General features: G+C 32.6%; 3 protein-coding genes and 1 long non-coding RNA gene across 6 annotated transcripts; 2 read left to right on the forward strand and 2 right to left on the reverse strand.

Annotated features, from left to right (window-relative positions):
- Positions 1-36457: 36457 nt before the first annotated feature.
- Positions 36458-108643, reverse strand: LOC134718925 (uncharacterized). Of its 3 annotated transcripts, XM_063581770.1 has the most exons (3): positions 108448-108643; positions 40290-40624; positions 36458-36623 (listed from the first exon to the last, which is right to left on the reverse strand). In XM_063581770.1, exons 2-3 carry the CDS (start codon positions 40615-40617, stop codon positions 36604-36606), a joined length of 348 nt encoding a protein of 115 aa, XP_063437840.1. In that variant the 5' UTR covers positions 40618-40624; positions 108448-108643; the 3' UTR covers positions 36458-36603. The 3 variants fall into 3 exon arrangements, with proteins under 3 accessions (XP_063437840.1, XP_063437839.1, XP_063437838.1); XM_063581769.1 differs by lacking the exon at positions 36458-36623 and having other exon boundaries at positions 39508-40618; XM_063581768.1 differs by lacking the exon at positions 36458-36623 and having other exon boundaries at positions 39508-40624.
- On the reverse strand, positions 37165-38887 carry LOC134719256 (uncharacterized). The gene is made up of 2 exons (XM_063582259.1): positions 38818-38887; positions 37165-37995 (listed from the first exon to the last, which is right to left on the reverse strand). The coding sequence occupies exons 1-2, from the start codon at positions 38885-38887 to the stop codon at positions 37385-37387; spliced, it is 681 nt and encodes a 226-aa protein (XP_063438329.1). The 3' UTR covers positions 37165-37384.
- On the forward strand, positions 41809-43751 carry LOC134718924 (uncharacterized). The gene is made up of 2 exons (XR_010107476.1): positions 41809-42668; positions 43335-43751. It is a non-coding gene; the product is annotated as an uncharacterized LOC134718924 (long non-coding RNA).
- LOC134718082 (uncharacterized) lies at positions 61379-70713 on the forward strand. The gene is made up of 2 exons (XM_063580574.1): positions 61379-61611; positions 69660-70713. Exon 2 carries the CDS (start codon positions 69661-69663, stop codon positions 70711-70713), a length of 1053 nt encoding a protein of 350 aa, XP_063436644.1. The 5' UTR covers positions 61379-61611; position 69660.
- Positions 108644-144179: the final 35536 nt, after the last annotated feature.

Raw genomic sequence — 144179 nt, forward strand, 5'->3', positions numbered from 1 at the left:
ATTGTTTATTTGTCGACATTTTACAGTAAATTTGACATTTTTTGGATAATTATATTCAATGTTACCTTAAATCGTTTTTTTGACCAAGACATTTTTTTTTATATGTATTGATAATTGTATTTGATGTTACCTTAAATCGGTCATTTGACAAAGACAACTTTCTAATATGTTTTATTAATTGTAATTGAATAAACTTTAAATCGGTCATTTAACCAAGACAACTTTCTAATATGTATTGATAATTGTATTAGATGTTAACTTAAATCGGTCATTTGACAAAAACAACTTTTTAATATATGTTGATAATTTTTTGATGTTACCTTATATCGGTGATTTGACCAAGACATCTTTTAAATACGTGATGATAATTGTATTAGTAGTTACCTTAAATCGGTCATTTGACGAAGACAGCTTTTTAGTATGTATTGATAATTGTATTTGATGTTCCCTTAAATCGGTCATTTGACCAAGACAACTTTCTAATATGTATTGATAATCGTATTTGATGTTACCTTAAATCGGTCATTTGACCAAGACAACTTTTTAATATGTATTGATAAATGTATTTGATGTTACCTTAAATCGGTCATTTGAAGACAACTTTCTAATATGTATTGATAAGTGTATTAGATGTTAGCTTAAATCGGTCATTTGACCAAGGCAACTTTCTAATATGTATTGATAATTGTAATTGTAGTTACCTTAAATCGGTCATTTGACCAAGACAACTTTCTAATATGTATTGATAATCGTATTTGATGTTACCTTAAATCGGTCATTTGACCAAGACAACTTTTTAATATGTATTGATAAATGTATTTGATAGTACCTTAAATCGGTCATTTGAAGACAACTTTCTAATATGTATTGATAAGTGTATGAGATGTTAGCTTAAATCGGTCATTTGACCAAGGCAACTTTCTAATATGTATTGATAAATGTAGTTGTAGTTACCTTAAATTTGTCATTTGTCCAAGACAACTTTCTTATATGTATTGATAATTGTATTTGATGTTACTTTAAATCGGTCATTTGACCAAGACAACATTCTTATATGTATTAATAATTGTAATTGTAGTTACCTTAAATCGGTCATTTGACCAAGACAACTATCTAATATGTATTGATAATTGTATTATATGTTTAACGTAAATCGGTCATTTGACCAAAACAACTTTTTAATATATGTTGATAATTTTTTTATATTACTTTAAATCGGTGATTTGACCAAGACATCTTTTTAATACGTATTGATAATTGTATAAGTAGTTACCTTAAATCGGTGATTTGACGAAGACTTCTTTTTAGTATGTATTGATAATTGAATTTGTTGTTACCTTAAATCGGTCATTTGACCAAGACAACTTTCTAATATGTATTGATAACTGTAATTGTAGTGACCTTAGATCGGTCATTTGACCAAGACAACTTTCTAATATGTATTGATAATTGTATTTGATGTTATCTTAAATCGGTCATTTGACCAAGACAACTTTTTAATATGTATTGATAATTGTATTAGATGTTAGCTTAAATCGGTCATTTGACCAAGACAACTTTCTAATATATATTGATAATTGTATTTTATGTTAACTTAAATCGGTCATTTGATAAAGACAACTTTTTAATATGGAATGATAATTTTTGTTTATGCTACCTTAAATCGTTGATTTGACCAAAACTTCTTTTTGATATGTATTGATAATTTTATTAGTAGTTACCTTAAATCAGTCATTTGACCAAGACAACTTTCTTATATGTATTGATAATTGTATTTGATGCTACCTTAAATCAATCATTAGACCAAGATACTTTCTATGTATTGACAATTGTATTTGAAGTCAATTTGAACCAAACAAACCTTCATTATAGAATTATAATACTTTTTTAGAAAATTTTACCACTTTTTAGATATATCATTTAGATGTAACCTGAAATTGATTATATTCTTAAAACAATTGTATATAATACAACTGCAAACCTGTTATTTGTATATTGTTTATTTCTCGACATTTTACTGTAAATTTGACATTTTTTTTTAATTGTATTTGATGTTACCTTAAATCGGTTATTTGACCCAGACAATTTTCTGATATATATTGATAATTGTATTTTATGTTAACTTAAATCGGTCATTTGACCAAGACAACTTTCTAATATATATTGATAATTGTATTTTATGTTAACTTAAATCGGTCATTTGACCAAGACAACTTTTTAATATGTATTGCTAATAGTATTTGTGGTTACTTTAAATCGGTCATTGACCAAGCCAACTTTTTAATATGTATTAATAATTGTATTTGATGCTACCTTAAATCAGTCATTAGACCAAGACATCTTTTTAATATATATTGATAATTGTATAAGTAGTTACCTTAAATCGGTCATTTGAAGACAACTTTCTAATATGTATTGATAATTGTATTAGATGTTAACTTAAATCGGTGATTTGACCAAGACAACTTTTTAATATTGATAATTGTATTAGATGTTAGCTTAAATCGGTCATTTGACCAAGGCAACTTTCTAATATGTATTGATAATTGTAATTGTAGTTACCTTAAATCGGTCATTTGACCAAGACAACTTTCTAATATATATTGATAATTGTATTTTATGTTAACTTAAATCGGTCATTTGATAAAGACTACTTTTTAATATGGAATGATAATTTTTGTTTATGCTACCTTAAATCGTTGATTTGACCAAAACTTCTTTTTGATATGTATTGATAATTTTATTAGTAGTTACCTTAAATCGGTCATTTGACCAAGACAACTTTCTAATATGTATTGATAAATGTAGTTGTAGTTACCTTAAATTTGTCATTTGTCCAAGACAACTTTCTTATATGTATTGATAATTGTATTTGATGTTACCTTAAATCGGTCATTTGACTAAGACAACATTCTAATATGTATTAATAATTGTAATTGTAGTTACCTTAAATCGGTCATTTGACCAAGACAACTATCTAATATGTATTGATAATTGTATTTGATGTTCCCTTAAATCGGTCATTTGACCATGACAACTTTTTAATATGTAATGATAATTGTATTTGTGGTTACCTTCAATCGGTCATTTGACCAAGACAAGTTTTTAATATGTATTGATAATTGTAGTTGATGCTACCTTAAATCAGTCATTAGACCGAGATACTTTCTAATATGTATTGACAATTGTATTTGAAGTCAATTTGAACCAAACAAACCTTCATTATAGAATTTTAATACTTTTTTAGTAAATTTTACCACTTTTTGGATATATCATTTAGATGTAACCTTAAATTGATTATATTCTTAAAACAATTGTATATAATACAACTGCAAACCTGTTATTTGTATATTGTTTATTTCTCGACATTTTACTGTAAATTTGACAGTTTTTTATAATTGTATTTGATGTTACCTTAAGTCGGTTATTTGACCAAGACAACTTTCTAATATATAATGATAATTGTATTTTATGTTAACTTAAATAGGTCATTTGACCAAGACAACTTTTTAATATGTATTGATAATTGTATTTGTGGTTACCTTAAATCAGTCATTTGACCAAGACAACTTTTTAATATGTATTAATAATTGTATTTGATGCTACCTTAAATCAGTCATTAGACCAAGACATCTTTTCAATATATATTGATAATTGTATAAGTAGTTACCTTAAATCGGTCATTTGAAGACAACTTTCTAATATGTATTGATAATTGTATTAGATGTTAACTTAAATCGGTTATTTGACGAAGACAGCTTTTTAGTATGTATTGATAATTGTATTTGTTGTTCCCTTAAATCGGTCATTTGACCAAGACAAGTTTTAATATGTATTGATAATTGTAGTTGATGCTACCTTAAATCAGTCATTAGACCGAGATACTTTCTAATATGTATTGACAATTGTATTTGAAGTCAATTTGAACCAAACAAACCTTCATTATAGAATTATAATACTTTTTTAGTAAATTTTACCACGTTTTGGATATTTCATTTAGATGTTACCTTTAATTGATTATATTCTTGAAATAATGGTATATAATACAACCGCAAACCTGTTATTTGTGTATTGTTTATTTCTCGACATTTTACTGTAAATTTGACATTTTTTTATAATTGTATTTGATGTTACCTTCAATCGGTTATTTGACCCAGACAATTTTCTAATATGTATTGATAATTGTATTTGCTGTTACCTCAAATCGGTCATATGACCAAGGCAACTTTCTAATATATATTGATAATTGTAATTGTAGTTACCTTAAATCGGTCATTTGACCAAGACAACTTTCTAATATATATTGATAATTGTAGTTGATGTTAACTTAAATCGGTCATTTGACCAAGACAACATTTTAATATGTATTGATAATTGTATTTGATGCTACCTTAAATAAGTCATTAGACCGAGATACTTTCAAATATGTATTGACAATTGTATTTGAAGTCAATTTGAACCAAACAAACCTTCATTATAGAATTATAACACTTTTTTATTAAATTTTACCACGTTTTGGATATTTCATGTATATGTTACCTTAAATTGATTATATTCTTAAAGTAATGGTATATAATACAACTGCAAACCTGTTATTTGTGTATTGTTTATTTCTCGCTTTTTTCCGGTAAATTTGACATTTTTTATACTTGTATTTGATGTTACCTTAAATCGGTCATTTGACCAAGACAACTTTCTAATATATATTGATAATTGTATTTGATGTTAACTTAAATCGGTCATTTGATAAAGACAACTTTTTAATATGTAATGATAATTTTTGTTTATGCTACCTTATATCGTTGATTTGACCAAAACTTCGTTTTGATTTGTATTGATAATTTTATTAGTAGTTACCTTAAATCGGTCATTTGACCAAGACAACTTTCTAATATGTATTGATAAATGTAGTTGTAGTTACCTTAAATTTGTCATTTGTCTAACACAACTTTGTTATATGTATTGATAATTGTATTTGATGTTACCTTAAATCGGTCATTTGACCAAGACAACATTCTAATATGTATTAATAATTGTAATTGTAGTTACCTTAAATCGGTCATTTGACCAAGAAAACTATCTAATTTGTATTGATAATTGTATTAGATGTTTAACTTAAATCGGTCGTTTGACCAAAACAACTTTTTAATATATGTTGATAATGTTTTTATATGACTTTTAATCGGTGATTTGACCAAGACATCTTTTTAATACGTATTGATAATTGTATAAGTACTTACCTTAAATCGTTGATTTGAAGAAGACAACTTTTTAGTATGTATTGATAATTGAATTTGATGTTACCTTAAATCGGTCATTTGACCAAGACAACTTTCTAATATGTATTGATAACTGTAATTGTAGTGACCTTAGATCGGTCATTTGACCAAGACAACTTTCTAATATATATTGATAATTGTATTTGATGTTAACTTAAATCGGTCATTTGACCAAGACAACTTTTTAATATGTATTGATAATTGTATTTGTGGTTACCTTAAATCGGTCATTTGACCAAGACAACTTTTTAATATGTATTGATAATTGTATTTGATGCTACCTTAAATCAGTCATTAGACCTAGATACTTTCTATGTATTGACAATTGTATTTGAAGTCAATTTGAACCAAACAAACCTTTATTATAGAATTATAATACTTTTTTAGTAAATTTTACCACTTTTGGGATATATCATTTAGATGTAACCTTAAAATGATTATATTCTTAAAATAATTGTATATAATACAACTGCAAACCTGTTATTTGTATATTGTTTATTTCTCGACATTTTACTGTAAATTTGACATTTTTTTTATACTTGTATTTTATAATACCTTAAATCGGTTATTCGACCAAGACAGTTTTCTGATATGTATTGATAATTGTATTTGATGTTACCTTAAATCGGTCATTTGTTCAAGGCAACTTTCTAATATGTATTGATAAGTGTAATTGTAGTTACCTTTAATCGGTCATTTGACCAAGACAACTTTCTAATATATATTGATAACTGTATTTGATGTTAACTTAAATCGGTCATTTGACCAAGACAACTTTTTAATATGTAATGATGATTTTTTTTATGCTACCTTAAATTGGTGATTTGACCAAAACTACTTTTTTATGCTACCTTAAATCGGTGATTTGACCAAAACTACTTTTTGATATGTATTGACAATTTTATTAGTAGTTACCTTAAATCGGTCATTTGACCAAGACAACTTTCTAATATGTATTGATAATTGTAGTTGTAGGTACCTTAAATTGGTCATTTGTCCAAGACAACTTTCTTATATGTATTGATAATTGTATTTGATGATACCTTAAATCGGTCATTTGACCAAGACAACTTTCTAATATGTATTATTAATTGTAATTGTAGTTACCTTAAATCGGTCACTTGACCAAGACAACCTTCTAATATGTATTGTTAATTGTATTAGATGTAAACTTAAATCGGTCATTTGACCAAAACAACTTTTTAATATATGTTGATAATTTTTTGATGTTACCTTAAATCGGTGATTTGACCGAGACATCTTTTTAATATGTATTGATAATTGTATAAGTAGTTACCTTAAATCGGTCATTTGACGAAGACGGCTTTTAAGTATGTATTGATAATTGTATTTGATGTTCCCTTAAATCGGTCATTTGACCAAGACAACTTTCTAATATGTATTGATAATTGTATTTGATGTTACCTTCAAATCGGTCATTTTACCAAGACAACTTTTTAATATGTATTGATAAATGTATTTGATGTTACCTTAAATCGGTTATTTGAAGACAACTTTCAAATATGTATTGATAATTGTATTAGATGTTAACTTAAATCGGTCATTTGACCAAAACGATTTTTTAATATGTATTGATAATTGTATTTGTGGTTACCTTCAATCGGTCATTTGACCAAGACAAGTTTTTAATATGTATTGATAATTGTATTTGATGTTACCTTAAATCGGTGATTTGACCAAGACATCTTTTTAATATGTATTGATAATTGTATAAATAGTTACCTTCAATCGGTCATTTGACGAAGACAGCTTTTAAGTATGTATTGATAATTGTATTTGATGTTCCCTTAAATCGGTCATTTGACCAAGACACCTTTCTAATATGTATTGATAATTGTATTTGATGTTACCTTCAAATCGGTCATTTTACCAAGACAACTTTTTAATATGTATTGATAAATGTATTTGATGTTACCTTAAATCGGTTATTTGAAGACAACTTTCTAATATGTATTGATAATTGTATTAGATGTTAACTTAAATCGGTCATTTGACCAAGACAATTTTTTAATATGTATTGATAATTGTATTTGTGGTTACCTTCAATCGGTCATTTGACCAAGACAAGTTTTTAATATGTATTGATAATTGTATTTGATGCTACCTTAAATCAGTCATTAGACCGAGATACTTTCTAATATGTATTGACAATTGTATTTGAAGTCAATTTGAACCCACCAAACCTTCATTACTTTTTTAGTAAATTTTACCACTTTTTGGATATTTCAATTAGATATTACCTTAAATTGATTATATTATTAAAATAATTGTATATGATAGGACAGCAAATCTGTTATTTGTATATTGTTTATTTGTCGACATTTTACAGTAAATTTGACATTTTTTTGATAATTATATGCAATGTTACCTTAAATCGGTTTTTTGACCAAGACATTTTTCTTATATGTATTGATAATTGTATGTGATGTTAACTTAAATATGTCATTTGACCAAAACAACTTTTTAATATATGTTGATAATTTTTTGATGTTACCTTTAATCGGTGATTTGACCAAGACATCTTTTTAATACGTATTGGTAATTGTATAAGTAGTTACCTTCAATCGGTCATTTGACGAAGACAGCTTTTAAATATGTAATTATAATTGTATTTGTGGTTACCTTCAATCGGTCATTTGACCAAGACAAGTTTTTAATATGTATTGATAATTGTATTTGATGTTCCCTTAAATCGGTCATTTGACCAAGACAACTTTTTAATATGTAATTATAATTGTATTTGTGGTTACCTTCAATCGGTCATTTGACCAAGACAAGTTTTTAATATGTATTGATAATTGTAATTGTAGTTACCTTAAATCGGTCATTTGATAATTTTTTGATGTTACCTTTAATCGGTGATTTGACCAAGACATCTTTTTAATACGTATTGGTAATTGTATAAGTAGTTACCTTCAATCGGTCATTTGACGAAGACAGCTTTTAAATATGTAATTATAATTGTATTTGTGGTTACCTTCAATCGGTCATTTGACCAAGACAAGTTTTTAATATGTATTGATAATTGTATTTGATGTTCCCTTAAATCGGTCATTTGACCAAGACAACTTTTTAATATGTAATTATAATTGTATTTGTGGTTACCTTCAATCGGTCATTTGACCAAGACAAGTTTTTAATATGTATTGATAATTGTAATTGTAGTTACCTTAAATCGGTCATTTGACCAAGACAACTTTCTAATATATATTGATAATTGTATTTTATGTTAACTTAAATCGGTCATTTGATAAAGACAACTTTTTAATATGGAATGATAATTTTTGTTTATGCTACCTTAAATCGTTGATTTGACCAAAACTTCTTTTTGATATGTATTGATAATTTTATTAGTAGTTACCTTAAATCGGTCATTTGAAGACAACTTTCTAATATGTATTGATAATTGTATTAGATGTTAACTTAAATCGGTCATTTGACCAAGACAACTTTTTAATATGTATTGATAATTGTATTTGTGGTTACCTTCAATCGGTCATTTGACCAAGACAAGTTTTTAATATATGTTGATAATTTTTTGATGTTACCTTAAATCGGTGATTTGACCAAGACATCTTTTTAATATGTATTGATAATTGTATAAATAGTTACCTTCAATCGGTCATTTGACGAAGACAGCTTTTAAGTATGTATTGATAATTGTATTTGATGTTCCCTTAAATCGGTCATTTGACCAAGACACCTTTCTAATATGTATTGATAATTGTATTTGATGTTACCTTCAAATCGGTCATTTTACTAAGACAACTTTTTAATATGTATTGATAAATGTATTTGATGTTACCTTAAATCGGTTATTTGAAGACAACTTTCTAATATGTATTGATAATTGTATTAGATGTTAACTTAAATCGGTCATTTGACCAAGACAATTTTTTAATATGTATTGATAATTGTATTTGTGGTTACCTTCAATCGGTCATTTGACCAAGACAAGTTTTTAATATGTATTGATAATTGTATTTGATGCTACCTTAAATCAGTCATTAGACCGAGATACTTTCTTATATGTATTGACAATTGTATTTGAAGTCAATTTGAACCCACCAAACCTTCATTACTTTTTTAGTAAATTTTACCACTTTTTGGATATTTCAATTAGATATTACCTTAAATTGATTATATTATTAAAATAATTGTATATGATAGGACAGCAAATCTGTTATTTGTATATTGTTTATTTGTCGACATTTTACAGTAAATTTGACATTTTTTTGATAATTATATGCAATGTTACCTTAAATCGGTTTTTTGACCAAGACATTTTTCTTATATGTATTGATAATTGTATGTGATGTTACCTTAAATCGGTCATTTGACAAAGACAACTTTCTAATATGTTTTATTAATTGTAATTGAATATACCTTAAATCGGTCATTTAACCAAGACAACTTTCTAATATGTATTGATAATTGTATTAGATGTTAACTTAAATCGGTCATTTGACCAAAACAACTTTTTAATATATGTTAATAATTTTTTGATGTTACCTTTAATCGGTCATTTGACCAAGACATCTTTTTAATACGTATTGATAATTGTATAAGTAGTTACCTTCAATCGGTCATTTGACGAAGACAGCTTTTTAGTATGTATTGATAATTGTATTTGATGTTCCCTTAAATCGGTCATTTGACTAAGACAACTTTCTAATATGTATTGATAATTGTATTCGATGTTCCCTTAAATCGCTCATTTGACCAAGACAACTTTTTAATATGTAATTATAATTGTATTTGTGGTTACCTTCAATCGGTCATTTGACCAAGACAAGTTTTTAATATGTATTGATAATTGTAGTTGATGCTACCTTAAATCAGTCATTAGACCGAGATACTTTCTAATATGTATTGACAATTGTATTTGAAGTCAATTTGAACCAACCAAACCTTCATTATAGAAATATAATACCTTTTTAATAAATTTAACCACGTTTTAAATATTTCATTTAGATGCAACCTTAAATTGATTATATTCTTAAAATAATTGTATATAATACAACTGCAAACCTGTTATTTGTATATTGTTTATTTCTCGACATTTTACTGTAAATTTGACATTTTTTTATACTTGTATTTGATAATACCTTAAATCGGTTATTCGACCAAGACAATTTTCTGATATGTATTGATAATTGTATTTGATGTTACCTTAAATCGGTCATTTGACCAAGGAAACTTTCTCATATGTATTGATAATTGTATTTGTAGTAACCTTTAATCGGTCATTTGACCAAGACAACTTTCTAATATATATTGATAACTGTATTTGATGTTAACTTAAATCGGTCATTTGACCAAGACAAATTTTTAATATGTAATGATGATTTTTTTTATGCTACCTTAAATCGGTGATTTGACCAAAACTACTTTTTTATGCTACCTTAAATCGGTGATTTGACCATAACTACTTTTTTATGCTACCTTAAATCGGTGATTTGACCAAAACTACTTTTTGATATGTATTGATAATTTTATTAGTAGTTACCTTAAATCGGTCATTTGACCAAGACAACTTTCTAATATGTATTGATAATTGTAGTTGTAGTTACCTTAAATTGGTTATTTGTCCAAGACAACTTTGTTATATGTATTGATAATTGTATAAGATGATACCTTAAATCGGTCATTTGACCAGGACAACTTTCTAATATGTATTATTAATTGTAATTGTAGTTACCTTAAATCGGTCACTTGACCAAGACAACTTTCTAATATGTATTGTTAATTGTATTAGATGTTAACTTAAATCGGTCATTTGACCAAAACATTTTTTTAATATATGTTGATAATTTTTTGATGTTACCTTAAATCGGTGATTTGACCAAGACATCTTTTTAATATGTATTGATAATTGTATAAATAGTTACCTTCAATCGGTCATTTGACGAAGACAGCTTTTAAGTATGTATTGATAATTGTATTTGATGTTCCCTTAAATCGGTCATTTGACCAAGACACCTTTCTAATATGTATTGATAATTGTATTTGATGTTACCTTCAAATCGGTCATTTTACTAAGACAACTTTTTAATATGTATTGATAAATGTATTTGATGTTACCTTAAATCGGTTATTTGAAGACAACTTTCTAATATGTATTGATAATTGTATTAGATGTTAACTTAAATCGGTCATTTGACCAAGACAATTTTTTAATATGTATTGATAATTGTATTTGTGGTTACCTTCAATCGGTCATTTGACCAAGACAAATTTTTAATATGTAATGATGATTTTTTTTATGCTACCTTAAATCGGTGATTTGACCAAAACTACTTTTTTATGCTACCTTAAATCGGTGATTTGACCATAACTACTTTTTTATGCTACCTTAAATCGGTGATTTGACCAAAACTACTTTTTGATATGTATTGATAATTTTATTAGTAGTTACCTTAAATCGGTCATTTGACCAAGACAACTTTCTAATATGTATTGATAATTGTAGTTGTAGTTACCTTAAATTGGTCATTTGTCCAAGACAACTTTGTTATATGTATTGATAATTGTATAAGATGATACCTTAAATCGGTCATTTGACCAGGACAACTTTCTAATATGTATTATTAATTGTAATTGTAGTTACCTTAAATCGGTCACTTGACCAAGACAACTTTCTAATATGTATTGTTAATTGTATTAGATGTTAACTTAAATCGGTCATTTGACCAAAACATTTTTTTAATATATGTTGATAATTTTTTGATGTTACCTTAAATCGGTGATTTGACCAAGACATCTTTTTAATATGTATTGATAATTGTATAAATAGTTACCTTCAATCGGTCATTTGACGAAGACAGCTTTTAAGTATGTATTGATAATTGTATTTGATGTTCCCTTAAATCGGTCATTTGACCAAGACACCTTTCTAATATGTATTGATAATTGTATTTGATGTTACCTTCAAATCGGTCATTTTACTAAGACAACTTTTTAATATGTATTGATAAATGTATTTGATGTTACCTTAAATCGGTTATTTGAAGACAACTTTCTAATATGTATTGATAATTGTATTAGATGTTAACTTAAATCGGTCATTTGACCAAGACAATTTTTTAATATGTATTGATAATTGTATTTGTGGTTACCTTCAATCGGTCATTTGACCAAGACAAGTTTTTAATATGTATTGATAATTGTATTTGATGCTACCTTAAATCAGTCATTAGACCGAGATACTTTCTTATATGTATTGACAATTGTATTTGAAGTCAATTTGAACCCACCAAACCTTCATTACTTTTTTAGTAAATTTTACCACTTTTTGGATATTTCAATTAGATATTACCTTAAATTGATTATATTATTAAAATAATTGTATATGATAGGACAGCAAATCTGTTATTTGTATATTGTTTATTTGTCGACATTTTACAGTAAATTTGACATTTTTTTGATAATTATATGCAATGTTACCTTAAATCGGTTTTTTGACCAAGACATTTTTCTTATATGTATTGATAATTGTATGTGATGTTACCTTAAATCGGTCATTTGACAAAGACAACTTTCTAATATGTTTTATTAATTGTAATTGAATATACCTTAAATCGGTCATTTAACCAAGACAACTTTCTAATATGTATTGATAATTGTATTAGATGTTAACTTAAATCGGTCATTTGACCAAAACAACTTTTTAATATATGTTAATAATTTTTTGATGTTACCTTTAATCGGTCATTTGACCAAGACATCTTTTTAATACGTATTGATAATTGTATAAGTAGTTACCTTCAATCGGTCATTTGACGAAGACAGCTTTTTAGTATGTATTGATAATTGTATTTGATGTTCCCTTAAATCGGTCATTTGACTAAGACAACTTTCTAATATGTATTGATAATTGTATTCGATGTTCCCTTAAATCGCTCATTTGACCAAGACAACTTTTTAATATGTAATTATAATTGTATTTGTGGTTACCTTCAATCGGTCATTTGACCAAGACAAGTTTTTAATATGTATTGATAATTGTAGTTGATGCTACCTTAAATCAGTCATTAGACCGAGATACTTTCTAATATGTATTGACAATTGTATTTGAAGTCAATTTGAACCAACCAAACCTTCATTATAGAAATATAATACCTTTTTAATAAATTTAACCACGTTTTAAATATTTCATTTAGATGCAACCTTAAATTGATTATATTCTTAAAATAATTGTATATAATACAACTGCAAACCTGTTATTTGTATATTGTTTATTTCTCGACATTTTACTGTAAATTTGACATTTTTTTATACTTGTATTTGATAATACCTTAAATCGGTTATTCGACCAAGACAATTTTCTGATATGTATTGATAATTGTATTTGATGTTACCTTAAATCGGTCATTTGACCAAGGAAACTTTCTCATATGTATTGATAATTGTATTTGTAGTAACCTTTAATCGGTCATTTGACCAAGACAACTTTCTAATATATATTGATAACTGTATTTGATGTTAACTTAAATCGGTCATTTGACCAAGACAAATTTTTAATATGTAATGATGATTTTTTTTATGCTACCTTAAATCGGTGATTTGACCAAAACTACTTTTTTATGCTACCTTAAATCGGTGATTTGACCATAACTACTTTTTTATGCTACCTTAAATCGGTGATTTGACCAAAACTACTTTTTGATATGTATTGATAATTTTATTAGTAGTTACCTTAAATCGGTCATTTGACCAAGACAACTTTCTAATATGTATTGATAATTGTAGTTGTAGTTACCTTAAATTGGTCATTTGTCCAAGACAACTTTGTTATATGTATTGATAATTGTATAAGATGATACCTTAAATCGGTCATTTGACCAGGACAACTTTCTAATATGTATTATTAATTGTAATTGTAGTTACCTTAAATCGGTCACTTGACCAAGACAACTTTCTAATATGTATTGTTAATTGTATTAGATGTTAACTTAAATCGGTCATTTGACCAAAACATTTTTTTAATATATGTTGATAATTTTTTGATGTTACCTTAAATCGGTGATTTGACCGAGATATCTTTTTAATATGTATTGATAATTGTATAAGTAGTTACCTTAAATCGGTCATTTGACGAAGTCAGCTTTTAAGTATGTATTGATAATTGTATTTGATGTTCCCTTAAATCGGTCATTTGACCAAGACAACTTTCTAATATGTATTGATAACTGTAATTGTAGTGACCTTAGATCGGTCATTTGATCAAGACAACTTTCTAATATGTATTGATAATTGTATTTGATGTTAACTTAAATCGGTCATTTGACCAAGACAACTTTTTAATATGTATTGATAATTGTATTTGTGGTTACCTTAAATCGGTCATTTGACCAAGACAACTTTTTAATATGTATTGATAATTGTATTTGATGCTACCTTAAATCAGTCATTAGACCTAGATACTTTCTATGTATTGACAATTGTATTTGAAGTCAAGTTGAACCAAACAAACCTTTATTATAGAATTATAATACTTTTTTAGTAAATTTTACCACTTTTTGGATATATCATTTAGATGTAACCTTAAAATGATTATATTCTTAAAATAATTGTATATAATACAACTGCAAACCTGTTATTTGTATATTGTTTATTTCTCGACATTTTACTGTAAATTTGACATTTTTTTATACTTGTATTTGTTAATACCTTAAATCGGTTATTCGACCAAGACAATTTTCTGATATGTATTGATAATTGTATTTGATGTTACCTTAAATCGGTCATTTGACCAAGGCAACTTTCTAATATGTATTGATAATTGTAATTGTAGTTACCTTTAATCGGTCATTTGACCAAGACAACTTTCTAATATATATTGATAACTGTATTTGATGTTAACTTAAATCGGTCATTTGACCAAGACAACTTTTTAATATGTAATGATGATTTTTTTTATGCTACCTTAAATTGGTGATTTGACCAAAACTACTTTTTTATGCTACCTTAAATCGGTGATTTGACCAAAACTACTTTTTGATATGTATTGATAATTTTATTAGTAGTTACCTTAAATCGGTCATTTGACCAAGACAACTTTCTAATATGTATTGATAATTGTAGTTGTAGTTACCTTAAATTGGTCATTTGTCCAAGACAACTTTCTAATATGTATTGTTAATTGTATTAGATGTTAACTTAAATCGGTCATTTGACCAAAACATTTTTTTAATATATGTTGATAATTTTTTGATGTTACCTTAAATCGGTGATTTGACCGAGATATCTTTTTAATATGTATTGATAATTGTATAAGTAGTTACCTTAAATCGGTCATTTGACGAAGTCAGCTTTTAAGTATGTATTGATAATTGTATTTGATGTTCCCTTAAATCGGTCATTTGACCAAGACAACTTTCAAATATGTATTGATAACTGTAATTGTAGTGACCTTAGATCGGTCATTTGATCAAGACAACTTTCTAATATGTATTGATAATTGTATTTGATGTTAACTTAAATCGGTCATTTGACCAAGACAACTTTTTAATATGTATTGATAATTGTATTTGTGGTTACCTTAAATCGGTCATTTGACCAAGACAACTTTTTAATATGTATTGATAATTGTATTTGATGCTACCTTAAATCAGTCATTAGACCTAGATACTTTCTATGTATTGACAATTGTATTTGAAGTCAATTTGAACCAAACAAACCTTTATTATAGAATTATAATACTTTTTTAGTAAATTTTACCACTTTTTGGATATATCATTTAGATGTAACCTTAAAATGATTATATTCTTAAAATAATTGTATATAATACAACTGCAAACCTGTTATTTGTATATTGTTTATTTCTCGACATTTTACTGTAAATTTGACATTTTTTTATACTTGTATTTGTTAATACCTTAAATCGGTTATTCGACCAAGACAATTTTCTGATATGTATTGATAATTGTATTTGATGTTACCTTAAATCGGTCATTTGACCAAGGCAACTTTCTAATATGTATTGATAATTGTAATTGTAGTTACCTTTAATCGGTCATTTGACCAAGACAACTTTCTAATATATATTGATAACTGTATTTGATGTTAACTTAAATCGGTCATTTGACCAAGACAACTTTTTAATATGTAATGATGATTTTTTTTATGCTACCTTAAATTGGTGATTTGACCAAAACTACTTTTTTATGCTACCTTAAATCGGTGATTTGACCAAAACTACTTTTTGATATGTATTGATAATTTTATTAGTAGTTACCTTAAATCGGTCATTTGACCAAGACAACTTTCTAATATGTATTGATAATTGTAGTTGTAGTTACCTTAAATTGGTCATTTGTCCAAGACAACTTTCTTATATGTATTGATAATTGTATTTGATGATACCTTAAATCGGTCATTTGACCAAGACAACTTTCTAATATGTATTATTAATTGTAATTGTAGTTACCTTACATCGGTCACTTGACCAAGACAACTTTCTAATATGTATTGTTAATTGTATTAGATGTAAACTTAAATCGGTCATTTGACCAAAACAACTTTTTAAAATGTGTTGATAATTTTTTGATGTTACCTTAAATCGGTGATTTGACCGAGACATCTTTTTAGTATGTATTGATAATTGTATAAGTAGTTACCTTAAATCGGTCATTTGACGAAGACGGCTTTTAAGTATGTATTGATAATTGTATTTGATGTTCCCTTAAATCGGTCATTTGACCAAGACAACTTTCTAATATGTATTGATAGTTGTATTTGATGTTACCTTAAATCGGTCTTTTGACCAAGACAACTTTTTAATATGTATTGATAATTGTATTAGATGTTAGCTTAAATCGGTCATTTGACCAAGGCAGCTTTCTAATATGTATTGATAATTGTAATTGTAGTTACCTCAAATCGGTCATTTGACCAAGACAACTTTCTAATATATATTGATAATTGTATTTTATGTTAACTTAATCGGTCATTTGATAAAGACAACTTTTTAATATGGAATGATAATTTTTGTTTATGCTACCTTAAATAGTTGATTTGACCAAAACTTCTTTTTGATATGTATTGATAATTTTATTAGTAGTTACCTTAAATCAGTCATTTGAAGACAACTTTCTAATATGTATTGATAATTGTATTAGATGTTAACTTAAATCGGTCATTTGACCAAGACAACTTTTTAATATGTATTGATAATTGTATTTGTGGTTACCTTCAATCGGTCATTTGACCAAGACAAGTTTTTAATATATGTTGATAATTTTTTGATGTTACCTTTAATCGGTGATTTGACCAAGACATCTTTTTAATATGTATTGATAATTGTATAAATAGTTACCTTCAATCGGTCATTTCACGAAGACAGCTTTTTAGTATGTATTGATAATTGTATTTGATGTTCCCTTAAATCGGTCATTTGACCAAGACACCTTTCTAATATGTATTGATCATTGTATTTGATGTTACCTTCAAATCGGTCATTTTACCAAGACAACTTTTTAATATGTTTTGATAAATGTATTTGATGTTACCTTAAATCGGTTATTTGAAGACAACTTTCTAATATGTATTGATAATTGTATTAGATGTTAACTTAAATCGGTCATTTGACCAAGACAATTTTTTAATATGTATTGATAATTGTATTTGTGGTTACCTTCAATCGGTCATTTGACCAAGACAAGTTTCTAATATGTATTGATAATTGTATTTGATGCTACCTTAAATCAGTCATTAGACCGAGATACTTTCTAATATGTATTGACCATAGTATTTGAAGTCAATTTGAACCCACCAAACCTTCATTACTTTTTTAGTAAATTTTACCACTTTTTGGATATTTCAATTAGATATTACCTTAAATTGATTATATTATTAAAATAATTGTATATGATAGGACAGCAAATCTGTTATTTGTATATTGTTTATTTGTCGACATTTTACAGTAAATTTGACATTTTTTTGATAATTATATTCAATGTTACCTTAAATCGGTTTTTTGACCAAGACATTTTTCTTATATGTATTGATAATTGTATGTGATGTTACCTTAAATCGGTCATTTGACAAAGACAACTTTCTAATATGTTTTATTAATTGTAATTGAATATACCTTAAATCGGTCATTTAACCAAGACAACTTTCTAATATGTATTGATAATTGTATTAGATGTTAACTTAAATCGGTCATTTGACCAAAACAACTTTTTAATATATGTTGATAATTTTTTGATGTTACCTTTAATCGGTGATTTGACCAATACATCTTTTTAATACGTATTGATAATTGTATAAGTAGTTACCTTCAATCGGTCATTTGACGAAGACAGCTTTTTAGTATGTATTGATAATTGTATTTGATGTTCCCTTAAATCGGTCATTTGACCAACACAACTTTCTAATATGTATTGATAATTGTATTTGATGTTCCCTTAAATCGGTCATTTGACCAAGACAACTTTTTAATATGTAATGATAATTGTATTTGTGGTTACCTTCAATCGGTCATTTGACCTAGATACTTTCTAATATGTATTGACAATTGTATTTGAAGTCAATTTGAACCAACCAAACCTTCATTATAGAAATATAATACCTTTTTAGTACATTTTACCACGTTTTGGATATTTCATTTAGATGTAACCTTAAATTGATTATATTCTTAAAATAATTGTATATAATACAACTGCAAACCTGTTATTTGTATATTGTTTATTTCTCGACATTTTACTGTAAATTTGACATTTTTTTATACTTGTATTTGATAATACCTTAAATCGGTTATTCGACCAAAACAATTTTCTGATATGTATTGATAATTGTATTTGATGTTACCTTAAATCGGTCATTTGACCAAGGCAACTTTCTAATATGTATTGATAATTGTAATTGTAGTTACCTTTAATCGGTCATTTGACCAAGACAACTTTCTAATATATATTGATAACTGTTTTTGATGTTAACTTAAATCGGTCATTTGACCAAGACAACTTTTTAATATGTAATGATGATTTTTTTTATGCTACCTTAAATCAGTGATTTGACCAAAACTACTTTTTTTATGCTATTTTAAATCGGTGTTTTGACCAAAACTACTTTTTGATATGTATTGATAATTTTATTAGTAGTTACCTTAAATCGGTCATTTGACCAAGACAACTTTTCAATATGTATTGATAATTGTAGTTGTAGTTACCTTAAATTGGTCATTTGTCCAAGACAACTTTCTTATATGTATTGATAATTGTATTTGATGATACCTTAAATCGGTCATTTGACCAAGACAACTTTGTAATATGTATTATTAATTGTAATTGTAGTTACCTTAAATCGGTCACTTGACCAAGACAATTTTTTAATATATGTTGATAATTTTTTGATGTTACCTTAAATCGGTGATTTGACCGAGACATCTTTTTAATATGTATTGATAATTGTATAAGTAGTTACCTTAAATCGTTCATTTGACGAAGTCAGCTTTTAAGTATGTATTGATAATTGTATTTGATGTTCCCTTAAATCAGTCATTTGACCAAGACAACTTTCTAATATGTATTGATAAATGTATTTGAAGTTACCTTAAATCGGTCTTTTGACCAAGACAACTTTTTAATATGTATGTGTGTATTGATAATTATATTTGATGTTACCTTAAATCGGTCATTTGAAGACAACTTTCTAATATGTATTGATAATTGTATTAGATGTTACCTTCAAATCGGTCATTTTACCAAGACAACTTTTTAATATGTATTGATAAATGTATTTGATGTTACCTTAAATCAGTTATTTGAAGACAACTTTCTTATATGTATTGATCATTGTATTAGATGTTAACTTAAATCGGTCATTTGACCAAGACAACTTTTTAATATGTATTGATAATTGTATTTGATGTTCCCTTAAATCGGTCATTTGACCAACACAACTTTCTAATATGTATTGATAATTGTATTTGATGTTCCCTTAAATCGGTCATTTGACCAAGACAACTTTTTAATATGTAATGATAATTGTATTTGTGGTTACCTTCAATCGGTCATTTGACCTAGATACTTTCTAATATGTATTGACAATTGTATTTGAAGTCAATTTGAACCAACCAAACCTTCATTATAGAAATATAATACCTTTTTAGTACATTTTACCACGTTTTGGATATTTCATTTAGATGTAACCTTAAATTGATTATATTCTTAAAATAATTGTATATAATACAACTGCAAACCTGTTATTTGTATATTGTTTATTTCTCGACATTTTACTGTAAATTTGACATTTTTTTATACTTGTATTTGATAATACCTTAAATCGGTTATTCGACCAAAACAATTTTCTGATATGTATTGATAATTGTATTTGATGTTACCTTAAATCGGTCATTTGACCAAGGCAACTTTCTAATATGTATTGATAATTGTAATTGTAGTTACCTTTAATCGGTCATTTGACCAAGACAACTTTCTAATATATATTGATAACTGTTTTTGATGTTAACTTAAATCGGTCATTTGACCAAGACAACTTTTTAATATGTAATGATGATTTTTTTTATGCTACCTTAAATCAGTGATTTGACCAAAACTACTTTTTTTATGCTATTTTAAATCGGTGTTTTGACCAAAACTACTTTTTGATATGTATTGATAATTTTATTAGTAGTTACCTTAAATCGGTCATTTGACCAAGACAACTTTTCAATATGTATTGATAATTGTAGTTGTAGTTACCTTAAATTGGTCATTTGTCCAAGACAACTTTCTTATATGTATTGATAATTGTATTTGATGATACCTTAAATCGGTCATTTGACCAAGACAACTTTGTAATATGTATTATTAATTGTAATTGTAGTTACCTTAAATCGGTCACTTGACCAAGACAATTTTTTAATATGTATTGTTAATTGTATTAGATGTAAACTTAAATCGGTCATTTGACCAAAACAACTTTTTAATATATGTTGATAATTTTTTGATGTTACCTTAAATCGGTGATTTGACCGAGACATCTTTTTAATATGTATTGATAATTGTATAAGTAGTTACCTTAAATCGTTCATTTGACGAAGTCAGCTTTTAAGTATGTATTGATAATTGTATTTGATGTTCCCTTAAATCAGTCATTTGACCAAGACAACTTTCTAATATGTATTGATAAATGTATTTGAAGTTACCTTAAATCGGTCTTTTGACCAAGACAACTTTTTAATATGTATGTGTGTATTGATAATTATATTTGATGTTACCTTAAATCGGTCATTTGAAGACAACTTTCTAATATGTATTGATAATTGTATTAGATGTTACCTTCAAATCGGTCATTTTACCAAGACAACTTTTTAATATGTATTGATAAATGTATTTGATGTTACCTTAAATCGGTTATTTGAAGACAACTTTCTTATATGTATTGATCATTGTATTAGATGTTAACTTAAATCGGTCATTTGACCAAGACAACTTTTTAATATGTATTGATAATTGTATTTGTGGTTACCTTCAATCGGCCATTTGACCAAGACAAGTTTTTAATATGTATTGATAATTGTATCTGATGCTACCTTAAATCAGTCATTAGACCGAGATACTTTCTAATATGTATTGACAATTGTATTTGAAGTCAATTTGAACCCACCAAACCTTCATTACTTTTTTAGTAAATTTTACCACTTTTTGGATATTTCAATTAGATATTACCTTAAATTGATTATATTATTAAAATAATTGTATATGATAGGACAGCAAACCTGTTATTTGTATATTGTTTATTTGTCGACATTTTACAGTAAATTTGACATTTTTTTGATAATTGTATTTGATGTTCCCTTAAATCGGTCATTTGACCAAGACAACTTTCTAATATGTATTGATAATTGTATTTGATGTTCCCTTAAATCGGTCATTTGACCAAGACAACTTTCTAATATTTAATGATAATTGTATTTGTGGTTACCTTCAATCGGTCATTTGACCAAGACAAGTTTTTAATATGTATTGATAATTGTAGTTGATGCTACCTTAAATCAGTCATTAGACCGAGATACTTTCTAATATGTATTGACAATTGTATTTGAAGTCAATTTGAACCAACCAAACCTTCATTATAGAAATATAATACCTTTTTAGTAAATTCTACCACGTTTTGGATATTTCATTTAAATGTAACCTTAAATTGATTTTATTCTTAAAATAATTGTATATAATACAACTGCAAACCTGTTATTTGTATATTGTTTATTTCTCGACATTTTACTGTAAATTTGACATTTTTTTATACTTGTATTTGATAATACCTTAAATCGGTTATTCGACCAAGACAATTTTCTGATATGTATTGATAATTGTATTTGATGTTACCTTAAATCGGTCATTTGACCAAGGCAACTTTCTAATATGTATTGATAATTGTAATTGTAGTTACCTTTAATCGGTCATTTGACCAAGACAACTTTCTAATATATATTGATAACTGTTTTTGATGTTAACTTAAATCGGTCATTTGACCAAGACAACTTTTTAATATGTAATGATGATTTTTTTTATGCTACCTTAAATCGGTGATTTGACCAAAACTACTTTTTTATGCTACCTTAAATCGGTGATTTGACCAAAACTACTTTTTGATATGTATTGATAATTTTATTAGTAGTTACCTTAAATCGGTCATTTGACCAAGACAACTTTCTAATATGTATTGATAATTGTAGTTGTAGTTACCTTAAATTGGTCATTTGTCCAAGACAACTTTCTTATATGTATTGATAATTGTATTTGATGATACCTTAAATCAGTCATTTGACCAAGACAACTTTCTAATATGTATTATTAATTGTAATTGTAGTTACCTTAAATCGGTCACTTGACCAAGACAACTTTCTAATATGTATTGTTAATTGTTTTAGATGTTAACTTAAATCGGTCATTTGACCAAAACAACTTTTTAATATATGTTGATAATTTTTTGATGTTACCTTAAATCGGTGATTTGACCGAGACATCTTTTTAATATGTATTGATAATTGTATAAGTAGTTACCTTAAATCGGTCATTTGACGAAGTCAGCTTTTAAGTATGTATTGATAATTGTATTTGATGTTCCCTTAAATCGGTCATTTGACCAAGACACCTTTCTAATATGTATTGATAATTGTATTTGATGTTACCTTCAAATCGGTCATTTTACCAAGACAACTTTTTAATATGTATTGATCAATGTATTTGATGTTACCTTAAATCGGTTATTTGAAGACAACTTTCTAATATGTATTGATAATTGTATTAAATGTTAACTTAAATCGGTCATTTGACCAAGACAACTTTTTAATATGTATTGATAATTGTATTTGTGGTTACCTTCAATCGGTCATTTGACCAAGACAAGTTTTTAATATGTATTGATAATTGTATTTGATGCTACCTTAAATCAGTCATAAGACCGAGATACTTTCTAATATGTATTGACAATTGTATTTGAAGTCAATTTGAACCCACCAAACCTTCATTACTTTTTTAGTAAATTTTACCACTTTTTGGATATTTCAATTAGATATTACCTTAAATTGATTATATTATTAAAATAATTGTATATGATAGGACAGCAAACCTGTTATTTGTATATTGTTTATTTTTCGACATTTTACAGTAAATTTGACATTTTTTTGATAATTATATTCAATGTTACCTTAAATCGGTTTTTTGACCAAGACATTTTTCTTATATGTATTGATAATTGTATGTGATGTTACCTTAAATCGGTCATTTGACAAAGACAACTTTCTAATATGTTTTATTTATTGTAATTGAATATACCTTAAATCGGTCATTTAACCAAGACAACTTTTTAATATGTATTGACAATTGTATTAGATGTTAACTTAAATCGGTCATTTGACCAAAACAACTTTTTAATATATGTTAATAATTTTTTGATGTTACCTTTAATCGGTGATTTGACCAAGACATCTTTTTAATACGTATTGATAATTGTATAAGTAGTTACCTTCAATCGGTCATTTGACGAAGACAGCTTTTTAGTATGTATTGATAATTGTATTTGATGTTCCCTTAAATCGGTCATTTGACCAAGACAACTTTCTAATATGTATTGATAATCGTATTTTATGTTAACTTAAATCGGTCATTTGATAAAGACAACTTTTTAATATGGAATAATAATTTTTGTTTATTCTTCCTTAAATCGTTGATTTGACCAAGAGAACTTTCTAATATGTATTGATAACTGTAATTGTAGTGACCTTAGATCGGTCATTTGACCAAGACAACTTTCTAATATGTATTGATAATTGTATTTGATGTTAACTTAAATCGGTCATTTGACCAAGACAACCTTTTAATATGTATTGATAATTGTATTAGATGCTAGCTTAAATCGGTCATTTGACCAAGGAAACTTTCTAATATGTATTCATAATTGTTATTGTAGTTACCTTAAATCGGTCATTTGACCAAGACAACTTTCTAATATATATTGATAATTGTATTTTATGTTAACTTAAATCGGTCATTTGATAAAGACAACTTTTTAATATGGAATGATAATTTTCGTTTATGCTACCTTAAATCGTTGATTTGACCAAAACTTCTTTTTGATATGTATTGATAATTTTATTAGTAGTTACCTTAAATCGGTCATTTGACCAAGACAACTTTCTAATATGTATTGATAAATGTAGTTGTAGTTACCTTAAATTTGTCATTTGTCCAATACAACTTTCTTATATGTATTGATAATTGTATGTGATGTTACCTTAAATCGGTCATTTGACCAAGACAACATTCTAATATGTATTAATAATTGTAATTGTAGTTACCTTAAATCGGTCATTTGACCAAGACAACTATCTAATATGTATTGATAATTGTATTAGATGTTTAACGTAAATCGGTCATTTGACCAAAACAACTTTTAAATATATGTTGATAATTTTTTTATATTACTTTAAATCGGTGATTTGACCAAGACATCTTTTTAATACGTAATGATAATTGTATAAGTAGTTACCTTAAATCGATGATTTGACGAAGACTACTTTTTAGTATGTATTGATAATTGAATTTTATGTTAACTTAAATCGGTCATTTGACCAAGACAACTTTCTAATATGTATTGATAACTGTAATTGTAGTGACCTTAGATCGGTCATTTGACCAAGACAACTTTCTAATATGTATTGATAATTGTATTTGATGTTAACTTAAATCGGTCATTTGACCAAGACAACTTTTTAATATGTATTGATAATTGTATTAGATGTTAGCTTAAATCGGTCATTTGACCAAGGCAACTTTCTAATATGTATTCATAATTGTAATTGTAGTTACCTTAAATCGGTCATTTGACCAAGACAACTTTCTAATATATATTGATAATTGTATTTTATGTTAACTTAAATCGGTCATTTGATAAAGACAACTTTTTAATATGGAATAATAATTTTTGTTTATTCTTCCTTAAATCGTTGATTTGACCAAAACTTCTTTTTGATATGTATTGATAATTTTATTAGTAGTTACCTCAAATCGGTCATTTGACCAAGAAAACTTTCTACTATGTATTGATAAATGTAGTTGTAGTTACCTTAAATTTGTCATTTGTCCAAGACAACTTTCTTATATGTATTGATAATTGTATTTGATGTTACCTTAAATCGGTCATTTGACCAAGACAACATTCTAATATGTATTAATAATTGTAATTGTAGTTACCTTAAATCGGTCATTTGACCAAGACAACATTCTAATATGTATTGATAACTGTAATTGTAGTGACCTTAGATCGGTCATTTGACCAAGACAACTTTCTAATATGTATTGATAATTGTATTTGATGTTAACTTAAATCGGTCATTTGACCAAGACAACCTTTTAATATGTATTGATAATTGTATTAGATGCTAGCTTAAATCGGTCATTTGACCAAGGCAACTTTCTAATATGTATTCATAATTGTTATTGTAGTTACCTTAAATCGGTCATTTGACCAAGACAACTTTCTAATATATATTGATAATTGTATTTTATGTTAACTTAAATCGGTCATTTGATAAAGACAACTTTTTAATATGGAATGATAATTTTCGTTTATGCTACCTTAAATCGTTGATTTGACCAAAACTTCTTTTTGATATGTATTGATAATTTTATTAGTAGTTACCTTAAATCGGTCATTTGACCAAGACAACTTTCTAATATGTATTGATAAATGTAGTTGTAGTTACCTTAAATTTGTCATTTGTCCAATACAACTTTCTTATATGTATTGATAATTGTATGTGATGTTACCTTAAATCGGTCATTTGACCAAGACAACATTCTAATATGTATTAATAATTGTAATTGTAGTTACCTTAAATCGGTCATTTGACCAAGACAACTATCTAATATGTATTGATAATTGTATTAGATGTTTAACGTAAATCGGTCATTTGACCAAAACAACTTTTAAATATATGTTGATAATTTTTTTATATTACTTTAAATCGGTGATTTGACCAAGACATCTTTTTAATACGTAATGATAATTGTATAAGTAGTTACCTTAAATCGATGATTTGACGAAGACTACTTTTTAGTATGTATTGATAATTGAATTTTATGTTAACTTAAATCGGTCATTTGACCAAGACAACTTTCTAATATGTATTGATAACTGTAATTGTAGTGACCTTAGATCGGTCATTTGACCAAGACAACTTTCTAATATGTATTGATAATTGTATTTGATGTTAACTTAAATCGGTCATTTGACCAAGACAACTTTTTAATATGTATTGATAATTGTATTAGATGTTAGCTTAAATCGGTCATTTGACCAAGGCAACTTTCTAATATGTATTCATAATTGTAATTGTAGTTACCTTAAATCGGTCATTTGACCAAGACAACTTTCTAATATATATTGATAATTGTATTTTATGTTAACTTAAATCGGTCATTTGATAAAGACAACTTTTTAATATGGAATAATAATTTTTGTTTATTCTTCCTTAAATCGTTGATTTGACCAAAACTTCTTTTTGATATGTATTGATAATTTTATTAGTAGTTACCTCAAATCGGTCATTTGACCAAGAAAACTTTCTACTATGTATTGATAAATGTAGTTGTAGTTACCTTAAATTTGTCATTTGTCCAAGACAACTTTCTTATATGTATTGATAATTGTATTTGATGTTACCTTAAATCGGTCATTTGACCAAGACAACATTCTAATATGTATTAATAATTGTAATTGTAGTTACCTTAAATCGGTCATTTGACCAAGACAACATTCTAATATGTATTAATAATTGTAATTGTAGTTACCTTAAATCGGTCATTTGACCAAGACAACTTTTTAATATGTAATGTTAATTGTATTTGTGGTTACCTTCAATCGGTCATTTGACCAAGACAAGTTTTTAATATGTATTGATAATTGTAGTTGATGCTACCAGTCATTAGACCGAGATACTTTCTAATATGTATTGACAATTGTATGTGAAGTCAATTTGAACCAACAAAACCTTCATTATAGAATTATAATACATTTTTAGTAAATTTTACCACGTTTTGGATATTTCATTTAGATGTTACCTTTAATTGATAATATTCTTAAAATAATGGTATATAATACAACCGCAAAGCTGTTATTTGTGTATTGTTTATTTCTCGACATTTTACTGTAAATTTGACATTTTTTTTTAATTGTATTTGATGTTGCCTTCAATCGGTTATTTGACCAAGACATTTTTCTAATATGTATTGATAAATGTATTAGATGTTAACTTAAATCGGTCATTTGACCAAAACAACGTTTTAATATATGTTGATATTTTTTTGATGTTACCTTAAATCGGTCATTTGACCAAGACATCTTTTTAATATATATATTGATAATTGTATAAGTAGTTACCTTAAATCGGTCATTTGACGAAGACAGCTTTTTAGTATGTATTGATAATTGTATTTGATGTTCCCTTAAATCGGTCATTTGACCAAGACAACTTTCTAATATGTATTGATAATTGTATTTGATGTTACCTTAAATCGGTCATTTGACAAAGACAACTTTTTAATATGTATTGATAACTGTATTTGATGTAACCTTAAATCGGTCATTTGAAGACAACTTTCTAATATGTATTGATAAGTGTATTAGATGTTAGCTTAAATCAGTCATTTGACCAAGGCAACTTTCCAATATGTATTGATAATTGTAATTGTAGTTACCTTAAATCGGTCATTTGACCAAGACAACTTTCTAATATATATTGATAATTGTATTTTATGTTAACTTAAATCGGTCATTTGATAAAGACAACTTTTTAATATGGAATGATAATTTTTGTTTATGCTACCTTAAATCGTTGATTTGACCAAAACTTCTTTTTGATATGTATTGATAATTTTATTAGTAGTTACCTTAAATCGGTCATTTGACCAAGACAACTTTCTAATATGTATTGATAAATGTAGTTTTAGTTACCTTAAATTTGTCATTTGTCCAATACAACTTTCTTATATGTATTGATAATTGTATTTGATGTTACCTTAAATCGGTCATTTGACCAAGACAACATTCTAATATGTATTAATAATTGTAATTGTAGTTACCTTAAATCGGTCATTTGACCAAGACAACTATCTAATATGTATTGATAATTGTATTAGATGTTTAACGTAAATCGGTCATTTGACCAAAACAACTTTTTAATATATGTTGATAATTTTTTTATATTACTTTAAATCGGTGATTTGACCAAGACATTTTTTTAATACGTAATGATAATTGTATAAGTAGTTACCTTAAATCGGTGATTTGACAAAGACTACTTTTTAGTATGTATTGATAATTGAATTTGATGTTACCTTAAATCGGTCATTTGACCAAGACAACTTTCTAATATGTATTGATAACTGTAATTGTAGTGACCTTAGATCGGTCATTTGACCAAGACAACTTTCTAATATGTAATGATAATTGTATTTGTGGTTACCTTCAATCGGTCATTTGACCAAGACAAGTTTTTAATATGTATTGATAATTGTAGTTGATGTTAGCTTAAATCAATCGTTAGACCGAGGTACTTTCTAATATGTATTGAGAATTGTATTTGAAGTCAATTTGAACCAACTAAACCTTCATTATAGAATTATAATACCTTTTCAGTAAATTTTACCACGTTTTGAATATTTCATGTAGATGTTACCTTTAATTGATAATATTCTTAAAATAATGGTATATAATACAACCGCAAACCTGTTATTTGTGTATTGTTTATTTCTCGACATTTTACTGTAAATTTGACATTTTTTAAAATTGTATTTGATGTTGCCTTCAATCGGTCATTTGACCAAGGCAACTTTCTAATATGTATTGATAATTGTAATTGTAGTTACCTTAAATCGGTCATTTAACCAAGACAACTTTCTAATATGTATTGATAATTGTATAAGTTGTTAACTTAAATCGGTCATTTGACCGAAACAACTTTTTAATATATGTTGATGTTTTTTTGATGTTACCTTAAATCGGTCATTTGACCAAGACATCTTTTTAATATCTATTGATAATTGTATAAGTAGTTACCTTAAATCGGTCATTTGACGAAGACAGCTTTTTAGTATGTATTGATAATTGTATTTGATGTTCCCTTAAATCGGTCATTTTACCAAGACAACTTTCTAATATGTATTGATAATTGTATTTTTTGTTACCTTAAATCGGTCATTTGACTAAGACAACTTTTTAATATGTATTGATAAATGTATTTCATGTTACCTTAAATCGGTCATTTGAAGACAACTTTTTAATATGTATTGATAATTGTATTAGATGTTAACTTAAATCGGTCATTTGACCAAGACAACTTTTTAATATGTATTGATAATTGTATTTGTGGTTTCCTTAAATCGGTCATTTGACCAAGACAACTTTTTAATATGTATTAATAATTGTATTTTATGCTACCTTAAATCAGTCATTAGACCGAGATAATTTCTAATATGTATTGACAATTGTATTTGAAGTCAATTTGAACCAAACAAACCTTTATTATAGAATTATTATACTTTTTTAGTAAATTTTACCACGTTTTGGATATTTCATTTAGATGTTACCTTTAATTGATTATATTCTTAAAATAATGGTATATAATACAACCGCAAACCTGTTATTTGTGTATTGTTTATATCTCGACATTTTACTGTAAATTTGACATTTTTTTATAATTGTATTTGATGTTACCTTAAATCGGTTATTTGACCCAGACAATTTTCTGATATGTATTGATAATTGTATTTGATGTTACCTTAAATCGGTCATTTGACCAAGGCAACTTTCTAATATGTATTGATAATTGTAATTGTAGTTACCTTTAATCGGTCATTTGACCAAGACAACTTTCTAATATATATTGATAACTGTATTTGATGTTAACTTAAATCGGTCATTTGACCAAGACAACTTTTTAATATGTAATGATGATTTTTTTTATGCTACCTTAAATCGGTGATTTGACCAAAGCTACTTTTTGATATGTATTGATAATTTTATTAGTAGTTACCTTAAATCGGTCATTTGACCAAGACAACTTTCTAATATGTATTGATAATTGTAGTTGTAGTTACCTTAAATTTGTCATTTGTCCAAGACAACTTTCTTATATGTATTGATAATTGTATTTGATGATACCTTAAATCGGTCATTTGACCAAGACAACTTTCTAATATGTATTATTAATTGTAATTGTAGTTACCTTAAATCGGTCATTTGACCAAGATAACTTTCTAATATGTATTATTAATTGTATTAGATGTTAACTTAAATCGGTCATTTGACCAAAACAACTTTTTGATATATGTTGATAATTTTTTGATGTTACCTTAAATCGGTGATTTGACCGAGACATCTTTTTTATATGTATTGATAATTGTATAAGTAGTTACCTTAAATCGGTCATTTGACGAAGACAGCTTTTAATTATGTATTGATAATTGTATTTGATGTTCCCTTAAATCGGTCATTTGACCAAGACAACTTTCTAACATGTATTGATAATTGTATTTGATGTTACCTTAAATCGGTCTTTTGACCAAGACAACTTTTTAGTATGTATTGATAATTGTATTTTATGTTACCTTTAATCGGTCATTTGACGAAGACAGCTTTTAATTATGTATTGATAATTGTATTTGATGTTCCCTTAAATCGGTCATTTTACCAAGACAACTTTCTAATATGTATTGATAATTGTGTTTTATGTTACCTTAAATCGGTCATTTGACCAAGACAACTTTTTAATATGTATTGATAAATGTATTTGATGTTACCTTAAATCGGTCATTTGAAGACAACTTTCTAATATGTATTGATAATTGTATTAGATGTTAACTTAAATCGGTCATTTGACCAAGACAACTTTTTAATATGTAATGATGATTTTTTTTTATGCTACCTTAAATCGGTGATTTGACCAAAACTACTTTTTTATGCTACCTTAAATCGGTGATTTGACCAAGACAACTTTCTAATATGTATTGATAATTGTAGTTGTAGTTACCTTAAATTGGTCATTGGTGCAAGACAACTTTCTTATATGTATTGGTAATTGTATTTGATGATACCTTAAATCGGTCATTTGACCAAGACAACTTTCTAATATTTATTATTAATTGTAAATTTAGTTACCTTAAATCGGTCATTTGACCAAGACAACTTTCTAATATGTATTGTCAATTGTATTAGATGTTAACTGAAATCGGTCATTTGACCAAAACAACTTTCTAATATGTATTGTCAATTGTATTAGATGGTAACTTAAATCGGTCATTTGACCAAAACAACTTTTTAATATATGTTGTTATTTTTTAATGTTACCTTAAATCGGTGATTTGACCAAGACATCTGTTTGATATGTATTGATAATTGTATAAGTAGTTACCTTAAATCGGTCTTTTAACGAAGACAGCTTTTAAGTATGTATTGATAATTGTATTTGATGTTCCCTTAAATCGGTCATTTGACCAAGACAACTTTTTAATATGTATTCATAATTGTATTTGATGTTACCTTAAATCGGTCATTTGACCAAGACAACTTTTTAATATGTATTGATAAATGTATTTGATGTAACCTTAAATCGGTCATTTGAAGACAACTTTCTAATATGTATTGATAATTGTATTAGATGTTAACTTAAATCGGTCATTTGACCAAGACAACTTTTTAATATGTATTGATAATTGAATTTTATGTTAACTTAAATCGGTCATTTGACCAAGACATCTTTTTAATATGTATTTATAATTGTATAAGTAGTTACCTTCAATCGGTCATTTGACGAAGACAGCTTTTAAGTATGTATTGATAATTGTATTTGATGTTCCCTTAAATCGGTCATCTGACCAAGACAACTTTTTAATATGTATTGATAATTGTATTTGTGGTTACCTTCAATCGGTCATTTGACCAAGACAAGTTTTTAATATGTATTGATAATTGTATTTGATGCTACCTTAAATCAGTCATTAGACCGAGATACTTTCTAATATGTATTGACAATTGTATTTGAAGTCAATTTGAACCCACCAAACCATCACTGAAGAGACATGCATTGTCGAAATGCGCATCTGGTGCAACAAAATTGGTACCGTTGATTTCATTACTACCACTGGGTCGATGCCTCAGCTGGTGGACTATTAGTCCCCGAGGGTATCACCAGCCCAGTAGCCAGTATTTCGGTACTGGCATGAAAATACGGATTTTTTTGTGTTATTAAAATTTGCTGTTACAAAATATTAGAAATTATTATAAATTAAGGAATGTATCTCCCTCATGCAAAGCTCTGATTCCTTTCACGAATTTGGCTATACTTTTTGGACCTTTTGGATTATAGCTCTTCATCTTTTATATATGCTTTGGATTTCAAATATTTTGGCCACGAGCATCACTGAAGAGACATGTATTGTCGAAATGCGCATCTGGTGCAACAAAATTGGTACAGTTGATTTTATTACTACCACTGGGTCGATGCCTCTGCTGGTGGACTATTAGTCCCCGAGGGTATCACCAGCCCAGTAGCCAGTACTTCGGTACTGGCATGAAAATACGGATTTTTTTGTGTTATTAAAATTTGCTGTTACAAAATATTAGAAATTATTATAAATTAAGGAATGTATCTCCCTCATGCAAAGCTCTGATTCCTTTCACGAATTTGGCTATACTTTTTGGACCTTTTGGATTATAGCTCTTCATCTTTTATATATGCTTTGGATTTCAAATATTTTGGCCACGAGCATCACTGAAGAGACATGTATTGTCGAAATGCGCATCTAGTGCAACAAAATTGGTACCGTTGATTTTATTACCTTAAATTGATTATATTATTAAAATAATTGTATATGATAGGACAGCAAACCTGTTATTTGTATATTGTTTATTTCTCGACATTTTACAGTAAATTTGACATTTTTTTGATAATTATATTCAATGTTACATTAAATCGTTTTTTTGACCAAGACATTTTTCTTATATGTATTGATAATTGTATTTGATGTTACCTTAAATCGGTTATTTGACCCAGACAATTTTCTGATATGTATTGAGAATTGTATTTGATGTTGCCTTAAATCGGTCATTTGACCAAGGCAATTTCTATTATGTATTGATAATTGTAATTGTAGTTACTTTTAATCGGTCATTTGACCAAGACAACTTTCTAATATATATTGATAACTGTATTTGATGTTAACTTAAATCGGTCATTTGACCAAGACAACTTTTTAATATGTAATGATGATTTTTTTTTATGCTACCTTAAATCGGTGATTTGACCAAAACTACTTTTTTATGCTACCTTAAATCGGTGATTTGACCAAAACTACTTTTTGATATGTATTGATAATTTTATTAGTAGTTACCTTAAATCGGTCATTTGACCAAACCAACTTTTTAATATGTATTGATAATTGTAGTTGTAGTTACCTTAAATTGGTCATTTGTCCAGGACAACTTTCTTATATGTATTGATAATTGTATTTGATGATACCTTAAATCGGTCATTTGACCAAGACAAATTTCTAATATGTATTATTAATTGTAATTGTAGTTACCTTAAATCGGCAATTGTATTAGAAGTAAAATTGAAACAACCACAGCTTTATTTAAAAATTTCACCCATTTTCTTAGTAACATTTTTTCAGTATTTTTTTTACTTTTTGATAATAATTCAGATTTGACTTTTATTGGTAATTTTTCAACATTTTACTATTAAATTGACATTTTTTGGATAATTGAATACGATGTTACTTTAAATCGGTCATTTGATCAAGACGATTTTCCAATATGTATTGACAAATGTATTAGAAGTACACAGCTTTATTTAAAAATTACACCATTTTTTCAGTAATTCTTCCTACTTTTTGATATTCATTCAGATTTGACCTTTATTGGTAATTTTCAACATTTTACTGTTGATTTGTCATTTGTTTGGATTCTTAATACGATGTTACTTTAAATCGGTCAATTATGACAATTTTCTAATATGTATTGACAAATAAAACATTGAATCAACCACAGGTTTATTTAAAAATTGCAACGTTTTCTCAGTAACATTTTTTTAGTAAATTTTACTACTTTTTGGATATTCATTCAGATTCGACCTTTATTGGTAATTTTTCAATATTTTACTGTTAAATTGACATTTTTTGGATAATTGAATACGATGTTACTTTAAATCGGTCATTTGATCAAGACAATTTTCCAATATGTATTGACAAGTATATTAGAAGTAAAATTGAAACAGCCACAGCTTTATTTAAAAATTACACCATTATCTCAGTAACATTTTCTCAGTAAATATTTCTACTTTTTGATATTGATTCAGATTTGACCTTTATTGGTAATTTTTTACCACTCCACTGTTAATTTGACATTTTTTTGGACAATTGTATACGATGATACTTTAAATCGGCCAATTGATCAAGACAATTTTCTGATATGTATTGACAAATGTTTAAGTAATAAAATTAAAACAACCACTGGTTTATTTAAAAGTTGCACCATTTTCTCAGTAACATTTTTCCACTAATTTTTTTATACTTTTTGATATTCATTCAGATTTTACCTTAAACGATATGTTTTCAACATTTTACTGTAAATTTGACATTTTTTGGGATAATTGTATACGATGTTACCTTAAATCGGTCATTTGAAGATGACAATTTTTTTTGTATATGTATTGACAAATGTATTAGAAGTAAAATTGAAACAACCACATTTTTATTTTTAAAATACACCAATTTCTCAGTAATTTTTTTCTACTTTTTGATAATGATTTAGATTTGACCTTTATTGGTAATTTTTCAACATTTTACTGTTTTAACATTTGACTTTTTTTGATAATTGTATACGATGTTACTTTAAATCGGTCATTTGATCAAGACAATTTTCCAATATGTATTGACAAATATATTAGATAATTGATTGATTGTTGGTTGCTTTACGCCGCATTAGCACAAAAAGGCTATATCGCGGCGAGAGCTAATTCGAATATTTTTATAATTTAAAGCATATTTTTAAAATAAGACAAAAAGTCCTTCTATATACTAAAATTCTTGACTAAAGCAAATTGAGTATATACAAATAAAAATCAACAGTAAAATAACGTGATAAAAATTAAAATCGATTTAAATATAATAACATTTTTATATTCTATGATAAATTCCAATTTCTTTTAAAAAAGCAACAATATTTGTAAATGGAACATTATTCGAGATGGCTTGTAAAACTAAGATTTATTGGCAGTATTGACCACAGCTTTTTATTATTTACACAAATTAAAATATGTACACATATAGATTCAACGATATATATTGTTCAACTAGATAGATTCATAGATAACTAGATTCATAGATGTATAGATCATTTTTTGGTTACCTCTGGCAACCTACAGATAACTAGATAGATATATATAGATAGATAGATGTATGATCCTGAGATACAGCGATCAACTAGGCAACCTACAGATAACTAGATAGATATATATAGATAGATAGATGTATGATCCTGAGATACAGCGATCAACTAACATAGCTGTTGGGTCCTGGGAAACAGCGATCCACAAAATGTACTTTTAATATCACTAAAATATAGACAACTGTAACTGTAGTTTATCACACGCAGCGAAGTTGCCAAACACATTTTTCACTTTTTAACGAACAAATGTTTCTATACAACCAACATCTAACTGAATACTGCAATTTTTGACATCACATGGCAAATCATCAATGGAGAAGATTTTTTCATACTGGAACTCTAGCTACTCGTATATACATGTACCTGAAAATAAAAAGAACAAAAGAGCAGTACCCAAACAAAACTACATGGTTTAACTATATATAGTGGAGGGAGGGTGGGTATTTTTCCAAATACTTCTCTCTGTATTGTAATTACACGTCTGTTCACTTGCGGCTCAAAGTTAGAAAGAATGCTAACGTCAAATTGACGTCACCACTATACATCCTATCGACTGCATATGAATTTATAAAGGAAAGCACTGCAACGGACGAGATTATAACTTTCCACTAGAATAACCGAATTTATGTATATTACATAAATTCTATTATTCGAGATGGCTTGTAAAACTAAGATTTATTGGCAGTATTGACCACAGCTTTTTATTATTTACACAAATTAAAATATGTACACATATAGATTCAACGATATATATTGTTCAACTAGATAGATTCATAGGTAACTAGATTCATAGATGTATAGATCATTTTTTGGTTACCTCTGGCAACCTACAGATAACTAGATAGATATATATAGATAGATAGATGTATAATCCTGAGATACAGCGATCAACTAACATAGCTGTTGGATCCTGGGATACAGCGATCCACAAAATGTACTTTTAATATCACTAAAATATAGACAACTGTAACTGTAGTTTATCACACGCAGCGAAGTTGCCAAATTGATTAGGTACGGTATATGTCAAACTCAACCGTACCGGATCAACCGCCACTAAAGTGGGGATGAAGCTGCGATAGGACTGTGGCCAATACTGTTTTAAAATTATCTAAGATATACACATACTAGTACCAAATGTATCTGGATATATATGTATAGGAACCAGAACAAATAAACATTTCAAGCGCACCTTGCAAATTATTTAGAAATATGTCATTTCCTAGATCAGTCAAATGAACACCATCTTCCTTTAAAAAAAGTATTATTAGGAAGAATATATCTGAATACTTTATATAATGTCCCCCATTCTTTAACACGAATGATGCAATGACACTATTTATCCTAATTCTGCATGCCATCATGCTATCCTGACTTTTAGAATGACGCGAATTTGTTCTGGGTAAAATCTGAGACCAGACAATCGAACTATTAGGTAGATAACTTTGAACCTTCTCCAAGGTGGCCTTGATTTCATTCCTTAAAAACCCCAATTTTGTCTTCCCCAAATCATTTCCAGCAATATGAAGGACAAGATATTTCGGCGCTTTTTCATATTTTATCAGTCTTTTTATTGTCGATTCCAAATCTTTTAAACCCATGCCACCATACCCTTGCCACCAAATTTTAACTCCTATTCTATGGAGACCTAAATTTACACCACCTGTTCTACTTCTTGCGTGAACAAATGCATTTCTTATCAAAGATGAGCCTACTATCCATACAGACACATTTTGGCCTACAATTTAATACCTAGATATAGGAAGATGTGGTGTGAGTGCCAATGAGACAACTCTCCATCCAAACAACAATTCAAAAATTAAACCATTATAGGTTAAAGTACGGCCTTCAACACGGAGCCTTGGCTCACACCGAACAACAAGCTATAAAGGGCCCCAAAATAACTAGTGTAAAACCATTCAAATGTATGTATTGACATGAAATAAACTAAATTGCATGACCTTAAAATTCAACGAAATTTATTCAAAATTGTGGTATTCGTATATAACTTTAAAAGTATCAGAACTCCAACGACCCCTTACTTTAATTTTCTCGTCAGTAAAACCAAGCTTAGTTGCTGAAGTAGCACTACCGATTCTAAATGAGTGCGTCCCATACTTTGATTGATCAAAACCAATATACCCCAGAGCTTGTTTTAGAATTCCTGAAAACTGATATCGAGTCATCGGAGAGCCATCAAAGTGGCAATATAATTGACCACTAATTCGAGGTCGAATCTTTAATTATTCTTGCAGTAATTTTACCGGATCTGATTGTCAGGTCACAAAAAGTCCCTCGACCTAGCTGGTCTGTTTTTGAAGACGCCAAGTATATTTTTATATTATGATTAGTAACCTCCACATTTTCAATTTTAATGGCATGATTGGACCCTTCCTTGCCACATGCAGTTGTCGTTTCACCAACTCGCAGAAATGCAAAAAATCCCATTGAAAAAGAACTAGAAAATAAGACTGCTTCATATCTGGAGCTACAAAATGCTACAAAATGCGGGCAAAATCTTTAATATTTTTGAACATATCTATAGTAATAGGTAATCTACTGTCAGGTCTCTTTAACTTTGACCTTGGCATTCCATCAATCATTTTCCTTACAACAAATAATTGAGACATATCTTCGTAATTATTAATCTTATTATAAAAACTGATAGCTGAAATATAACATTTCACCGTAGATGGAGCCATGTCCAAGCAAGACATGTATGCAATGAACTGAGTAATGTGTTTGAATGATATTGGAAACTATGATCTATATCAAAACTATTCATAAATTTAGCCAAAGCATTTAAAGCTCGTTGATAATCTTGAATTGTATTAGGAGAAAGCGAACAATTAATTAATCTGTTTGTTTCAAACTCAATATCAATCTCTGAACTCTTCTGGGTTGTTTTCTGGAACCGACTCGGCCCCGGGTGCTAGTTCCCGGAATCTCTTCAACTAAAAACGAGAAATCGAGTCTGCAATTTCATTTTTACAACCACTGCATTTGCATTGTAAAAAGAACAAGGGGGCGAATAAATGCCATCACACGCTTCGACTTGGCAGTTCTTTTATTGATAATACTAACTAATGCCATATTGTCAATTCGAAATAAAATCTTTCGATTTTGGAAATTAGATAAACATAGCTAAAACAATCGGAACTAACTCTAAAAAAGTAATGTCCTTCATGATTGGCACATTTGACCATGCTTCCGGCCATTCATATTGTGCCCGTTTACCATCAAAATATGCACCACAACCTAAATCAGAGTTACCACAGCTGTCAGTGTACAAATGCAACGTTTCATTTGTTATCTACGTGTTAATTCTGATAGATAACAATCTCCGTTAAAATGTTCCAGAAAAATCAGCCAAATTTTTGCATCTTCTCTGAGATCATTATTATTCTAATTGAATAAAAAGGCTTTTATTTTTTATAACCCTATGACATCATGAAACCTGCGAAGGAAAGCCCTAGATGAAGTAATCGCCCTTGAACAGAAAGCCATCAAACCCACTACTGATTCTAAGTCCTTGTGTGTAATCTTTTTATTCAACATTCACTGGTTGCATATATAACAACCAAAGCTCATTGTCTATATTACTCCATAAACTGGATGGTTCATGAGCTTTTCTTAGTCTATATTGCTCATCGTAATTTTTCCAACCCATACCTTGGTTTCTTTGAGCCCCAAGGCGTATTGTGTGCATGTATTTTAACAATTCCTTAAATCGGTCTACGTGCACAGCACAATAAATATAAATAAAAATGATGAAAGCATCTGTCCACTTTTCAATATTTGTAATTTTTGATTGTTGAGAAATGGGTTGTAAAATGAATTCCCCTTGAGCCCATGTCAACTTTTGTTTGTCAGAACCCGTGTTGACTGAATTATTTAATAGACAAGCTAAATCTATGAATTCCCCTTTCAATATTTTTTCTTTAATTGACTGTGTTACATTTATGCCTAGATTCACATTAACACTTCCAATTCTATTGGGAATTTGTACATACTCATTATTGGTCACATTACCTGTTTGTGACACAAACTGTGTGTTATCAACAGTTGCCTGGGGGTCTATTGCTCGTCTTGGTTGCCATGGTAACATGTCCGGAATGTGGACGGAGTTGTCCTGATTGCTAGAAAATGTTGGCATCAACATTCTTGTCGTTGATACTGTTGCAGTTGTGGGTATGGCAGCGCCGTCATGTCCAGAAGTTGTATAGATAGCCTCAGGCCTTGTAACCGTCATAGATGATTGTACTGACGCCCGTGACGAAACTCCCTTCGACACCACCGGGGTCCTTCTTACTCCAGCTCTCGCTGATGCTGTACGCTTCCTGGTACCTCTTTTCAACATACTGAAACTCACAATTAAATTTATTTATTCATTTATTTTCTTATTAAATTTATTTATTTACTTATTTCAAATTTATTCATTTTGTTTGTGTGTGTAACCAAAAGTCTTTAATCAATGACAATATATCTTAAAGCTGTAGCCGTTGAAACGATGTATTATCGTTTTTGTTGAATTGATAGTATGTCGTGTTCTACGAAGTAATTACTTCCGCAGCAGAATCACTGGGTGAATTATTCACCAAACATAAAGTCACCACAAAAATATAATTTCTTTAACTTAAGTCGTATTGTGATTAAATAGTTTTTCTTTTATTTCATATGCGGCACCACGTGGCGGCCACGCCGTTTCGAAATTCAACAATTTCTAACTATTTACAATTTTTTTATTAAAACAATTTTTTGTATCATCCACATATCTCTTTGCCTATTATTCATATATAAAATACCAACTTTAATATCCACTATATTAATTCAACTTGATATTTTTCCAAATACTTCTCTCTGTATTGTAAATACACGTCTGTTCACTTGCGGCTCAAAGTTAGAAAGAATGCTAACGTCAAATTGACGTCACCACTATACATCCTATCGCTGCATATGAATTTATAAAGGAAAGCACTGCAACGGACGAGATTATAACTTTCCACTAGAATAACCGAATTTATGTATATTACATAAATTCTATTATTAAATAAATCATACATATTATTGCTATTGAAATGCTTCTTACGAATATCAGCAAAGTCAATACAATTAATTAAAACATGTTTAATAGTATACTTGCAGTTGCAAGGAACACATTGTGGTTCATCTTCATTTTTTAAAAGATACTCGTGTGTTATTCTAGTATGACCAATACGACATCTAGTAATAACACACTGATCTTTTCTGCACATAATATTATTAAAAGGTTTGCCTAAATTAGGTTTAATTTCATGCAATTTAATATCATCTTTTTACTCCATTTATTTTTCAATATATTAAAAACATATTCTCTAATATTAGATTTAAAATCAGTTTATGGTATATCACAGTTAGATAGAGGATCACCTAGGGCATTCTTTGCCTCAAGGTCTACAGCTGTGTTTCCAAGGATTCCAACATGACTCGGAACCCATAGAAATATTATTTCTTTCAGAAGAATTTTTAAATTCCTCATTACATATAAAATTTTCAGGAATGTTGGGTTTTTAAAGGCAGTGCTTTAAGGCCTGACTTTTAAGTCATGAGGTTCATCTTTTCATACGCAATCTTTGCAGGGGGTCTTTTGGCCAGAAATAGATCCGGAAATGTTCGAATTTCTCCTCTTCTTTTTATGGTATGATATGGTTTTTATTTCTTTCATTTACATTGGGGACTAAAGAAACGATCAGTGTGTTTTGTTTGTTTTATAGAACTTGTTATGAGTGTGTATTTTGCATTATAAGCAGTCAACCTGACTACAAACTATCATTATGTGTATTCCGTGCGGAAAGAGGTCGGGTCAATTTCGAGTGTTATCTGACATCTAAAGATTCTTTAATTAGTTCAGACGTTGATATAACAATGAAAAGTCGACTGAACATGATTAATATTGCATCTTCTATAATTCAAAGCGGAATTCGGTTTATGAACGAGGAACTGTAAAGCGTTTTCAATTTCGGTATTAGTTATGTATGTTGTCTACGTATTATCCTGGTTCCCGGTACTACGTTCCGGGTATTAGCTTTTTGTGTATGTGATGTGTAACATTACGATCGGGTACCAGCCAATCTACGTGTGTATGTGTACATGATTTCCCGCCAAAATGACCGTTTTACAGCTATGGAAAAAATAGTCCACAAACGTTCCGTATAATGATATCAAATTCATAATTAATCGTAACTTTTTTTTATCTTTGTATAATAAATATAACAAAATGGATTCCACAAAATTGAAAATAGCATTATTTTACGAGGATTTCTCATATTTTTCTCACTTCCGGCGCAGTAATACGTATGTTTCGAAGAAGCTCGAAGAATTTGACAAAGTGAATTGAGAAGGAAACGGATAGATTTACGTCCTTGCTATCAGGTAAAACAATTTAAATGTACAGAACAAACACATTTACTTCACACAAAAAGTACAGGCTTAAGCTTTTTGTTGTCTTATACACGACTGTAGTCTAGTCGACGGCGGTGACCTACAAGGTACGGGTCATACTGGGTCAAGTCTAAATATGTAAACATATCCACGTGCTATTAGGTAGAAAGCATCGTAATGCAATATCTACAATTTTTCCTCCTTTATACATCGTTTAACCAGATATATTTCTCCTTTATAAATCGTTTAACCCGATATATTTCTCTCAAATACACTTAAACACGGGTTGTATGTACGTATCTTTTCTAGTGTTTTCTTGTCCTTATTAAAGTTCATTTGTTGATGTTTAAATATTTTTGAACGACTGAACACAGGAGTGAATGAATGCAACAATTATATATACTGAAGACTTGGGCTGTACAGTGATAGTGTACGTATTGCATACTGATAATTATTCTAGCTAGCTAGCAGTAATTATGTTAATTTAGGATGTAATGACAGGAATTCATGAGCTCAGGCTTTCTGAAAAATATATCAATGACAATGTAAACAGGAACAAAACATTGACACGAATGCTGCTCTCTTCTATGTTATAGTTATTTAGGTATGTGTGTTGCACAAGTTTCAAAAAAATTAAGTTATAAAACTTTTTTTCAGGGCACAAACCCACTTTAAAGACACTTGTCTACTGCCATACCCATCCTAATTTCATGCACCATTTGCAAGCAAGAGACTGAATGGTTTGCAAAATTAAAAATCAGGACGGTGTCCAATTAAAACAAAAGAACTAAACTGGATGAATATTGTAGGAGAAATCTAGAGGAAAGTTTTGATTTGTGAAATTGGTTTTCCTGAAAAGCCATTCATCCTAGCCTGCAGAAAGGAACTATAACTGTCCACCACCAACTGACGAGCTAATGTTGAGCTTCACATATGGAATTAATCAAATACCATCAACGTTTGTGTTTTCAGCACAGATTTCACAAGTTATGACACAGCTGTGTTTTTTTATACCTGTTTATAGAGTTGTATACTAAATTTTATTTTTTTTATCAATAAATATATATTGTGTCATTTAAGAACTTGTATTTTGCCAAAAGATGCATACTAGTGAATGAAAGTGGTGCAGATCATTTTGCTTTGGTATATAGAATTGAATTACAATTGTTCATGTTATTGGAATGCTTATAAAAATAAGGAGATGTGGTACAATGTATATGATATTTAGTGAGTTAATCAAGCAAAAGTGAATAAGAAATTGGTATAAGCAGTTACAGGTACATGTACTACTGTACAATCTCAAACAATGAGAAAAACTCATACCGTAAAGAGAATTTCATATTTACTTACAAGTAAGTTTTGTTTTTGCGTTGAATAATTTTCTTCTATTGTTTTAATTGCAAATATTGGAAGTGGTTAAAATGCTAATGAGACAGCTGTTATGGCCACAGAGCCTTAATTGAAAACTTCTTTTTCATTCATACCAGTAGATTTTGCCTGGAGTTAGAAACATATCTGCCAACTTTTCAAAATGCACATGGGGGTTTTACATGAAAGATGGTTCATATAGTCATACAAAACCTCCAAGGGGGCCTTCAAATGGAAGCAGGACAAGTCGCCCCACTGGCTAATCGCCCCACTTTTTTAAAAAACGCCACAAACTGATTTATCAAATCGCCCCACATGTGAAATTGGTTAAATCATGTTTAATATTACTCCTGCCAACTTGCCCTACTTATAAAAAAACGGTAATATTTAGATTAATAATATATATATAATTAAAAATAAAAACTCGCACCACTTTAATGAAAACTAATGTACACAGAATACAAACAAACCGAAAATTAATTTACTTACTATTATTGATATATACTGAAATTATAATTCTAAAAAAACCCTGATTGTTAAAGAATAACTAAGTTTTGAAGCTCTAAGTTATTTGCATAACAATTGAAAAGTAACCTGTTAAATGTATCATAATGCAATATATGGAATTGAACTTATATTCCATGGGATGACATCTTTTTCCATAAGTGGGGTGAGTTGGCATTACTAAATTCATCCTGGTTATTAATATATTTATCTAGATTTCACCGATTTCCATTAGGTGGGACCAGTTGGCAGGGGTAATATTAACGGGATTTAACACGGTTCACAAGTGGGGGGCGATTTGGTAATCCAGGTTGGGGCAGTTTTTTTGTCGAGCCTGCAACTTTTGTCGCAGAAAGCTCGACATAGGGATAGTGATCCGGGGGCGGCAGCGATGTTAGCTCAGTTCTTAAAAGCTTTATATTTTAGAAGGTGGGAGACCTGGATGCTTCATACTTTGTATATGGTTGCCTCATGTTATGAAGTTTCCGTCAGTCACATGTCCAATGTCCTTGACCTCATTTTCATGGTTCAGTGACTACTTGAAAAAAAAAGTTAAATTTTTTGTAATGTTAAATTCTCTCTTATTATAAGTAATAGGATAACTATATTTGGTATGTACGTAGCTTGCAAGGTCCTCTTACCCGTCAGACAGTTTTCACTTGACCTCGACCTCATTTCATGGATCAGCGAACAAGGTTAAGTTTTGGTGGTCAAGTCCATATCTGAGATACTATAAGCAATAGGTCTAGTAAATTCGGTGTATGGAAGCACTGTAAGGTGTACATGTCCAACTGGCAGGTGTCATCTGACCTTGACCTCATTTTCATGGTTTAGTGGTTATAGTTAAGTTTTGTGTTTTGGTCTGTTTTTCTTATACTGTTTGCAATAGGTCTTCTATATTTTGTGTATAGATTGGTTGTAAGGTGTACAGGTCTACCTGGCAGGTTTCATATGACCTTGACCTCATTTTCATGGTTCAGTGGTCAAAGTTAAGTTTTTGAGTTTTGGCCTTTTTTTCTAATACTATATGCAATAGGTCAACTATATTTGGTGTATGGAAATATTTCATGATCTACATGTCAGTCGCGCAGGTTTTATTTGACCTTGATCTCATTTTTTACAATTCATTGCTCAGTGTTAAGCTTTTGTGTTTTGGTCTGTTTTTCTTAAACTATAAGCAATAAGTCAATTTTATTTGTTGTATGGAAGAATTGTTAGCTGTACTTGCCTACCTGGCATGGTTTATCTAACCTTGACCTCATTTTCATGGTTCAATTGTCAATGTTTAGTTTTCTTGGTTTATGTTAAGATTATGTGACAGTTGTAATAAAGCTTTATTATTAGGATTATCAACATAATATCAATGATTAGTAAAGAAGGCGAGACATTTCAGTGTGTGCACTCTTGTTTTTAAAGTGGGACGATTTGTCATGGATTCCCTTCAAATATATTCTAATGTGGTTTTTGGCTTCTTCGTGCATTAACAAGCTCATAGCCATTGTTGAATTAATTGTTTTCTTTGAAATAGTCGACAAAATTGCTCTTACAAAATTTCCATTTGGGAGCCTTGAGCTCGATGGGGGAAATACTCTGCAAATACTGACAGTTGCCAGGTATGGTCATCAAAAAAGTTGACATGTTACTATGTACATTTACCATTATGTTACTTGATGTTCTTGCTATAAACACAGTACAGAGACTAGTCAATCTTTGTGAACTATTATCTATGAGAGTCATAGAATATGTGTATACAATCAATAATTAAGAATAGTCGATTTATATTGAAAAGGAAAAGTTCTTATATGTCTAAAGAAGAGGGACGAAAGACACCAAAGGGACAGTCAAACTCATAAATTTAAAGCAAACTGACAAGGCCATGGCTAAAAATGCATTTCATGGGAGGCACATAAAATATACTGTAAACATAGACTATAGATATAGGTGAACTAGGTACAAAAGAACTCTGAATCTTAAATTCTACACACCACCTCTGTTCTATGGAAGATAATGGTATAACTGGACTAGAAATACACACAACCTGTAATTAACTGCCTTTACAGCGCTTTCGCGCTTTGATTAATTTTAGTATTTCGTATAGCTTGTAAGCATGAAAGTGAATCCGAACATATAATAAATTTGGATTTATCTGAAGAAGCAATAAATTTCAAAGCCAAAATTATTGCTTCTGCTTCAGCAGTAAAGATGGATGCATCAGATGGCAAACGGAGGGTTGCAGCTCTGTCCCTGAAGACAGCAGCAGATGCAACTCTATCACCATCTTTTGATCCATCAGTATAGACAGTTGAAAAATCTAGATAATCGGCTTTAATTTCAGCATAGTGTTGCTGAATTAAAAGAGGATTTGTTTTATTTTTTTTGTGTTCACGGAGATCAAATATCATTTTGGTTTGGGAAGTTCCCATGGAGGACATTTGCAAGTTTTAACTTGATTAACAGATTTTAAATCAAAAGAAGCCAAATGTGGTTTTAAACGTATACTTAACGGAGGAATTTTATTTTCATGTTTTGCAAAAATATCTTCATAAATCGGATTAAAACACAGCTGTTGGCAGGATTATCTGAATGGGGTTTTAGTTTGACAGCATATTGAAGTCCAAGCTTCAAACGTCTGTCAGAGAGTGAGTGCTCATCAGCCTCAACATACAGACTCTCAACTGGTGAGGTTTTAAATGCGCCAAGACAGAGACGCAAACCTTGGTGATGCACAGCATCGAGAATCTGTATGTAGGACTTCCTTGCAGAGCCATACACTATAGGGCCATAATCTAGTTTAGATCTAACAAGAGATCTATATAAATTGAGTAATATGTTGCGATCAGCACCCCAGTCAGTGCTGCCTACAACTTTTAAAATATCTAAAGCTTTTAAACATCTCGCTTTTAACATTTTGATATGGGGTAGAAAGGTTAACTTTTTTTCGAAAAGTAAACCAAGAAATTTGGTTTCATCAACCATTTTAATTGGGTTGCCGTACAACGTTAGTTCTGGATCAAGATGCAATTTTCTTTTGTTACAAAAATGCATCCCGACTGTTTTTGAAGTGGAAAATTTAAAACCATTTTCCGAGGCCCATAATTGTAATTGTTTTTCAATGTTATTCATATTTTTGCCTCTGTAACATATTAAAAAATCATCTACGTACAATGAACCTTCAATATTACTTTTTAAAACTTCAACAATGCTGTTGATTTTAAGACTAAATAATGTAACAGATAAAATACTGCCCTGAGGGACACCCATCTCTTGATCATACATACCAGACATGGTCGAATTAACTCTAACATTAAATTGTCTGTTAGAGAGAAAATTAGAAATAAAATTAGGCATATTGCCTTTCAACCCCATATCAAATAGATCTTTTAAAATACTATATTTCCATGCAGTATCATAGGCTTTCTCGAGGTCGAAAAAGACCGACACCACATGTTCATTTTTCGCAAAACCATTACGGACAAATGATTCGAATCGAACAAGATGATCAAGAGTACTGCGACCCTGTCGGAATCCACACTGGATATTGGCTAATAGCCCATTGGATTCCAGGAACCAAACTAGGCGATCATTGACCATCCGTTCGAGTGTTTTACAGACACGACTGGTAAGAGCAATTGGTCGATAATTAATAGGATCCGTATGATCTTTACTAGGTTTTGGAATAGGCACGACGGTTGCAAGCTTCCAGATTGATGGTAAATCACCAGATTCCCAGATGTTATTCATGAGCTGCAAGAGAGCTTCTAGCGAGGAATTTTAACAGTACCAGCAACGCTTTGAATTTGTTTGTGAATCACAAAGGGCGATATTTTTGAAATTGGTTGTTTCTTTTATTACAATAAATCTGGGCCAACTGTCATCTTCCCGACAGGGCTCTGAATCATCACATTTTCTTTTTGTATGTATTAAAGCTGATTTAGAGGGTTTGTTTTGTTGTGCCATATGAGAGGAGAAAGATTCACCATTCTTGTCATCCACCCACCTCGGAATGCCTACATGGGCGATGCTGTGTTTCCGTGGCGAACCGGCGAACCGGGATCAAATGCTAATGCTGAAAACGAGCTTCAAATATAATGTAGCTGGTCCTCAAAATTAACACCCAAGATCCACTGCGGAAGGCACCAGATGTTCCAAGAATAGTATACTCCAGCAGAGCGTATCCATCAAGCGAAAAAGAAATCGTACCACTTGATTGACCCATGAGCCATCGCCTTCTTCAGTTATCCGAAATATAAATAGCTTAATTTAAAATACTTGTGTGTATTATGAAAATTGTTACAAGAAAGCTTATTGTTGAGGATTAACTGAAGGGCTCGACATGACCAGCCGATTGATCGAACCGGGTCCATCCGACCTCACGTTTAGATGATTTCGAAGCCAAAGCAGCTTATTGAACTATAGTCTCGTCCGTCCGGGTATTTTCTGACCGTAAGGAGTCTGGCTATAGTCCTCATCCACAAGGATCTCGTCAACCACCGACACGGGTAGCAACCCACGGCAAACGGGTTGGAGAGCCTATTTTATTCAAAACATCGGGCTTCTAACGATGTTCGGATCATTTTAGTCTTTACCCTTCGACCTGTCCAGCATGGGTAACCCTTTCAGGAGACGGAGCTCCAGCTGGCATAGCTCTTGGGGTCACTGAGACACGCAAGCCCTCCGACCACGGCAAGGATAGCGATCCACCGGAGGGACTTGGTTATGGGTAATGATATACTGGGACATTGGCAAAGGTAAAGTGGTCGATAAATGTATACTGGATAATGGGCAATAGGTTCCGGTATAGTATGTAAATAATAACGGTATACAAGGCAATGGCTAATTGATAAACTAGGCAATGGGAAATGGACAAACAGAATACTGTGTAATGGATTACGGTATACTGGAATGAAGGTATTAACCACATCCCATATCAAAATACCCAATTAACACAACTAGTCCTTCTTACTTTAATACTGAAATATTTATATCGAATGCCTATCACTTGTTGCATGATTTACAACACCTCTTTAATTTTATACCAAATGGTGAATCGAAGGATTGATTGATTGTAGGTTGCTAAACGTCCAGTGGCAAATATCTCATGCATATTCAGGACGAGAACAAGTTCACAATAAATACAATAGGTAGGTTACTACAATAGAGGCCATCTAGGATGATGGTCGGGGAAAGTTGGACTGCCCCTGGAAAAAGAGGGTAGTTTGGATAGGGACTGAAATTTTGCTACGCAACAGGCCACCTACGGACCCCTCAAAAGAGTTGTTGCAAGGGTTCTTAACGTACAAAGAGCGTGGCACTCTCTTTACACGAGGGATCGGATTTAACGTCCTCCTTCTGACCGGACGTGACTGCGAACTTGGTACATCCAGCACAGCCAAACGGACGCCCCACTTCGGCAAGCGTTTTAATGCCGGTCGGGAGAAGACCAGGTTACCATATTTCTATACCCCAGTCACCCTTGGGGGCAATAGTGAATGGATATCGGTATTCTAGGTAATGTATTCCGTTGCTTTACCGATTACTTCGTATATCGGTTCTGACTAACCACTAGCTTGTTAATCATTATCTACTACCACTCGTTTAGCATACCTTTCACAACTGCCGCTACCTAACACCTATATATTACTCAGGACAATGTAAGACTGTCACAATGATAAGGCACCATGGATTAGGCAATTTCGTAAATTGTAAATATTTTAATATATTAGTATTACCTGTATATTGCTCAGGACAATGAAAGACTGTCACTATGATCAGGCACCATGGATTAGGTCATTTTGTACCTTGTCAATATTTTAATATATTATTAGTATCTAGTTCTGACTGTTTCGTCGGTTTATACCTCTATTATTATATCCTTTGATATGATAAACCGATGATGTGTTTACCTCGTTTATCAGTCCTAAAAAAACTGTATAAACTGAAATAAATGTTATTTCTTTTTTCAGATACTGCAAACAGTTGGATAGAGTAAGGAACCATGCTTTGTTTGGTCGAAATTAAATTAGTTTGACTCGCATTTATGCATGGTTTATTCCTACGGTTTTATTGGCTTCATCCCGAGTTCATTTTGTCTAATTTGTTTGCCAAAACGATGATGTAGACGTGTTAGATTTTATTCTTAACGGCATTGATTTCTTACCGTTTGTTTAATTGAGTAGATTCAAGGAAACACTTCACTTTTGCATAAACCTTGATTTTGTTATTTTTTTAGTATGGTGGTTATCGACGAAGAAAAAATTAAATTGAACAGTTAGCAATGTTGTTTGCATTTCTTTTATTAGAATACTGTCATTACTTAACAGAATAAATCATTGGTTTAATTCAAACGGAATAAAAATTGGTCTGGTAAAAAATGTTGAGCAACTAAAAACAATGATGAACTTTCAAAAGAAGGTTCGTTTGCAACACAATCAGTATCAAGGAAATCCCATAACAAATTTGTTTTCCGCTTATGGAACAGGTTATATGTTAATGAATAATGCAAATTATACCTTGATTAAAGGGTTTTGCACACTTACTGGTTGATAACATATAAGACCATTGCAATACAACTAAACTTCATATTTAACTTTCAGACGAGAAAAGGCAAAAGACAGAAAAAATAAAAAGACATTAATTTTTAAGTAAAATCAAAGCACAACATCACACACATTATGTAAAACATAAAGCTTTTGAGTTGGTTATTTCCTGAAATAATAATTGAAAATTAGTTACACTTTCTGATGTTTTCGCTATATTGTAAAACAAAGCAGTCAATATTAATCAATTCTTAATCACTAAAAAAATATCATGGCATGTTTAAATCTTGCAAACTTTTTACATTTTTTTTTAATTTGACCTGCACGTGAATTAGTGATAAAAAAGCTTTCTGTCACCAAAGAGGCACAACGTTAATTTCACCTATTGAAAGTTATATATAGATTCTTACACTACAACAAGTGTATTACGATATTTCTCCACTCGAGACAGTTAAATTTTATTATTAAAAGCGCGAGGCTTGCCGAGCCCTTTAAATAATAAAATTTAACTGTCGAGAGTGGAGAAATATTGTAATACACGAGTTATAGTGTCGGAATCTGTTTCTCTAATGCTTTTTATCGTTCTTTTTCAAAGATTTTCAGAAAATTGTGCTCTTTATATGCGACGTCATCAGGCAAGGTTGTCTTTTTTCATGACGTCACAATAGGAAAATTGAGAAGAAAACATAACATTTTGACGTCATAATCAAATTTCGACTTATCATTTGCCGAGAACAGATTTTTCACTAGTGAGGAGAACTATTTTTCTCACACCGGTCAGGAAATGTGAAAAAAGCACAAAAATTAGAGAAAAGTGTTTTCACCCGTAATCGACCCCAAAAACAATTAGAAAATAGTAACAGGGATGAATTCGTGTTTGTTGTAAAAGAGCATTTGCTGCATAAATGTTACTTCAATTTGACTTTTCAAAAATCATACTATATTCAAAAACCGTTGTATGGTAAACATTATTTATCCTGAATCAATGTTTTGTACCTATAATTTCAGTGGAAAACAGCATTTGTTGGTGCAATCATAGCGTGTAAACAAGTAAATTTCCCAAATGTCTGACTTATTTTAAATGTCACCTTACACAAATGGAAAAAAATATAGCTTTTCTCTGATCTATTTCAGTGGATGTTTGATCTTGACAGGGTAACAAAACTAGAGGCTCTAAAGAGCCTGTGTCGCTCACCTTGGTGTATGTGAATATTAAACAAAGGATGCAGATGGATTCATGACACAATTGTGTTTTGGTTATGGTGATGTGTTTTTACATCTTACTTTACTGAATATTCTTGCTGCTTACAAATATTTATGTAGATAATAAACTATGCCCAGTAATTTCCGTGGAAAATTTAGTAAAAATTTACAAATTTTATGAAAATTGTTAAAAATTGACTATAAAGGACAATAACTCCTTAGGGGGTCAATTAACCATTTTGGTCATGTTGACTTGTTTGTAGGTCTTACTACATTATTGCTGTTTACAGTTTATCACAAGGCTTTAAATTGTGGCTGTATGTCACCTTTAATAAACTTCTACGTCTGAAAGTTATTTCGCTGAAAGATGTACATGTATATTATAATTGCCCTTGCTTACGGTTTTCCTGCCCGAGTAATACTTGCCAACCCAGCTTTAAACATTAACATAAACAGTTAACTGTTGTCAATTCAAAGGGTTGAAGAAATTCAGGAACGGCGAAGGAAAGTCGGGTTTTGATAAAATGAGAATGGTTTCATCTTAACTTGCCGTTTCAATTGAGGAAAGAGATGAAACAATGAAAAAGAGGCATCATACTTTCTTTTTCTTACGAAAATGGAATGGAGCATTAGAGTCGATAAACTTGCAAGACCAATTGCAATTTTATCAGAGAGACAATTCAACAAGAAAAAAGAGCTCCCGAAAGACATTGCAAAGTTTGCATCTCTTCTAATCAATAAGTGTCAATCACTAGACATTGATCCTGCTACTGCTGATTGAAACAAATTTAGACAGACAGTATTGATGATACAAACACGTCTTCTGTTTTACAATCGCATGCGACCTTTAGGCTATTAGGTGGGTATAGTCAACTCAATCTAGCATAAATTTGACCCTAACCTGAAAGTAATTGCAACAGAAGATTTTTCATGTTTTAATCTTTAGCATAGTTATCAAAAGTACCAGGATTATAATTATATACGCCAGACGCGCGTTTCGTCTACATAAGACTCATCAGTGACGCTCAGATCCAAATAGTTAAAAGGCCAAACAAATACAAAGTTGAAGAGCATTGAGGACCAAACATTCCTAAAAGTTGTGCCAAATACGGCTAAGGTAATCTACTCCTGGGGTAAAAAAATCCTTAGGTTTTCAAAATATTCAAAGTTTTATAAACGAAAAAATTTATAATATGACCATATAATTGATATTCATGTCAACACCGAAGTGCTGACTACTGGGCTGGTGATGCCCTCGGGGACGAAACGTCCACAGCAGTGGCATCGACCCAGTGGTGTGAATAGTTATCAAAATTACCAAGCATTATACCCCAAATATACACAAAAAAGTCCCATTAAATCTAACTTGAGGTTGACTATGGAGATTTGCATTGAAAAGGGAGATAACTCTTGCAAAAAAGGCAGAAATATCATTAACAATTGATACTAAATTATAACTTTACCGCTTCTATTCATCAGAATGTATTAAATCTTGATTTTTTAGCGGTCTTTAAAGTATATTAAACAACTCTAAAGGTGTTTTCATATATGTTATCAAGCTATAATCTAGATTTCGTAATTCATTAGTTGACCATTTATTGAATTCTTCAACAAGTCAAGGTAAAGAATCTCAAATTTAATAAAAATAACTCGGCATGTATTCTTCTTTTTGTGGTTTAGAGTTTCTTTAGAAAAGTAAGTTTCTGAAAAAATATCATATACAGATATAAACAATACCAAAGTTTCACAATATTTTTTAAAAATAATTACAAAGCTTCAAATTTGCAATTTCTTTCATGAAAATGCACGAAAAAAAAATACCAATAAGACTTCGGTTTTGTACATTTCATGAGCAGAAGCTTATATGATTTAGTCAAAAACAAACTTATAACCCCATCAAAGTATCATACTACACATAAATTTCAAGGAAAACAACCAAAAACTGACAAAAAAAGGTCTCTTTTTGGGCAAGAGTTGTCTTTCCTTCCAATGTTAATTTCCATAGGAAATTAAAAATGCTGATATTGAGTTTTCCTGAAGTTAGATTTTATAGGACTTTTTTCTGTTTATATAAAGGGCATAATGCTATAGACTAGATTTGTTTGCCTAGATTAATGTGTTTGTAAGACGAACTGTTTCCTTGTGTTCTTGCACGTGCAAAATTCGAATCGGTATGTCGGTCTAGTAAAAAGGAGGATCAGGACACATTTATCATTTTCTTGTCTTGCATCGGTCTCGCCTCTAGACACAAATTAACTATCTGTTCATCAATCAATACTATAAATGTTTTTATTTTTATGATTTGCCGAAAGCTTTTTTAATATACAGTAATCTTAACCACTGAAATGAATATTATGTTTTGTAGACTGATCATTATGTTCTGTAAAATAAATATTGTTTAGTGCAAACAACTTTATGGTCAGTGGTCAAAATGTTTTTTGTTTGGTTCAAAAAATATTATACTAGGTGGTATATCAATTATATTCAGTACTTTTTTTATTCTGTGGTGGTGGTAGACTTCCGAAAACATACGAAGCCGGGGAATTTTTCGGGTTATTTTCATACTGTCAACATGTCGTCTGCTATACAAAGTGCTCTTGCAGAACTTAATTTGCAAATCTTTCAAAAGTTTAAAGATGAGAGGATAGATGATGACACTTTTCAGCACCTTACTAATCAAGACTTTAGCAGACTATGTGTTGAAACTATTGGTGATAGAATAAGTACTACTATTACTAATAAGTTAAGTACAGGCGCCACCAATAGTTTAGAAGGTAATTGTTTTTCTAAGTTTAGGTTTATACCAAATATAAAATCATAATCTTCAAACATAATAAAAAATGTGCCGAAGACGGCTTAGGAAAACGTGTTTTAATATCCTAAGTCCAAGAACCAAAACTCGATCATTCAAAAATCACCAGACCAAAACAGAATTGGAAATTTATCTGTAAATTGTTATTAAAAAAAAAATTTAAATCCCAATTTTTATTAATAAATAAAACTAAAATATGTTTTATATTTTTATTACAGATTATGAAAGTGCAGATTGATTATCTGGTATAAAAGGAGATTGTAGTAGTGTCAATTCTGAATTAGAAAATTGTTTAATGTTAGGGACCGGTCAAAATTTCTTGATGCATGGGACCGGTGCAAAAAGAAAATTGTCTGAAATAATTCTCTTGATCCCATGGTTACTGGCAGAATAAAAATATGCTTGTCCCATGCACTTTATCTAGTAAAAAAGTGTGTGTCCCATGTAAAAGCACAAAAACATGATCAAAGTTGTGGATACATTTCATGCTACAATGTATTTGGATAGCTGAAAAATAATGCTATGTGTGAACTGTATCTATTTTGCTATTATAAAGTAAACAAAACAATGTTATTGCCAACACAGGAGCCCAAACAGATGACAATATGTTATTGATTATAATAAATGATACATGCAATATTAAACAATTAACATGTATGAAGTGTATGGTAGAATACATTTTTTCTAAAAACTGCAGCTTAATTTAGAATCTTGACTATTCTAAATTAACAGTGGGTAGGTAAATTTTCCCCCCAAAAAAAATTAACAAAAATATCATTTTTTTCCCTGCTTAGAATAAAACAATCCCCATTATTTGAATAGTCTCGAGACAGTTAAATTTTCAAATTCAAAATTAGAGGAATGTGAAAATAGCATCAAAATTAAAGAAGTGAACATCTCCAACTTCCACTTACAACAATATTGTATTTTAAACATTTTTTTTAAAAGTGGGAAAAAAATAAAATTTACAATCTCAACGTATATGCAGCTTGATTGATTATATATTTATATCCGGGCTATTCAGAGCTTGTTGGGTGTGGGTTCCAGATTTGTTCAAGCAATTCTAGAGGATAAAATTTTTATTTTAGCAAATCAGAAACAAGAACTACACAAGGTGGCCATGGTTGTTGTCCAATCAGGGCGACATGGAATTACTTTATGAAAACATCCCATAGATGCTTCATGCCAAGTTGATTTCAATTCCGCTTATTGGTTTAAGAAGAGAAGATTAAAATGTTAAAATAGAACAGAAAGACAGACGGAAAAATAACGAGAAACAAGAATCGCACATGCTGCTTATGTATACTGCCTTAACTGGGCGTAATGCGGCAAGTTGGTCAATAACCTCTCTATAGTGCTCCATTTCAAGCTTCGTTTTATTTGGTCAAGCCATGTCGGGGGAGAAAGGAACTTTTGTTATATCAACCGATCAGGATTTAAAAAGATTGCACATAGGGATCCTTTTTGTAGTCCGATCGGAGAAAAGGAGAAAATTTTATAAACGACCACTCAAATATGTATCCAGTCCAGTGTGATGCATTCGGTAAAGAAGTTTCAGAGGAGAAGATTTTTTGAGAACTCAGTCAATTAGTAACAACCATTGTCCATCTGGTCAGAATGGGCAAATTATATGAAAGACTTACTGCTTAGTTTATTTTCTATTTTTCTCTACATGTAGTTGTTTTAGTGGAGAAGACAAAATGTTTAAAGTTAAGAGATCTATGGACGACAGAAGGATGGACGAATGAACGGACTCAAAGTATGGACAAAGCGTTAAAAGGGAGGTACAAATGTTAATACGTATTCTAAAAGGTTTGGCAATTGTCACAATGTCACCTTTTATACAAAATGTATGTGTTCGTGCCTCAAGTTAAGAGTTTCATTAATGTCTGGAAGATTTTAATGGAGCTGTATAGATCTTTTGTGGTCACAAATTGTATTACAGCAAAACTAACGGGATGACTTCATAAACCCATCCTCTGTTTGTTATTCATAATGGTTCATATATATTTGCGTACACTTAACAATCGATACCAGCACTGTATAAACTTTTCAACATACAATGACTAAATTATATTTGACATTTCAATTAAACTGTGTATTAGTTTACTATGAACGTCGGGTTGATCAAGTACATAAGTGTTGAAAACAGGCACGCTAAATGCCTAAGAATCCCGAATAAAAAGAAATAAATCGCCATCAAAGGACGTGTTGGTAGTTATTCTATATATTGAATATGTATGTTTATTAAAAAAAAAACAGTGTTGGATGCACACCTTATATCTCAAATGGTCTTGACTGCACACTTTGCATTCGTCGTCTGTAATCTAAAATTGCCATAAATAGTCATGGTCACACACTTTGTTTTCGTCATCTGTAGCTTTAAATGGTTAAAAGGTGCAAAATATTACTTTGCTTTCATCTTCTATTTATAATCTTAAATGGTCTCTTATTTTTACGGCACACTTTGCATTCACCGTCTGTAACCTAGAATTGCCATAAATAGTCATGGTCACACACTTTGCTTTCGTCATCTGTAGCTTAAAATGGTTAAAAGGTGCAAAATATTACTTGCTTTCATCTTCTATTTATAATCTAAAATGGTCTCTTATTTTTGTGGCACACTTACGTCGTCTATAAACAGAAATGTTATAAGAAATGACTAATATTTTTTCTGTCTATTCGAAATAACATAAAAAATGTGGTGCACACTTTTAAAAAAACCTATGCAAAGTGCAGATACATTTACATGTGTTCCAGACCGTATGAGTATTTGACCGTATGCATACTTTTGCATAGTACTCGATCCGATCTGACTGATATTAAAAAAGATGGTCAGGTTAACAAATGCATATAGCAGATCAACATAACTTAACTTTCAAATTAATATAAAAAAGTTAATTTTATTTTTTTTTTAAAATGCACGCTAATTAAATCTGTTAATCTCTTGTACCTAAATAAAGGCAACAGTAGTGTTCAAACCTCATAAATCCATGGACAAACAACAAAATCGGGGTAACAAATTAAAACTGAGGGAAACGCATTAAATATAAGAGAACAACGACACAACCCCGAAATGCAAAACACAGAGAAACGGACCAAGCATCAGACAAAACACCACGAAAATAACAAATATATCATGAAAACCAAATACATGAATTTTGGATAGACAAGTACCGTGCCACGTCTTATCGCAAAATTAAGAGAAAACACAAACGACTCAACGTTAAAATGCAACACACAAAGAAACAAACAATAATATAACAATGGCCATCTTCCTGACTTGGTACAGAACACCGTTATCAATGCATTAGAAAAATTGACAACCAAGAATATACTTTAAATATTACCAACAAAAAAGATTTAACGGCATCTGTTAAATTTATACTAAGAAATAATTAAATTTTGGATGTAACACGTCTACTGATTGGCTGACGTTATTTTGTTACCAGCACATAGACATAACCAAGTCATATAACCGTGATGTCATCATAGTTTTTTCATGGTTTTCTACGCTTTAAAATGGAATTTAGAATTAAATTATAAGAAATGACTAATATTTTTTTCTGTCTATTCGAAATAACATAAAAAATGTGGTGCATACTTTTAAAAAAACCGCTACTCGCGTTATTCAGTGTACACCACATCTTTATGTTACCTTTCAGACAGAAAAATATTTCAGTCATCCCTTAAAAAATAAATTTGAATTTAATGACAATTATACAAACAAATAATAGTGGTACATTTTCTCCGACATGCACATATGTCAGCATTTGATAAAAATATATTCAACCTATGCCTACAAACAAGATACAAAAGGTGTTATATAGCAATGATAAAAGAAGAAAATAATCGGACACAAAAAAACGTACATTACCAGAAGCCAGTGATGATAGTCACAAAGTAAAGGAACCCAGTGATGAACATGAAGTAGAGCAGACTAATCAGACTTCTGAAATCAGTGATCAGCAGACATGAGCTATATGTGTTATTAAAACCTGAAGATCAAAGTGGAGTAAAGCAGGCTGCAGAGAACACTAATAAACAGAAACGTTTCGTCTACATAATACTCATTAGTGACGCTCAAGCCAAACAAGTACAAAGTTGATTTTATTTTGATATTACTGTGAGGAAAATTGTTAAATTATTATGTCAGGTAAATTTTGTTCTGTCAGCATGTCACTTATTACTCAAGGCAAAATTAATGTAATTAGTTATCTTTTAATTGGCCTTATTAAATTGACACTATTCTTATTTTTACCTTTGGCAGTTTTGTAGTAAACTTTGCTGACTCAAATTACATAAATTTAAAGTTAGTAATACACTTCATAATTTGAGCTCTTACTAGATGTGCTGTAAATTGTACAGTCAACTTCTTTGAAACATAGAAGTAAAGATGTAGTCACAATGTAGAAACCAGTCTAGTCTCGTCAATACCTTCCAAACATGCTCAGCTATTTCAGGAGAAACGTTTACTCAAAAGACAGCTCAACACAACTAACTATACAAGCCAGACAACATCGACTTGGAATATTTTGAACATTTTGGACTTTAACTTAAACTGTGAATAAATTAGTGAAATTAGCTGGACCAATTGGACATTTTGTTTATTTGTACATTGTTTTGGCATCATCATTATTATTTGGACCAGTTACTATATAAAATTGATACAACTTTCTGCTTGCTTAATAGTTGTGCCTGTCATTGCTCAAGTCTTGCGAAAGACTGACACCCTATGTGCGTCTTCTATAAAATTTAGTATATCAACTGTTGTGCAATTGAAAGCATGATGTGGCATATATATATAAGAGAAGTTATCTCTACAATAATAACACCATAACTTTAAAAATATAAGCATAGGGACATTGTGAAACTTAAATGAATTCTGTTAAATTGTAAAATGGGTAAACTTTAATATAAATTCCCAAAGCCAATATAAATTGCAATTTGGCAAAACAAAAAGAAAACAAGATGACGAAATTTCAAAAGAATGATATGGTTATTAAGAGTTATATTCCATTTATCTTACAAAGTACATGTAACAATACAACCAGGTTTAAACAAAAAAATGTTCATAAAATTTTCTTTTTCTAGCATAAGAAAACCTTTTAACAAATTAAAGCAGCAGTTATAGAAGGAGAAACATATCAACCATGAATCGAATAAAATGTGTCGATAAGAGACATTGAAAAGATGCCAACAAAATATTCTTTGGAAGGCATAGACAATTGTGTTGTGTTTGATTTAGAAACAACTGGATTTTACTTTTTATCAAGAATCTCTGATATAACACAAATATCAGCATAAGATTGGTCAAACATGCTTAATCTGTATGTGTCTCCACGACAATCTATTTCACCAAAGGCCAGTGATGTTACCGGTATTACTTTCTCTTTTGAAAGAAACCACATATATTGCCATGGTGTTCCAGTTGAAAGTGTTTGTATAAGAACAGCCTTACTTCAACTAAATGAAATGATACAGAAAAAATTTCGTCCTGTGCTTGTTGATCATAACATCCATTGATATGATGTTCCTGCATTAAGAATTTTTTTCGTTGTGTAGATGAGTGTCATCTAGCCGCCTCCTCCACAGGTGAAACTTGTCTGCTCGCTATAATGAGTCTTAGAGTGTGTTTTGTAGCTTCTACTCTTATGATGACTCCGACGGTACACTACCCCTGATGTAGAACTAGATGAATCAGAATCACTATTCGAGCAGCTCGTAAGACTAGGGTCGATTACTTCTGGTTGTAATGTTCGGCTGATAAGAAGTAATTCTTCACTACGGGACTGATTATCGTCTAGAATTCTATTGGGTTTGAAATTCATTTTCTTCAATGCATGAGGGCATTGATCTTATCGACGTGCGGTCAACCTGCTGTATCCATTGCAATCCCAGAGTCAGAAAAGAACGGTTGATTTAAAGTAGGTTTCATATAGATTTCACCCCCTGGACATGTGCATGTGTGGAACCGTGTTGGTCTATCCACCTCTGTGTATCGGTCTTAAATTCTTGGAAATAAGCAATTTCCCGTCTAATAGTACCAGGGGTGAAGGGTGTTGACTCAAAATTTACTGCCCCTTCCACGTGTGAGTTAACATGTGTATCTGTCTCAGTCTTGTGACTCGTGTGGCTGACCTTGATAACTGACATCAACATTGTCCATGTCATTGAATTCACAAGGGGAAAATCAATCATATCTGACACAAGGGACACTTTTTTTTTCATATATGGTATTTGGGCCAATATTTCTGGTTTAATTGATATTGTTGTGTAATTGCCCAGTAGTTCTAGGGGGTTTCCTCTGTCTGGTGTGATCTACTGGTAAAGAGCAGAGAGACCCGAATGGTGACGTGCATGGCCTGGTAGAAGACTGGAGAGCCCCGAATGGAGACATGACACAAGGGTCACGCTTGACCGGATACAGCCTCTTCCTGACCTTGATGATCACGGATAAACCTGAGATATACAATCCTAGATAAATCCCTGTAGAAGACCAAGCCTGAAGGTAAATATCTACACATATTTACACCTGTTATACACATAATCCTAGGGGTATACGTAGAGCCCAGCTAGACAGGCCAAGTAACACTTTACTGGTAGTGCGGGTGGTTTAAATTTTGGTCCTGCAGAGGATTTGGTCGCCATCTTGGCATCTCCAAAATTTGGAGTGCAGACAGTCAACCCTGAGAATTGTAGTTTTATCTTGGGGGGTATTGTTAGGTCCTTTATTTAACTTTTTGGGATAAAGGCTAGATAGTTACATCGTTTTTGAGTACTTTTTGGGCCGGGAAAAACTTTTTGAAAAGAAGTTTCTAAGTTCATAGCGAGGTCACGCGAGGTGTTTTGCCGCGAGATTTGGACGCCATCTTGTACCAAACGGATGTAAACAAACGGATGTAAACAAACGGAAGAGCGAGTGATTTTACATTGTTCCGTTGTGTATTTCATTGCTGACTTGACTTTTTATTGAATAAAAACTATAATTGTTTTGAATATATATATTTGTTGCTGATTGATATTGAAATAAAATCAAATAAATTTATTAAACTGTGTAAATAACCAAAAGTCATTATGCAGAGTCGTAAGGGGTATATGATCAACATTAACACCTGTCCTAGAGTTATACTTACCTGCATACCTGGCATAGGGGAGGCTATAGCAACAAGAATTATGGACATTAGGGAAAAGGGTATTCATATAGATCAAGATGTTTTGTCCCAAATTCCATACATGAAAGTAACAGAGGGTACCCTAGGCCTTATTGATTTCTCACCGAGACCACAGCCAGAAGTTAGCGAGTTACATGGTGACAGACCAGGATCTGTGAGTATGTCCACTCAAAAGTCTGACCACGTTATTATTGATATGGACAGAGAAGAGTGTCAAGGTACAGATTTACAGGGTACAAATATTTCATGCATCCTACAGGATGAGGCACCACCTTATTGCCCTGCCCCTAGAGATACACGGACTGAAAATCAAAAACAGATAGCACATCTGCAAGATTTCCACGCTAATATACAACAATGGTTGGAAGAATGCGATACACAAGATGAAGATACATCATACTGCTCAGAGGAAGTAACCTGCCGTAGCATTGAACAATGTCAGTTACAACAACAATTACACCTTTCGACATATTCCACCTTGTCCGAGCAGTCCCTTTGTGAACCACCACAAGAAAGCTTATCTTCGGAAAGTTTAAACTCAGACAGAAATGTTCGTCAAAGCGAGTATCGTACTCCATCACCTAGAACCAACATGGTTGTTCGCCCTCAACCAGATAGTAAACATGACCGTGATGATCAAAAACAACAAGATGACAGAGTGTTTTCACCGCTTACCTTTGACGGGAATATTCCACACCCTGTAGTCGAGGATTGCAATCGTCAACAAGAAGTGCAACAGATGCCACCGAGGTATAGTCCTGAACCACTTATTAATTACAACCAACCACCAAGGTTTTTACATACGCCTACACCTGAACAGGTTCACTTTTCATCAAGTGTTCAACAGGAGCGCCACCTTCAACAAGATCACCGGGTAGCCAGCATTCTTCAACAGGCTTCACCGGAATATCAGAGGTTGTCAACTGGTGAGAATATGATACATTATAGAAATATATACAGACCTGACACACCAACAGTTGAACGTTCCCAACCGTTTCAACCACCGGTTCAACAGAATACCATTAACGGTCAACAAGACTTCAACAGTCCTCTTGACCAATCATTCTTTGTTGACCGTCAACCAACAACATCACCACAATTTGCACAACTTCACCAACCGATATTTGACCACAGTCAACAAGACGTTAACCAATATCAACATGGCTACAACAGTCCACACCGACTAGAAGTCAACCAAGGTCAACAACCAGGCATTAAAAATCCAGATGATGTCTATGATCATCAAACGTTAACATTTTTTCACCAGCATGGAAGTTGTCCCACCAACCAACATCAAGGTGTCAACAGAGTACAACAACCTTTGTCACATGGTCAACGAAGTGTGCAAATTCAACACCAAGTGCAAGGCCTACAACAAGGGCTAGATCACCTTCAACTTGGGGTACATAATTCTGTTCAACCTGAAAAACAACAACATTGTGCTGCAGCGCCGGTTTCTTTACCTCAACAGAAGCATCAACAACATCAGGTTAGTGCAATTGTCCATCAACAACAAAATTATGCAGAATCCAGGTTCCAAAAACCAAGTTCGGCACCGATCATTCAACAACATAAGATGATTGGTCACCCAACATCAATGTTTCAACCTCCTAGACCTGGACCACCCCCACAGGTACCATCAAATTTTACGCCTTACAACCAACAGTACAAACCTGGTGCTACCTATTCTGGTATAGGTCAGTCTAACCTTACAGGCTTTCAGCAACAACCATTACAGGCGCCTTACCAACAATTATCTATTCCTGGCGTGCAACAACAACCCTTACGATCAGGAGAGCCTCAACCATATTACAACCAACCTTCGGCAAGACCTAAGGAGTATAACAGTGACTTCTATGGCAGACAACGAAGAAGTGATCCTGGGTATAGGTATACAGGTGATTCTGACACGTCAGATGTGTCGGCCTTCCGCCAGACCAGAAATAAGCGGAGGTCAGAGCCTGAGTATAATAGAGAAGATTTTTCACCTATAAGGAGTATAAGGAGTTCTCCCCTACACCGAAATCGTGCGAGTCCTAGACGGTTTACTGAGTCACCATCAGACTCAGACACAGATGGACGACGTTCTAGATACAGCCGTAGTAGTAGGAAGAAGAAAGATAAAATAGAGAAAAGACAATTTTTGTCTTCAATCCCTAGAACACTACGGTACAACGGGAAAGGTAACTGGAAAGCCTTTTATACAAAGTTTTCTGGCTATGCTAAAGTTGCAGAGTGGACAGATGATCAAAAACGTGAACAGCTCTGCTGGTGCTTAGAAGATGCGGCTAGTGAGTATTACACCTTACTTCTAGAAAACAACAAAACAGCCAGTTTTTCTGATATCATTTCAAACCTGAACAAAAGATTTGGTCACCAAGAGCTGCCAGAAACCTCACAAGTCCAATTTCAGACCAGTGCTCAAGGTGAAAAAGAGACCTTGGAGGAGTGGGCAGAAAGAGTCCTGTCTCTCGCAACAAGAGCCTATAGCAGGTATAGTGAACAATTAATGACAGAACAGGCAATTATGAGATTCTGCCAGGGGTGTAATGATACTGTTGCAGGAACAGAAGCCTGCATTTCAAAACCCAAATCTATGGATGCAGCCTTGGACATGATACGATGGTGTCAACATACAAGAAAGGCAGTCAGTGCAATTCAGAAGCCTGGTAAGCCTGAGTTTACTTCAGAAAAATCAAGTATTTCACCAGTAGTCCTTGGTGTAGGAAGCACTAAGTCCAGTATGGATAATCGTCTCTCTCGTATGGAAGAATATATGGAGAAAATGATGTCGACAGTAACCAGCTTGGTACAGGAAAAATCTGCCAGGCTTAGTCCAACTTCTAGGTCACCAAACCAAGACAGATATTCCAATTATTCACCTAGACGTAATTATGGCCGAGGACGTGGGCGTGGAAATAACTCCACGGACAGACGACAAAATAGAAGGGGCTATGATACTGGTGAATGCTTTTATTGCCATAAGCAAGGCCATTACAAAAGGAATTGTCCAGAGCTTAGGCGGAATAACAATCGCCAACAGACAAAACAATTGACACCTAATAAGAACATTCAAGATGAAAGGAGAGTCGAGTTTGATGACGACAACCTAGTGCATGATGAGCAGGAAAAGACATCGACTGGAGGTACATCTGTAGGTACTTTAGGTTCTGCACACTTGTTCCGATGTGTAGTTAGAATTCAAAACAAGGAAGTTAATGCCTTGATTGATACTGGATCAGAAGTAACCATCTTAAAGGACAGTGTTTTCGACGCCTTGACCCAGAAACCTTATATTATAAGAGAAACAACCATGCATGGTGCTGGAAGAGACATGCGGATGACATGTAGAATAACTAACCCTACTGAATTTTCAATTGAACTCCTATCATTCAAAGAAACATTACACGTAGCACCGATAGATTGTGACATGCTGATAGGAGCAGACTTCTTAATCAAACATGGAGCTATTCTACATGTACCTGCTAAAAAGATGAATTTAAGAAATACACAAGTTCAATTAAAATTAGGAGGAGAAACCACTACAACTAATTCTCCAATAGTAAACAGAGTTACAGTTCAACATTCTGTCATAGTACCACCAAATACAGCTCTTCGTATTGACCTAGAGTCAGCCGACATGGCCACAGATTACCTTATTGAACCTAAAGGCAATACAACTCTACTGGTTCCTAGAACAGTATGTGCAAAGGGTCAAAAACCAAGTTTGTGTTTCCTCAACATTACAGATAACCCTGTTAGAATTCCAAAGGGTGATGAGGTAGGATATACACAAGAAGTCTGTGTCATAAAATCAATGGATGAGGAACCTGTGCCAAGTGTTGGTACTTGCACTACCCCTAGTACCGTGGAAAAAGGCAGTCCAAAGTCTGGAATACCGAGTCATCTAAAAGATTTGTACGAAGACTCTTGTTCTATATTGTCAACTTCACAAAAAACACAACTTAGACAATTGCTTATAAAATATAAGGATGTTTTCGCCAAAGAAGATTTTGATCTTGGGAGCTTCAGCGCCATTGAACATACTTTTGATACAGGGGAGGCTAAGCCTATTCAACATCGAATGAGGAGAACCCCTGCTTGTTTCGTGGATGAGGAAGAAGCTCATTTACAAAAAATGTTAGATGCTGGAGTCATACAACCTTCCATGTCGGAATGGGCCTCAGCTCCAGTGTTAATAAGGAAGAAGGACGGGGGAGTGCGCTGGTGCATAGACTATAGGAAACTAAACTCAGTTACGTCTCGTGATTTATTTCCTTTGCCTCTTATTGATGAGTGCCTGGACACCTTGTCTGGAAACATTTGGTACTCTAAACTGGACGCAAACAGCGCGTATTGGCAAATCAACATCAAGCCAGAAGACAGGAAGAAAACAGCCTTTGTTACGAAGTATGGCTTGTTTGAATGTGTTAAAATGGCGTTTGGCTTATGTAATGCACCAGGGACCTATGCCCGAGTGATGAACCTAGTCCTTAGAAGACTAACATGGAAAACAGTCCTTGCCTTTTTGGATGACATCTTAGTCTTAGGAGCTTCCTTTGCAGAACATCTTCAAAACCTAGAAGACGTATTTAAAAGATTCAGGGACTATGGCCTGAAACTTAAACCAAAGAAATGTGCCTTGTTTAAAACCTCCGTTGAATTTTTGGGACGGAGTGTCAGTACCAAAGGACTTAAAATAGGACAGCAACATTTACAACCAGTTAGCGGCTGGGCTGTGCCTACCTGTACTAAAGATGTTGAACGGTTCCTTGGATTTGTGAATTATCACCGTTCGTTTATCAAGGACTATGCAAAAACTTCAGCACCCTTGTACGAAGTTACAGGCAAAAAACCATTGTTTTGGACTCATCAGAGACAATTAGCTTTTGACACCTTAAAGCATAAATTAACTGTAGCCCCAGTGTTGGCTTTACCCAACAACACAGATAGATTCATTTTGGATACAGATGCCTCCCAGAATGCTATAGGAGCTGAGTTAATACAAGTCCAAAATGGAAGGGAGAGAACCATAGCCTATGGTAGTTTTATCATGACTCCTGAGCAGAAAAATTACTGCACTACACGAAAGGAATTACTGGCTGTAATAAGATTCACCCGTCAGTTTCGACACTATTTGTTAGGCAAAGAATTTACCGTGAGAACTGACCACAGCAGTCTCACATGGCTTATAAATTTCAAAGAGCCACAAGGACAATTGGCCAGATGGCTAGAAGAACTGAGTCAATATGATATGATTATAAAACATAGACCAGGGCGTTTCCATGGAAACGCGGATGCTCTGTCTCGACCATCAGACACCTTAAAGGAGTGTGTACATTACAAACCAAATGTCAGCCTTAAGCAATTACCTTGTGGAGGGTGTGAGTATTGTCAACGTGCTCATAGGAACTGGGCCAGATTCTTGACCGATGTAGACGAAGTCATACCATTGGTAAAACCCAGAAATAGACAGAAACAGTTCAAAAATGTGTCTAGTGCCATGTTACAATTGTTTGGAACAACAAATGAGACCTTGGCTATACCACAAGCTATTGAAACACCTGAATCTCCTACAGTCCTTGATTCTCCTAATGTGGACTGCAACCTCGACCTTACGGTCTCAGCACCTATTCCTGATCAACGGAAAGAAGACGATTCATGGTTCTCAACTCATATTGATTTAATATGTCTACCAACAGCTGCACATATCGTTATCCATGATGATACAGCTTGCCATGTGGCATCCATATCACAATCTGAGGGGATAAGTTTTAAAGGTTTCACAAACGAAGAAATTAAGACTAAACAGTCAGAAGATCCTGATCTGCTAGTGTTACTAAATTGGCTAAAAGATCAAGTAGAGCCAAGTCAGAACACCTTGTTTTCAGCCTCACCAGCAGTCAAGAGCTATTGGATAAATAAAGAGAGATTCTTTTTGGACGATACTGGCATCCTAAAGAGTTATCCAAAAGATGAAGGAGCAAACGTCCGTTTAGTAATTCCGTCCAGCCTTAAGGACACTGTGATGGAGCTCTGTCATGAGCTACCTAGCGCAGGGCATCAAGGTATGATTAGGACAATGGCTAAGGTTAAAACAAGATACCAATGGTATAAAATGACCTCTGATATCAAAGCCTTTGTCGCAACATGTTCAGTTTGTAACAAGAACAAGAAACCCAACAGGTATGGGAGATGTCCTATGATCAATTATCATGCTGGTTCACCCATGGAGAGAGTACATTTAGATTTTATGGGTCCACTACCTAAGACCAAAAATGGACATGAGAATATACTAATGTTAGTTGACCAATTTACAAAATGGACAGAGTGCATTCCTTTGCCTTCGCAAACAGCTGAAGTTACAGCACAGGCGGCTATCAACGAATTTTTCTCGAGATTTGGATACCCGTTTGAAATTTTTTCAGATCAAGGTCGGAATTTTGAGAGTTCCCTGTTTAAGGCAGTCTGTGACCTCCTACAGATACATAAAGCCAGGACTACACCATACAGACCTTCAGCTAATGGTCAGGTAGAACGCCAGAACAGAAGTTTAATGGATGCTGTAAGATGCTTTGTGGACCAACAGCAAGATACCTGGGATGAACACTTAGCTCAGTTAGCAGGGGCTTTAAGGGCTAGTGTAAACAGGAGTACTGGATACACTCCTAACAAATTAATGCTAGGGAGGGAGACTAATCAGCCTGCTGAATTAATGTTTGGTACTACTGAAGATCGCAAGTACACTGGGACTGAAGAGTACATAATAGGCCTTGAAAAAGCTATGAAGACATCACATGAAATAGCTAGGAAAACATTAAAGACTACTCAGGCTATGATGAAGAAAGATTATGACCTTCGCGTGTTAGAACGGCAATACGCGCCCGGTGACCTCGTGTATGTTTTAGATACTGCCCAAATTAAGGGGAAAAGTAAAAAATTAAGCTCACCTTGGAAGGGGCCCGGCCTAATTATTGGTAAAATTACTCCCTTCGTATACAAGGTAAAACTACAGAGGGTGGTCTTCAACACAAATCATGACCGGTTGAAGCTCTGCAAAGACAGAAATATTCCTGCTTGGCTAAAAACCTGCCAAGAACAGTTTAATCTAGGCGTAGATGTTCTTGCCCCAAAAACAAAGACAAACATTAAGCAGTATTGTATATGTAGGGGCCCTGACACGGGTGAAACCATGATCCAATGTGACCAATGTAAGGAATGGTTCCATCTCACCTGCGTAGGCATTTCCGTCAGTGAAGTGGAAGAGATAAACATTTACACTTGCCCGAACTGTTCTTTAATTAATAGACAGTTACCCCCTGTAACAACAGGGACGTAACTTATTATATGTGAATGCTAATGTTTTTTATCTTTGTCTTTCCAGAATGTCGTACAAGGGAAGCAAAGTAAAGGAAGATCCCAAGTTGGGAGGTACGTCTGACACAAATAACAATTTAACCATAGCCACTAAACCCAGAGGCAGAGGAACCACCATGGAGGGTATTGGTGGTACCTATGAACTAGTGTCTGGTGTTGGCCTAGTGCTAGTGGAGGAGGCCTCCGCTACAAGTAGTCTAAGAGTTCAGGGAGAACAGGCAACCTTGCCTCTACTGGAACAGGCAGTCTTGCCTCCACCACAACAGGCAACCTTGCCTCCAGCCAAAGAGACAGCCTTGTCAACCTCAAAAGAGGGTTTTTATGACTATAAGTGCCCTAGAAGCGGCAAGATGGAAAGATCCTACCTCATCAGTCAACGGGACCAGAGATGCCCGGTGCGTGGGTGTCCAGTGATGACCAGGAGTGTCAAGAGCCATGTCTTGGGGGAGCACCTTTCCTTTATGTTTGCCCCCACTCAGGAGTTTCATTATATGAGGGATCCTTCCTTTCACCGTTACAGGGGTCACATGGTAATGGTCCTGGCCCAGTGGCTAACTGGTATCAACTCTGCCACTTATGATGACTTGGTGCAGTTCATCAGGAGGAACGCTAGAGTCCCGATTGATTATCCCCAGGCGGGAGAAGAAATGCCTGTGTTCCGCACAGTTTGCCGGGAGATGGGGTGGCCTACCCAGGCCTGGTTTAAAATAGCACCGGTGTGCAAGATTAGCAGCCCTGTGTGCATCCTGCACTATCGAGTAATGTCTAGTGTGCTACATTTCCTTACTCCAACACATCAAGACATGATGTTTACAGAAAGGTTTATCCAGAGGGAGAACAACCTCAGCCTTGAGGTGTTACAGCAAATGAACAAGCTGTTCATGGCCTCACCTGTTGTGAGTGATTTGGTTCCTGCTGGAGCTGAGTCCAGTAGCCCTGCACCTGTGGACAAGACAAACACCATCCCAGATGTCCCTGAGGTTGGAAAGCTCTGTGCTGCTGTGGCAGTAGCCACTATTCAGGAAGCCAAGAAGGTAGAGATATTACCTATTAGAGGATAAAGCCATAGAGGCCGCCATATCCTCTAAGGTAGAGACATCAGATGTCCAGGTATCGCCTAAGGAAAGTGAGCAGAATCCTGAGGACAGGTGTATTGTGTTCTTGGTATGGGAACAGATCAGGAGAATGGTGCCAGTCAACTCACTTGACAATCTGCGGACTTTAGCAGAGGAACGGTTTCCAGGGAATGGGGCTGCAACCCTGTTCTTCCAGGACACATTAATTGATCCCTTGATCACCCTTAGAGACATCATGGAGATGGAGTCGCCTAGACCGTCCATAGAGGTCCGCTTCCTGGACTCTACAAAATTGTGAAGTCCAATCTAGGACAGGTCAACAGCTCAACAGCTGGCCCTTGATGGGCGTTACTATGTGTAACAGCTACGGGATGTGAGGTAGAATCAACCTAATGAATTATAGGACTATAACAAAAATGAGGAACATTTCTGTGTTAGTATCGGACATTTATTTTATATGTGACATTATTTTTATATATCTTCATGTGAAGGAACTGTTAATTATGTATATGGAAGTATGGATTTATAGAAGATAACACCTTGATTGAACAGTGTGTAATATATGGACAATTATATTCAGGGAAGAGACTGTTGGACATATAGTTATAATAATTGGAAATTTTAAATGTTCGCCTCACATCCCATGTACAGTGTACAATTTGTTGGAAGTAGATCAACCGACAGGACTTGGTATTACCAGCATGACCAATGTAAATATTAGTATAAGTAGTGTAGGAGTTAATTTGGTGATGGTAGGATTTGGACCATAGGTCAACTTTTAATGGTCATGTGTTGTTATCCCAATTTGGGAGTTTTTGCCTTCTTTGTACATTATGTCTTTCCTTGTCGGATTGATGTCTTTAAAGGGAAATAATCTTATGTAGTAGTAGTTCATTGGAAATTTAGGGCGGTATTAATGAATTTGTCTTGAGGACAGTAGTTGATTAAACAATTTTGTGTTTTTTAAACTGGTAGTATTCAGTATTTATTTTGGCTAAGTAAGTCATAGTAGGATATTTTTTAATTATTTTTTTTTCATATAAGCTGTTAAGCTGTAGGTTTACCCATTGTTCCCATATTGTGGAAAGGCTACTAATCTGTTAAGTTTTGCTGTCTAGTTCCTTCATTTTTTAGGGAAGTTAAATGATTTTTGAATGAATCCATTTCCTAGATTCAGGGGGTAGTTATTTTTTGTTTTTTTAAAAAAAAAAGATATCTTGTGTCATGCTTGAGTTAGTAAAAGACGTTGCCAGTCTTGCCCTGGGGAGTTAAAAGTTCTCTAGTGTCCCTTGTCGGAACTAAAGTTCCTCCTTTTTAAGATGGAGGGGGGTGTTGTGTAATTGCCCAGTAGTTCTAGGGGGTTTCCTCTGTCTGGTGTGATCTACTGGTAAAGAGCAGAGAGACCCGAATGGTGACGTGCATGGCCTGGTAGAAGACTGGAGAGCCCCGAATGGAGACATGACACAAGGGTCACGCTTGACCGGATACAGCCTCTTCCTGACCTTGATGATCACGGATAAACCTGAGATATACAATCCTAGATAAATCCCTGCAGAAGACCAAGCCTGAAGGTAAATATCTACACATATTTACACCTGTTATACACATAATCCTAGGGGTATACGTAGAGCCCAGCTAGACAGGCCAAGTAACACTTTAATATGTAGCCGTACCAATGAAAGGTACATGTAGGAGAACAGACTCCAGATTGGAGTTTATTTTAATTTTAAACCCACTCATTGTGCTGAATTATAACCTCTATTCAGTGATACTTTCACTATAACTAAATGACAAAACAATAATGAAATATTAAACAAGTTTTTAACGATTTAAAGTCCGTTTACAAAAAACAAAGATGTGTATTGCATATGTAAACAAATCACGGAATTCACTTCCGGTATTTATCTCAAGTATCGTTGTTACCTGGTAACACGAAATCACGCGAGACTCAATCTGAAAAAAATATCAATGACTTGAACAAAGTTTGAAAACTTTCACATACAGTGAAAAACTTATCTTACAGAGCTTTTCTCAATAAGGTATCGCTTCTAAAGCTTTTCGTTTACGCCTAATCCAGCTTGCAAAGTCTCAATAGGAAAGTTAATTCTGCCAATAACGCTTGATTGCACCTGGTCAAAACCTTCTGACCAAAATGGCTAACTAGGTCACACCATGTGCGTTCGAACCACCCGCACTACAAATAATGTAGTGTTCTTCTTGGGGAAAGACTATTTCCCTTGAAAGGACCAGACCAGGACTTGATATATTAGAAGAACTTAGGCTTAAGTACTGTAATTACCTAATACTAATAATGATGTGTCTTCGTGGTAAACGTCTAACCTCGTTGACCATTAGATGAAGAGGGCGCTGCAGGCGTGCGCACGCTCTGACATCCGCTGTATCCAACAAGAGTTCCGTTGGTGTCCATCGTCTACTCCTGGCAGGGAGAATGGTATCAGTTGTCTACTCCTAACAGGGAGAATGGTATCAGTTGTCTACTCCTAACAGGGAGACCCCGGGGTTATGGTAGAGATACAATACCACTAATAGTAGGATAAGATTGTTTTCAAAACTTCATAGTAAAAGTGGTACAGTTTAAGCTGTAAAAGGCGTGAGTCCCAATGGAAAATTGCACTGTCAATATTAACAAAAATGCAACCCATATAGGGTGAACAAAAAGGAGAACATTCGGAATTTAACCAAATTTGCTTTATCTCACAGATTTTAAAGAAATTAACTCAAATATGAAGTTTTATAATAATTTAATGAAGATTGATAGAATCATAGGCCGTAGATATGATGAGTCAGCATAAATTCGCAGTTTAGTCCTGAATACAATTAATTCATAATATATGTAAGATAAAGTTATAGCGAATTAAAATAAAATTTTGTAACAAGTACAATTTTCATGATATTTCACCCGTGTCATCAGGTATGTCAGCGGATACTGACTGGACATTATTACAACTTCCGACATTTTGACAAAAAACACAAATCAGTGCAAGGGAGACATGCTTTTTTCCTTACACGAACAAATTAGATCTTTAAAAAAGTCTGATGCTATTTGTTCCTTAAAGAAAACTAGCTCTTACTTGTTATTTGTGCAGTTTTCTAACCGAAAGCACACGGAGAGCCATTATTTGGAATGACATACACGTATTCACTAAGAAAATGCAAAAAGATTTTTTGTTTGTTTTCGGCATTCGCTACACTAGTTAAAAAAACTCCGAACATCTTCAAACATGACACAGAAACCATGTACATTTACATTTCAAGCAAAGACTTCAATCCAAACTCATAATACAACTGTACTGCAAGACCAAGACTAAATGACTACATTTTCTCCGAATTTCATGTGAAATATCCATTGATACTGTAGAAAATGATTCAAAAGACTTTTGTCAAGACCGCAAGTAACAAAACTTATCAAACAAGGTGGCAATATTGCCAACGGTACTTCGTCACTTGCAGGATAATAATCTCCAGAGATAAATACATTTTCCATTGTTTGTCTAAGTATTGATGCGGCTGCATAAAGTACATGTATCTTAGTTTGTTCATTGGTTTTGGTGGAGCTAAATGTACGTAAGTCGGCTTTTATCTCCAGCATTTCTAATTCTGCTTTGATGTTATCCGCTACCCTGACCTTGTTGAGCAAAACATATGAAGGTATCCCTGAAGTGCTTCTCGAGGTTAGCCTAAAGCTTAGAGGAATTACAGTTGGTTTTACTTAATTTATCAGGTAAACAAGACTGGTACAAAAGTGATGACAATAGAAGACTTTTTGCCATGAATAAAGGCTCTGTCTATAATATCAACCACTCTTTCAAATGCCAAATTATACACTGATTTATCAGTGGATTTTGGTCTATATATGACAAGTATGTGGTCAGACATACTGCGTGTTACACTGCATTTTTATTAAATTCTCTTGTTCCATTAGATTCATCATTTCATTGTCGGATGCTCTACCAGCAGCATCTTTATTATTGACTAACCGTTCATCAGATGATGAACCTTTATTAATATATAGCATAAATGCATGTCATGTTTTTTTTCAAATATTTGGAGCATTGCAAGGCACAACTATAGATTAACAACGCTTAAAACAATTAACAAAGGCATCCACACCATTGCCAAAGCAGTTCAAGACCTAGAAAAAGAAAAGGAAAATGATGCTATTGAAAGAAATCTTTTATAAACATACTTATAACAGTGAAGACAATGCCATGGTTTTATATCCTATTTATTTCGACAAGATAGAGGAATTTCGCAGTAAGTTATAAATTATTATCATTTTTGGAAGAATCCCGTTAACCCACTATTAAAAAAGTGGCCTGTTACAAATTTGGTATGCAAGCATGCACCACAGGTTCTATAATAATAATTTCATAAACAAGATTATCAGGATTTCAGTTTAAAAGCAGTTGTGCACATACATAATATTGATAATATATTACTATGTGATTGTAGGTATCCTAGAAAATTTATTACTGAAGAGAAATATACCAACCAGAATAGTGGAAGTCAATGGAATGATGATATTTTAGCACCTTGTGCCACATTTGATGAAACCATATTCTATGTTGGTGACACTGTCAAATTTTCATGGGGAGAAGACATGATCATTGGAAAAATAATGACTGTTATTGTATAATTGGATTCACAATAAATGGTAATCAAAGACTCACTTATGTGAATAATGAAGAAACACAAGTGTGATCCCGATTTAAAACTGTCACCAATTTTCACTATAAACATAAACACTTTTCAGTCACAAGCCTGATCCTCATTAATTTTAAAACTTTGTAAAAATTCTATTGGCCTGTAGAATAAAGTCTTGCAGTCTTACCAGTTTATTAAAACAAGTGAGGGACACAATACACCATGACCAGGATCTACAACGTACGTCACAAGTCACGTGATATTTGTCCAGCCGCCAGTTCTGGAATTTCGAAGCGAACAAAGGTAAGAAATCTATGATTAATTTGCCCTGAAAGCATGTATCGGTAAGACTATATAGACAAGCACATAGCAGGGGTCAATACTGACATGGTTTAGTATAACCGTTTCGTGTAAAACGTCACAACTTTACAAACACTCTCAAAAACCGTGAGCGTATAATATACCGTCTGCAAAGTGTAAACACAACATTTACATTTGTAGAACGTTCTTTCTTTTCTTCCGTTATAGAAAGATAAATGATAACATAGAGTAACACGAGGCGAGACAATATACACCAACTTCCAGAATAATGATTTACGATAATACTCCATGGCATTTATTATATTATAACTTGTTGAAAAGCGAACGTGAAAAATCGCCGGCCTCCGGTCCCTCTCTATCTGTATCTTTGTTTGTGTACTACTAATAATAGTCCAGTACTCAAAACACAGCATAGAAAACTATAGACCAAGCAACAAGCCTCTCCTCATTTATTACCGGGCCCTCTCTCTCTCTGTCCACCTTTTCATTTTTTTTTATTTACCAAATTTATACTTACGGTCACATAGAAAAAATAAATATGCTAACGGCCACATTAAAATATGGTAACGGACACACACATTGCAAGTAGTAATCTATTTTCTATATATTGAGATTACTTTAATTAAAAATTATATAGCACTTCTTTTTGTAAATTCATTGAGTTGTTAAAGCGTTAACCTTCAAAACCGAGTAAGTCAACATCTCCTGAATCAGTGGTCAAGCCTTGTTTGATTTTTTTCCGTCAAACGAAATGCACAAACTCTGGTCATTTAATAATAGGGATACACTCTGCATTACATCGACGAGCAAGTTAACAATAACTGTAATAGAAGCCATATAGGATGATGGACGAAGAAGTGTGGACTGCCACTTGAAAATGAGGGTTCTTAACGTACAAATAGCGTGGCACTCTCTTTGCACGATGCATCGCATTGATTATTTGAAGTAGATTTAGTTTTTGTGATTTAAGATATAAGCAAGCAAGGATTAGGACAATGCTGAGTTGTAGCTCCGAGTACCGGAAATTAAGAAAAAAAATTGTTAAGTTGTCCAAGGCAAATAGTTCAGTGGTTTATTTTTTATATGTCATGTTTAAGGGAAAGGATAAAATTTAATAAGAGACCCAGTAGCCAGGGGTGGATTTTAAAAATAACCCATTCGTTGTTTATCTTAGAAGTTTGAATTTTATAGATAAGGGGCGTCTTCATTTGTCAGGCCTTTGTCGGAACTTATTGTACCTCTTTTTTATAAGAATGATTTAAAGAGCATTGAGGATACAAAATTCCAAAAGTTGTGCCAAATGTGGCTAAGGGTAATCTTTGCCTGGAATAAGAAAATCCTTACTTTTTCAAAAAAATCAAAAGTTTTGTAAGCATGAAATTTATAAAAATGACCACATTATTGATACTCGTGTCAAGTTCCAGGGATTCAGCACAAAATTGCTCGTCATAGGACTGGACCTTGGGTATGAACTGCAAAGCTTATTGACATCAAGTTTAAAGTGAAGTATGCTAAGAATTCTCCAGAAGTAATTACTCATGGTGATATTTTAAAACCATATTTGGGATCTAAAAAATGGTTTGGTGTAATCAACAAAAAACGCCCTTCCTGATGTGCCCGAGTTACACCCTCTGGAATTCACGGATTATGCCAAATTTACAGCCGATGTCGATGATGAAAATAGATCTGTTAGCGAAAATCTACCAAGAATTATAGGAGAAAAAGAAATATGTCCGACTAAAATAATACCGGTTTCGGCAAATGATGGCAAAAATCATTCTGATACATGCCCGACTAATTTGGGAATCCCGGAATCAGGTATCGGACCAGCCCGACCAAGTGCGCGAATTAGAAATCACATGACCATTTCCGCATCAACAAATACGAGAACCAGAACTATTAACAAACCTAAGAGGTTTTTGGATATTTATTCTTCATACAAAATGCCAGAAGTGATTATATAATTATTGTGACTCAAAGTAGGAGGAACTTGAAAAGACACACAAATGCTGTACATAACAACAATGTGAGGTACGAGCCAAACTGTGACCGCATGTATTTCCGAAGGGAGTATTTACTAATTCATCTACAGAGTACTCACAAGAAACTATGTTGTGTTTTGTGCTGTACTTTTATTTCTTTATTTGAAAAACAGTAATAATTTCCAGATTTACAGTAATAAACATGTTGTAATTATGGTTCATTTAAAATTTGTACACACGCCGTTTTTTTTAAGATAAAAACTTCTTTAGCTGATTTCAAATTTTCTTGTGCTAGTTGTATTCTCTTGGTTTCTTCACGTAACCTTTCGTTGTCCAAAATTTAAACTTCAATGCTCACAATCCATTATGGGGTAGCAACACTCATAATGCCACAGGTAAGATCATTGAGGAATTTGTCTTTCAAGAAGGAAAATGCATTTTTAATGATGGATCTAATACGTATCTTTATCCTAGAAACGGGTTTTATTCTTCTATTGATATCACTATTTGCGATCCCTCTCTGCTTCTGGATTATCCATGGCGTGTTTATGATGATTTATGTGGCAGTGATCACTTTCCAATAGTACTTGAACATCTTTTTACTTCTGCCCAACAGAGAGTATCACGTTGGAAACTTGACAAGGCGGACTGGTCCTTGTTTGAGAATCTCTGTCAAGCGGTCAAAGATGTTTGAGACTCTGCAAGATCCAATTTTAACTTTTAATACAGTTTTAACGTCAATTGCTGACAGAATTATAGTTTGATGACGCTTGTGATCAAGCCATAGGTGACCGTAAACAATTTAAAAGACGGTTCAATCAACAACCTAAGGCACGGCGGACTTGTAGGCAAGCACGACGAACATTCCGGAAAAAAATATTCTCGTGGATTACATCTCGCACTCCGATGACAAAAGTTTGGAATATGGTAAATAAAATAAAAGGTAAAAATTCTAAAGCCACTGTAAAACATTTGAAAGACGGCAATGATTTATTAACATCTGAAAAGAATATTGACAACAAGCTAGGTGAAACTTTTGCGAAATCTTCTTGTTACAACTACAGGGAAGACTTTAAAAAAGTTAAAAATCAAAAAGAAAAAATTAAATTAAACTTTAAATAAACTATTTCTCTTGAAGAACTTAAAACATATCTGTCAAAAGCCCATGATACAGCTTGTGGGCCTGATAATATTCACTACCAACTTTTAAAACACTTACCAGATTCCTCAATAGAAGCTCTCTTGAAGCTCATGAATAACATCTGGGATCTGGTGATTTACCATCATCTGGAAGCTTGCAACCGTCGTGCCTTTTCCAAAACCAGGTAAAGATCATACGGATCCTAATAATTCTCGACCAATTGCTCTTTCCAGTTGTGTCTGTAAAACACTCGAACGGATGGTCAATGATCGCCTTGTTTGGTTCCTGGAATCCAATGGGCTATTATCCAATTTCGACAGGGCCGCAGTGCTCTTGATCATCTCGTTCGATTCGAATCATTTGTCCGTAATGGTTTTGCGAAAAATGAACATGTGGTGTCGGTCTTTTTCTACCTTCAGAAGGCCTATGATACTGCAAGGAAATATGGTATTCTAAAAGATCTATTTGATAAGTGGTTGAAAGGCAATACGCCCAATTTTATTTCTAATTTTCTCTCTAACAGACAATTTAATGTTGGAGTTAATTCGACCATGTCTGATCTGTATGATCAAGAGATGGGTGTCCCTCAGGTCAGTATTTTATCTTACATTATTTAGTTTTAAAATCAATAGCCTTGTTAAAGTTTTAAAAAGTAATATTGAAGGTTCATTGTACGTTGATTATTTTTTAATATGTTACAGAGGCAAAAATATAAGTAAGACAATTACAATTATGTCTTGGAAGAATCGGAAAATGGTATTGAATTTTCCACGTCAAAAACGGTCGGGAGGCATTTTTGTAACAAAAGGAAATTGCATCTTGATCCACAACTCACTATGTACGGCGACCAAATTAAAATGGTTTAATTTTCGATTAAAAGTTAACCTTTCTACCCCATATCAAATGTTAAAATCGAGATGTTTAAAAGCTTTAGATATTTTAAAGTTGTCGGCAGCACAGACTGGGGTGCTGATCGCAACATTTTACTCAATTTATTTAGATCTCTAGTTAGATCTGAACTAGAATATTGCTCTGCAAGGAGGTCTTACATACAGATTCTCGGAGGGGGTCACAGCTGATAAAGAAAAAGAGGTTGTGGAATAAAAAGAAGTTAACATTAAAACACGTCCAGCATCATCACAGGATAGAATTGTTGCATTTTAAAAGAAAATGGTTATCAAAGGTACCATGATTATAATATATTACGCCAGACGCCCAATTCGTCTACACAAGACTCATCAGTGACGCTCATATCGAAACATTATTGAAAAGCCAAACAAAGTTGGAAGAGCATTGAGGATCAATACGAGGAGTTCAAGGAAATGTTACTAGAACAGAGAAAGAAAATTGAAAAAAATTGACAAACATCTATGAAAGAAATGAAATAACTGAACAGGTTGCGTACAATTAATGACACACTTAGAGCTTATTTCGTAATGCTTGTTGAGTAAGACTTTGGACTTATAGAATCGCTGTAAGTCCTGCTTTAATGACAGTTGTTAATTAATTGGAAAAAGCTAACTAGTATCGGAGTTGATCCACAAAGTGGCACTGAGTGACGCAGCATCGTACATAATAATTTGAGGGTCTCATTTTATCATTCTATTATTGACATCATACCAAGTTATCAGTTGCAATTTCTATTTTTGTGCATTATCTTGAGGATTTGTTTAGGTGGAAATAAGTTGTTGCTCTATAGTATACCAGGACTTTACTGTAGATAAACGTTTCATAGTTTCTCGTATTTGTTTGTTAGTTTGTCCGAATCTCCTTTATTATACCGATAAACGAAGAGTCGGCCTTTGAATGTAAGAAGTTAAGCGGATAAATTCCCCTGACATCTCATCGATCTCTTTGTCTACATTTTGTTTAATGTCTTTATTAAGTTATTGCAAGGAACCATAGACGTTAAATCCGATGCCTCGTATAAAGAGAGTGGCACACTCTTTGCACGTTAAGAACCCTTGCAACAACATTTTGAGGCATGTTGCAAGGCAAACATTCTGTCCCTATCCAGAATATACTAGCGGCCTATTGCTTGAAGTGAAATTTGGTGATCATTTTTCTCATTTCCATGGATGTTCTTTGGCCCTGAAATTTTAATCATGATTCATTGACTTTTAATGTTTTGGATTTCTTATATGTTAAAGCTGACCCTTTTTATTTTAACATTTGCATTACACTATCTAAATACATAAAGGTGAGACATATATCTTTATCACAGTTTATTTTTTGATTCAGTAATGTCTAATTAAATTTGAAGTAACAAAATTTTCAGCGGTAAAATATATTGTATGTTTTTTTTGTAGATTTATTATTGGAAGAGATTAGAAAAGATTGTGATGAAAGTGATGTAAACCAAGATGAACTACCTGTATATGAGATTTCAGATAGAGTATGTGGGAAGGACATAGAAATTGCTAGATTGTCTGATCTTGCTGATATTGATGATGTAGAAGATGTTGATGACCAACCTGAAGCTAAAACAAAAAGTGTTCGCTGGCAAAAAAAATGAAATTATAGAGACTGAAGAATACTTCTCAGAAAACCTAAGGACAAAAACATGCCCATCCAAAAAAGAAGTTATGAAAGCAATTAACACAAGTAAAAAGAAAAAAAGAACATTGGCACACTATCATAAAAAAAATCTCAAAGTCTTTTGGTGTTGTTGATTAATTGTATATTTTATGTTAATTGTAGTTATACTAACTATTACAGTAGTAAAATAGTTAATAGTATCCTTATATAGAGGCACTATATATATGTGGGATTTTTGACAAGAGTCAAATTATATATGGTCATGTACATCCTTCCCAGATTTAGGATTATAGCCCTGTAGCATTTAGTCGGTTGTAAATTATGCTTAAGGATATACATGTTAGTTAGTTTCATTCTGAAATTCAGGGCGGTATTATTGAACTTGTCATTTAGACATTGAGATAGTATTCTATTTTGAAGTGTTATATTGTCAGTTAAGGTCTGAACAGTTTATACATGTACATGCATGTGAACATTACACAGAGTCAGGGTTTGAAGCAGTTTATCGTCTTGTAGTGAGACTCAAATCCAAGACTTTTATAAGTTGGAATAGCAACGGCTATGGTCCGACTGTTATTTGTCCTGAATAACCTGTTGAGGTTGGCACCCTGTGGCAACTCTGGTGTGTAAATTGTTAGGAGTTTGGTGCTCCATAGATAAGATAGCTGTTCAGAGCTCGATTTTCATATGTTTATTTTACATGGGTTATTAAAAAAAAATTCTATGTCAATTTTCCCCTTATCCTGGATTTAGGTGGTCGGATACTTAAGATACTCCGTGTCAGAGTTTAGATAGTAATAGACGTTGCCCGTCTTCCCCTTGTGAGTTTTTGTAAGATTATATAGTCGTTCCTCCTTTTTAAGATAGATGGAGGTGTAGTGTAATTGCCCCGTAGCTCTAGGGGGTTTCCTAACCTTTCACAAGGATACTGGTACATCACCGAGGGATCCGAAGGGACATATGACATGACGCAACAGTTGGGTACTTCCAGCCTCTTCCTCGAGTACATCTCTCTCTGACCACGGAACGAACAATGCAATGCGCCTGATCATTGGGGCTAGACGAGGTTAGCGGGGACTGACACCTTATAGGAAGGTACGGGCACTCTCACACTAAGCATAGCTTGTATCAACCCCTCGGGTTACCATAGAGATCAGCGAGACAGGCCAAATAACACTTAAGTCTATTCACGGAAAAGTAGAAAGACCTAATAATAATCAGAACATATACAATAGGTCTTTCCACATACCAGTTGAAAGACCTTAATATATACATGTATCGCTAGATACGATGCAAGAGTAGAAACTTAACAAATATATGTATCGCTAGATACTATGCAAAGGCAGAAACTTAACAAGAGATTTAAATTCGTTACCACTTAAAATTGTATGTGATTCAAGATTCCGAATCATAAAACCGTGTTTTTTATTTCGAAAAACGACGGTATTGTAGTTGTTGAAAGGCTATAAACTTGAAATAGGAGCAAGTTCATTAATTTGATGTCCCTCTAGAATTCTATGAAAACCACTGTTTAAATTCGTTATTGGTTGCACATGGTCAGCCTGTTAGTTGTATTGTTTCTCAATTGTGAACTAGCCTATTTTATGTAATCTTGAGATTATTCAATGCCAGACATGGTAACTTTATTGAAAACCCAAACCTTTCGCCTTGGACTCTCATGTTAGGTAATGCAGTGCGCCATACATATAGAATTATTGCATACTGTGTTCGCAATAATTTCCTTAAAACAAATTTATAAATTTAGATATTGATTTAAGGTTCATGTGGACACTATGGCTAAAATGGCCGTAGTTTCACCTCAAAATTTTCTCTCGAGTACAGGCAAACCTAAGCATCTGGAAAATTTATAAGGCATAGCATGCCCTAGATAAATAGAATTCAAATGCATTGTATGATTCATAATTTAACTGGATTTTGCCTGGATTCGGACTCAAGACTATGCAGAGAGTAAAATTGTTATTTTCCTCTGGCGCTTCGTCCGATTCAGAATGGTGCCTGTTCACAGTAGCGAACTTTAGCTTGTTGTCAAATTCCTGGACCAACTCGATCGATTCTCTCATGTCGGGCTCGAATGTTTGAAGCCCACTTTTGTCGTTTTCTGCATTGGTCAATATTAAATTTTCATGATTGAGATTGTTTATTGTTTTTATAATTTGCAGGTCAACTATATTAAATGTACAACCTGATTGTAAGGTGTACATGTCTGTATGTCATGGTTCATCTGACCTTTACCTCATTTTCATGTTTTATTGGTCAATGTAAGTTTTTTTTTGTTAGGTATTGTTCTATGAAACTGAAGGTAATAATCAGAATAGGTTGACTATATTTGGTTTATTGAATGATTGTAAGGTGCATATATATTTCGTGTTTTGTTAACATCACCTTGTCTTTATTTTTTAGGATCATGTTAAGTTTCTGTAATTCTTGTAGTATTGTAAGCTTTTGAATTTATATTGAGGACTATCGGCATAAATCAATGGTTGATAAAGTAAGCGAGAGATTTCAGTTAGTGCACCCTTAATTAATGATAAAGAGAATGTCGAAACCAAAGTTGGATATTTTTTTAAAAATTTGTATTTTACTGAGAGGTTGATGCTTCACAGTTAATAGTTTTAGACCGATTTAAATTAAACTTTTTGACATAGACATTTAAACCTTCATAGAATGTCATGAAATTAGACAGTATTATTAATTTTCAAGATCATGACATATCATCTAAAAGAGGGTTATTTTTTTTAATTTTAGTGCAAAATGAAGCCTTTTTTGTTAACAAGTGCATTAGTGGCCAATTCCTGATTGTCCAAAAATGTACAGGTTTGGTCTTTCTACAGTAGCTTGAACATCTACATGCTTCTTCGGTAGGTTTTCCTAAATTCTCCTTTGGTCAGAAAGTTTGCATGGTTATAGAAGAAGCTGACGATAAAGCTTATATATGTATAGTTTAAAATATCTGAATGGTTATGCCATATTTTAAAGTGAATCGGTTTATTTCTGAAGTGCTGTCTGTTTTTGTTAATGATGAAATTTGTTTTAACCTATTATTGACGGCCTCCTTTGGTATTGATTTGTAGAACGCGTTACTTTTGGATATTAAGACGCCAGATTTTGTAAACCTTTGAATTTATTTCAGTATTGTATATTTTAGGGAAATTTTGCGGCCATATTCTTGAATTGATGTTTCTTGAATATTAGCTGAGGAATCAATTGTGTTATTTCGGATTTCCTTTAGGGCAATTTTTAGGCCAATGTCGTAAATTTTTTATTCCAATTTGTGCTGAATGATCGATTTGAGTTTTTTTAGCTGATCTTTTATTTTGAATAGCAAGTTTTCCCCTAAAGGCTCGCTTTTTTTACCTCCTAATTCTTCGAAGATGGTCCCTTCCACATCGGGATTAAATCGGTGGACGTCATTATTGTTGTCCTTTGCAAAATGCTTCAGGGTTTGCCCACATTGCCAACAAGCTTGCCGTTTAACGTGACGTTGTATTTGATAGTCATTCTGGTCCATTGATGGTAGATTTATAATTTTTAACGTCCGAGGGAAATTCCTGTCGATTAAAACCATTATTGCTGTATTTGCCAATGTCTTTCTTTGGCTTTTACCTGAGGCAAGTTTGATTTTAAGTTAATCAGCTTGTTTTTTTCAGCTTGGTCGGTTGTTACATAACAGGTTTGAAGTTGCTCCCTTTCATACTGTGGAACAAACTTCCCAATGGCAAATTTTGAATGTCACCATCATTTTCAGTCATTCATTCCGCTATTTGTTGGGTTGTCCCTCGAATTGATGTCATAATTTTGTTGTTTATTTCAACAGCCGATTTTCTAGGTGATATGTGGCCAACATAACCTTTGAAAAATTGCAGTAGTTCATTTTTCTAAGTATGTCATTGATGGAAATGGAATATAGAAGAGTTGAATACACATTAAATGTTATTGTGGTAAGTAAGGATATAATTTAACTAAATTTGAATTTGACTCCTGTAATCCGTATGGCTGTTGTGTCCTTGAATGATCCGTAATTGTTGCAAAGGCCCCTTCCTTCACAGAAAAAAAATATATAACCCAAAAAAACGACTAAAGACGCTGGGAAAAATGATGAAAAAAATATACTTAAATCCTTTAAAAATACAAGTGAGATTTACATCATTTTATTGCAATGATAAATGGAGGGGATATATTGTGACATCGTGACACCGAATCGCCTGCACTGCAGCTGTCCCGCTAGACCACACGACCACCTGGGCTCTCAATTAAAAGAGCTTTTGGTGGGCATGTGTTACCTTTCCACGTCAGTTTTAATCTAGCGGCGTACTGCAGTACATGATATATAAGGCATGAAGATGTTATTGTTACAGATCAGCTAAATTATCTATAGTAAAGTATCCTACAAATTAATGTAAGATACAGTCACAGAAAATAATTATATTCATAAGTACGTCTGAGTCAGTGACAACCCTACAACAGATGTATCCATCGGATCGCCATCAATGATGGTGATACATGGCTGTGTACATAATGTATATACAACTCGTCTAAACATCAACCCAACAATGTTAGATCTGTAAATTTGCTTTTGCAAATTTTTGGTTCTTCCCTCGCCGGGATTCGAACCCATGCTACTGTGATATCGTGACACCAAATCGCCTGCACTGCAGCCGTCCCGCTAGACCACACGACCACCTGGGCTCTCAATTAAAAGAGCTTTTGGTGGGCATGTGTTACCTTTCCACGTCAGTTTTAATCTAGCGGCGTACTGCAGTACATGATATATAAGGCATGAAGATGTTATTGTTACAGATCAGCTAAATTATCTATAGTAAAGGATCCTACAAATTAATGTAAGATACAGTCACAGATGCAGTGCAGGCGATTTGGTGTCACGATATCACAGTAGCATGGGTTCGAATCCCGGCGAGGGAAGAACCCAAATGTATACAACTAGTCTAAACATCAACCCAACAATGTTACATCTGTAAATTTGCTTTCGCAAAATTTTTAGTTCTTCCCTCGCCGGGATTCGAACCCATGCTACTGTGATATCGTGTGCAAATCTTTAGACTGATATAATTTTGTCCTTATCTGCATATTATCGCCTATTCTAGACGATCCGGTACATAGTAAATTTGCTGGTTGGTCCTTTTTATAGACTTTTAAATATATATATCTATATCGTAGCTAGTGCACCTTTTAAGAATTGTATAAAACAGTGTGCCGTTGCCCAATGTTATGGCAATATTGATTGATTGATTGTTGGTTGCTAAACGTCCAGTGGCACATATTTCATGCATATTCAGGACGAGAACAAAATCACAATAAATACAATAGGTAGGTTGATACAATAGAGGCCATCTGAGATGATGGTCGGAGAAATTTGGACTGCCACCGGAAAAAGAGGGTGTATTGGATCGACAGAAGTTTGGCCTTGCAACAGACCACCTACGTACCCCTCAAAGAGTTGTTGCAAGTGTTCTTAACGTTCAAAGAGCGTGGCACTCTCTTTAAACGAGGCATCGGATTTAACGTCCCCCTTCTGACCGGACGTGACTGCGAACTTGATACATCCCAAACAGCCAAACGGACGCCCCACTTCAACACGCGTTTTACTGCCGGTCGGGAGAAGACCAAGTGACCGTTTTGCTATACCCCAGTCACCCTTGGGGAGTGTTATGGCAATAGAAATGCTAAAAGTGATGAAATAGTAGAAAACAACAATGAAAATAAAGGCCTAACAATTTTGGATTTTTCATATAAAATATATGGAAGAATTAAGCAAATATAATGGACACGATACAATTCTGTATATTATTTAACCTGGACATGATTTTAGGTGGTACCCAATACAACAGGGAGATAACTCTGTAAAATCAGCTAAACATTTTAATTACATTGTGTTGTTAAGGGAATCTTAAGTTTCTCAATATTAACAAAATTAGTGTTTGTCAAACAGCTATGTAACAAGTGTCATTTATTTAATAAAATGGTTGGTTCAAATTTTTTCAAATATTTATATTTTTGTCAAAGGGTCAAAGAAAATACTCGTCAAAATTTAATGAAAATTAAACGAGCCAAACTAATTTTAGTGAAAGTGTTGGGTACCACCTTTAATCATTTTGTGTTGGAGAATTGAAAAAAGTAGCTACTCCCTAGAAAAATTTAATTTATTTAGCCCTTCCCCTTCCCCTACCTTTTCCCTTTTTAGTTGGCATTTCATTTTCATTGTTGTTTTCTACAATTTCTTTGCATCTGTCAAATTTAGGGTTTTTCCTTCGCTGTCGTACAAAAATTCTGGACTTTTAAAAATTAACAATTGTGTCTTTATTAATTGCAATTGATTCTTCTTGTCCTGTGGGTTTTGTTGCTTTAAAAACCTCTTTTTGATGAAACTACATTCAATCCAGGAAGGAAAGACATATTTCCATTTACTTTTGAGGGAGAGGGTTTGACAGCTTTTTTTGGCAGCAGTAATGTTTATTTTACTCAGCAAATGCTCCTATCTTGTCTCTATCAATGCTTTACTAAATTCATTCAGGGATTTATTGTTTTTAAACTTTTTACGTACTATTTAGATCCACAAAAATGAACCTCCTGTCCCTTCTTGAACATGACAAAATAGGATGTATCTTCTAATTTGCATTGGCAAATTTGGCCATCTTGTGAAACACAGACAGCCCCTAGTTTAGCTGCTTCCTTTCACGGTCCATTTTTCTTCTCAACAGCTGTGTTGGGGTACCGGACAGCTTCATTTCAAATTTGCCCGAATCTCTACAAAAAAAATAATGAATTAAACATATATACAAATTTTACTTTCTTAAGATACTCAAAGATTTTTCTAAACACATTTTATATATATCTACTTCCATTAGCCCGAATACAATTTCCAGAAAAATAAGGTAAAATATATTCAACGAGTGCCCAACCTTTTACTTAGAGCTTTTTACTTGAGATAATTGTCACGTCTTTGACAAGGTTGTTTGGTCATGAGTTGAATCTTAATCAACAGTTGAGTTCTTTGGTTTGTTATTCTTTGATATTACATTGGAAAATAGCTTTTTTTTTATGAAATTAAGGTAAAAAATGTAAGGAACTAAATTGTTTTGGCTTTATAAATATTTTGATATGAGCGTCACTGATGAGTCTTATAAAGACAAAACGCGCGTCTGGTGTACTAAATTATAATCCTGGTATCTTTACCTATCTATTGTAAACGGCAAAATTTTTCCATTTACCTGTGTGACGTTCTGAAAAAAATATTTGTTAGTTATTGTCTGGTGACATTAAAAGAGAGGGGTAGATATAAAAGAATTCAAAGAAAAAATAGAATATGTAATCATTGTAATATAAAGGCGGTTGAAGATGAAACCCACTTTTTCTCAAAATGTAAAATTCATAAATTTTTACGTAATCAGCTTGAAAATGATATAAGTTTTTTTCAAGTTTTTATTAAATCAGGAAAATCAATACAAGTATAATGATGTCTTCCCCCACATTAACATGATATTACATCACATGAATAAATATATATTATGTATGACAAAATATCAAATCAAGGTTAAATGAATAAAATTACAAAGATTCAAAGCATAATTGTATGTAATGGCATATATTTTTTGTATCATCAATATTTTGTGGGTTAAGTAAACTAATAATGGTTTCCATAACTTTTTCAGGGCACATATCTTGTGAATTAAAATTTAGTTTATTAAATAGTTGTTTTCTATAATTTTCAAATTTTTTGCAATAAATAAGGAAATGTTTTTCATCTTCTATTTGATTGCAGTTAGAGCATATTCTGTTTTCTCTCTTAATTTTTGGTCTGAAATATCTACCCTTCTCAATCAAAACTTCTCAATCAAAAGAGGGTGGGAACTAATTCTTAATTTTGTAAGATTTCTTGTTATATTAGGAGAACATTTATAAGATAGATAATTTTGTAATTTAAATTCTTCTGAATAAATATTGGCATAGAAATGTAATTTATTGTCTTGTTCAATTGAACGTAATTTTTCTAGATTATGCAAAGTGTTATTAGAATGTTGGTTATTAATATTTTCCTTTAAGTTCTTTAAATTGAGATTATTGTCTGTTAAATTATATTTTTCAATAGAGTTAGAGATAAATTTGTGCCAAGATCTGTGTCCATCAGTATATAATGAATGATCTAATTTATATGTTTCACTAAGCAATCTGTCAGATGGAAGCTGTTTAAGTCGATCATAATATTTCAGGGCTAGGGTTAGTATATGATTCAAAGTAGGTTGTCTTCCTAATTCACACTTCACTGCCATATTTGAACTTCTCTTGTGAACTCCTAAAATATTTTTACAAAATTTATTATGATTTTTTTCAAAAGGTAATTTATCAATATTTGAGTCTTTTATATTGTAGTCACTAATCCATATTTCAGATCCATAAGTACTTATGGGTTTTATAAGAGTGTCAAAAAGCTTTAATTTTAGTTTATGATCTATAGTATTGAATCCAAATGTCTTAGAATGCAGAGAAAAAAGTGCCTTTAGGCTTTGTTTGTATAAGTGTTCTGCTGCATGTTTAAAATTTCCATTAAAGTAAATGATAATACCCAGATATTTATATTTCTCAACAATTTCAATTTCTTTGTTATCATAAAAAAATTTAAATTTTTAAAAATCTTTTTTACCTTTACTGAAGATCATAATTTTTGTTTTATTTAAATTGACATTTAGCTTCCATCTATCACAGTAAGTTTTTAGAGAATTTAAACAGGATTGAAGACCTTCTTTGCTTTCAGATAGTAACAGTAAATCGTCAGCATATAATAAGCAATTCATTCTAGTGTCCATAAGCTGCACCGGAAAACATGATTCTTGGGGAAAAATTGAATCAATGTCATTGACATATATATTAAATAAGAGGGGGCTTAAGCCATCACCTTGTCGCACACCTTTTCCTAATTTAGATGGCTCAGTAATAGTGTTATCTTTTTTTACAACAAATTTTGCATTATTATACATATGGTGAAGTAATTGGAAAAAATGTCCTTTTACTCCAAGTTTTAAAAGTTTTTCAAATAATCCATCATGCCAAATTGAATCAAATGCCTTGGAAAAATCTACAAAACAGGCATATATCTGTTTTTTATTTTTAAAGATATATTTGTTTAGTATTGTCTTTATTGTAAATATATGATCAGTTGTACGGTAATCTGGTCTGAATCCAGCTTGAAATTTGTTATATAGATTATGATCATCTAGGTATCCATTAAGTCTAGTTTGTAATAAGGAAGTGAAAAGTTTTCCGAAGCAGCTTGTTAGACCTAGGCATCTGTAATTATCACAACAATTAATATCACCATTTTTATGTATAAATGTGATACATGAGATATTCCAGCAATCTGGAAATACATCAGATGACAAAATCCTATTAAATAAATTGACAAAGGAAGGTAATAACTTATTTTTACCATATTTTATAAATTCATTAGGAATCAGATCAATGCCTGGTTGTTAATTGTTTTTTAACTTATGAATACCTTTACGGACCTCTCCACAAGTAAAGGGAAAATCTAGAGGGCCTGTATCTGAAAAATCTTGAGCTGTAGGTATAAAATTGGGGTTTTCATGTTTATCTGCTGCATATAAGTCTTTCATATATTTGTGCCAATCAGAGATACTAATTGGATTAGTTTTAACAGTATTAACAGTATTATTTTTTAATTTATCAATAGTTTCCCAAAACAATTTTGGATTATTTTCATGTAGAGTATCAAGTTTTGCAACTAAATCGTTGACAAACTTTTGTCTTGCTAATTTCAAAGATTTGTTATATTCTTTGCGAAGTCTATGAAAATTACTTCGTATATATGCATTATTTGGATACTGTTGCATTTTCTTGCCTAAATTGCGAAGTTCTTTTTTCATAATAAAACAATTACCATTATACCAGTTATGCTTCTTTTTCTTTTTTTTCTTTTTGAATAATTTGAATTCAAAAGATTTCTTTGCAGCTTTAATCATGATATTAGTTGATTGTTCAGTTAAAGTATTAATATCTTTTTCTGGATCATTGACTTGGAGGAGAAAAGATTGAATATCTTTCTCTTCATCATTTTCTAGCAGAGATATGTATTCATTTTTTCCCTCTTCAACACAAAATTTTCCTGGGATTGGAAAAGTAAAATTGTAATCTTGTTTGGAGTTATTGTTCAGATAATTAAAAGTTTTCAGACTAAACCATACAATGCAATGATCTGATAGTTCATTAGGGGGAAGTACATGTAGAAAAGGAAAAATATTTACAATGTCTTCACTGACAATAACATAATCTATATTACTTCTACCATTTGGACAAAAATAGGTGAAGTTACCTAGGGAGTCACCCATCGCTCTGCCATTAAGAATTCTCATTTTTGATTCAATACAAAGATCAATAATAGTTTTGCCTTGTTCATTTACAATTGCATCCATGTTTTGTCTTATGGTTAATGGGTCATCTACAGAGTAGTTTGTTGGAAGATAATTATTATCTATATGTGACATGTGGTCTAGTTCAATATAATCAAACAAATCTCCAGTCCGGGCATTAAAATCTCCCATTAAAACAACTTTCCCTTTTTAGGAGAAGTTGTCTATAGAGTTTTTCAAATTTTCAAATAAAGAATCATGATCAGGGGAAACTGAAGCCATTCTTGGTTTAATATAAACAGTGCAAATATAAATGTCATGGGGTAAACCCAGTTGAGTTTTATTTAATTTTATCCATATATAGTCTTTAGTAGATATAACTTTATCTATGATTTTTAAAGTTGAAAGTTCTTTTTTATAATATACTATAATTCCGCCTGATCGTCTACCTCTTTTACCCTTAGCTTTAGTTGCATGAACTGTAATATGTGAGTAGCCAGGCAGAGAAATGTTTGACTCCCCAGATGTCCAAGATTCTACAATACTAAAGATATCATATTTGTTATCAGCAACAATATCATTTAATTTTTCAATACGAAACCCATTGATATAAATAATATATGTGTCGCAGGAAGAATGGGACACCATATAATATCGACTTGGAATGAGGGATAAATCACCATAAACCCATAAACTTGTCGTTGTAATGCGTGTGGGCCATTTCTGCATTTAATGAGTAAATAGTGAAAAAGCCAAAACATATACAAAGTTGAAGAGCATTGAGGACCAAAAATTTCAAAAAGTTGTGCCAAATACGGCTAAGGTAATCTACTTGGGATCATTTTTGTGTTTTCTAACAAAGTGCTTACTAAATTCCTCGAAATGACTTGAAGCGTAACAACACAAGTTATAGACAAAATTTTCTGCTTCCATCTAGTTTAATATTGTTCTTTCAAGGTGGAAGTTATACACTAAAATATCATTAAAATGTTTGAACTCCTTATTTGCTAAATATATGCATGTCTCTCCAGTGCTGTTTCTGATTTTCAAAAATGGCGCCGCAAAATACAAACTTCCGGTACAGTGTATGACGTAAATTGACGCTGTTTGGAACCATTCGGAAATCCTCGGTAGAATCCGCTACTCTCCTTCGGCCGAGTTGTGACGAATGTGTGTTGGAACATGTTGTGTTCAGGAAAGAGGGGGTCATTTAGCACGCATCATGTTCGAGACCAGAACGCTTTATAAAAAGCAATGATTTCATGAATAATAACTTGTTCTATTTGTATAAAAAAGTCAATCTAAAGTAGTTATGTAATTAAGGAAAAGATGTGCATCACATTTTTATGTTTTGTAAGAATTCCAACACCTCTTGGGGATAAGTTGCATAGTTAATTTGCTAAAATTAAATAAAGAATGTTGACGACACTAAATATACATGTATTGTCGATTCATGGAGAAAGAAAGATCAAATTAAATCCTTGAGTGATATTTAGATTGTGAAATAGAGTTTTAATTCTGGTTCTAATTTTGGAACACTGCAGTGTTCACCGTCATAACATATTTCTCTAACATGTGCGTTAAAAGACTGAACACAACGTGTTATATACCTTAACACTGGCGTTCAATTTTGAACACTGATGTTATAAAGAGAACATAGATGTTCAAAATTGGAACGCGTCCAGAGGCGTCCGCAATATTTGCAGTGTACTTTCTCTTTTTTGTTTTGGAAGTGCCATTACAGGATGTAAGTGTATGAGCTCCTAATAGTTTGCCTCTCTTACCCCCACACAGGTTATTACATGGTAATTTCAAAGGATTTTATTTGTGTAAAACTGAACTGAAACAATGTGAACTGACATTTTCCCCCATAATTTTCACTCAAGTGGGAAAACCACGTGGGTGGTCAAATTTTTCTCGGTGCCCAATATAATGAAAAGAGACATTTTTTTATTGACAATATTTTTGGACGTGTGTCCGATTTATTAGAAAAACATTTTCATTTATTGACAATATATTAAATGTACTTTACAATTTCCTTATCAGTTTATCGAAGGTGAACAAGCAAATTCGGAACCTCGAACCAAGGTTGAATTCCTTGGGAAATTTAGGGAAAATTCCTGTTATACTCTCTGACAGCAAGGGGATATATCTACAGGAGGTCATTGATTCACAAAAACACCCCGGGAATAATCCTAATTTTTGTTGTAGGCGTGGTGTAGGTGTTGGAGAACATTATAAGTGGCTTAAAGACAATCTAGCAACCACAATTAAAGAGCTTGACTCTACACTCTAGATTTGGCTCGGGACCTGTGATCTCACAGCGTAAAAGGAAAAAATTATTGATTCAAGATTGGAGGATTTCACGACCGTACGACACGTGTGTCAAACATATAAACAGATATATGAATATATGAAAGATTATCATACAATTTCATTGGTATTTCTCGAAATCCCATATTATTCCATCTACTTGTGGAACGAGCGCTACAATTCTCCAGAAAAATTTCGAACACAGGATAAAATTGAACATCAAGTTACGGAAGTGAATAAATATATTTCACAGTTAAATACACTTTTTCACAAAAACCATTATAACTATTTCTTGTTTTAAAAAATTGACAAGATAGTTGACTCGGTGTTGCCACGGTTGGATTGTATTGTTATAGGAAAAATTTAAAGGACGAAACTGCCATTACGGAAAAGATTACATCATTGTCAACTAAGAACAACTGTATTTTCATTAATTTGTGTAGTTCTGTAGTGTGTGCCAGTCTCTTGAAGTTAAACTATCTTTAATTGATTGATTGTTGGTTGCTTAACGTCCAGTGGCAAATATTTCATGCATATTCAGGACGAGAACAAGTTCACAATACATACAATAGGTAGGTTGATACGATAGAGGCCATCTTGGATGATGGTCGGGGAAATTTGGACTGTCACTGGAAAATGAGGGTATCATGGATAGGGACAGAAATACACGAGGTATCGGATTTAACGTCCCCCTTTTGACCGGACGTGACTGCGAACTTGATACATCCCGCACAGACAAACGGACGCCCAACTTCGGCAAGGGTTAACTGCCGGTCGGGAGGAGACCAAGTGACCATATTTCTATACCCAGTCACCCTTGAGGGTTGAACGAACTTTGAATGATAACCGTTACCATGGTGACCAGGTTGGTATTCTCTATGAAATCAAATATATTTAAATTTTAGTTAATTGTATGGTTTATACATCAACTTTATTTTAATTTCATACTTGTAGCTTAATGTTTCATTAGAAAATTGATAACTGCATAAACGTTTTTGATCTTGCATTTTCGATTTCTGGTACATTTTCACGATGGTCTTTTAAATTATGTCTCATCATTTTGGGGCCCTTTATAGCTTGTTGTTCGGTATGAGCCAAGGCTCCGTGTTGAAGGTCGTACATTGATATATAATGGTTTACTTATTTTTCATTTGTTATTTGTATTGAGAGTTGTCTCATTGGCACTCATACCACATCTTTCTATATCTATATACTAGTGCAGTGATAATGAACGCCATAGTAATTTCCAAATTTTACACACGAAACTAAATTTCAAATAATACTAACTAACAAAGACCAGAGGCTCATGACTTGGGACAGGTGCTAAAAGTGCCAAACTAGTAGCAGTTAACTGACATGCCAGCTCTAGACTTCAAAGATTATGATTTCATCATATGAATATCAGGCACAATCCTTCCCTTAGGGGTTTAGTAGCATACCATCATAACATATATGAGAAGGACATAACCAGTGTCATGCCAACAACTGGTTTTTGAATAAATGAGTTTAGTTCCGATACAAAGACCCTATAAGTGAATCAATATTTACGCGAAAATATGCAATCTTTAATGACCTGACAACAGTATCGTCTCTTTACAAATGTAAGTGCAAACTGGCCAGGGTCATGTCATGACGCCCATGTATTTAAAACATCTGCAGTTGGAATTCATCTGCAGAATCAGTATACCAGTATCGAGCAAGGTGCTGTAATAGGAGACAGTGGTAACCCATGTCGTCCATTTCTGCTAACACCATTTAGGCAACCAATAGAACAGAAAGAACAAAACTTTAATAAAGCTCATATATCAACAAGATGCACAATTGAGAGAACATTTGGAATTTGGAAACAAAGATTTCGACTTCTAAAAACTGGTGTAAGCATAACGAACAAATACTGTTCATATAAGTTATTATTTCAATTAAGTATAGAGGACATAAATACATGTTTTGCAAATTTATAACATGGATGGAGATTCAACCAGCAAAATTAAGAAATCTTCTTATATTGAATTTACTCTTTATAAGCAACTCCAAAAATGTTCACGTCATTATGTATATGACTGTTTGTTTGCCTAATGTACATTAGCAAACATTTCTTAGATATTTAGGTATTATAAATCTGTGTCGTGTGTCTTCCTTGTTGTCCTCATACCAGTAACCTTCTTATTTCTATACAACATGCATATTCATCTCAATTATTTACCAAAGTGTATCAGGAATACTTCTTGTTTTATTATTGCAAAGTATATAAGAATGTTTTATTGTTTGTTTCAGGGTTAATTCTACCATCCCATAAACTCTTGCATCCAGTTTTTTTTATGTTAAGCAAACGTTCTGTCCTTTCCTCCGTTGATAGATGTACCATCATGGAGTGGGTTATAGTGTTAAGAAGTACATTTACCAAGTTGTATATTTTCACATATTGAATGGAAGGATTGTCAGGTTTTGGCTACCAAATTCAAGAACTTTTAATCACTACCAAAAAAATGCTCAAAACGCGTGTACAATTTTTGCATTTTGGGGGTATTCTTAGAGGTTCTCATTTGAGTCATTCCTATCTCTCTGCTAACAGTTTGAAATAAGAAAACATGAGCAAAGGATTGGGTTTAAAATTATACGGATTAGAAACACCTTCAAGGAGTCAAAGGCATGTAAATACTGGGCAGATGACCTACACATTTCACATATCATTAAGTTTATAAGAACCATGAGCTTCTTGATGAATGTTCCACATTCTGTTGAATTCATGAGACTACAATTTGTAAGAAAGGTTTCAAACCATTCAATTTCCATGTCTTTATTCTAAAAACTTAACATGTTTTAATTACAGGTTAGAATGAGACCAGACCGAGCATGTAAATTTATTGTAGCGTGTGCGATTCTATACAATAAAGCCAAGATGCTGAAAGAACCGATTATAGCTAATGATGATATTCCAGAGGAACAACCAATGCTACAACCATACATTGGACAACAAGATGGTCGAGAAATAAGGAACCACTATGCAACAAAAATGTTTTTAAAATAAAAAACTTAGTTGAGAATGACTTTCATACAAATTTTGTCTTAAACTTTCCTTATCATGATAATCACCCATCAGTTGTACATACATATACTATAAATTCTGAAATTATTGAAAGTATTTATTAAGGGGGACAGTCATTGTCCTTTCTGGAAATGTTACATACAAACAATAATACTATGGAAAATTAACATGAAAATATTCATGATAATGAATTTACATATTTCTACTTATAAAATTACAATACATCTTGTGAAAAGAAAACAGAACAAATAAAATAGTTCTTGCCGTGACAGGGTCCTAATCTTTTAAGTGATAAATGTTTTTAAAGTACACAGAACAGTAACAATTAAAAAATAACAACATTAAAACAAAAAGCGTTTTTTTTAAGAATCTTCAAAACAAGATGACATAGCGGCAAGGTATGCAACTTGAGAACCTGTCAGTGTTGGTGGTATGTTATCATCCTCATTCAATTTTCTGAGCAGTTGTATTTGAAGAGCAACCTTTTGTGCCTGTTTTTTTTTCTCCTTTTCTGTCTGCTCTTTTACTTGCTGGCGCTGTTCTGCGTAAAGTTTCCATCTGCTCTTTACAAACTTTGACCTGCATTTGGAAAACATCTTGTGTTACACGTCTTCTTTTCTTAATATTATTTACACTGGGAACAGATTCATTTCTGCTGTGGACTCACTCCTTGCAGTTACAGGTCTGCTGGCAGGTAGCCCAAGTTTGGTATTTAGAGGCAAGATGTTAGTTACCAATGTCCGTGGAGATGTACTCTTGTAGGTGTTACAGCATTCACATCTGGTTGGTCAACAATAGCATTTTCAATTTCATCTTAGTCGTTAGATTCCTCATTTGCCGAAAATATAAATGAGTTGTACATTTTGTCCCCAGAATGTTATATAAAAAAGTTAGCATTTTATATAAAAAAAAACATTCATTTTCATGATAGATTGATTTTTCCTAAGTTTTCAATAGATATAATCATTTTTTTTCACTGAAATAAGAATCAAACTGAGAATTGTTATTTGGATTGAGAGTTGTCTCATTGGCACTCACACCACATCTTCCTATATCTATGCAATTGTTTTTTTTCTATTTTTTTTCAATGTCATTGTTTTTTTCAATCTCAGTTTGTTTTTCGAATGTCATCTTCCAAAGGAAATGATGTTTACTCCCTCCTATTAACAGACTTGAACTGTTTTGGCATTGGGTACGATTTGACTGAGGTACGAGTTGTCGTAAACCCACTATAACCGACTGGTTGCCTCACGTTTGCAGAATTTAGTTACCAGGCAAAGACACATGGTTGAGGTTTTTGTTAAATAATTAAATGAAGATAGGAAAGTTCACGCTGAATAAATAAATGGTAAATTTTCATGAGCAGTATCTTATGTCAATGTGGTATACTTCCCTCCGTAGTTAATTTAAAAAACGTATCTGAACTGATTACGTCATTGCCGTGGCAGATACATATTTAGGTCAACTTCCATCAATCATTCCGATTTGTGTTTCATTGATTCGTTAATATATAGCCTATATAGATTATCAAAATGTGGATAGTAAAAGGTTAAAATTTTTACTGAGCTGTTTTATTTTTGTGTGCATTCTTTCCAGCACACAAGTCATTAGCGCTATAGTACATATCTATTATTAGATGCTATTTTTATCAACGTATCAAAGGGAAATTCCCAGAAAAGGAGAGCAGACGATAGTCGGAGAAAATCGGTATCATACATTTTTACGAGGAAATGTAAACTTAAAAAGATATCAGAGGTTGCTTTGAATATAATAAATAAAATAGGAACACAAGTTTACATGCAGGATAGCATTCAAAGCTTGCAGTTGCAATTCCTCCATGAATACCGGAAAAACTTGTTGTATCCTGCAGCATGTTTACAACCCTTTCTACACTTGAGGATGGTTTCTTTGGGGCTGGGCCTCCACCAGTTTTGTTGATTTCCCTCCTATGGTCTGTGAAGACTGACTTGGCTTTTACTGTTAAGTTTCTCCATTCTCCCTCATTTCCTTCTGGGTCCTATTGGCAACACCAAGAGCATTCATTTTGTTGGTGATGTTATTCCATACTCTGTTTTTTTTCCAGGTTTGTGGTACTAGTACTATGTTTTTCTTTTATTACAGCATAATTTTTTCCACCTCTGTTTGCAGGATGTTTTCCTGCACTTAGAAAAGTTGGTTTTCCTCAGTCTTGGTAGTTTCTTTGGGTTTACATTCTCCATTTTGAATCAGCAGTTGGCAGGAAGTTAAGGTGCTTGCTCAAGTGCATTTAGGGCAAATTTGCATTATGGGAGTTAATCTTAGCTTAATCAAGTGATTAAAAGTTAATGCAGTGATTAGTTAATGCAATCATTAAAAGATACTCAGCAACAGATTTTAATCATTGCGTTAGCTAATCAAATGATCAAGTATTTAACGATGCATTAGAGTAAATCATTTGATTAGCTTAACGACAAGTCGAACAACAGACCCCAGAATATTATAAATGTAGTGTTTAGCAATCATAAATCTGTCCTTCTTTCTTTTGGTATCAACATCAAAGAAAACGAAGAAAACTTGCCCTCATTATACTGGATACCTAAATTACACAAAACTCCATATAAAGAACGATACATAGCTGGGTCTTCAAAATGTTCGACTAAACATCTTTCTAAAGTATTGACTACTATTCTTTCTACAGTTAAAGATGGGCTGCAAAAATATTGTGAGGAGATATATTCTACCAGTGGTGTTAACCAGATGTGGATTCTCAAAAATTCGAAAGATCTACTGCTTAACCTTCGATCACAATCTTTGCAATTTTGCAGCAACATAAAAACTTTTGATTTTTCTACGCTATACACTACTATTCCCCATGCTCAGTTGAAAGATCGACTTCACCAACTCATAAAACAGAGCTTTTTCTATAAAAATGGGAATCGTAGATACAAATTTCTTGTTTTGGATTACAATAATTCATATTTTGTAAAGAATCACACTGAATCTTCCAGAAAATATACTGAAGATGATATTATTAAAATGCTGGACTTTTTGATCGACAATATATTTGTTGAGTTTGGAGGATTTATATTTCAACAAACAGTCGGTATTCCAATGGGTACTAATTGTGCACCCCTGCTGGCTGATTTGTTTTTGTATTCGTATGAAGCAGAATTTATTCAGAACCTTCTAAAAGACAAAAAGAAAAAGCACCTTGCGAAATTCTTTAATTTTACTTTCCGATATATTGATGATGTTTTATCATTGAACAACACATACTTCAGCCAATACTTACATCTCATATATCCTAGTGAACTTAAAATTAAGGATACTACTGAAACTAGAAGGACTGCTTCATACCTTGATCTTTTCCTAAATATTGACGTAGATGGACGACTTTTCACGAAAATCTATGATAAACGGGACGATTTCAACTTCCCAATTATCAATTTCCCATTTCTTAGCAGTAACATACCCTCTGCCCCTTCGTATGGTGTTTACATATCACAATTGATACGTTATTCACGTGCTTGTTCACACTATACGGACTTCATATACAGGAGTGAGCTCCTTATGCAGAAACTGCTCCAACAAAGTTATGAGGAGGACAGATTAAAATTGACACTTTGTAAATTTTATGGACACCATCACGAATTGGTGGATCCATATGATGTCTCTTTAACCAAACTAGCTAAGGACATTTTTACCACATGGTAGATTGTGGTTTGTCATTATGTCGTCTTATCTTTTAATTACCAAACGTGACTTATTCCCGATTGTGACTGTTTTGCTGTATGTGAATTCGTATTACTATAAGACGTGTTTCTGTACTTGTTTATCCCAAATTCATGTATTTAGTTTATATGTTTAATGTTATATTTGTAATTCTCATCTTCTCATTTTGTCAAATGTGTTGACGTCTTTTTATTATATTTAGGTGTTACGGATAGAAAAATTAATCAACGCCTTTATTAATTATATTTAATTGTGTACGATTAATTACGTTTGAAGTTGGATTCATAACAAACTGGACATATATATATATTACAGTTAATTGCTATTAATAAGTATTGCAATATGCATTTTGTTTTAATGAATTATCAGTATTTAGTTTTAATATAATCTTAAAGAAATCCTAATTCTAGCTCACTTTTAAATTATAGTTTTTCATAGTTATCAAAAGTACCAGGATTCATGTGTGACGTCATGCTGTTTCTAAATTTTATAAATTCAAATGTAGCATAACGTTTGCCTTTTCGCCATCGTATGTGACGTCATTTTTTTAATTGCGTTAACGCCTGGACTGATTCTGGTGTGTCTATGCTGTATTGAACTTGGCATTATGTATTCGGGTTTAGTTTTCTGTAATAAGTTAATACTTTAGTTTCATTATGGATATATCTTTCACATTTATTTGTTAAAATTTACTGTTTGCAATAGCATGAATCGTTCTATATAATAGTGTTCTTATCCCGGGCATAATACAATGCCGTATTTAGCAAAACCTTTTCAACTTTTGATCTTCAGTGCTGTACAACTTTGTACTTTTTTCACTTTCGATCTTGTATATCTGGGCGTTATGTATTCGGGTTTAGTTTTCTGTAATTAGTTTTTTTACTTCAGTTTCATTATGTATATCTCTTTCATATTCATTTGTTAAAATTTACTTTTTGCAATAGTGTGAATAGTTTTATATAATATGAATGTTCTTATCCTGGGCATACAAACAATGCCGTATTTGGCAAAACCTTTTCAACTTTTGATCTTCAGTGCTGTACAATTTTGTATTTTTTTCGTCACTGGTGAGTCTCGTGTGGACTAGACGCGTTTTTGGCGTATTGAATTTTAACAAAAAGAGTTATCAATATCTCATTGGAGAATTTCTCATCCAAAAAAAAGATGAAGTTCATGAGATTAAGCGCTTCGGAGATCTATTGGAATTTTGCTGGCAAGATATATTTTGGGATGCAGAATATAAAATAACTGTACCAAGACAGAAAGAATTGAGGATACCAGATAGCCTTCCAGATGAGGATGATGTAAGATGTTAAAAGAATGGCTGGAAAATAAAATCAAAGAAATGAAAACCAAATTCCAATTTATAACTTCTAATGAATATGCTGAGATTAGAGATTTACTTGTATGCAGATTAACAGTATTTAATACCCAAAGAGGAGGGGGACCTGCTAGGCTTTTTCTATCAGAATGGGATGATGCTGAAAAAGGGGTTTAGTTTTCTCAAGATTCAGTGGAAAAGGTGGCGGACCCTATTGAGCAAAAATTATTATGTGAATTAAAGATTGCACACCAAGCAGGAAAAAGAAAGGTTGTGTCTCTGTTAATACCTCAGGATTAAGTCCTTTGCTAGGAGACATATCATTTGAGACGATGTTACTGCATTTGCCTGGACAACCTAGTAAAAAAAAGGGGGAGAAGAAAACTTCGATCCCTTGGATTTTTTTTATGACCAAAAGGTGCCACGCAATATTTGATGGAGGGACCCGACTTCGATCAACCAATCGCAGTGTACTGAATGAATTCTAAGTATAATTTAAGAATTGCCAGAAGGATTATGGCCGAAAAAGCGGACGTATTTTTTCAACCCTCAAACAAAGAGCTTATTATCATAAAATATTTTTGATGTAATCTGTGGATTAACAATTGCATCACTATTTAATATTTTTGTTATTTTATGAACAACGTATCATTTCTCTCGGGAAGAGCCCATGAAAGCATCTGAAAAAAGATCCTTAATTTTTTTCTGATTTCAAATTTGGTAAAGAAAAAATGTCCACAGATATCAATACTTAGACAAAGATTAGTTTCCTCCTTAACGATTTTGTTCAACATGTTTTGAAGAGTCTGATTATAGATTTCACGTTTGCCATTTGCCTGTTGTTTATAAGTTTTTTTTATTAAGTTTGTATCCATACATGTCAAATATAACACCAAATAACTTGGAATTAAATTCACCCATCTTTATCGCTAATCATTTCCAGTGGTACTCGATGGCGACAAAATAAAGTATTCAAGTTTTCAGCTATTTCAATGGCATTTTTTTCCATGTTGAGGGAGAAACGGGTATTGGTGTCATTTCTGGTTTTGTTGTTTTCTATATTTCTTGATTGACAAAGAAAAGAAAAAGAAGGTTAATTAAATACATTATTGTCCTACCAACAGAACCGAGTTATCTGTACTACAGACTTTAAAAGTCAACCGGTATTCACTGTAAGGTAATTTGCCAGCAGATACATCTTTAAGGGGTCTTGACATAGATCCAGCAATATATGCATTTAGATTGATTATTAGGGAGAAAAACTACCTTTGGGAACATAAAGATGAACATTTTGCTATAGATACACATATTTTGGATTATGTCTTAGTTAATTTAATAGAAAGAGCATCAGAAAAAAGAGTGTTCCCTCAAAAGACACAGTACTTAAATGACGACATACATATTCCTAATATGAGCTACCAAATTCATGTTTCCCTCAAGAGAGAGACAAATTTGAAGACATCAATCAAACAAAATCCCAATTCTAGTATGACGTCCGTATTACGCATTGTAAACAAAGCCTTGTTCTAATGAGCACAAAATATGTTTGACACATGCGAACAGATTTACTGTTTGTATTAAGTTATTTCCACCGTTATCCTATAAAATATATACATTCAAGTAGCTTACATAAACTTTTACAATATATGTTATATCGAACAACATATATTTATCCTGCTCGAATTTTTTAACTTATATGAAGTGTTATGTACAGACTCGTCGACGAGGAAACGGGAACAGCTTAACATTTTTACGGTATTTTCATACGCTTCGACCTATACAAATACTGTATTTGTCCTATTAGAATCGAAATAATTCCTTCGTGTCATGCTCCATGCTCAATTTAACATGGGTAGGCATTATTTTTGACCACATTTTTCACCTCGCTACCGTTCAGTGTAAAATACCGACAAATATAATGCCTACCCATGTTAAAATGAGCATAGAGCATGCCATGAAGGAATTGTTTCTTAAATTGCAAAAGAGATAAGTTATTGTGTGGAAATTTTACCAGAAGGAGAAACACATGATTACTTTGCAATATGCTTTAAGAAAGTTAAAGCTGGAAAAAAGACTAAGGTATTTGTCCTTTTTAGCTTAGATAAGAGATGTCATAAAAAGTGGTCTTGCTGAAGATGCTGATGAGGTATATTATCATATTATTTGAATGCATGCGATGCACCACTTATTACTCCTGTCATGTATGGGTGTAGATTGATAATTATTGGTTCTTGTCTGCATGCATATGCTTGTGAAAGATAATACTTAGTAAACATGATAAATGGAGAATGGGATACATGTAATGTACCTGATTGCATAGATTTTTATAATGAGGCATAATTCTAGAACAGTCAAAGTCATCATGCAACCCATGTTCAACCTGATCTGTATTCAGTACTTAATATGGTAACCAGATGCTTCGCAGGGCGTAGCTTTATACGACCGCAGAGGTTGAACCCTGAACGGTTGGGGCAAGTATGGACACTACATTCAAGCTGGATTCCGCTCTAAATTTGGATTGTGATTAAATAGTTGACACAGCATAGGTTTCTGACACAGAATGAATGTATTCAAATGAACTTAAAATTTTTGTTTTCTCTTAGAGCAATTCACTATGCTGTTGAATATTAATCCTCTCAAAAAAATGTTGGAAGAAATTTCAAATGAGATAAATTATACCCAATTTTTTAATCACATCCCCCTTTCCCTTATTCCAAAACTAATTTCAATTAAAATATTCTAATGGAGTTTGCAACAATTACTACTCATTTAAATACATCATAAAATATTAAGATGTAAAAAAACTGCTTGTTATCATTGAATTGTAAAGATTATTTAAATTTATCAGCTGGTAGTAAAAAGTGAATATACATTGTATATTGTAAATAACAAAGATTTAAGTTGATTCTGGACAAAGAAAGATAACTCCAATTAAAAAAAATTTGCTATTTCACAATATTGTGAAATAAGATATTTCTTGCCATTGCACAATAATGTGCAATTGAAAAGACTTGCTATTGCACAATACTTAATATAATAATTTTAGATCCTGATTTGGACCAACTTGAAAACTGGGCGCATAATCAAAAATCTAAGTACATGTTTAGATTCAGCATATCAAAGAGGCCCAAGAATTTAATTTTTGTTAAAATCAAACTTAGTTTAATTTTGGACCCTTTGCACTTTAATTTAGACCAATTTTAAAACTGGACCAAAAATTAAGAATCTACATACACAGTTAGATTTGGCATATCAAAGAACCCCAATTATTCAATTTTTGATGAAATCAAACAATGTTTAATTTTGGACCTCGATTTGGGCCATCTTAAAACTGGGCCAATAATCAAAAATCTAAGTACATTTTTAGATTCGGCATATCAAAGAACCCCAAGGTTTCAATTTTTGTTAAAATCAAACTAAATTTAATTTTGGACCCTTTGGACCTTAATGTAGACCAATTTGAAAACGGGATCAAAAATTAAGAATCTACATACACAGTTAGATACGGCATATTAAAGAACCCCAATTATTCAATTTTGAAGAAATCAAACAAAGTTTAATTTTGGACCCTTTGGGCCCCTTTTTCCTTAACTGTTGGGACCAAAACTCCCAAAATCAATACCAACCTTCCTTTTATAGTCATAAACCTTGTGTTTAAATTTCATAGATTTCTATTTACTTATACTAACGCTATGGTGGGAAAACCAAGAAAAATGCTTATTTGGGTCCCTTTTTGGCCCCTAATTCCTAAACTGTTGGGACCGAAACTCCCAAAATCAATACCAACCTTCCTTTTGTGGTCATAAACATTGTGTTTAAATTTCATTGATTTCTATTTACTTTAACTAAAGTTATTGTGCGAAAACCAAGAATAATGCTTATTTGGGCCCTTTTTTGGCCCCTAATTCCTAAACTGTTGAAACCAAAACTCCCAAAATCAATCCCAACCTTTCTTTTGTGGTCATAAACCTTGTGTCAAAATTTCATAGATTTCTATTAACTTAAACTAAAGTTATAGTGCGAAAACCAAGAAAATGCTTATTTGGGCCCTTTTTGGCCCCTAATTCCTAAAATGTTGGGACCAAAACTCCCAACATCAATACCAGCCTTCCTTTTATGGTCATAAACCTCGTGTTAAAATTTCATAGATTTCTATTCACTTTTACTAAAGTTAGAGTGCGAAAACTAAAAGTATTCGGACGACGACGACGACGACGACGACGACGACGCCAACGTGATAGCAATATACGACGAATTTTTTTTCAAAATTTGCGGTCGTATAAAAAGCATTGTTGTTGAGATTTCTATAATTAGAGGTATAACCCTTGAAATTTCCCGTAGGAACTCCCTTAATGTCAAAAACTATGCAGTACTATTTTATTCTAAGGTCAACACGGGACTATTCTGCATATATTCAGTATCAAAATGGTTCAAACTTCTCGAGTTTAAACGTTACTTCAATTCTGTACTACCCCTCCCTTCACTTTTGGTGACCATCAGAATTAAAATGACCCTATGACTGTGTGTATACATACTGTTTACATTCCCAAGTTATTTCTCAATACTTCGGACTTTAATAAGTAAAAGGTTTTTTTTTTAAACGGAAAATAATGTTAGTTTGGTGTTTTTTTTCTAAGATCCAAGATTTTATAAATAATCAAATTCATGCAACTTAAAAATGAGCAACTTGAAATAGAAATGCACTGTTTGTCCAAAAGATGATGTCTGTGTACTATGTTTTCATGATGTATAAAACATGTAAAATCCCTGAGGGTAGAAACATTAAAAATAATCATGCAAAACATAGCAGGTGACTAAGTTATCATTACACATGTTACAATAGTTTTAATGTTTGGGTTAATTTCAGGACAAACAACAACAACGATAATTGATAGAAGGAGAAGGAGACCGTCGAAGTAGCTGCAGCTCGGGGAACGAAGAAGACAGGTTTGGAGTAAATAGTTATCAAAAGTACCAGGATTATAATTTTATACGCCAGACGCGCGTTTCGTCTACATAAGACTCATCAGTGACGCTCATATCAAAATAGTTAAAAAAGCCAAATAAATACAAAGTTGAAGAGCATAGGGGACCTAAAATTCCAAAAAGTTGTGCCAAATACGGCTAAGGTAATCTACTTCTGGGGTAAGAAAATCCTTAGTTTTTCGAAAAATTCAAAGTTTTTTGAAAAGCTTCGTAAAGCTTCGGAAGGACATAGTAGAGGCTATGGCCTATAAAAAACTCACACCTGGGACTTTCAGCAAATACAGACAGATTAATAAAAACACAGAGAACGAAGAAGACTAGACTGATCAGAGCCCATTAAAATTGATGGAAATTTACAAACATGATAAAGAACTTGTGGAGTGTCTTTTCATTATTAAGAACAAAGCTGCAAACAGGTGTAAATATGGGGTTTTTGGAGTATAGCTTAAATATGTTTCAGTCTTCCGAAAATATCCTTTTCCGGAAAATGTTATTTTCCCAAAACAGACGAAGTAGACAAAAAAGTTGAACAGCTGACACCAAATAAGTATTTATTATGAAAGGACGTGACTGCGAACTTGATACATCCCGCACAGCCAAACGGACGCCCCATTTCGGCAAGCGTTTTGCTGCCGGTCGGGAGAAGACCAAGTGACCATATTTCTAAACCCCAGTCACCATTGGGGTTGTCTGTCGTTAGTCTAATGGCATTATCATACCGCAAGATTTGGTGACGCAAAGCCACCCGACATTACTGTTACACCTACAACGTCAAAATCATTTTCAATCTACCTGTGTCACGTGGGCTTATATTCCATTGTTCAATAATAATTCTGCAAATCACTGTCTATGTATAGTGCACCACCTCTGGATTTTACCCTGATGTAATATATTTTATCCTTGTTTCTTCCCCCTTTTTAAATACTTTGATATTTTAATATTACCCGTTAAGGGGCCCCCCGTTAAGGGGTGTTCCTTATAATAGGAAGCTCATACGAAGAAAAGAAAGAAAGAATAACAACGACAAAGCTATTTTCAAATTACCTGTGTAAAGATGGGCTTTATTTACAATTTTTAATAATTTATGTTTTTGACCGAGTTGAATCTGTCAATAGACCACTTTCGAGTTCATCCGTCACCGGCAAAAACTCGTCAATTATGCACGCCTTTATGACGTCATTTACCAGATAGAGGGGCTCGCCTGTATCCCTGCACTATTTACGTTCATCAAGCGTCTTGGTGATCGTCTTTGTGCAGGATAAACTAGAAATGATGGTTGCTCTGTAGGTACTTACTGACAATTCCCTAATGACAGCAGTGTTGATTGTCAATTTTGAGAATTCAATTTGCCGAATAATTCGTACAATATAGAATTATAGTTTTCCAACCACTCGCTCAACATTGGAAGGAAGTGACGACGCCCCTAAACGCACAAATGACGGTGATAAAGGCGCGTATAATTGACGAGTTTTTTTCGGTGACGGATGAACTCGAAAGAGGTCTATTGATATGTTATCGTGTTTTTATACGACCGCAAATTTTGAAAAAATTTTCGTCGTATATTGCTATCACGTTGGCGTCGTCGTCGTCGTCGTCGTCCAAATACTTTTAGTTTTCGCACTCTAACTTTAGTAAAAGTGAATAGAAATCTATGAAATTTTAACACAAGGTTTATGACCACAAAAGGAAGGTTGGTATTGATTTTGAGAGTTTTGGTCCCAACATTTTAGGAATAAGGGGCCAAAAAGGGCCCAAATAAGCATTTTCTTGGTTTTCGCACTATAACTTTAGTTTAAGTTAATAGAAATCTATGAAATTTTGACACAAGGTTTATGACCACAAAAGAAAGGTTGGGATTGATTTTGGGAGTTTTGGTTTCAACAGTTTAGGAATAAGGGGCCAAAAAAAGGGCCCAAATAAGCATTATTCTTGGTTTTCGCACAATAACTTTAGTTTAAGTTAATAGAAATCAATGAAATTTAAACACAATGTTTATGACCACAAAAAGGAAGATTGGTATTGATTTTGGGAGTTAAGGTCCCAACAGTTTAGGAATTAGGGGCCAAAAAGGGACTTAAATAAGCATTTTTCTTGGTTTTCGCACCATAACGTTAGTATAAGTAAATAGAAATCTATGAAATTTAAACACAAGGTTTATGACCATAAAAGGAAGGTTGGTACAATGTATTGATTTTGGGAGTTTTGGTCCTAACAGTTTAGGAAAAAGGGGCCCAAAGGGTCCAAAATTAAACTTTGTTTGATTTCATCAAGAATTGAATATTTGGGGTTCTTTGATATGCGGAATCTAACTGTGTATGTAAATTCTTAATTTTTGGTCCCATTTTCAAATTGGTCTACATTAAGGTCCAAAGGGTCCAAAATTAAAATTAGTTTGATTTTGTCAAAAAATTAATCGGTTGGGTTCTTTGATATGCTGAATCTAAAAATGTATTTAGATTCTTGATTATTGGCCCAGTTTTCAAGTTGGTCCAAATCGGGGTCCAAAATTAAACTTTGTTTGATTTCATTAAAAAATGAATAAATTGGGTTCTTTGATATGCCAAATCTAACTGTGTATGTAGATTCTTCATTTTTGGTCCTGTTTTCAAATTGGTCTACATTAAAGTCCAAAGGGTCCAAAATTAAACGTAGTAAAATTGAAATCTTGGGGTTCTTTGATATGCTGAATCCAAACATGTACTTAGATTTTTGATTATGGGCCCAGTTTTCAAGTTGGTCCAAATCAGGATCTAAAATATTATATTAAGTATTGTGCAATAGCAAGTCTTTTCATTTGCACAGTATTGCACAATGGCAAGAAATATCTAATTGCACAATATTGTGAAATAGCAATATTTTTTTTAAATAGAGTTATCTTTCTTTGTCCAGAATAGTAAGCAAGAAATATCTAATTGCACAATATTGTGAAATAGCAATATTTTTTTTTAATTGGAGTTATCTTTCTTTGTCCAGAATCAACTCAAATCTTTGTTATATACAATGTATATTCACTTTTTACTACCAACTGATAAATTAAAGTAATCTTTACCATTCAGTGATAACAAGCATTTTTTTACATCTTAATATCTTATGATGTATTTAAATGAGTAGTTATTGTTGCAAACTCCATTAGAAATTTAAGTGAGATTAATTTGGAATAAGGGAAAGGGGGATGTGATTAAAGAAATTGGGTTCAATTTTCTCATTTGAAATGAAATTTCGTAAATAAAATGAAAATTTCTTCAAACATTTTTTTGAGAGGATTAATATTCAACAGCATAGTGAATTGCTCTAAGAGAAAACAAAAATTTTAAGTTCATATTTCAATAATATTAGGTGTATTTTGTTAAGTTTAAATTTATACTCATATGTTTGATACGGGTTCGTTTATGATGGGACTTTTTTTGAATTTGACAATTAAAAATAGCACAAGAAAATATACATTTAATAGTGTTATTCCATTCAAATGTATGTGGGACGGTAGTCAGGGAAGTTATATACTTGAATTTTGTTGATTTTTTTTTAGCTCACCTGGCACTAAGGACCAAGTGAGCTTTTCTCATCACATGGTGTTCATCTTCGTCTAGCGTCCATAATCTTTAACTTTTACAAAAATCTTCTCTGAAACTACTGGGCCAAATTTAACCAAATCATCATTTGGGTAACTTGTTTAAAAATGTGTCCGGTTACCTGGCCTACCAACCAAGATGGATATCCATAATAATCAAGATAATAAAAAAAAACAACGCAAAATTTCCTCCTTAAAATTACTTATATCCTGAGTTAAGATGTCAGTTAATACCTATTTCATGTTGGTGTTGTAAAGTTCAGGATGTTGTTGCTAATAAGTAGTGGTACTTAAATGGTATATGTACTATTTGAAATAACTAATATAATGAAATATAATGACTCACTTCATTCACATTATTAAGGAAATAGATCAAACAAATAAAAGCAAAAAACCCCTTTATTTAAATCAGGTAAACCAATCATTTCAATTTTCCAAAATGTGTATAAAAAAATCCACATGGTAGCCAATTTCTTCAAAGAAATAAAACATTTGAAATAGTTATCAATAGTTTTTTTTACATAAGTAATAGTCATGTTTCTCAGTTATCATTAATGATAAATTTCTACAAACTCAACAACCATGATTACCTGAAAGCTTTCCAATTAACAAAATAGTTTAAAATGTAACTCTTTCACAAACAAAAGAACACGCTTAATAAAATAAAGAAAATGCCTTAATACTAGTAATACTAGATTTAAATATTATTCCTGATAATTCTTAACTTTTCTTTCTCGTTTTGCTTTAATCCCTTTTTTCACTTTTGGTATACCGGTACTTTCTTTTCTTTTCCTTTTCATCCTTAAGAAAACTCCTTACCATTTTTAGGAAAACCATTTAACCATAACTGCCTCGCCAACTTTGGTGTCTTGGTTAACTAAACTGTTTTTGTTCACCCAATGTTCTTTCCCATCATAATCAGATGATCCCTGCCATCTAACTAGCACCATTTTATTTTTCTGAGTCTTCATGTTCAACTGATTGTTACACATGGAGTGAACTAAATGAGACAACTTTAGTTTAATATAGGTATACTGTACATCACTTGAAAGTAACATGTAAATACATCCAATCCGTATCAGATCAGAAGAGCCTCCAATATAATCCAATATAAAACGAGAATAGATATGTTAATTAAAAGAGTTAGCTAATCACAATGTAAAAAGAATAACCTATATATTTATAAAAAAAATATTGTAACATGTACAAAAAAGTTTAAATCAAAATTCCGTCTCTTATAATTTCTGGGAGTATTTTCTACATGTACTCACAATACCAGAACTAGTAGGACTCTAGTGAATCCTTTAACTTGAATAATTTTGATTGATATATGTATTTATTGTCATGGTTTTTCACTCATTTTATTTGTGTTTTATTATACTAGTACATACGTATAGATAAATGAAAATTCCAGGAAAAAGGTATGCAACAAATGATAAGGAAACCACAGTATGCAATTGAGACATAAATTTAAGCATGTCTCACCAACGGAAATATAAATCACTTTTTACTATTTACCATCAATTTGCAATTTATAAGAGTGAATTTTCTGGCATTGTCTGCAGTTCATATCCTTGAAGATTGAAATAATTTATCCTCTTGCAAAATTAACAGTAAAATGTTGAAAAATTACCATTAAAGGTAAAATCTGAATGAATATAAAAAAAATACTGAAAAATAGTACTGAAAAAATGGTTTAATTTTTTAATAAAGCTGTGGTTGTTTCAATTTTGCTTCTAATCATTATGTCAATACATATTAGAAAATTGTCTTGATCAATTGACCGATTTAAAGTCACATCGTTTACAATTATCCCAAAAAATGTAAAAATTACAGTAGAATGTTCTAAAAATAAGTAATAAAGGTCAAATCTGTATGAATGTCAAAAAGTAGAAAATTTTACTGAAAAAATAATAGTGAGAAAATGGTGTAATTTTTAAATAAAGCTGTGGTTGTTTCAATTTAACTTCTAATACATTTGTCAAAAATCGTCTGAAATAAACCCTTTTAAATATTTGTTACCTTAAAGTTTCAAGCAGTGGTGTAAAACAGAATTCAGCCTAGCAAAATGGTCTTCTATATTAGATGAAAACACCATAATGTCATCTAAAAATAACATTCACTCACTTAAACGCGCTTCACCCATGCATTTCTGAAACGATTTTTAGCGTTTGTCAGAACAAATGGGAGCCTAGAATCCCCAATGACCTTTTGAAAACGCGATATTCTGCTTTTCGTACTCTTCAATATTCATGTGCCAATATGCCGACCGAAGGTCAAGTCGTGTAAAATACATAGCCCCAGCTAGACAATCAATCGTCTTGTCAATGCGAGGCAAAGAATAACTACCACGAATTGTCTTCTTATTTAAAGATCTAAACAAAATCTCAAATAACTGTCCTTCTGAACGAGAACAGCGTTACTAGCGTGAGGACTGTTTGACTCCCTTATACAGCCCGCATCCAACATTTCACTTACATGTCCTCTTGCCTCATCACCTCATCGAACAATGTTGTTTGAATACGTCTGTTAGCTTGTCTAAGAGGTTTATTATCTGATTACTGAATCTCGTGTTCAATCATATATGTGAGCCCAATGTAAGTGGGACCTTTTGAGAAAATAGACCTCCACTAAGCTAATTATTCCTAGAGATGACAACTCCTGATCAGACGAAATAATTTTCACATCATCAACATCACTTTCAGAAAATCAACATGACGGAGAACCTTAATTTCATTCAAATTACACAAGTGTGTTTTAGGTTTTATTACCATAGCTTCATAACAAAAACTTGTTTCACAACAATTAATCATCTACGATATTTAAGAAGTTATCCTTCTTACATTTCTAAGTTTTGCATCCAAACCTTTTATAATAATTTGAATTTTATTTAATATAAATAAACAGCTTTGAATGGATGCAATAATTCTCGTAAAATCAATATAAACAGATTGGAATATTTTTAATTTATATTTAAAACAAAATATTCTTTAATTTATAAATAGAATACAGCAGGGAATTAATATTCATTAAAATGGCATGTCCTTTCAAGTTCAAAATTATAAAAAGAAAGCTCTGACATGAACGCTTACGCAAAAGTTCGGAAACTTGTTCCTCTGGTCTCAAATAACTTCTGGATTTGGGGGTAAACCAATTTAACCTTCTTCTGGTCATTATTAGTCAGCTACAAAACTGTGGCCCTCATGTAACTTTTTGATGCTGATCCTCTGAAAATTCCTTTGCATGATTTACACTTCATCAGCATTCTCCTGTACAGTGGTTGATTTTGTGTTATGTAATTGAAATATATTGAGTCTGTAGGAATGTAAGTGTTGTTTTATTTTGCATTACCTTTCATATGTACATACATGTATCATTTCTATGATTTTTAAAACATTCAAAACTGAATAAAATACTTTAATATTTTTTTCTAAAATGTTGACACATGTTTGGGCTTCAGTACAATTTTGTTAAGTTTTCATCGTCTCTTGGTATCTTTTGATTACTTTACTTGTACCTCATACACTACCGATAAATAGAGTAAATTCTGGAAAAATTTTCGTTTATTAAAGTGAGAACTAACATTGATTAGCTGTTGCAATAAAAAAAAAACACTATAAGGAATAAATAGAAAATGGTAAAGGAAATGGGGAATGTGTCAAATCGACCATAGAGTAGACAACAGCCGAAGTTCAACAATGGGTCTTCAATGTAGCGAGAAACACCCAGAGGCGTCCTTCAGCTGGTCCCGTTAAAATGTGCACTAGTTAAGTGATAAACTCAGACTTTTACACAAGAAACTAAAATTAAATATAAGACAAGACTAACAAAGGCAAGAGACTCCTGACTTTGGACAGTCGCAAAATTGCTTAAATACATACTTATATGAACCTTCAGTGATGCATTAAAACATACTTACCACGTTGACAATTATATTTCAACATGTGCTAGAAGTGTTAAAGAAACCTACAAAAGTTAGATAAACAACCTTTCTCTGGAAATCATGATGGTCCAATAAAATCATTAAACGTCTCCTAATAACTTTAATAAGCAATAAAATTTCCAATAACTTAAGTCATATGGAATTTTGTGGTATGTGTCTAGACTAAGCTTTATCCAATTCGTTTTGGTACTTGTGAAATAGGATTTTGAGCGTTATTTACCTGTTTATTAATTTCAGAATTGATCTTATCTCTTTACATGGCTCTGGATAAACAGAATTATATTGAGATGTTGACCCTGATTCAATGGTCGTTATATTGATCATCCCTGCCCAATTACCAGCACGGCATGTTTGTAGTGGTATGTTATAGCATCTCCCTTATTTGCAGTCGCGTCATAGATGTTTAATGATTGACCTTGAAGTAAACAGGTAAAGAAATATTCAAGATTCTCATTGTCTATTTCTGGATGCCCTATTGTAACTTCTCCAAGATGTGTAAGGTTTGCATATAGTTCCCTATTTTGATACAACACTAGTACTGGTTAAAGACGTATTCTATCAGCAAGATCTTCGTTTCCTGTGAAAAGTTGAGAAAAAGGGTTGTATAGACAATTCCCATTACCAGTAGTTTTGAAAGCCAAACAGTTAGCATTTATAGGGCCTAGAACTGTTGGTAGAAGTGCTTGCGATAACCTGTCTATTTCTGAGTGGTCAGGATGGTGACTTTTGTAAAACTGTAACATTTATTTCTTCCATATTTTCGTCTCTCGACTTTCTGGACCTCTATAACATTATTTTTCTCCATTGCCAATCTTAATTCCTCTAAGTCATCCATTGCTAATAAAGCCTGCTTTATCTGCAAAGAAATTGGTTATTTGATATATAACGTCATGTGTAAATTTGGCTCGCCTTGATAGAGTAAAAAAAAAACAAGATTTAGGTATACTGTTTTGTGTGTCGGTGTCGTTTTCGTCAACAATGTATCATTTTGCGATTAGGTCTATTGACTTTGAAAATTTTACTTAGATATAGGAAGATGTGGTGTGAGTGCCAATGAGACAACTCTCCATCCAAATAACAATTTAAAAAGTAAACTATTATAGGTTAAAGTACGGCCTTCAACACGGAGCCTTGGCTCACACCGAACAACAAGCTATAAAGGGCCCCAAAATTACTAGTGTAAAACCATTCAAACGGGAAAACCAACGGTCTAATTAGTTTGTTATATGGTCAGTTTATGTGGAAGCAATGGTGGTAGGTCAATGATGTATGTTATACAGTTGGATAGGCATTGACCTATCTCATTTCCATGGAGAATATTTTAAGGGTGTAATTTTTAATTATTTTTTTTTTTGGTGAAGGCTGACCCTATTTTTCTGACTACATAGGGTCTTCTTTTGGAAGCAGGCGAATCTAATCGAAGACCATTTTGATGTAGTGATGCTTCCATTTCAGTTTCTTTACAAACACTACCAGTCTATTATTGAACTCTTCTAGGTATTGGCTGTTATTAACACGAAATAAATTGGATGTAATTTGTTTAATGTTGTCTAAACATAAGTTTTGAGCTTTCAAAGAGGAATTTTCTACTGTGTTATCTCTGCAAGCGGTTGAATCTTGTTGGCATTCATATTTCATTGAGCTGCTTGCATGCTTAACAATCAGTGTTTCTGTTCTGTTTATTTCTAGAAGTCCAAAATCAATATTAAAATGAGGGGTTGCTTTCAAATACTCTGGCAGTGTATTCCAATCTTTGTTTGGTATATTAATCATGACTGACCAGCATATGCTTACATGACCAGTGATGTTTCCTCCAATCTGGACATGAACATTTTGGTAAATCATCTTTGAGTTAACTTGGTATTCATTGTCAGACTCAACACTTCTAACCAGCATATCATGGTTAACTTCCATATTTTCAATGGGGATCCAGTGTAGCCGCAGGTGGAATTCTTGCTAAACAATGGTCAGTACATTTTCTTGGACGACACAGGCGAAAACCGATCTTGCTTCTCAAGGCGATGATAAAGATTCTCTACATCGAGAAATGTGATTGATGGTTCTGGATTCAATCTAGGGGTGGTGGTGATTTTAATCCAGTTGTAATGGCAAAAATGTCCTGGAATGTCGAATTCACAGTTTCATCTAAGAATAAAACAATTAAAAAAAAACATACACCACTACTGTTATAGCTTAAACTAAAACTGTCTGAAACTTATCTTGGGTAGAACTGTTTAAATCATTATTGTATACTACTAGTATTGAAGCATATATCATTCTTTCACCTTAAACAAAAATTGTCGTTGGTAACCAATGTTTTGCGCTCATGTTTCAACGCAGGGTAGTTAAGGCAGTGCCCCGGTCTAAAAATGACCAAAAATGTACATTTTATGTGAACACCTCACAAGAGCTTTATATCTTAGAGTTGTAAACAAACTTTTATGGTCACCTGATAGATATCGTCATTCCGAATTGAAATCATTTTTAAACCACTAAATATAGTATGCAAATTAGGTCACGTGACACGAAAAGTGACTGAAAACGAAAGTAAAAAGAAATGCAAGGGCTAAAACACCATATTTTTCTGTATGAATGCCCATTTTGGAATCGCCAGACACTGGAAATATAAAATACTACTGCTCATTTGACTGACAAATCCTTTAGGTAGTCCTACCTTGTAAATTCTAACATCTCGCATCTGAAAACGTCAAATTTCCAAGTTCAATCAATAATTATTTGTGTAATCAATTTATTTTACATAATGAGCAGTACTTTCCTTTTAGTGCGTTTAGAAATCCATGTGCCAGTCAAATTTTTACTCGATCCGTTAAGTTTAAGCCCTTGCAATTTGCATTATTTGTACACACATTTATGAAAATAGAGAAATAAACAATTTATAAAACGTATTAGCGATCAAGAAAAGTAAAATGTGGACGAAACCGGAAAAATACGGAATTCCGTATATGTGTAAAGAAAGACAACTCTGTTGACGTGGCAATAGCCAACTTTTCAACGCGGTATTTTTGTTTTTTTTATTTATTTTATAATTGTTGGTAGTCCAGTTTTGCTAAATTAATATTTATAAATACATAATTTTATTTATTTGAATTATTTTGCAGATTTCCATGTTTATAGAAGAGGCCTCATCAAGGAAAATATTTCTTCAAACTAAAGTGACTGTATATTTCGTAGTACTATTTGTTTGTATATGTATTCATGAGTATTATCTAGTAGATTACCTTAGCCGTTTTTGGCACAATTTTTTGGAATTTTGGGTCCTCAATGCTCTTCAACTTTGTATTTGTTCGGCTTTATAACTATTTTGATCTGAGCGTCACTGAAGAGTCTTATGTAGACGAAACGCGCGTCTGGCGTATAAAATTATAATCCTGGTACTTTTGATAACTATCTATAGTTTTATCAATAAATATAAAATACCTTGCATCTGTGTCTATTCTGTTCATCAAGGGTAATACAAACTTGATGCCCCTTCAGTCCTCTTTTCCAAATTCGATATCCTAAATATTTTTATTTTTTGTTTCTGTTGACAGTGTAACCATTCTTTTTTTTATTTTGTATGAAAGCAAGTCTCTTATTTGATAAAACCTTTTTTTATTTGAACTTCCTTTACACTTCCCTCCAAATCAAAAGTGCCACCAGATGGCACTCAGACAGACATATTGGAAAAGAAAATGCAGCTTTTGTGAATTTTTTTTATACATTTGAAATGAATCATTTGAAAATGCCATAAACAGAATGAATTTGTGCTATTTTGTAAAAACAATCATAGCTCGTGCTACCAAAGACCAGACAGCACTCGACTATTGGGAAACACATCAAAATAAACCCAATGAACTAACTACCAAACAGTCCTGAAAAGCTGGTGCCAAAATTTAATACAAATTTCAGTGTTTCAAAAAGATTTATTTCTTATTCAAATATAATGAAAAACTACAGTAAAATGCAAATAAATCAAGAAAAGTTCAGGCTTCTTTTACCAAGAATACAGACATATATTACACAAAATACAAAATGGAAAAATGGCAATACCAATGGGCAAAAACAATTGTTTATAAATACATTTTCTATATATCAGTGGATGAAGTTATCTGAAAAGTACAAGGCTAAGCATACTTTAACAGACTGTGAACAGTGTATGGTGTTTGATGCGTCCCTTCTACACAAGTCATCAGAAGTGGTAAAAAAAGACTCACTTGTTGGGGCATGCCAGAATGTGGCAAATATCATCCTTGAAAAGTCACCTCCAATGTCAAAAGCAGCTGAAAAAAATGTTGAAAATTTTGTCAAAGTCTTTACCCCTATAGCATCACAAAAACTTGGTGTAGATATTATCAAAACTGTTTCAAAGGTGACGAAACTAACACCAAAAAAGAGTAAATCACAAAAGACAAAAACAGTTACAAAAATCCTGAAAAGAAACAACATCAAAATTTAAAAAAAATTATCCTCCAATGGGCAGGATGTGCGCCATTTTTTGGCCTCTGGAAAGTCCTTCAGAAAACACGATAATGATCGAATGTCTATGTATTTTGTGACAAAAGCTGAGGCTCAGCAAAAGTTGAAGGTTTAAATTGAGAAACAAAAAAAATGCTTTATTAAAGCCAAAAACACTATGGTAACTTCGACCATTATTCTTTTGAAAAAGAAGAATTTCTATCAGCATTGAGGCAATTCCCTCATGGATCCTATGTTAATTGGAAAAAACTTGGCGAACAGTTTAATCTGACCAACAAAAAAGGGGAAAGACCAGCCAATGCAGGCCAGATATTGATGGGCTTTGCCCAATATAACAAAATAAATACGGACCAGTTTAACATCAACATGCGAGTAAGCAATAGAGATTATATTCAGAGAGTAAGGAGGGCAAAAAAGCGAATATCCAAGGGCTTGACCATACCATCAACAAGATCAGCCAAAACTATTAGACAGGACATAAAAGATCAGATTGACAATGGAGTGATTGATTTAGGAGAAAAGATTGCCCCTCCCAGATATCATCAAACTATATTGATAACACTGGTAGGTTGATGTAAAATTGGTAATTTATATAAATAATTTACCATTTGGGAGCATTTGTATTGGTTATATTCCAAAGAATTCTCTAAAAAAATAATGATTGATACAAAAATAAACATCAATTTCAAATGGACAAGTGGCACAGGGAGAAAATCTGTAAAAAAAATATGACAATATAAAGAGTATAACAATATTCAAGAATATAACAATAGTATGACAACAGGTGGTGTAAAAGTAATTTCAAGCACAAACAAATCAAGTCTTAAATTGACCAAGCTTGGCACTCTAGAAAAAGTCCTCCATAATCATGATAATATACATTACACAACTTTAATATAAGTGCATACTATTATTTTTCTATTATCCAAGGATCTGACTTGAAAGTGAAGGGTATTTGATAATTCAAAATGTGAAGTTTTCTGTAAATTTAGGTGAAAATAGGTCAGCGCTAAAGCCTAGTTTCTATTCACAAAAATCTGACCACAAAACTTGATTACATGAATTTTACATAATAAGTATTTTTCAACGTGAGATTTTTTGTGAAACGAGTCTGAAGAAAAAATTCAGTGCAATCTTTTTGTACTTAATGGCAAACAAAATTGTAAGGTTTCAGTGGAACCCAGTGATTCTCTCCTACTGTTGCTGTTGGTGTTTATAGCTTAATCGACAAAAATGTAAGTCCATTTATGAATAAGTGACTTTCATAAAAACAGGTACACCATTTTAACAAATTGTTTTCTTAGATACTAGTATCTGATTATAACAAAGTCTTGTCTAAGTTTGATACAAAGTCAGAATTGTTTTAAGAAAATTATTAAAATTTCAAACAAAATCACCAGAAAATAACCCTATTTTAAATGATCAGTTAAATATGAGGAAAAGTAGATAAATAGTTACTTAATTTACTTCTGAATACTTTCTTATGATAATAAACAAGCTTCTGTCCTAGTTTTGTTCAAATCCAGAATGATTTAAGAAAGTAATGAAAACTTTAAAAACTTGAACCACAGAGTGAATGTTGTGTCTCCTGGCAGAAAAAAGTCAATTCATAAGTAAAATACTTGGGTTTGAAAGACAGTTTTTGAAAGTTATTAAAATTATGAAAAACTACAGAGTGAATATTTGTAGACGCTGACCCTGTCGATGTAATGTCAGATTGCTATGTCTGGCTCGTGACAAAACAAAATCATTCAAGGCATTCAAATATTAACATATTGGACAAATATGTACATTTCCCTTAACATCTGATCTTTAATTTCTCTAGAAATACACAATGATTTTAAATAATAAAGGTTTTTATACTGCAAAAACTAAAGTTAAGCAAATAATCACAAGAACAAATAATTTCTCACTGGTCAGTGTTTTCTATTTCACAGAATTAATCATGAAATACAACAAACTTAAATTGAATATACAATATGAATTTAAAATTACACAAAAAATTGTAAATGAATACATGTAGTATATAAAATTTTACATTATACATAGAAAAAAACAGTTTCATATATACAGGATAAGTAAAAGATACAGATTAAATAAACAATATACTCAATTAATACTTGCTTCAACTCTGATCACAAATAGTTCTAGATTATAATAGAAATAAAAAAAAAAGTATCTGTTTTACTATTTACACCACTGGGTCGATGCCTCTGCTGGTGGACGTTTCGTCCCCGAGGGTATCACCAGCCCAGTAGTCAGCACTTCGGTGTTGACATGAATATTAATTATGTGGTCATTTTTATAAATTTCCTGTTTACAAAACTTTGAATTTTTCGAAAAACTAAGGATTTCTTATCCCAGGCATAGATTACCTTAGCCGTATTTGGCACAACTTTTTGGAATTTCGGATCCTCAATGCTCTTCAACTTTGTATTTGTTTGGTTTATAACTATTTCGATATGAGCGTCACTGATGAGTCTTATGTAGACGAAACGCGCGTCTGGCGTACTAAATTATAATACTGGTACCTTTGATAACTATTTACACCACTGGGTCGATCCCTCTGCTGGTGGACGTTTCGTCCCCGAGGGTATCACCAGCCCAGTAGTCAGCACTTCGGTGTTGACATGAATATCAATTATGTGGCATTTTTATAAATTTCCTGTTTACAAAACTTTGAATTTTTCGAAAAACAACAGTTAAGGAAAAAGGAAAATCCTTAGTTTCCCTCAGAAAGTGTTTCAATAGTAGATACATTTTGGCATATTATTTTAAAAGATGGTAATGAACCTTGTTAACTAAATGGTAAACCCATAATTGAGTACAAATCTTGCACCTCACGTAGGCATATCACAAAGTATTTAATAAAGGAGCTGTTGAGATGACTGATGTTACTGATAGTTAAACTGATGTGATGTAGTTTCATGCAATACTTTTTATTACTCCTGTTGTGAACAATCATTCATAATTAATATTCATATTAATAGATGCTTCTTTTGATTTAGATGATAGAGATATACCCCAGAACGTTTTGTTATATTCCTATTAAAACAAAGACAATCACATTTGGAAATGTTAGTTCCAGGCGAGAGTTAGCAGCCAGACTTTTGAGGGCCTTCTATACCCAGGAGGAACTGAGGGATGCAAAATCGCTTGGTAACCTCAGAAATGGTGTGGTTATTATCAGGCCATAATAGGTAAGATATCCACTAAAGCAACTTAGGTAAGGGTCCTTGTATACTTTTGTTGATTGCTTAAATTAAGTTCAAAGTGCATTTGTGAAATGCCAGAATTAATTGTTTGCTGTTCCTCTACCCATTAATGAAAAATATTGTTCGGTAGTTAGGAACATAAACATATCTTTCTTTTTTAGTAAAACAAATTAAACCATAACAAAGCAGACAAAAGTGCCTGTGAATAGATAACTCTTTGCAGTGAATTCCAAACATTTGTCAAACCTCTTGAACATAGAAGAGTCAAATTCATAGAAAGGCTATATTGGACAAACTGAAAAGACAACATCAACCCATTTGTAAATCCAAAAACAGATGATCTAGTAGATGAACTAGAGGCCAGAGGCATCATCTCCAGCCACATGAAAAAAAAAAGCTGCAAAAGTTCTTCACGACACATTAGAAGAGATTCAAAGACCACCTGCGTTGATGTGTGAAGAACCAAAACTAACTGCAGAGGAACTCAACATCCCTAAATATGAAATGTTGGCGTGCGAGCCATTGCATGCCATAATAAATGTTGTAACTAAATTATCATACATGAACTTCCTCGGAGAAAGGAGAAGATGTACATTAACAATACGAACATTTCTGTATTTCCACAGTTAGTGGGAAAAAACAAATTAAAGGCTCCGACGCAAGGTTATATGCTGTCAGATTAACAAAATTTATCCAAATCATGCATAGCCATGGTAAAGTCAATGATGCAACTCTTTGGTGGAAACCATTAACATTTGTTATGAGAACACCTCAGAAAGAAACCCTGGTCGTATCTTGAGACTATACAACCAGTGCTTTCTTTTTTCATCTTGGTGCATTACAGTCAAAGGGACACCAAAAAAGATGACTGAAAGGACGTTTTATGGAAACCACTTTCATAATCTGGTAACCCATGCACCAGGAATATATCGTCTGGTCTGTCTGAGGTCTGTTGTAACAACAAGAAAAGAGAAGTTTTGGAGACTTGAGGTCTATTTAAAAAATACAAGCAATCGACAACCTTAACATGTTGTAGACGAGGCTGTTTTGAGATGCAATGCTCAACAAATGACCACGATAGAAACGGGTTAAAACATCAAGAATCTGTCGGTAGTTATGAATCAAAACAAATAATGAAAGGATGGACACAAAGTTTCCTATTATTTCAATACTGAAAAATCCTTACAAATTTCAAGTACATTTAAGAATAGATTAACTGGACTATAATATGTTTTTTTACATTACAGATGACAAAAGAAGAACAAACAGGTTAAGTTTTATGTACCATTCTGTAGCCATTTTTGTACGAACTTTTCAAACTTCAATTGAATCAAAACTAGATATAATGAATAATAGAGATAGGCCAATGTGTACATATTCCAAGGGGAAACGTGATGCAATGCATTGTTTTTTACTGTTCCATTGCATTTAATAGAAATAAGAGGATGTCACAACGACAGCAAACCGGATTTATTAACATTTATTTGTGTCCTGGCAATATCACAAGAATCATTACTGATGAATGGTGAAAGTGAAAATCGTCAATATCAAATTTGACCTCCATTTTGTCATCAGTATCAACATAATAAAATTTGAAAAGCTTAGATTGAATGGTTCATGAGTAAATGCAACAACATGAATGGAAACCCCATTTCTCAATCTTTCAAGAACCATTACTCCTGAACGGTAAAAGTCAAAATCGTCATTATTGAACTTGACCTCCGTTTTGTCATCAGTAACAACATATTAAAATTTGGAAAGCTTTGGTAGAACAGTTCAAGCGTAAATGCACGGACACGACTGGACACTCCATTTTTAAATCTTTCAAGAACCATAACTCCTGAACGGTTAAAGTCTAAATCGCCATTATTGAACTTGACCTCCGTTTTGTCATTAGTAACAACATATTAAAATTTAAAAAGCTTTGGTTGAACGGTTCTTGAATTAATACACGGACAACATTTGATTGCCGCCCGACCGACTGACCGCCCGCCGTACATCCCCAAATCAATAACCGACATTTTTGTCACAAAAATCCGGTTAATAAAAGGACCTTGTGTATCTAAGTAATGAGTCAATATTACAGACCAATCTAATGACGTGAATAATAATATTTGCACTAAAGTTAAATGTTCAGGGTGTGATAAATATTTTGCAAGTAAGTCTAACATGAAAAGACATTCAAAAATTCACACAGGTCAAATGTCAAGATGTACTATATGCTTTAAAGAATATCAAACAAAGCATGATCTAAACAGTCACAACGAATCTGTCTATAAGGGGACTTTATTCAAATGTGATCGTTGTCCGAAAACATTCAAATCTGCTACTGGTTTGAAGAACCACAAACGAGAACATGATCGAAATTTCAGGTACCTGTGCCAGTTTTGTGGTCTCGGATTTAACTACAAAAATGACTATGATGGCCATAGACATAAACGTGAAAATAATAAGCCTTTTGAATGCTCAAAATGCGATAAAAGGTACCAATTTCAAGCCAATCGTCGCCGACATTTGAAGCACTGTAGAAAACAAGGCAAACCTTTTTCCTGTGATAAATGTGCCAAACAGTTCAAATGTCAACGCTACCTGAAGGAACATCTGAAGGTGCACAACGATCCTAATAGCTATCAGTGTTCTCAATGTGGTTGTTTTTTTAACCACCGTTCTAGTTTATAAAACATGTCAAAAGGACTGGCCACCAGTAAAGTTGGGATTTAATGTCTGCTCATTAGTGAATCACCGTCACTTGACGTATATAATGCCAAAGATGGTTATAAACTATTATTAAGTTTATGCACATGACAATCCTGGTGCCATGTAACTGCACAAATATCGGAAATTAACCACAGGCACTTGGGGAATAAAAACAAATATTTATTATTTATTCCTTATTTCTCAAGTATCATTCTAGTATTTGATAAAAGGTTTTGATTATTTCACCTTTTTCGGCTTCGTTTGTGCGCCCATACAGTAGTGTTATTAAAACCATATTGTTGGGACATGAAAACGAGACTTAGAATAATAACCAAATTTTAACATTTAGTAAAACAAAAATTTGCTTTTACCCCATGTGCCTGTAGTAATAGATACAAGCTTATTATTTGATTTTTTTTTCTTGAATTGTTGCAAACTATGCATCTGAATAGCTAGCTCACAGTGGATGTTTTTTCTTCTTTTTTGTCAGTATTTTACAGCAATAGGTCGTAGTGCTTTTTTATTTCTTTTTTTTTTGTATTTTACAGCGATAGCTCACAGTGCATGCGTTTTTTCTTGTGCTGATTCGTTCTTGTTAAATTTTTTTCTAAAAGCATGCAGGATAATATCCACCCAAAATTCTGCAAAATAGAAAGTTCAGGGCAGCGCTAGCTGCTGACGTAAAAGCCACTTTCGCAGATCTTTAAGACGAAATGATACAATTTAAACAATAGTCTCTATCTTTCTTGTTTTCTCGTCGTTTTGTATTTCATTCCAGTCAGCAAGTTTGGTTTAATTTGGCCAAGTTGTTTCAGAGGAGAAGATGTTTGTAAAAGATTACTAAGATTTACGAAAAATTGTTAAAATTTGACTATAAAGGGCAATAACTCCTAAAGTGGTCAACTGACCATTTTGGTCCTGTTGACTTATTTGTAAATCTTACTTTGCTGAACATTTTTGCTGTTTATAGTTTATCTATAATAATATTCAAGATAAAAACACAAAACAGCAAAATTTCTTAAAAAAAACAAATTCAGGGGCAGCAACCCAACAACGGGTTGTACAATTCATCTGAAAATGTCAGGGCAGATATATATTGACCTATCAAGATCTATCTGCCCTGAAATTTGCAGATGAATCAGACAACCCGTTGTTGGATAAACTGTAAACAGAAAAAATGTTCAGCAAAGTAAGATTTACAAATAAGTCAACAGGAGATCTACACATCCCCATCACAAAAACACAATTTTGTCATAAATCCATCTGTGTCCTTTGTATAATATTCACATAAACCAAGGTGAGCGACACAGGCTCGTTGGAGCCTGTAGTTTAAACTAGATACCCCAATGATGATTGTGGCCAAGTTTGGTTAAATTTGTCACAGGAGTTTCAGAGGAGAAGATTTTAGTAAGAGTAAACGACGACGGACGCAAAGTGATGAGAAAAGATATATCTTACAAACCAAGAAACAGTAGAAGAACCATTGGACGTAGAAAGTACGCATGTTGCCGTCAGTATTTCCACAGTAGCAGACAGTAGAGAGGACAGAAGTCCAAGAATCAACAGATTACACAATGTTGTTGTATTTTCAATGTTGACCAACCTCTACCAAACTTGTATATGCAATATTGTAGACGATTTTCGACTAATTTTAAAAGGTGTTGCGAATGATATTAACCAGGTTATTTTTAAATTGAAGATAATTAATAAAAGATGCTGATAGGTTATTAAACAGTATTTTATATCTGTTTTTCCTGATCCTAATTAAAGCGAGCACGTTTTAATAAATTCGCAAATATTCGAACAAAAAATTGAATATCAACAGTCCTGATGTCAGCCATGTTAAAAACTTGTCCGAGTCAAATATAATATAAAGACGGTCTTGAAAATGGCCTGATGGCTGATAATCCAATTGAATCCCCTTTGAATCCAGATGAGATTCTAGGTTCTGTAATACCCGTATTCCTTCTAGAGATACATGTTTGGTGATATTAAACTAATCCTCAGTTCTGTTTTAAACCATGTTAAACGTTTTAACATCGGATTTAACGTCCCCCTTCTGATCGGACGTGACTGCGAACTTGATACATCCCGCACAGTCAAACGGACGTCCTACTTCGGCAAGCGTTTTACTGCCGGTCGGGAGAAGACCAAGTGCCCATATTTCTATACCCCAGTCATCCTTGGGGGCGAATACAATTTGAAAAATCACATGTGGAAAACAATACATGATCCAGATTCGTTGAACACCCGTGTGTTTGAAAGTATAATTTGGATAAAGCGTTCCTTCTTGTAGTAATCAATCTACAAGAAGTGAATTTGATTCCAATAAATCTTATTAAAATCTCACATGTAACACATAATTGACACTAACTTTTCAGGTGAAAACAAGAATAAAAGGTCGGATTGTTGCGGGCCAAATGGCGAGGAAATAATTTGGCGACTGAACTCTTCTTATCTTATGTAAACATATCCCACAATGCAATTTGTAAAATCTTGAAAACAAAATGTTCTCCTTCGTGTGTTTATCACTATTAATTGTTTGTTTTTGGTATGAAATGAACCCTGAAACATGCAGTATGGAAACTGATATAAGTTTCCACCCTATAAAGATGGTGTATATAGGGAAAGGATTATACTTCTATGAAGGGCCGCTAGACCTAGATGGTTTCATTTTTAACTTTTCAGGTGAGAGAAGTAAATTTGGCAAGCAAGAAGAAGGCACCGCCAATACTTGTAATTGTACTGAACTCAGAACAAGCAATAAGCAACTGATTCATTGTAGCAGATGCCTAAGAGCTCGGTACAGGAAATGATTTGCAATTTGTCATGCAGTTATTGTTAATGACTTACTATGTCTTCGATTTATCATATCCAAAATGTCATCAGCTGCTTGAATTTTTACAGATCGTACTGTTACAAGATGGCAATCCATTCTTTCAAAGTTCAAACTTCACCAAGTTTGAAAAAGTTTACACATAAGTTTAAATATCTTTTTTTTATTCATTCAATATCAAAATATTTTATTTAACATCAACAGATGATTTTTTTTGGGTCATAATTTCATGCCCTTTTTATAAAGTCTTTTACATTACATTTGTGTGTAATTAAGAGAGTATTATCTAGCCTCGAAATTTGTCAATTTAGATTTGATCACCTCACATTACTTTTTGTTGTTGAAATTATTTGCTTTTTATGTACATAAGAGTAAAATATTACTTTGAACCTTTTATGGTTGACAATATTGTTTACAATTTGCTGTTATTTAAATGTAGTGTGTATTAGATACCATATGTATTGTAATATGAATGAATAGCGCAGTGAAGTTTTCTTGTTGATCTATCTATTTTGTGCAGTTATATGAAAAGATGCAAAATAGGACGATTATTAAATTGGCATGCTTTTTTTTTGTAAAGAAGAGTTTGATTTTACTGAATGTATCCAATATTTTTGTATACTGTAAGGTGAGAAAGGTTGTGGATTACTATAGTAGGAGAATTTTACAGATTGTGTAGTATAGATCAGTTGTAATTTGAAATGAATATTCCTAAATAGGTATTTTGAAATGAATGTTCCAAAGTAGTCTAACCCAGTAGTCAGCACTTCGGTGTTGACATGAATATCAATTATGTGGTCATTTTTATAAATTTCCTGTTTATAACTTTGAATTTTTCGAAAAACTAAGGATTTCTTATCCCAGGCATAGATTACCTTAGCCGTATTTGGCACAACTTTTTTGAATTTTGGATCCTCAATGCTCTTCAACTTTGTATTTGTTTGGTTTATAACTATTTCGATATGAGCGTCACTGATGAGTCTAATGTAGACGAAACGCGCGTCTGGCGTACTAAATTATAATCCTGGTACCTTTGATAACTATTGAACATATTGAATCAACTTATTATTGCTGGCATACCATAAGATTAATGAGTGATTTAATGTTGTTACAAATACTTGTTTTAATGTTACTTACAAAACTAGCTGAAAATGAAGTTATCAATCTGGATGCTTCACCCCCCCCCCCCCCCCCCCCCCCCCCATATTTTAATTAAATTATTTGATAGTATTTGCCATTTGCAGATTGTTCCTTTTTTATGATATATGTTTGGGATATATCTTTGAATTTTGATAATAACAATGTCATGTACGTCCAACAGTGGAGTTTCAAAATGGATAAATATAAATGTTCTGTAAATTAAGAGTTGTTTACATTTCTTACCCAAGACCATTTACTTTATCGCAAATTATTCCTGAGCAGCAGCGATAGTTGGAAAATATAATTTATTAATGAGCGATCTTTAATTTAAGTTTTCTTCCCCAAGGGTGACTGGGGTATAGAAATATGGTCACTTGGTCTTCTCCCGACTGGCAGTAAAACGCTTGCCGAAGTGGGGCGTCCGTTTGGCTGTGCGGGATGTATCAAGTTTGCAGTCACGTCCGGTCAGAAGGGGACGTTAAATCCGATGCCTCGTGTAAAGAGAGTGCCACGCTCTTTGCACGTTAAGAACCCTTGCAACAACTCTTTTGAGGGGTCCGTAGGTGGCCTGTTGCAAGGCAAAATTTCTGTCCCTATCCAATATACCCTCCTTTTCCGGTGGCAGTCCAAATTTCTCCGACCATCATCCCAGATGGCCTCTATTGTATTTATTGTGAACTTGTTCTCGTCCTGAATATGCATGAAATATTTGCCACTGGACGTTAAGCAACCAACAATCAATCAATCATTAATTTAAGTTTCATTCAGAATGTTACTTCCATAAAGTGTTGTATATTAGTAATACATGTAAGATGAGGTTTAATTATCTGATATAAATCAGGCGGTACGTTTTCTTGTTTGAAATGTTTTTCATCTGTAATTTTGGGGCTTTGCAGTATGGGATTTGCTCATTGTTGAAGGCTATAGGAGTTCCTATAGTGGTTAACATCTATGTCATTTGGTCTCTGGTGGAGGGTTATTTAAGTGGCAATTATATTACACCACATCTCAATTTAGCAAGAACAAGTTCTTTCAACTTCAGTGTTTTTGATGCCACTTACTGTAATAACTCGGTATTTTTTTTTATATTTTTAAAAGTATAAGAAAGGACACAAAACTTTGATGAACTGAGAGGTATGATATATTCCAGATGATGAACATGTCGAAATGTTTCGTCAACTCTGTTGCCAAGAACTGAATCATATTGATCTGCAAAAAAAATATAACAGGCAATCCTATGAAATGTTGTCATGGATAGGTCTTTTTTTTCTATATTTATTTATGACATCCTGCAAAACATATATGTATCCGATTAAGTATCAATTTAAATGGAAAACTATACACTTTAATTTACCAGATTATAGTAGGTCACAACTTAAAACCGTGGAAGACATACTAGTGCAGTTGTTATAAAATAATAGCAGAAGAAAATACGGTTGAAGTCAACTTTCCTATACCAATGACATTACATGTGATTTATCCCTAAACACCTAAACATGTGTTAAGACTTGTATTTAGAAGCCTGTCTGAATAAATAAGTTTTTATGTTTTTCTTGAAAGCATTCACAGATTCAGTGTATGCTTATGCCGATTCTCTCATCTCAAGTAAACGGGATGAGACGCTTGTGCTTCATGAAACTAAAATCAACAGACTACAAGCAGGAATGAGGAATAACGAGTATTCAATGCCCATGCTTTAGCTCTATATTCCTATAAAAAAGGAAAATGCGCGCGTTTCGGGCATTCAGGAGGGCCTACATCAGGTTATAATTTCCTCCTTTTGATATTTCAATCTATGCATAACCATTTTGTTTTATTTAACAATTTTTTTGCAAGTATGAAATAAGTTTAAATATTTGCAAGTATGAACTAAACATGGATTTCTCAATATATATAGTCTTTGAAGGTAATTGCTAGCGAAGAAGTGCGATCAAGTTAACCAAAATTCTCCCCCATTGTACTATTCTATAAATTATATGGGTAGTGCAGCTTTAAGTCCTTTATTTTAAAAATGATATGAACAGGGCAACTATTCTAAATGATTAACACATGTTCCTATATAGATAAGAACTTCCCAAGACTGGTGTCGGTTTGATCACAGACTGGTCAGTCAGCATCGTTTATCTTTAGATTAATTACTTGCTATCTATATATATTTCTAATCATGTTGCTGGACAAAGAAATATCAGAGTTTAGTGCTGAAATGTATTTAGAACTTATAATGATGTATAACAATGATGTTCATTATGATGAACTACAATGTTTTACAGAGGAGGAGGAGTTAAGGACGTTAAGTGTTTTGAAATTAAAAAAACGGTTAGAAAAAAGTTTGTCTGTTTCCATTGCCTAAGTGGAAAAGATGTTGAAGAAGGAACTAGAATCAAGTGACTTTATTAGACTTTGCCATATTGGTATAGAATTGGCAAATGTCAAATCTAGTGATAGTAGGAGACAAGAGAAAAAGAGAAAATCAGGGAATGATGATAGCTCACCAAGTAAAAAGATATCTGGAGAACCTACAGTAAGTTAAAATTATGATTGGTGAAGTAATTTTATTAACATGCTCCCTGGGTAAATGCATTACAAGTTGCCATATGGAGTTGCATTGTATATATGTAAAAGTAGAAGTTACTGTAGTAGAGAGTTTGAGCTCTGGTGAATGAATAGAAGTGTTGAATATGGCTTTAATTTGGAATCAGGAGTACTCTGAGCAGGTGTGTCTGTGAATCTGTTGATTCGAAAATGCAGAATACCTTCAAAAAGTAAATGAGTTGTAATGCAGGTGGTTAGATCAAATCCACAGTGGGCATGCAAATTAGAACGGGAACTGTGGTAGTTTAGATCTCATTTCAATGAAATGGTCAAAATTAAAAAAAAATAAACCTAGGAGCAGGTTTACTTGTATAGTATAGAGAATTAAACAAGAGGCTCTCAAGAGCCTGAATCGCTCACCCTAATTCTTTTGGTTAAATCTCTCATCAATGATTATTTTGGCTTTTCAATTTATTTAAATGTTCTTAGGATCGTCCTTTTTTCTTCAAAAGCAAAAAAAAAATAATCATTTTTTCCTATGTTCTATTTTAGCCATAGAAGCTATGTTTCTTGACATACAAGGAAATAAAATATAAAATTTATACTAGATACTCTGACAGTTATTAAGCTTAAGTTTGGCTGAAATTGATACAGCAGTTTCAAAGGAGAAGATTTTTTAAAGTAAGTCAACATGATGAACAAATTGTGAAAAAAGTCTTTTAAAGGGCAATAACTCCTTAAGGGGTCAATTGACAATTTTGGTCATATTGTCTTATTTGAAGATCTTACTTTGCTGAACATTGTTGCTGTTTACAGTTTATCTCTATCTATAATAATATTCAAGATAATAAACAAAAACAGCAAAATTTCCTGAAAAATATCAATTCAGGGGCAGCAACCCAACAACAGGTTGTCTGATTCATCGGAAAATTTCAGGGCAGATAGATCTTGACCTGATAAACAATTTTACCCCATTTCAGATTTGCTCTAAATGCTTTGGTTTTTGAGTTATAAGCCAAACACTGCATTTGACCCCTATGTTCTATTTTTAGCAATGGCGACCATGTTTGTTGATAGATCAAAACTTCGGATACAATTTATAAACAAGATACCCTAAGGAACATTCAGTTAAAGTTTGGAAGTATTTGGCCCAGTAGTTTCAGAGGAGAAGATTTTTGTAAAAGATTACTAAGATTTACGAAAAATGGTTAACAATTGACTATAAAGGGCAAGAACTCCTAAAGGGGTCAACTGACCATTTCGGTCTTGTTGGCTTATTTGTAAATCTTACTTTGCTGAACATTATTGCTGTTTACAGTTTATCACTAATAATATTACCAATTCAGGGGCAGCAACCCAACAACGGGTTGTCTGATTCATTGAGAATTTCAGGGCAGATAGATCTTGACCTGATAAACAATGTAACCCATGTCAGATTTGCTCTAAATGCTTTGGTTTTTGAGTTATAAGCCAAAAACTGCATTTGACCCCTATGTTCAGAAGTATTTGGCCCAGTAGTTCCAGAGAAGATTCTTGAAATAGTTTACGACGACGGACGCCAAGTGATGGCATAAGCTCACTTGGCCCTTCGGGCCAGGTGAGCTAAAAAGAAATGATGTGTGAAGGAAAACATAGAAAGTTCACAGTGGGCATATAAAGAATAAGAACTGTGGTAGTTTTGATCTCATGTCAGCGAGATGTTAAAAAATTGTATACATATTAAAGTTTAATGTACATAAGAAAAAAAAAGAAAAAGAAAAAAAAATACATATAAAAGTTTAATACGCATAAGAAAAAAAAAGAAAAAGAAAAAAAAAAAGAAAAAATATTAAAAGTTCAGGAGTTATTTTTTAGGAAATAACAGTTTTTATGAATTTTATAGCGGTATACAGATGAACGCATGTGTATTTCAGAGAAATAGCTTAAGTAACTTATTAAGACGGTCTAAATTAAGATTTTTAACGACAACTAGATATTGTATATTACTTTAATTTATTAACTGGTACTTTATTAAAGTTGACTTAGAAGCTTAACCAAGAGTAGAAAGAAGAAAATGTAAACAAATGAATTTTCTATATCAGAGTGTCGGATATATGTCGCACACGCTATAAAGCACTTAAAAACTTTCACTCATTGGAAGCTAATGAAGACATCCGAGAGAAAAAAAAACAACTAGACTATAGAGCTCTGTGTATAATTAGTGGAGCGCCAGAATGAACTTTTTTCAGGAACTGTAATACAACAATAAAACTAATATCAATTTAGCTATTATCAATCTATTATCGAATAAACTTGTATAACTCTCAGCCCCCCTTTCTATCCCACCCACTCATGCACGTATACACTTTTCGTGTCTTATGATAGCCAGAAATGATGTCACAAAAGCAATTACCATCATCTATACTATTAAACGAGAAGACCTCATTTTTGGTGTCGCTTCTCTTCCTTCCACAATAAATCAATCATCATGCCTCTGTGTCCTATAGGTAACATGCATAGTTGCATTTGTCATCCATTCTTATGATTATTCAGATTGAGTTATTTTGGGAGAAAAACGACAAAAAAGGAGTCCGGATATGATTCCGTCATCGGACTAACTTTTAGTCATAGATTAGATTTCCGGTTTGAAAGATGCACAAATACAACCAATCGTATGATAGATAACTAAATATGAAAAATAAATAAGCCAATCAGAGCGTTCTCCATAGCATGGGGCTTAGATCGTATGAACCACAACTATTATATCTCCTTATAGAGGACAAAAATTATTTTTCGCGTTTATCTAATATGTAAACTACGATTATGATACTTTAATATATAGAGACTCTCTGTATGCTGTCTTCTGTTTTCTTTGAAATATTTACTATTTTTTTAAAAGGGGTCATACCAGTTGTATATATATATCTATACTATTAAATGAGAAGACCTCATTTTGGGTGTCGCTTCTCTTCCTTCCACAATAAACAAATCATCATGCCTCTGTGTCCTATAGGTAACATGCATAGTAGCATTTGTCATCCATTCTTATGATTATTCAGATTGAGTTATTTTGGGAGAAAAACGACAAAAAAGAAGTCCGGATATGATTTCGTCATCGGACTAACTTTTAGTCATATATTAGATTTCCGGTTTGAAAGATGCACAAATACAACCAATCGTATGATAATTAACTAAATATGAAAAATAAATAAGCCAATCAGAGCGTTCTCTATAGCATGGGGCTTAGATCGCATGAACCACAACTATTATACCTCCTCATAGAGGACAATGATTATTTTTTGCGTTTATCTATATGTAAACTACGATAATGATACTTTAGTATATAGAGACTCTCTGTATTCTGTCTACTGTTTTCTTTGAAGTGTTTACTATTTAAGAGGTCATACCAGTTGTATATATATATATATTAAAATAAGTAAAATATTTGACACAATTACAACCAATCGTATGATGGATAACCAAAATGGAGAAAATAATAAGCCATTCAGAGCGTTCTCCATATCATGGTGTTTAGATCGCAAGAACCACAACTATTATACCTCCTTAGAAAAGATAATTATTTTTTGCGCTTATCTGCATGTAAACTACGATTATACTACTTTAATATATAGAGACTATCTGTTTTCTGGCAGGGACTTTCTATGTTAGTATAGAATGTCGGCCCTGTTTCTGTCTACGGTTTTCTTTGAAATGTTTACTACTTAAGGGGTCATACCACTTACATACATATTAAAATAAGTAAAACAACCTCGACCAAAAACTTTAACCTGAAGCGGGACAGACATGGACGGACGGACGGACGTCGGAGCGAACGGACTGAAGGACAGACTAGCCTGAAAACATAATGCCCATAAATGGGGCATACAAATTTATTGTTGAAAGGGAAAATAGTGATTTGGCAAAAATGAAAGTAAGGTAGAGATAAAAGTAGGCGTCGGGATCGTGTGTTTTTAAGCTCGGGATTTGGAGATTGATCCTTACTGGATCCGGGAATATATTTTTCGATTTCGTGATTTCGGGATATGCATTTCTTTTAATCCTGCATCTCTGGATTTCATGGTTTTAAGCGCGGGATTTCGGGATCAGGACCCCTCCGACCACCCCTTAAATTAGCCTTAGTCATTTATACATGATACATATCCTACCATTGACATCTTATTAAGGCTCTCAAAAGAACAAAAAACACTGACGGATTGTCCTAGAAGCATATTTTATTAGACTAATAATGGTCTATATATAAGCAGTTAGATTTATTTCATGTTTGAAACGGTGCAAATTGTTAATTTTATTTGACTCTTACCAAAAGCAGCATTAAAGCAAAGGAGAAGAATAATTGTGGTCTGAGGCCAGACACACGAAAATATTTGAATTTAACAGATAGGAAAAAATATCGGACTTTTGAACAAGGGAGAAGGCTGTTGATACCTTTTTTTGAAATTTCCCATACATACTATCTTTTACAAAAAGTCATCCTACAACAGTCCACAAGCTGTAAATACCCGCGATTTCGCGGGTGTGTTCTAGTAGGATGTTACATTAAGAGGTTCTAGATAAATGTGATTTGAATTTACCAAGACGCACAAGACTTAAATTTTACCTGTTTAAATTATAATCAATGTTTTGACACCGTCCCTTAATTTAAAGTCTAATTTGTCAACCTCAGCGTCGAGAATATACCTTTTCGTAACATGTCTACTTGAAGGAAGATATCTTAGTTGTATCCAAACTTAAGTTTATTTTTCCACGCGAAAAACAAATTTCCATTCAAATCGCAAAATAAACTAAACTTTACACAACTAGTCATGTCAGGCCTGAAACTTTCCACATTGCACAGGTTAGTGTGTACACAGAGTAGTATCATAATGTGAAAATACGGCCATATTTTCTACTTATTATGATAAACCTTAAGGTTCGTGTGGACCCTATGGCTAAAATGGGCGTATTTTCACCTCAAAATTTAATCGGAGTAGACAAACCTGCGCATCTGTAAAAAAAATCATGGGTTTTTTTCGCCTTCGGCGAGAACCATTTATTTTTTTAGCGACAAACCAAAAACATTTTTTTTCTTTCAATTTTAGCATTACATATTGTGGCAGATGAGGGTGAAACAAACATTTTTTTTTTCTCAGGGTCCAAAACAAATTATTTTTTTTTCACCAAAACCTGGAAACAAACTTTTTTTTCCAAAAAAAAACATAGCCCCCCCCAGAAAATCAAATGGTTGCTGCCTAAGGGATCCACAATTTTATGGTTTACAAATGTGATATTTTGTCCCATGAACAAAAATTCACAGCTAAACTGTGAAATAATGTTCTAGAGGACACAATTTCATGGGACACTTTTTTGGCTTACACGACATGAACCTTAACATGTTCAAAATGTGTGAGAGAACTAACGTACACTACTGGCTCTGCGGTGAAAATTAAACAAGCATATAAAAATGTGCTTATGTGTTCGTTTCTGCTTTAGTCTACTAAGGTACTAAGGAAAGCATTGAGAATGTTGAAATTTAAAACCATTTAATTCTTCATACTATAAACGACAAATTTATTTTACATTACCTGTATGACGAGTAAAAATATTTGTGACTTCAATACCATAGGAACGGATGAAAATACATATAGTAAACTTGAGGATTTAACATGCAACGAATGTATATCTTCTCAATCAAGTTCCAAATCACTTTTGACTTTTCGTTTGATATTTGATAATGATTAAAATTTTAACAACAGAGTGTCTTCATTTAAAAAAGTACATGAACACAACAAAATCTCTAATTATAATCAAGATAATAGCCCAAAAACGGTGTATTTCCCCATAAAATTGCCAATGCCAGGACAGCAACCCAACAACTGGTTGTCCGATTCGTCTGAAAAACAATTTCTCCCCATGTCAGATTTGCTCTAAATGCTTTGGTTTCAGAGTTGTAAGCCGAGATCTACATTTTACACCCTATGTTCTATTTTTAGCCATGACAGCCATCTTGGTTGGTCATCAACTAGATACTCTTTGAGGGGTCCGTAGGTGGCCTGTTGCAAGGCAAAATTTCTGTCCCTATCCAATATACCCTCATTTTCCAGTGGCAGTCCTGATTTCCCCTACCATCATCCTAGATGGCCTCTATTACAACAACCTACCTATTGTATTTATTGTTAACTTGTTCTCGTCCTGAATATGCATGAAATATTTGCCACTGGACGTTAAGCAACCAACAATCAATCTATTTTTAGCCATGGCAGCCATCTTGGTTGGTCATCAAATAGATACCCCAATGATAATTGTGGCCAAGTTTGGTTGAACTTGGGTTAGTAGTTTCAGAGAACATTTTGGTAAAAGCTAACGCCAACGGAGGACGACGCCGGACGCAAAGTTATGGGCCAGGTGAGCTAAAAATGTATACGGGTAGAATATATTGTAGCGGAGACTCAGACAAGACCAATACGGCCTACTGCATTTCTCTCGATGACCTTTGGTAGAAGAAATTTACAGTGAGAATTTGTCTCAAATGTCAATGGGTTATTCATTTAAGAATTTAAAAATCAAGTAGAATTTAAACATCATTTACCTTTGTCTACATACATGATGTATGCTTGCAAATCACTGGCCTTCTTTTTCAAACTTTTTCATTTCAAACTTCAGATTTGCAATTTTGAAATCTTCTGGTTTGTCAACAACACTGTATCCAGAAGAACAAACTGTCATAATCTGTAGCTTATAATTGCCCTGAAAATATTCATTAACTTTCTTCATCCAGTAGACTTGATTGGCACTGTAATAGATATCTTACCAGATAATATGTCTTCTGATGTAGGGAAAACTCTTTTCACAGCTGTTTCATACTTATCCAAAGATTTGTAACTGCACTTGTATATCCTATAAAATTAATAAAGAAAAAAATGAAAGACACTTTCATGCAAGGTTTGTTGTACGAGTATTCCCTATACTATAGGAGAAAATTTGGATATGCAATATCGATTTTATATCAGATACAAATCTAGGACTTTACAGCCAATTATACATTATCTGCATTAAATATCACATATAATACAAATAATAATAGTATTTGAATAGACACATTAATTCATATCATGAGGAAAATGTCAGAGCAACTGTGTGTCCTGAAATTGGTTGTCGCAGATATTTTTATAGACGCGAGTATCTACAAGTACATATTTGCTGTACACACAAATGCAGTGAGGCGGGAGCGAAAAGATTTGTTTCAAATGCTACGTTTGATTGAATTCCTAGAGAGAAACAAGATCCCGTTCGAGGGGTGGTCAAGTGCGAGGTAGCCCAGGAAAGGAATGTCAAAACTGAGGGAGAGGAAATAAAAGTAACAAAAGAAGCTAATTCCACTTGCCCGAGCAGTTCAAAGAAGGTTATTGAACATGAAGATAAAGCCCGTGTACCCTATATCAGTCACCAGAAAATCACACATGTAAACTTTGCATGTAAACTTGCAGGATTCTTTGTTAACTCCAAGCATCCATTTGTTGGAGCAAGTCCAGACGGAATAACTACTTGCGATTGCTGTGGTAAAGGTACCCTTGAAGTCAAGTGCCCTTTTAAGCATAAGGACACACCTATCGACAAAGTTCCTGCCAAAGACTCTAACTTTTGTTTGGACAATATGCTGAAACTGAAACAGAACCACTGTTACTACACCCAAGTACAACTTCAAATGTACCTTACAGAAAGCAGTTATTGTGACTTTGTTGTGTATACAAAATGTGATCCACCGAGTATGGTTATTGTTAGGTTAAACTTAGACTTAGACTTCTGTAAAACTCTCCTTAGTAAATGTGAATCGTTTGTCAAAGACCATGTTATACATGAACTAATTACTCAGAAGTTAAACAGTATGCCAGTTACACAAGAGCCAACATCAACCACTGAAACTGTTAACCCAAATGACCAGCCGTCTATATGGTGCCTTTGCGCAGAACCAGAATATGGGCGAATGATTAAACGCGACAACCGAGAATGCCCTTACCAATGGTTTCATTATAAATGTGTCAACGTTAGGAGAAAGCCCAGGGGTAAATGGTACTGCATCAGTTGTGAACAATAATCAAAAGACTTTGAAATAGCAGATGTGAAAAAGACATTCAATCATTCATGAATTCATAAAATAAACATTAGTTGTTGTAACAATATATATCATTTATTTTTCATGAGAAAAACAAAAGTATTAATATACATGATATAATTAACCTTACATGCTTATGCTTTATATTGTGACAAATGAGCACTATCTAAAAACTAATGTTTGTTATACATGTATATATATATATATATAACATTGTAAAATGGTAAATAAGAAAATGATAAAAAAAACCAGTTACATCAGACATTTGAAAAGCTATGATTGAGGTTTATTAAAGCACAAGTTATGTTACAACTACATGTACATGTATTACTTTCTGTGATAAATCTTGGTAAGAGCTACTATTTCAGTAAAGGCTATTGTTTAAGATAAAAGGATAAAAGCTACTATTATTGATTAAGTTATGCATGTTATATATAACACAAATTTACAACCTGAAAACAGGATCTTGTGACACTTTACTTTGTCCTGAACATGATGAACTAATTTGATGTCGCAAAATTACAACTCAATTTTTTTTTACAGGTTTCCTATTGCACATGTACATATATGTATATACATTATCATATATTTCATTTAATTTGATTCAATGATTATTCTTCTATAAAATAGATATTATGATGACTATGATATGATTTGTACCAAAATAAATGAACATACACTATGCAATATCTTCAAATTTCTTTTTGAATACATGTTTATACTAATTAAGATACAAGAGCTGGCTGTAAATTAGATATACACGAACAAATAGTCACGATACTGTCAGAATGCGGTACAAGATGGAGGTTCATGTTGGTACTCAGAATGTTGAAGTTTTTCACTCTTTCTATGGCACGTTCAACATGTATACGTACATGGGCAATCTGTCTTGTGAGTTCAATTTCTTTTGCACTAAGTTGAGATTTGCCACGAGTAAATGCTGGGATTATCAAAGTAGCTCCGTGACTAGCTAATTCTTCTGAAATCAAAAATCCACGGTCAGCTAAAACTTGGTCACTATGTTCTAATTTGTCTAGATACCCACTGCGTTGAGTAATGACTTTGTCTGATGTCCTTCCACCGAATGCTCTTGAATCATATGATATGGCACCAGTTGGGGTTATGGAAACGAGAAACTTAATTGTGTTGTGGTGCTTGTAGTTGGACCATGTTTGAGCTCTTGCTGTAAGGTGACCTGGTCGATTTATAAAAACCTCAAAACAATCTATAATGCTTACACATCGAGGATAAGTCTTTTTGAAAATCACTGGCATGTTCTTGATAAGACTGTCTTTGTCTGGCCACTGTACTAAAAAGTTCAACTTCTTGGCTAGGGCAGGTAATCCTTGGTTGAGAATGTCTGACACGGTTGTCTTTGAAGTATTCAGGCGGAAAGCAATGTCTTCTAAATGTAGATTTAGTCTGAGCTTAATGAGTAGACACAGTAACACACCTTTTGGAGAGACGACACGAGAAGAAGGAATTAAGCACAGTTGTACCAAAACTCAAAACCCACATAAATAAAGCTTTAGACGGAATACCGGTATAAAATGTTGTCTTGCTGTCTGTAGCCACTGCACTATCTTCAAATTTTAGGTTGAGCAGTTCTGTTTTCAGATGTGTGTTTTCAACTTGCAATCTATTTAGCTCTGTATAAAGTTGTTGATTCTCTAAACGCAGACTAGCAATGGTCTTAATACAGTTATCATGTACTGATGGCTTTTCTGAAATAAGAAAATACGCATTTTTTAATATTTCAAACAAATGGAATGACAGTCATTAATTATATTGCATACATATAAAATAAATCTGATAGCGGGCCAAACAATTTGCAAACAAAATATGTTGTTAACATTAACAGATGAAATAATTGATTTCAGACATTATGTGATTAAGAAGTGATTTGTTTACACATTTTCTTTGATGTTTTACTATTTTAATCATCATTAACAAAAAAGAAAATTAAAATTAATGAATTACTATAATTAGCATGATCAAAGGTAACTGCAAACTCTTCCTTGTGTAACTGTTGATCTGTAAGAAAAAGTAATAAATAAAACTTCTAATAATTGATAACAACATTTTTCTTAGAATTCCATACATCTGGATTTGATGACATAATAAAAGAAGATTGTAAGATGACATTGTATGATAAATTTTTTGTGAAAGTTTCATCAAAATAATTGAAAGAACAAATATACGTTAATGTGAATAACCAGACTATTAAAGCGAACCCTAAATCTGACTCCACACTAGCATTTTATCAAGGAACACGGTTTTATTCGTTTTCCCTATCCCCATACAATATACCTTAAGATTCGAGAGTTATATTGATATTAAAGTTATTCAGTGGGAACCAGTTTTTTTTATGGTATGTCTTTATAGGCAGAAAAAAATATTAGTCATTCCTTAAATACTGTAAATTCAGAAATTATTACGTGCATTTATTATTGCGATTTTGTCATTTTAGACTTAAGTGCGATTTAATTTTTACGATTTTGAGAAAAATCCTGTTAAATTCATTAAGGAAATGACAGTGTTATTTTGAAAAAGACAGAACAAGAGTGCACACGGTGAACCTAACCCTGAATCTGAGTAATTATTTTAAATATTGTTTTAACCTGTTTTGCCCTAAAAATGGTTCAACTCAGACTTTTTGAAAATGAAATACATTTTAAAATGATGAGAATTCGAGTCAAATGGTGTGCATGAATAAGATATATAATTCTTATTCTTTGTTTTACTTCAAACAATTGGAAACAATCTTCTCTGACTTGGGACAGGTGCAAACAATTGCAACGAGTTTAAACATTTTAATTGTATCAAACATTCGCCCTTATCTGAAGCAATAATGAAACATTGTATTTATAATACCCCGTTTTAGATAGTCAAACCTGACCCTCCCTTTTGAATACAAGGAGAAAAAACGTAACCCCATTTCAGACAAATGAGCTGAAAATGCAACCCTGTCCGTCGGAACATACCCGTCTCGATAGCATATATATATATAATTTTGGGTCCTCAATGCTCTTCAACTTTGTATTTGTTTGGCTTGTTAACTATTTTGATCTGAGCGTCACTGATGAGTCTTATGTAGACGAAACGCGCGTCTAGCGTATAAAATTATAATCCTGGTACTTTTGATAACTATATTCTCCACTGGGTAGATGCCACTGCTGGTGGACGTTTCGTCCCCGAGGGTATCACCAGCCCAGTAGTCAGCACTTCGGTGTTGACATGCATGTCAATTATATGGTCATTTTTATAAATTTTCTGTTTACAAAACTTTGAATTTTTCGGAAAACGTAAGGATTTTCTTACCCCAGGAGTAGATTACCTTAGCCGTATTTGGCACAACTTTTTGGAATTTTGGGTCCTCAATGCTCTTCAACTTTGTATTTGTTTGGCTTTTTAACTATTTTGATCTGAGCGTCACTGATGAGTCTTATGTAGACGAAACGCGCGTCTGGCGTATAAAATTAGAATCCTGGTACTTTTGATAACTATATTCTCTCATTTAACTGTTCGTGCTTTTGTTCTGGGTCCTTTTTACCCATTTTGTAATAACGTATTTTTGAATTAATATATGCTTGGATATAACGTGCTATTGAAAAATAACTCTTGGTGAACTAAGACATCAATTTACCATTCACCTATTCTATAAAATGTAAACAACTTACTTCCTTAGTCACAAGGAATTCAGAAAACTTAAAATTAAGGCGTTGTCAAGCCATCAGTTTGTCATAAACGCTTTTGGATGAGAACTGGCACTGAAGTAAGATACCGTTTAGTCATCTGACAGGATCAAATGGAAAGCAAGACGTAGCTGATTGGTGAAGATGGCACAAATGGTATAGTAACACAGTTACAGTTACTGAAATTTCTTATCTTGCAGCCTGCAATAGAAAAATGTAATTAATTGAAAATATAATTGAACTGCTTGATTAGAATATGAATATTTATTGAATAAAGTTTAGACTGGCAGACATGATTATGATGATAATTGCGAATAGATAATCGTGATAACCACAGATAAATTTCCATATATATCCTGAATAACCTTATTTATTTTCCGTATAATATTGTGTGCAGAAACCAGTTTGCTCGTTTCATCATTGTATCAATTGCAGTCGACGGAAAAATCTGAAAGAGGACCATCTAGGAAGTATCCCTGCCAAGTTTTGTTCAATATGGCCCAGTGGTGTGGCAAGGTGAGCTGCTAAAAACACAATAACCACCAAGAAATTCACCAAACGATAAGCTAAGCTCATCTTGTTTGCAACTCAACTAAAATACAAAAAATGAGCTTTAAAGAACAATACATACTTGCAACAGCTCTTGAGTATTTTAGGTAAGCTGTATAAACTGAATCTTCAAATCGCCTATTATTGGACCCTTCTGCCGAAAACTTGGGCTTCAAAATCTGTGCTATATACTTATACTAAGTTATTGCAGTCTGAGAAGGCATCAACAAGTACACAAACATTGGTAAAGCTTTTCTAAACTGTAAAGAGAATTGTTTAGATTAACA

The sequence above is a fragment of the Mytilus trossulus genome, chromosome 5 (assembly GCF_036588685.1).
Source record: "Mytilus trossulus isolate FHL-02 chromosome 5, PNRI_Mtr1.1.1.hap1, whole genome shotgun sequence".
Lineage (NCBI taxonomy): Eukaryota > Metazoa > Mollusca > Bivalvia > Mytilida > Mytilidae > Mytilus > Mytilus trossulus.

Coding starts and splice junctions, on each gene's coding strand:
- LOC134719256 (XM_063582259.1), bottom strand. CDS start 38,887: ATGTCTCAATTATTTGTTGTAAGGAAAATGATTGATGGAATGCCAAGG. Junction 37,996..38,817: donor AAAGTTAAAGAGACCTGACA/GTAGATTACCTA, acceptor ATTAAATTGTAG/GCCAAAATGTGTCTGTATGG.
- LOC134718925 (XM_063581769.1), bottom strand. CDS start 40,617: ATGTTGAAAAGAGGTACCAGGAAGCGTACAGCATCAGCGAGAGCTGGA.
- LOC134718082 (XM_063580574.1), top strand. CDS start 69,661: ATGTCGTACAAGGGAAGCAAAGTAAAGGAAGATCCCAAGTTGGGAGGT.